Source organism: Marmota monax, unplaced genomic scaffold (genome assembly GCF_021218885.2).
Source record: "Marmota monax isolate L192 unplaced genomic scaffold, Marmota_monax_Labrador192_F-V1.1 WCK01_AAM20220418_F8-fsc00147, whole genome shotgun sequence".
In the NCBI taxonomy this organism is placed as follows: Eukaryota; Metazoa; Chordata; class Mammalia; order Rodentia; family Sciuridae; genus Marmota; species Marmota monax.
Window position 1 is genome coordinate 3,783,329 of NW_026693552.1, and position 144,179 is coordinate 3,927,507.

Consider the following 144,179-nt stretch of genomic DNA (forward strand, 5'->3'; position numbering starts at 1 on the left):
TAAAAAAGGAAACAGATATACAAATTGTAGATGCATACAGGACACCAAGCACACAAAATCACAGTAGACCAATGCCAAGACACATTGTTATGAAGATATCCAATATACAGAACAAAGAGAAAATATTAAAAGCTACAAGAGAAAGGAGGCAGATTACATTCAGGGGTAAACCAATAAGGTTAACAACGGATTTTTCATCACAGATGCTGAAAGTGAGAAGATCCTGGAACAACGTATTTCAAACACTGAAAGACAATGGATGCCAACCAAGAATTCTGTATCCAGCAAAATTAAGCTTCAGGTACGACAACAAAATAAAAATCTTTCATGATAAACAAAAGCTAAAAGAATTTGCAGCCAGAAAACCAGCATTGCAAAGCATCTTGAGCAAAACACTACACGAGGAAGAAATGAAAAACAATAACCAAAACCATCAGTGGGAAGTGCCTCTATAAAGACAGAGGGCGGGGGGAAAGCTAACCATGGAGAAACAAACTAAATTAAAAAAAAAAGAAGATAAATAATCAAACATGGCTGGAAGTACAAACCATATATCAATAGTAACTCTAAACGTTAATGGCTTAAACTCTCCAATAAAGCGACATAGGCTGGTAACATGGATTAAAAAAACAAATCCAACAATATGCTGCCTCCAGGAGACACATCTGATTGGAAAAGAAATACACAGGCTGAAGGTGAAAGGTTGGGAAAAAATATACCACGCACACGGTCCTCGTAAGCAAGCAGGGGTGGCCATCCTCATATCGAATAAAATCGACTTCAAGACTAAGTTAATCAAAAGGGATAAGGAAGGACATTATATACTGTTAAAAGGAACCATTCACCAACAAGACATAACAATTGTCAATATTTATGCACCAAATAATGGTGCTGCAACATTCATAAAACAAATTCTCCTCAAGTTCAAGAATCAAATAGACCACAACACAATAATTATGGGCAACTTCAACACACCTCTCTCACAATTGGACAGATCCTCCAAACAAAAGTTGAATAAAGAAACTATAGAACTCAACATCACAATCAACAACCTGGACTTAACTGACATATATAGAATATATCAACCATCATCAAGTGGATATACTTTTTTCTCAGCAGCACATGGATCCTTCTCAAAAATAGACCATATATTATGCCATAGGGCAACCCTCAGTAAATATACAGGGGTGGAGATAATAACATGCATTTTATCTGATCATAATGGAATGAAACTGGAAATCAATGATAAAAGAAGGAAGGAAAAATCCTACATCACATGGAAAATGAACAATATGTTACTGAATGATCAATGGGTTACAGAAGACATAAAGGAGGAAATCAAAAAATTCTTAGAGATAAATGAAAATACAGACACAACATATCGGAATCTATGGGACACAATGAAAGCAGTTTTAAGAGGGAAATTCATTGCTTGGAGGTCATTCCTCAAAAAAAGGAAAAACCAACAAATAAATGAGCTCACACTTCATCTCAAAGCCCTAGAAAAGGAAGAGCAAAACAACAGCAAATGTAGCAGAAGGCAAGAAATAATTAAAATCAGAGTGGAAATCAACAAAATTGAAACAAAAGAAACCATTGAAAAAATTAACTAAAAGTTGGTTCTTTGAAAAAATAAATAAGATCGACAGACCCTTAGCCATGCTAACGAAGAGAAGAATAGAGAGAACTCAAATTACTAACATACGGGATGAAAAAGGCAATATCACAACAGACACTACAGAAATACAGAAGACAATTAGAAATTATTTTGAAAACCCATATTCCAATAAAATAGAAGATAGTGAAGACATCGATAAATTCCTTAAGTCATATGATTTGCCCAGACTGAGTCAGGAGGATACTCACAACTTAAACAGACCAATAACAATAGATGAAATAGAAGAAACAATCAAAAGACTTCCAACCAAGAAAAGCCCAGGACCAGATGGGTATACAGCGGAGTTTTACAAAACCTTTAAGGAAGAATTAATACCAATACTTTTCAAGTTATTTCAGGAAATAGAAAAAGAAGGAGCTCTGCCAAATTCATTCTATGAGGCCAACATCACCCTGATTCCGAAACCAGACAAAGACACCTCAAAGAAAGAAAACTACAGACCAATATCTCTGATGGACCTAGATGCAAAAATCCTCAATAAAATTCTGGCGAATCGGATACAAAGGCACATCAAAAAAATTGTGCACCATGATCAAGTAGGATTCATCCCTGGGATGCAAGGATGGTTCAATATATGGAAATCAATAAATGTTATTCACCACATCAATAGACTTAAAAATAAGAACCATATGATCATCTCAATAAATGCAGAAAAAGCATTCGACAAAGTACAGCATCCCTTTATGTTCAAAACATTAGAAAAACTAGGGATAACAGGAACTTACCTCGACATTGTAAAAGCTATCTATGCTAAGCCTCAGGCTAGCATCATTCTCAATGGAGAAAAATTGAAGTCATTCCCCCTAAAATCTGGAACAAGACAGGGATGCCCTCTATCACCACTTCTATTCAATATAGTTCTCAAAACACTGGCCAGAGCAATTAGACAGACAAAAGAAATTAAAGGCATAAAAATAGGAAACGAAGAACTTAAATTATCACTATTTGCAGATGACATGATTCTATACCTAGAAGACCCAAAAGGGTCTACAAAAAAACTACTAGAACTAATAAATGAATTCAGCAAAGTGGCAGGATATAAAATCAACATGCATAAATCAAAGGCATTTCTGTATATCAGTGACAAAACTTCTGAAACGGAAATGAGGAAAAACACTCCATTCACAATATCCTCAAAAAAAATAAAATACTTGGGAATCAACCTAACAAAAGAGGTGAAAGATTTATACAATGAAAACTACAAAACCCTAAAAAGAGAAGTAGAAGAAGATCTTAGAAGATGGAAAAATATACCCTGTTCATGGATAGGCAGAACTAACATCATCAAAATGGCGATATTACCAAAAGTTCTCTATAGGTTTAATGCAATGCCAATCAAAATCCCAACGGCATTTCTTGTAGAAATGGATAAAGCAATCATGAAATTCATATGGAAAAATAAAAGACCCAGAATAGCAAAAGCAATTCTAAGCAGGAAGTGCGAATCAGGTGGTATAGCGATACCAGACTTAAAACTATATTACAGAGCAATAGTAACAAAAACAGCATGGTACTGGTACCAAAACAGAAGGGTGGACCAATAGTACAGAATAGAGGACACAGAGACTAATCCACAAAGCTACAACTATCTTATATTTGATAAAGGAGCTAAAAGCATGCAATGGAGGGAGGATAGCACCTTCAACAAATGGTGCTGGGAAAACTGGAAATCCATATGCAACAAAATGAAACTGAATCCCCTCCTCTCGCCATGCACAAAAGTTAACTCAAAGTGGATCAAGGAGCTAGATATCAAATCAGAGACTCTGCGTCTGATAGAAGAAAAAGTTGGCGCCGATCTACATATTGTAGAGTCGGGCTCCAAATTCCTTAATAGGACACCAATAGCACAAAAGTTGATAACAAGAATCAACAAATGGGACTTACTTAAACTGAAAAGTTTTCTCTCAGCAAGAAAAACAATAAAAGAGGTAAATAGGGAGCATACATCATGGGAACAAATTTTTACTCCTCACACTTCAGATAGAGCCCTAATATCCAGAGTATACAAAGAACTCAAAAAATTAAACAATAAGAAAACAAATAACCGAATCAACAAATGGGCCAAAGACCTGAACAGACACTTCTCAGAGGAGGACATACAATCAATCAACAAGTACATGAAAAAATGCTCACCATCTCTAGCAGTCAGAGAAATGCAAATCAAAACCACCCTAAGATACCATCTCACTCCAGTAAGATTGGCAGCCATTATGAAGTCAAACAACAACAAGTGCTGGAGAGGATGTGGGGAAAAGGGTACTCTTGTACATTGCTGGTGGGACTGCAAACTGGTGCGGCCAATCTGGAAAGCAGTATGGAGATTCCTGGGAAAGCTGGGAATGGAACCACCATTTGACCCAGCTATTGCCCTTCTTGGACTATTCCCTGAAGACCTTAAAAGAGCGTACTACAGGGATACTGCTACATCGATGTTCATAGCAGCACAATTCACAATTGCTAGACTGTGGAACCAACCCAGATGCCCTTCAATAGATGAATGGATAAAAAAAAATGTGGCATTTATACACCATGGAGTATTATGCAGCACTAAAAAATGACAAAATCATAGAATTTGCAGGGAAATGGAAGGCACTAGAGCAGATTATGCTTAGTGAAGCTAGCCAATCCCTAAAAAACAAATACCAAATGTCTTCTTTGATATAATGAGAGCAACTAAGAACAGAGCAGGGAGGAAGAGCAGGAAGAAAAGATTAACATTAAACAGATACATGAGGTGGGATGGAAAGGGAGAGAAAGGGAAATTGCATGGTAATGGAGGGAGCCCCTCATTGTTATACAAAATTACATATAAGAGGTTGTGAGGGGAATGGGAAAATAAACAAGGAGAGAAATGAATTACAGTGAATGGGGTAGAGAGAGAAGATGGGAGGGGAGGGATGGGGGATAGTAGAGGATAGGAAAGGTAGCAGAATACAACAGTTACTAATAGGGCATTATGTAAAAATGTGGATGTGTAACCGATGTGATTCTGCAATCTGTATTTGGGGTAAAATTGGGAGTTCATAACCAACTTGAATCTAATGTATGAAATATGATATGTCAAGAGCTTTATAATGTTTTGAACAACCAATAAAAAAAATAAATTAAAAAAAAATGAAAGATGTATCTCAAATAAACATACTGTGTTAGCTTTAAGTTGCTATACCCAACAAGAACAACTTAGGAGAAAAATTTTACTTTGGCTCATGATTTCAGAGGCTTAGTCCCTGATTAGTCAATTCCTTTTCTCTGGGAACCAGGTAAGGCAGGACATCACAGCAGAAAAACGTGACAGAGAGGAAATGTTCCACTTGTGGCATCAACAAAGGGCAAGGGGCCACAGGCAAGATGAACCCTCTCAGGTCTTGCCTTCAGAGACTCACATCCTCCAACCATGCCCCAACTGCCTGTAGTTAGCACTCAGCTGGTCTTCTCAAACTAGAACTGACTAAGTTATAGCTCTTATAACCTAATCGTTTCACCTCTGAATACTCCTGCATTAACACAGGAGTTTGGAGGGACACCTCCTATGCAAACTATAATACACACAACTAGTCAACAGGTATATTTAAAGGTGCCCAACATTACTAATCATTAGAGAAATGTAAATCAAAACCAGGAGTTATCATATCATCTCACAGTTACCAAGAATGCCCTTACCAAAAACAAACAAACAAAAAATCAACAAAAAAACTTAGCAAGGACATGGAGAAAACTGAAAACTTGTACAATGTTGGCAGCAATGTAAATTGTTACAGACACTGTGGAAAATATGGAGGTTCCTCAAAAAATTAAAAGTAAAACTACTATACGAACCACTAATCCTACCACTAGGTATATATTCAAAGGATATGTAATCAATATGTCAAAGAGATATCTAAACTTCCAGGTTCATTGGGGCATTACTTGTAACAGCCACAATGTTGAGACAACTTAAGTATCTGTAAATAAACTGACACTATGAATAAAGAAAACATGAGGTAGAGGTACAATGGGATATTATTCAGACCTGGAGATAAAGTAAATCCTATCACTGGCACAAAATAGGGATGAACCTGGAAAATACTATGTTAAGTGAAATAATTCAGGTACGAAGAAAAGCAGTGCACAACCTCATTTACACAGGGAATCATAAAAGTTCAAATTCATAAAAATCAAGTTTGATGGTGATAGGGTTTGTGGGGTGGAGGAAATTAGTGAAATGATAAATAAAGTATGCAAGTCAAATAAGTTCTGGCTATCTAACATACAGCTTACTATAATTAATTGCTTTACTTGTAATTTGCTAAGAAAGCAGATCTTAATTGTTCTAGTCGAAAATATGGCAACTATGTTAGCAGACAAATATTTCAATTTGATTTGGTTATGATTTCACAACGTGTAGGTGCATAAAACGTGTTGTACAGTTATTATTACCTCAATATAGCAGGAAATAAATAACAGTAACAGCTGTTTTTAGTTATTGCTCACTACATTATAGTTATCTTGTAGAAATTATCTCATTTAATCATTACTGCAATTTGATGTCTACTTTGTTATTACTCTAGTTTGTTTTACAAAGTGAAATTAATTCTTACACAAATTAGTCAAAAAGCAAGTAAGTGATGAACCCTGGATTTGAATTTTATAAAATATGAATATAACCTCTGGAATCATGTCATATGTGGGAGCTTTTGCTGGGAGAGCTTGCCTTCTGCAACTCAGGTCTTTAACTACAAATGATATGAAGTAATAAATAAATACAAAATGGAATCAATATAAAGGAAGTAATATTCCCTACATTTTTCTAATCTCCATGTAGAATTACTTTGATACCAAAAAAACTTCTGTCCTTTATTTATTCATTTATTCATCTGATAATTCAACAAAAATAATTATTAAGCATCTACTATACCTAAGTACTATTATAGTTGCTGCGGATAGAGGAAGGAACAGTGTAGATACAAAAGTACTGCTAACATAGAACTTACAGGATAACAGAAAATAGCCAAGGTAAATAAGATATAATATATAAGAGATGCATCAAAGATTAAAAAATTAAAATGGAATTCAGAAGGAGGTAAGAAGTGGAAAAAATACTTAAGAAATTTCAGAGTGACAATGAAAAGTCTCACAGACAGTGACTTATGTGGAACATTTTCCAAAGGAGAAGAAATGTGCCATGAACATATGGAGAGAAAAAACACATTTGACCAGAGGAGCCAACAAAAAAGGCTGAGATAAAGGAATGTTTCATATTTTCAAGGAACAGAGTGGAAAAGTGAAATAGAATAGCTGAGGAAGGGAAATATAGGAGACAGAACCAGAGAAGTAACGAGGAACCAGGTCCTAAAACACCTATTGGATTTTGGTAACAGCTTTAGACCTTAATAAGTCGATACAGAAAGACTATAGTTTCAGGCAAAGAGTGACAATGTTGGATTTTCATTTTGAAAGACTCAAACCAGTTTGACAACAAGCTAAATCATGGCAAAAGGCAGGTGCAGAGAAACAAGTCAGGAGGTAGCTGAAATAACACAGGCAAGAGATTATTATGGGGATGCCCACATAATATAGTGGTGAGAAGTGGCTACATTTAAAATATCAAAGCCAACAGAATTTGGTCATGTATTCTAGGAGAAATATGAAGAGAGTTAAGGATAAAGCTTACATTGATTTGGAGCAGAGTATGGAATTGCCTTTTACTAAAATGGAGTGAACTACAGGAAGAGATGTTTGGAATGAGCAGGATTAGATATTTGTTTTGAACATAATTTTGAGTTACATACCGGACATCTAAGTGATGATTTGAGTAGGTGAGTGCATATATGAGTCTGGAGTAGAAAAGAATGTAAATTTGGGAATCTTCAGTGCATTGTAAGTCCATTAAATTCAAGAGACACCTGAGCACAGCAGCACATGCCTTAATCCCTGTGATTTGGGATACTTAGGCAAGAGGATCACAAGTTCAAAGCCACAAGTTCAAAGCAAATTAGTGGGACCCTTTCTGTAAATAAAATATGAGTGTTGGAGATTTGTCTCAGAGATTAAGCACCCCAGGGTTTAATACCTGGTACCTCCAAAAAATAAATTCAAGAGATAAATGATATCAAAGAAGACCAGCAAGTAGAACAAGAGATCTGAGCACTGAGACCCAGGTCCTCCACTACATAGAAGATATGCAAGTGGCTATGAGCCTTGAACAGGTTTGGTGACAGAAATGATCAGAAAGATAACAGGAGGAGGAGAACAGAAGGCAATGATGTTCTGGAGCCACTATAAAAAAGTGCTTGGAGAAAGACTCACATACACTACTTGATGAGGATTAAAACTGACCACTGAATCCCAGTCAAAAAAAATTAAAAGAACAATAAGAATAGCCTTTGTCTAAGTAGCAGAGACAAAAACCTGCTCAGAATCCATACAAGAGAATGGGAACAGAGAAACCATAGGAGAGTTTGGGGTGTCAAATAAAAAAGAGTAAAGGGTCAGCCATTGGAGAATTAGTTTGACATAGGGATTTGTTTTTGCTTTTTTTTTTTCCTTTCCTAAGCAGGGAGAAATAACAAGATGTTCTCTTATTGATGTGAATAATCCAGCAGAGAGGATAATTGATAATTCAGGATAAAGAAAAACTTTCTAGAGTAAATAACAGGATTGAGACTTAGTGAACTAACAAAAAGGCTGTCTTTGTCAAAACAGAAATAAAAAAAAGGAATAATAGAGCACAGAAACATGGAGGTGTATGGCCAGGTCTGTACACATACACTATTCTAAGTCCTGATGCTGAAGTAGGACCTCTTGTATTGTCGTTGTGTCTTATAAGAAATCAACGTATGATAGGCATGGTAGCACATGCCTGTAATCCCAGTGGCTGGGGAAGCCGAGACGAAAAGACTGGGAGTTTAAAGCTAGCCTCAGCAACTGCGAGGTACTAAGCTACTCAGTGAGACCCTGATTCTAAATAAAAAGCAAAATAGGGCTGGGGATGTGACTCAGAGTGGTCCAGTCCCCCAAGTTCAATCCTCAGTACTCACTCCCCTCTGTCCCCCACAAAGGGAACATGGAGGTGTATGTAGCCATTTTAATCATTTACCCCAAATTAGTACATTGAATATGTAAATGCATGAAGGAGACAAAATGATCAGGATCAGGTGGGGGTTAAAAGTGAGGTATACAGATGACTTCAGGACCTTAGATAACCTATGTTCTTGATAAAGTGGAAACTAGGAATAATCTATCAATTAGCATGAGTGATAATTACAAAACTCAACTCTCTCAGCCTTAATTTGGGCTGAACTAAAAGACAATCATGCTGGATAACTCATAACCTCAAACTTTCCCTGCCCACATACAAGTTTGGCATTTGATAGTTTTTTTTTTTTGGTTTTTTTTTTTGTTTTTTTTTCTTTGTTTGTTTGTTTTACCCTACATAGCCCATACATTTGGGGAACTTGAGAGAATTCACTTAAAAACTAGCTAAATCATATTCCTTTCTAGAAGATACAAAGGTGAGGATTATTAGTAAAAGAATGATCTATTAAGGAAACATGTCTCCAGAGAACCCAGCTAAACAAATAGGGGATTAGAGCAGAAAAATAAAAGCCCCTCAAACACACAATGTCATGTAAAGACACGTCTTCAAACTGTTCCCCTGCATGGTCCCATGCTCTGGAGTATAATTCATATTATGGAGTTTGCCCTGTGTCAGAGCAAATGAGCTAAGCTTTCCACTCTTGCACAAGTCAGTAATAGTCTACAATCCACCCAGGTGGGAATAGAAACTTTCAGATAATATTATTGTCTGAGCCTGAAAAAAAATATATACATAGGTATATTGTTCCAGTATTCTAAAAGGTGTCAATTCAAGGCAAATACAATTGTGAACCACAGAAGCAAAGAACACAGAAGGTGAGAGATGGAGATATACAAACTGTAAAGGGGGTGTAGGAGGAATACCAACTCTAATATCCAAAACATACAAAGCCTCTTCCCAAGACCAATTTGCACTTTTTTTTAAATTGCAGATTTGCTTAAGTTAAAAAAATTTTATGAGTAAACAGCTCATTGTAAATGAAAGTCATCAAATATATCCTAGTAATTTCTTTAACCTAGAATTTTCAATTAGAGGTATTTGCAACAGTTAAAGTCATTTATTAGAGAAAAGGTACCAATGGTCCAAATAGAAATGAATACTGTAAGACATACTTGAAAAACAATTACTTAATAGCAGATTAAATGCATCTAGTGAGAAGGAGCAAATCAGAAATAAAAGGAATTACCCAATTTATAACACAGAGGTTTAAAAACAGGGGATTCTTTAGAATGACAAAACCAACATACACATTGAGTCAATCCTGAAAGATGTAGAGAGAAAGGGGAAGAGACATTTTGTAATAGATAAAAATTTAGAACTGGTAAAAGACTTATATTTACAAATTCAACATAAGCCCCAAGCAAGGCTAAAACATGGACCTTTCCTAAGGGAACAGCAAACAAAAAAGACAAAAAAATTTTGAGTAGATGAATCACAAGTTGACTAGAATGAACCTGTTAACCACAAATCAGAAATCAGAAGGCAATGTAGTTGTAGGAACAGCTCATGCGTGCAAATCAGTGCACACTTTTTCTTTTTCTCTCAAATATAGTATGTGAACACATGCACACTGAAACAAAAATTGTTCTTGAAGTAAAGTAAATGTGCTTAGCATATGCATTATATACTTTATTATCAAGATACTTTCTTGATAAAAAATAAAACACAAAATAAAAATGAAAAATAGAGATCATTTTATGGTTTCTGAACTAATATGACCAAAAGGACACCATAATTTTTATCATTTGGAAAATATTAATTATACAAAAACTTATCCACATTTTTTGAAGTAGAAGCTTACAAAGAGTTAGGGCATTAACTTCAAAAGATTGCAAAAGTGATTGTACACTTAACTGATTTTTTAGAAGCAAAGAGCATAGGTTAATTATAGCTTTAAATTATAAAAGCGTTTCCTTTTCAAAGTTAAAACTTCAAATTCTTATGAAAAGTTTCATGTTTAATTATTGGAGATAGGCATAAAGAATTGAAGATACTTATTAGAGCTAAATTTTAAATTTCAAAGTCATAATTATAACCCCAATTAAACATGATTGTTATAAAAAATCATTTTGTAGTTGTGTACAGACAAGGGGAGAATGATTATGTATCTGGTTGATATATATAAAATGTGTAGGTGTATATACATATAAAATAATGCCTAATACACATAAGTATATACAAGTACATACCATATTCAAATATATGATTATATATTCCACATATATCATGTATATTTTAAAAAATTAACACTTGTCAATCTTTTAGAAATAAAAGTGGTTAATAAAAGACTTGTCTGAATAAGCAACTGTCATAAGCAATACAGAACCAGTACTAACATGGGAATGAAAACAAAGCCCACTGTAAGTAGGTGCTAGTATATAGCATGAAGCAGTCAAAAATCCAAAGCCTTTTTATCAGCAAACTTCATTGAAAATAATGTGATGATTTGGTTTCCTTTCCAATTTGAAATAAGTTACAATTACAATGCAGAATTAAGTAAAGTCTAAGAAGCCAATTATCTAGGGTGAATTAAATGAATTTTTACTATTGAACTTTATTGTAGAAAGCTAGCTTGCATAATCATAGGGTAAGTTTATTTAAGTTTTCCTGTCACTAAATTATTAATAATTATTGCAGGAACAAATATGGTTGGACTAGACTAGGGGTATAGCTCAGTGGTACACCACTTGCTTACCTTGTGCCAGGCCCTGGGTTCAATCACCAGTACTTTAAAAAGGAAAAAAAAATAAAAATAAAAAGGAAAAATGACTTGCCTTCCTGTTTAGAATCTAAAAAAAAAAAAAAAAATTTAAATTTTCCTGGGGCAGGGGGTGTTGCCCAGTACCTGATCAAATCATTACATCAATTTCTTGTTCATTTTGAATGTCCCTACATACCCATTCTGTTAACATGACTAGGAGGGTAAAATTTATACAGAAAGGAAGGAAGGCAAGCTTGACAAAGGCCAGTCATAAACTTCAAAATGAAAATATTACAATTCAAAGCTAAGACATAAGAAGGATCTCTCCAAAGAAATTTATCCAATCAATAAATTTAAGCCAAACATTTAAGGTTTTGAAGACACTAACATTATTAGCAAGCGAGAGTGGTAATAGAGTTCAAACTATGAAAGAGAAAATGACATTGTTAATCAAAGTACAAAGAACCACAGTAAAAAATGCAAATGCAACTATAATAACCGACATGACTGATACCACAGAGAGTGAGCGTGGCTCATTATGATATTCCAGGGTGATTTGACCCAGGGCAACAAGTCATTATCATCAGCTTAATCATTTTAGTAAACTCCAAATGGCACAAACATTCTGTAAAGTTGAAATCCAAAGTCAAAGTGTTTAAATTATATAAATAAGAACTTAATAAATACTCAAAAGTTCTATGAAATGGGAATATATTTTTCCGGTTTGCAAACGGAGGAAAACAGGACTCTATTAATAGTTATCAAAAACTTGCAACATATGGTGGATATTGCCAGTCACCAAGAGAATGTTGAAAGAGAACAATTTTTTGAGGCTAAATCACCAAAAGTGAGTTAATTTAGGCCAATTTAGTCACCAATCTAAATGAAGTTATACTTCACCAAAGGATATGTAAATGCTTCTACAGCTGTTGCATGTGTTAATCATTTTTAGTCATAGTCTTATTAAAATAGGTAATAAATTTTGACATAGATATTGATTCTTCAGCAGATCTGTGTCTTATTTTTATGAGGTATGTAATTCTGCTCTGATGGACGCAGATGGCAAATGTCAATCACTATGTGCAAGTGACTCATTTGACATCAAATCACTTGAGAAAGCAAAATTCAGGAGTTTTGAATTTGACAGGAACTTTCTTTTTGAAATGCTAATGCCAAAACTTGTATGGTGTAATAAAACCAAATTAATGCTAAAGTAAATGTTATCGAGGTACACTATAAAGTACATAGTGAAGGTAAGCTCTCGAGCAAATATTTCCAGCATAAATTTCACATGTACCTAGCCTACAATTTCTTGTTTCCAATAGATCTCACCGACTGATGAAACATTTTTCTTTTTGCAGCTCAAGCAATGAGTCACGATCCTGCTAATTAGTATACCAAGTGATCTTCCTGGGAAGAAACTTTTGACATATTTTTTTTCCAATCAAGCTCCATTGCCCTTTGTTTTATTAGAAACCTTTATTGAAAGGATGATGCCTGGAACCAGTTGGGGGGGTGGTGCAGAAGACACATCAATTGTTGATCGTATTTCAAATATAAACACAAAACAACGTGAAAATAGCGTACATTGTACATGTCCACATGATAACAGGGAAGACTGTGGCAGAACCTAGGACAAAGCAAAGGTGCACCAACCCAGACTGGCTTAGTTTATTACCACAATTAAAAATAAGGATAAATTTCAATTATATATAATTAGATATAATAAAGGAAATGTTAATGATATTGCTAAACTGGATGAAGAGGGCAATTGGCATACACTGGGCATACTATACAGACACACACACACACACACACACACACACACACACACACACAGGTAAACAGACACAAATATCAAAGGAAACCACTTCTAATATAGGAGCACTTAATATGTGATCCATGAAAATCTAAAGCACTATGGCTACATTTACATAAATTCCCCTAAAATTGTATGCAAAAATAAGTGTTTAAAATGTATGTGTAGATATGCATTTTTTTCCTGAGGACAAGTATCCAAAATTGTACATCAGATCTTCAAAAATTTCTAAGACATCAAAAATATGAATAACCACTATTCTAAGAAAACAGAATCTTACCATATCTATTATTATCAGTAATGAAAAGAAAAAAAATGAAAAGGAAAATAAAAAAAGCAGAAATCACTGCCCAAGAAATAAAATGTGATCTTTTTTATTCTAGTATGAAAATTGGCTTTCTCACATTGAGCCATTCTTCACTAAACATTTCATTTTTTAATGATATTGTTTACATTAATTTTTTTAAAGATAAGGAAGACTAGACTCAAAACTGGGGGTTCCTAATAAAAGCCAGCACTGAGCCAACATTGATAAATGCATCATTTCTTGTTAACTTGATTTAAGTTCCTTTGAATAAGAGATATGTGTTCTGAATCCCCTGTAGCACTTACGACAGATTTTCCTTCAATAAATACCTGAAAAATTGATATTTGAAATAACTTTCTTAGAGAATTTTACTTTATGCCCATTTAATTGGATACATTACAATAGTCTAATGTTAACAAAGTTGTCATATATACAATTGAAAGAAAGTATCCTATATTAGGGGTTTAAGGTGTATCACAATGATAAAATCAGTTAAACTACACAATTAGTGAATGGAAAGTCCTTGATCTATAAAGCTTGCTGTTGGTAGTAACAATTTACTCCTCAATTTCAATAGCTAATAAGGAACAAAGTTCTCAGGAAAATTTTTGATAATAAAAGAAAAATTCTTAGATGTCTAAAATGCGGTTGCAAGTACTGGGTGAAAGGGGGGAAAGAGGAGAGAAGTTAATCAATTAGTAGCTGCAGGTGAAACCAACTTTAAAAAAAGACTGTTGAAACCTTGACTCAAATCTCATCATGACCAACCAACCAGGACCACCACATGTTTACATATAAACTATCTGAACTGTTTCAGTCCCAAACAATCAATATTCCCCTAGAGACTGCCCTTCTATGTGTTACCCACATTTATTATGGATAAGAAGGGGAAGATTACAGCTTTTATGCCTGAAAGTTTATTTAAAAAAAAAAAAACTACATGTTCTTACCTCAGATCCAGTGGACAATTTCCAACTGCATCCTACCCTGCTGCTGATATTAGTGGGAATTTGTCTCAGAACCTGGTCTTTATCTGGAAGCATCTGAAAGGGCTCAATAAATCTACAGATAAACTAAAACTAAGAATAAAAATTTTCCAGATAGTAAAATCAAAATTCTTCATAACTTTTCCACTTTTTTCTGCTTCAACTGTCTTAAAGACTTGTTTTATTGTGTCTGCTCTTACAACTTTTCCCTTTGCCAATAAGTTTATCTCTATCCTAGCTTCTGTAATATTTAGTACCTTGATTTATGCAGAGATCAAATACTGACATCCGTTTAGTGAGCAAATGTTATAAATGCAAAGATGGTAAGTAAGGTAAATTGAATTAAGGAAGAGGAACTCAACTGAAAAGGCAACCATTCAGACTCTTTCACATAAATAACACATATGCACAACAAAGCAAATAAAATAGGAGGAAATTATAAAATAAACCAGGATAAAACCAAGGTAATTATAGAATATAACTACATATTTCAAATACATATGGCATAATACCAAAAGACATCATCCAAATAACATACTTTTCTTTTCTAAAGAAAGAAGTGTAATATTAAATGAAGTAAACCAAAGCATATTAGCAAAGCACCATGGAAAACCAAATTATAGGAATGAGAGTGGAGGCAGGAAGAAACCAGGAGAAAGAGAATCTACCTTAAATGCACGTCAAGAGACAGGAGAACAGGCAAATGATGATAAACCGAAGTTGTAAAGGAAGTACTTCTTTGTGATTTTGATCAATCTGCCCTAAAGCAGTGTGGCACATTATTCATCACATGGTTTTTATTCTAATTTGTTGTATATAACAGCAGAATGCATTATAATTCATATTATACATATAGAGCACAATTTTTTCATATCTTTGGTTGTACACAAAGTAGAGTCACACCATTCATATCTTCATACATATACTTAGGGTAATGATGTATATCTCATTCCAATGACTTTCTTATCCCCATGCCCTCTCCCCCTTCGCCCTAGAGTTTATCTAATCCTCCCATGCTCCCCACCCCAACCCTATTATGATCAGCATAATATATAACATATTATCTCTTATATCAGAGAAAACATTTGGCATTTGGATTTTGGGGATTGGCTAACTTCACTTAGCATTATATTCTCCAACTCCATCCATTTTTCTGCAAATGCCATAATTTTATTCTCTTTTCATGCTGAATAGAATTTCATTGTGTATATATATCACATTTCCTGTATCCATTCATCAACCAAAGGTTACCTAGGTTGGTTGCATAGTTTAGCTATTGTGAATTGTGCTGCTATAAACATTGATGTGACTGAGATCCTGTAGTATGCCATTTTTAAGTCCTTTTTGTATAAGCTGAGGAGTGGGATAGCTTGGGTCAAATTTTGGTTCCAATTGACTCTACTTTATGTACAACCAAAGATATGAAAAATTGTGCTTATATGTATAATATGAATTATAATGCATTCTTCTCTCATATACAACAAGTTAGAATAAAAACCATGTGATAAAAAAATGTGCCACACTGCTTTAGGGAAGATTGATCAAAATCACAAAGAAGTACTTCCTTTACAACTTCAGTTGTAAAGTTTTTCAAGGAATCCCCATAATTCTTTGCATGTTGGCTGCACCAATTTTTAGTCCCATTACCAATGTATAAGTATGCCTTTTTTCCCCACATCCTTGCCAACACTTAGAAAGATAGCCTCTTCAACAAATAATGCTGGGAAAAGTGGAAATCCCGAAGTAACAAAATGAAATTAAACCCCTCTCACACCATCCAAAAAACTCAACTCAAAGTAAATCAAGGACCTAGGAATTAAACTAGAGACACTGCGCCTATTAGAAGAAAAGGTAGGCCCAAATCTCCACTCTGTCGGATTAGGCCCCAACTTCCTTAAAAAGACTCCTACAGCCTAAGAATTAAAACCAAGAATCAATAAATGGGATGGATTCAAAATAAAAAGCTTCTTCTCAGAGAAAGAAACAATCAGTGTGGTGAATAGAGAGCCTACATTTTAGGAGCAAATTTTTACCACACGCACATCAGATAGAGCACTAATCTCTCGGGTATATAAAGAACTTAAAAATCTAAACACCTAAAAAACAAATAACTGAATCAATAAATGGGCCAAGGAACTGAACACTTCTCAGAAGAGGATATATAATCAATCAACAAATATATGAAAAAGTGTCAACATCACTAGCAATTAGAGAAATGCAAATCAAAACTACTCTGATTTCCTCCCACTCCAGTCAGAGTTGCAGCTATTAAGAATATAAACAATAATAAGTGTTGCACATTTTGGTGCAGAAACACAGGATGGGAGCCACAGTAAGTCCCTCCATGGAAATGTGCCTCTACTATAGTGCACAAGCATCTTCATTGCAGAGATTAGGGTGGGAAGCTGTGAAGCTGTCTCCCTTCTCCACATTTCCCAAGAGATATGAAGTAATACTGCTTTCATCCCAAACCACAGAATAGAAAAACATTCTATAAAATAAGTGGGAGAGAGAAGAGATGCAAAAATTAAGTGGAAGAATGTTTATTAGTGATCAGACACAAAAATTTCTGCTTAAAAAAATTCAAGTACTACAGTAACACAATAAACTATACACAAGTCTCTTATGAACAAATCTTACAGCATACATTGGAAACTTCTATAAAACAGAAGAGACACTAAACAGAAAGGTATAGTAAAATATTTATTTCCCAGTCAATTAATATACATCATGTGAAAAAGCTTCTAAAAGTTAGCAAAAGAACAATCTATTAGTCTCTTCACACCACTTACCATTTTTTACTAAGAAAACATGTACATTGCCAAAAATATGCAAAATTGCTCAACTTCACTAATAGAAGGAAAATAATAATGAAGTTTGTTCTGCTACAAGTCTAGTGATAGCAATGGTGTCAAGAAACATTCCTATGGCATTATAAATTGCTAATTATATTTTAGATATTCAATTTAATTGCATGTCTTTTGATCCAATAATTATTTACTTCAAAATATAGTTTAGATAAACACTTTCAGATACGCATAAATATGCTTGTACTTAGAGGTTTATATTTTTATCTGGAATTATCAAATTAGAACTAAATGGTTTTAAGTAGGAAGGTGATTTAATAAATTACATTATATCCATGTAGCAGAGATTTGTGCAGTTGTTTTTAAAATGGTGTGAAGCTCAATGGCTTCTTATAAAATAACCTGACAGTATGTCATGGAGATAAAGAAAAGTCAAGTCCAAAATAAATGAGGTGTAATCCCATTTGTGTAAAAATTAAAAAAAAAAAAAAAAAAAACAGCAAATACCCAAACTATACACAAGTGTGTGTGTTGGGAGTGGTGGGGGCGGAGAGGGCTCTGTGTGTTATAAAGGAAGGTCTGGAAAACAGCCCAGAATATTACCACTAATTACTTGTATAGAGTAGTCAAGAGGGTCCTTCACTTTGTTTCATATATGTTTGTATTGCTTAATGATTTACAATGACAGCGAGGTCGGGTATTACTGCATAACTAATGAAAAGTTTAAGACATTAACATAATTGTAAAATGTCTAAGGATAAAGTTTACAAGACATTTGCAGGAACTTTATGAGGAAATTTGACTGAGAGACCAAAAAAGTGTGAATTAATGAAGAGTCATATGATATTCTTGGACAGGAGCACTTGAGATTGTAAGGCTACCTTTTTTTAAACTGAGCTTTTTTATATTGAGCTATAAAATTTAAATATTTAATCACAGTTCGAATCAAGATCTACAGGATGTTTTTGGAACTTTACAAAGTAATTTTAAAATTCCTCCAAATATATAAATATATATAAACTTAGGGAAAAAATATGTGAATAGAGAAGGCTTGCCTTATCATATAAGGTAGATATATAAGTGGTAGAATAAACAAGGTTCCAAACAGAATGAAAATCTAAGAGATGACCCTATAGAGTAGGTAATAAAGAAACATTGTTGAGTGATTTCTTCCTACATTGATACAATGTGAATCAGTCTGCCTATTTAGCACAAAAATAAAGGTAGATTTGTCTCTTACATTATTACACTGAAACAAATTTAAAATATAAAACAATTAAAATATAAATAATAACTAAAAACAAAATATAAATAAACAATTTAAATATAAAAATTAATCTATATAGGCATGGAAGTGAAATGTATACAATAACTTACATAATATTGGCATTAATAAAGGTTTCTGAAATCTAGGATAGAAGAGGGAGGGACATGGTAACACTACAAGGGTAGAGTGCCTGCCTAGCATGAGGTCCTGGGGTCCATCCCCGGCAATAGCTCCCTCAAAAAAAAAAAAAAAGGAAGAAAGAAAACAGTATTATCAATCCTAAAGGCCAACAGTATTTTTTAAATGAACTATTCTATTACAAAATGATAGATTAAAAAAAAGTCTTTAAAAAGTAAGAAGCTCTTATAAATCAGTAAGGTAAAACAATCCATCTAGTGTTCTACTTCCAGACACATGGCTAGGAATATTAAGGGTTGTCATTTGACAACTACTACACACATGATATGCCTCATTTTGGGGCATTATTGAGCTCCAGAAAAGGTAAGTTTCCAGTCATACAAGTAAACTGAGGCTCCTGTTATTGGAAGATTGTTGACATGGCAAGGGCTAAAAAAAATAAAGTGAAGATCAGGGGAGGGAACTGAAAAACATGGGCATTCTAGAAAGAGCAGTGTTACCTCAAGATCAGATTTCCATAAAGACATTAAATATTAAAGCAGAGAACCTTAAAACAGGAAAATGAAGTATCGCTGAAGATATTTTCATCTTAAAGTGGGAAAGGATTTCAATAAGACATAGAAGTGCCAACTGTAACAAAAAGATCGATCAATTCAGTGACTTTTCATTAAGAATGTCTCTTCGTCAATACCCATGAAAGAAATTGAAGCCCTAAAATAAATCTTTACATTTATGGTCAACTGATTTCAAAAAGACGTCAAGATACTCCATGAAGAAAGCATATCTTCAATAGAATCTTCAATAAAAGAGAAATCTCGATATCCACCTGAAAAAGACCGAAATTGGATCCTTATCTCAGACCACCACAAAAAATAAATTAAAAATGGATTAAAGACTTAAACATAAAAACACAATAAAACTACCAGAAGAAAACATAAGGGAAAACTTCTTGATATTGGCAAAGACATTTAGATATAACTAAAAGAGCACAGGCAACAAAACAAGTAGACAAATGGCATTTCACTGAATTAAAAGACTTCTCCACAGCAAAGGGAACAATCAAGATAATAAAGAGACAACTAACGGGATGGAAGAAAATATTTACAAGGCACACATCTCATTACAGGTTAATATCCATAGTATATGACATTCAAACAATTCTATAGCAAGAAAATAAGCCAATTAAAAGGCAAAATACCAGAATAAAAATTATTCAAATGATATGCAAATTTCAGACAGGTATATAAAAAAATTGCTTGATGTTACTAATCATAGAAGAAATGCAACTTGAAAGAAGAATGAAATATCATCTCATATTGTTAGAATGACCACTCTAAAAAAGATAAAAGTGAACTAGATAAGTGTTGGCAAGAATGTATATATACTTACATGCTGTTGATCAGGATGTAAATCAACATAGCCATTATGGAAAACAATATGGAAATTCCTTAAGACATTAATAGAACTACCATACAATCTACAATCACATTATCATATATAAATTCAAATAAATGAAGTCAGTATGTCAAAGAGGTATCTATACTCCCATATTCTTTGTATCATAATTTACAATAGCCAAGATACAAAATCAACTTAAGTGTCAGTGAATGAACTGATAAAGAAAATGTGGTGTGTGGACATGTGTGGGTATAAAATGAAAACAGATGCTGGAATAGTACTTTAAAAAGGAAATTCTGACACCACCACAACATAGATGAACCTGAAGGACATTATGCTATGTGAAATAAAGTTGGCACAGAAGACCAGTGTTAAATGGTTTTATTTATATGGGGAACCTAAAAATGTCAAACTCAAGGAAGCAGATTATTGAATTATGGTTATCAGGGGCTGGAAAAAAACTTGAGAAATGTTAGGCAAATACAAAATTCAGTGAACAAGAATAAGTCCCAGAATTTTTTTGTGCAAAACAATTAGTTAATAACAATGTGTTGTATAATGTAATATCACTGAGAATAGATTTTAGGTGTTTTAACTTAAAAAAAACTGAGGTAAATATTTATTAACTTGATTTAGCGATTTTAAAATGTATCCATATATCAAACCATCATGCTGTGCAACATAAACATACAATTTGTTTTTAAAAAGCAAAAAGAATCCCAAAATGGGAGAAAATATTGGCCATAAATATAAACACAAATTCAAAATCATTTTATATCAAAGAAGATCAACATCCCAAAGGAAACCGATGAAAATGTGTATTTCATAAAGAGAAAATGTATATGGCCAAAAATGCCAATGAAGTATAAGTGAATAATATGACAGATACTATTTGTCAGTAACATACCTGTAAAAATGTAAGGAATGTGGAAACACAAAGAATCAGAGATATTGTGCTCCTAAATGTTGCTATTAGTACTGTAACTGATACACCACTTTGCAAAATTGACTTGGTACCATCATACATGCTATTCAGGTATAGTTTGCAAAGTGACAATTTTATTCATATAAGAACACATTATAGCAGCCCCAAATGGAAACTACCTAAATGCACAGATGAGAGTTTAGACAATCAGTTGTAGTATATTCACGCAAGGAAATGCTATATAATATTGGAATATTGACTAAATATGTTGTTTAAAAAGAATTATTGGAGACTTTAAGGGTGATACTCTTCCTAAAAGTTTAATGCCAAGGACAAATCAAGTCATGTTGTTTAGGTGTCATTAAAAATACACTAGTGTTTAAAGGCATTATAATGATAAAACATCATGGTTTTTAGTTTAACTATGAAGGTAAGAAGATAGGTTAGAGATGTTCATAGATGAAGTTACATATACATTTTATTCATTTCTTTGATGGATGCCTTGGTATTAACATTATCAAATTACATAACAATCATGAAACCAATGGACTAGTGATGAGAGTGAATTATGGTTTGTTATTGAGAATAAAAAAGTATAAACAAGTAATGCAGAAAATTATGAGCAAATATAGACAATATGCTTAAAGATTAATTTTACTACGTATCAAAGAACTTGAAATTAAAACAAATGTATCATTTGTCTTTTGGATAAAAATGAAAATAAATGCTGATAAGATGCAGAATTGGCAGGAATATAAGCTTGTAGAGATTTCTGGAAGGTGACTTGGCAAATAAACTTTGAGTCAGCAAGTGTACTTCCAAGAATTTACTGGAAGACAATATTTAAGAAATTTATTAGAAATGCATTGTATATATTCCAGAATATTCATCTCAATTCAAAAAGTGAAAATGTCATGTATACATAACATTTCTAAGACTTATGTATGTGATTTCAGAATTTTAATCTACATAAATGATACTGAAAAAGCATTGAATTAGCTTTAGTTATGTCACTAGTCAAATTAAGAGACGATTTTTAAAATTTTACTCATCTATGTAATTTTTAAAATGTTTCCTCTAATAATGTTGTTATTGCTTGTTCAATTAAAAAGAAATTTCAACACTATTTCTGCTTTTAAACATGGGAATCAGCACCCAAATTCAAATAGCAAACAACTAACATCATTAGAAAGTTCAGTGATTAAGGTGGAAAAGTCAAGACATCACAGAAAATTACTAGTTCATCTATGGGGCTTGTTGTCTTGTCAACAAGGAGGAGGAAGAATAAAAAAAAAGCAAATGATTTTCCTTGAGTGTTATTAGAACTGGAAAATTAAAATACAAGTGTTGAGGAGCCTGAATCATTTAGTGTCTGTAGAAGTATAGAATGACATATTAGAGGCCTGGTAATATGATATCTTGAAGGTTTTATCGATCATTGCTTATTGGTAAGGTTCCACCAATATTTGAAAGGTCATTTAGTTGCTGTGTGATGGTGGAATAGAGATCCATATTCTTTTGCTGTACTTTCTTCTATATAATAAAACTGGTAAAAACCTTTCTTCCCTGTCATTCACAGGACACTGAATGTAGTTTCTGCAATTTCACTAAACTCAATGTATGATCATAAGTGCAACTTTCAAAAGAGATAAAAGCTAAGAACTTTATTCTGAGATCAGACTCAAAAATGGTACAATACCATAACTGCCCCTAAAATACTATTTTAAATGATAAGTATTTTATAAGGACTTCTTACATATACTGAATGTTTAAAGTTTCTTTTGTCATTTTATTGAATTTTACTAAATTAGAAAATCTAGCTTCCAAAATGGCCCAAATTATCCCAGTCTTCTGGAACCTTCTCACATTGTATTAGTCATGCACATCAATCTTGATACAATATAGCAGAAGTGATATTATGTCACTCTAAGAATAGGTCAAAGACACTGCATTTTGTCTTTTTATTATTTTTTGCACACTCTCTAGAGAACTTCCTTCCAGGATCACTCTGGAGATAGCCAGACACTATGTTTGAACAAATCTAGGGAGAGGTATACATGGGAATGAACAGTGTTTCCAGCTAATAGTCATTTCCTCCAATTTTCTTGGAATTACACCCTTTGGTACAAGATAAGGGATTAGTTGACCTTATCCTTGTCCAATAGTTAGCAACCTCATGAGAAATGATGAGAAAGCCACCTCACTTAATTGCCAACTTAAAGAAACCTTCAAAATAAACCTTTTGCTATTACATTTTGGTGTCACTTGTTTTGAAACAAATAATGCACTTTCCCTGGTAAGTTTCAAATTATTTTGAATAACAAAAAAATTCCATATTCTCATTTTGTAGAAAACATTTGATAAAGAAAAAAAGTGGTAAAACTCTATAAAAGTTATTTTGTAAAGATGACATGCCTCTCCACAGATGACCTTTTGGATTTTTTTGGTGTAGAAAATACAAAGGCATCTGGTCCAAGTTAATTTTTATTCTAAAATTTAAAACCTATTTTGTAAGTCTACTGAGCTCCCCATTTATTACTTGAAAAAGTAGAATGTTATTCTCAAGAGTAGAGAAATACTCCATCTTTAATGAAGATTAAGCAGGAGCACCAAAATTATTTTCAAATTCTAAGTTGTCTGAAGGTTTAGAATGTATTTAGCAAACTAATGGTTAAATCAGAGTTCTGTTAGTGGGTGTGATCTGTTTAAACTACATACCTCTTCAGTCAAGAAAGCCTATTTTAGGGTTAATGGCTACTCACAGGAGGGGATGCTACCTTCCTCAGCTCCAAGGGTTGCAGATGGCAAAGCAGGATTCTTCTTCCTACTTTTTTAATATCTTAATTTTGTTTATTTTTGTGTGGTGCTGAGGATCAAACCCAGTGCCTCACATATGCGAGGCAAACGCTCTGCCACTCACTGGGCCACAATCCAATCCCTCTTCTTCCTACATTTGAATAGGATGTTGCAGCTGTCAGTATTGTATCTCTAGATAGCAGGCTATGCCCTCCAGTGTTGCAGCAGACCCAGCAGCTCACCAACATTTTCCCTGAGTTCTTGCCTCACAAATCTGAAGAGCAAAATTCACGGTACAACAGAAGGCAAGTCAGATTTATTTGAGAGATAGAAACAGAACTCAGATATGGCTTGCTGCTTGTATGTGCTAGTATAGGGATTTATAAATCCCTTGGGTCAGTGCAATTGGTCCAAATTTATACTAATCAGGGGTTTGGAAAAATACTAACACCATCGTTTAACCCTTCAGTCTGAACTTCTATTCAGATCAGCCCACTTCCATTTTTCTCCCCACTTGTCAGGAAATGTGAGGTTGAGATTATGGGATTGTGGATGCTTGGTTCTTGGCTGCTGCACTCTGTGGAGCAAGCATCTCCACTAGGTCTAAGCCTGGCTGCTGCAGTGTCACAAGTCTTCATGCCATGGCTTGCACTGATGTAGGTGCCAGCTCACCGAGTCTCAGGCCCATGTGAGCTTGGCAGGATCCAAGAGGCTGTAGCCCATGCCCACTGCCAGGCTCCAGCCCACCTAGGCCACTGCCCTGGGACAAGCATTTGGCTTTAATGGTTTTCAAAATTTTAATCTTATTTGGTGACAACACTAGTCTCTTCACTCAATCAAGATCTATGAAAAACTATTCACATCTTTTAAATTGACTATAAAAAAATGCAATACCAGGTTAAGGCATTCCAAAGGGAAAAAAATCAATATTCCTCATGAACCTTGATGAAAAAGTTCAAAAACTTATCTTTGTAAATATTAACATGTCACAACCTAATGAGGGTAAACCTGAGAACAAAAGTCCTATTCACCATTTACAAATTTATTATATAAAATTTAAATCCACAATAAAAAAGAAAAAAAAAACATGAAATCATTTCAGCAGATGCAAAGGGAAAAGTAATAGATCAAAGACCTAAACATAAAACTTGAAAATATGAAACTACTAGAAGAAAACAAAGGTGAATGATGTCCCAAATGCATTCTGCTGTCATGTATAATTATGAAATGCTCAATATCACTAATCAGGGAAATGCAAATTGAAAACAATTTTTAAAAAGGGAGCTGGGGATACTTCAAGACATTGGTATAATGAAGTCGTTTTAATAAGACTCCAAAACACAGGCAACAATGCAAAAACAGACAAATAGATTTTGTTCAAACAAAGAAGCTTCTGCACAGAAAACAGTCAAAAAGGATGAAGAGAAAAATTTTAACATATAATATTTACAAATTATTTGTGTCAAGGGATTAATGTGCAGAGTATGTAAGGAACAAAAAATATAGCCATAACAAAAACTAACCTATTTAACAATGAGCAAATGATCTAATAAGACATCACAGCAAGATATACAAATGGCCAACAACTGTATGAAGAAATGCTCAATATCACTAATCAGGGAAATGCAAATTGAAAACAATTAGATATTATCTCGCCATTATCAGAATGATCATTATCAAGACAAAAAAAAATGCTGGCAAGGCTGAAGGAAAAGGTGGTTTCCTTTGCTGGTGGGAATGTAAATCAGGATAACCATTATGGAAAATGATATAGAACTTCCTTAAAAAGCTAAGAATAGAATGACCATATGATCCAGCTATCCCACTACTGGATATACATCTACCAAAAAAAAAATCTGCTGATATCAGAGAGAGATCTGCACTCCTGTACTTATTGTAACACTATTTACAGCCAAGATATTAAATCAATAGAGATACCCAATGACAGGTGAATCAATTAAGATATGAAATGCAGGTCATGATGTGACATACCTATAATCTCAGCATTTGGGGAGGCTGGACAAGAGGATCTCAAGTTCAAGGCTAGTCTTAGCAATTTAGCAAAGCCCTAAGCAATGTAGCATAATCCAGTCTCAATCAATAAAAATAGGACAAGGTTGTATATCAGTGGCAAAGTGCTTCTGGGTTCAATCTCCAATACCAAGATAATAATAGTAATAATAATAATAATAATAATAATAGAAGAAATATTATTCAGCCATAAAAAATAAAATCCTGTAGTTGTGGCAAAAATATATGGAACTGGAGGACATTATGTTAAGAAAATAAGCCAGGTATATAAAGATAACTACTACATATTCTCGCTCATATGTCAAATCTAAAAAGTTTCATTTCATAGAAGTGTAAACTATTATGGTTTCCAGAGGATGTTAGAAAGGAAGGAAGGATAAATGGAGATCAAACCAGAGATAGCATATTACAATTACATACAAAGGAAAAATTCTGGTGCTCTATGTAGATAGATAACAATGCATATTTCACAACAGATTTTGACTTTTTCATTACAGAGAAATGACTTATAAACAATTTAAGGAGTTAAATTTGCTTACACCAATATGAGTATTATACAATATATACATATATCAAAACACCACATGGTACCCTAGAAATATATACATTTTTATGTTAAATAAGAAAAATTCTGTGGTCTCGCATAGCTTTAAATAAAATAAACAAGTAAAACTAAGCAAAGGACCTGAAGAGGCACTTCCCAGAAAAATACATATGACAATTCCATGAAAAGTTTCAAAACACCTACTCATTAGGCTAATGGAAATTAAACCTCAGAAATAAGAAACATCACTACAATAAATGAAGTTGAAAATATACATATACTAACAGTTCCACATAATAGCATTTTCATGGAATAACTGGAAGTTTTACACATTGGGAATGTGAATACAAAGTGATATAGGAACCCATAAAAACAATCCAGCAGTTTCTACAAAATTAAACATACACTGATTATATGGCCCTGAAACTTGTTATTTACCAAAAAATAAATAAAAACTCATACAAAGACCTGTACATGAGTGTATGTGTATGTATGTATATATATATATATATATATATATATATATATATATATATATATACACACACACATACACTTTATTCATAATTGTCCAAATAAGAAACAATCCAGTTATCCTTCAGTTATTCAAGTAATAAACTGGTATATCTACATGTGGTATATCTACACACACTATAAAAATAACAAACTATTAATTCACACAATGACACAGAAGAATCTGAAATGCTAAAGCAGACACATTTTATGATTTCATTTATATGACATTATCTAAAGGCCAAAACTACAGGGACACAAAGTAGATCAGTTGGTTGCCAGAGAAGGGTCACAAGAAAGATTTGTTACAAAAGTGCAAGTTTTTTTTACAATGAAATTTTGGGGGTATGGAAGCAGTTTTGTCTTATTAATATGGTGGTTGATTCACAAGTAAGCATTTATCAAAATCCATTGACCTCTATACCACAAATAGTAAATTTTACTCTTAGAATGGGGATATGGAGAGAGCAGCAAAACAGAATACAAATTATAGCAAGCAGGAAAGATTTTTTAGAGCTAAAATTTGATAAACCCTTTTTCTATCAGTCAGAGGTTATATAAAGCATATCACCTTTGTTGTGAAGTGAGATCTAAGATGTATATGTAATACAAATCTCCGAGAATATTTATCTGCATGGCATAAATTAGCCTATATGAGGGATATCCACACAATTTGAAGATCATTTACAAAGTTTATAATTCCTCACATAAGCCACAAGCATTACTTTAAGTAGCTAATATAAATCTGTTAAGATTTTCCTCTTAAATTTTGTTACAAGGAAAAACTTAAATCTAGAAGAGATATTAGAGATTGGAGTTTTAGATATGTATGAGTTCTGCTAAGCATGAGAGACACCTGTGATTGATAGCTTATTGCTCCACAGTGTAACACAGTCTTGCCTATACACAGTGAGACATTAATGGAGTAGCGTGGGGGTTGGAGTGTGTGGGGAATAAGCTGAATATTCAAGAAATGCTGCAGAATTTCTGTGGGCCATGGAGCAGAAATCTAATGATCTTCCCTCTTACATATCAAGAAGATTTTGAAAATGAAATTGGCACAGCAACACAATCAGTACTTCAAAATAATTTACCACTACCACAGAGCCTTTAATAGAGTCACAATATTGCTATGTCTGGTGGTGACTCAAAAAGTACATTATTTTTCTGAAAGAAAAATTGAATTATGTATTTTCTTTGGCATGCCAAACATTTGATGAATCTATTATAATCTAAAAGCTAGGCATGTCAGAGCATTAGCATTGATGTTTAATAGCATAGGCCAGTCTCAGAAAACTGCTTATGTAAAGCTTGTTTAATACAAATTGTTTCAGTTTAAGTTTTTATTCACATTATATAATATTTTTATAGATTTGTCCTTTTAAATTCATAGGCTAAAAACAAGGAAAAAATATTTTCACCTTTGAAATACAATACAGTAATGAGGACAGTTTAAGAAACATGAAATGTTGAGTGTATGTCTATATATGAAAGAAAAAGGAATAGAAAAAATTAGTTGGATTCAAAAACTATGAAATGTTTTTATGAGCTATACTAGTCCAAAGTTTTCTAGTTCTCTATAGAAGCATCACTATGACATATGAACATGAACCTAACCCAACTACTGTTAATATTAGTAATTATAGGGGAAAATAATACAATGTTTAACTATTCATAACTTGAATAGTTTCCAAACCTTGATTCATCTACTCAAAATGAATAAAATTTTCATACTTTGGACATAAAGACCAAAAGACCACTATGTATCAAAGGTATTAGATTCTAAATACACAACCAGGAATCCTCAACCCATAGAACCAAATAAACAAATCTGATTTAACATTGACTTATTTAAGTGTTTTACCTTGTTCCTGTTGTGTTGAACACACATCTGTACATGAAGGTTGTTATGAATGTGTTAGTCCCAATCCCACACATATTGTTGGTGTATAGATTTAAAGAATTAGTAAAACTCTAAGTAAACCTTTGACTTATTATTTTACATAGTTCATATATTTGAGTTGAAGAAAAATGTCTTATGTGACTTGAGAGAGATGGCTATTTTTTTTTTGCAATAATATTGAGCCCATAGTTGAAAACTAATGCAATCATTCCTACTAGAAATAAAATACCAGCTGGGCACAGTGGTGCATGATTGTAATCCCAATGGTTTGGGAGGCTGAAGCAGGAGGATTGTGAGTTCCAAACCAGCCTCAGCAAAAGTGAGGCGCTAAACAACTCAGTGAGACCTTGTCTCTAAATAAAATGGGGAAAAAAAAGGTTGGGGATGTGGCTCAGTGGTCAAGGTCGAGTACCCCCAAGTTCAAGCCCCCTTACCAAAACAAACAAAAATAAATAAAAGAGGAAATGCCATCTAATTGAATTTTCAATGTAGTCCATTGACTTTAACATTGTATCTCTTTCAAGAGTTGAGCTAGTAAAATGAAGGGGGAAAAAAATCATTGAATATGTAAATGTAGTCATAAATAAGTGAGTCAGATATCTCAAAGTTAAAATAGTTACGTGAACTTATATTGTACAAATGCAGCTATACATGTATAACCTGATCATTACAATTGTCCCTTAATATAGCTAACCAAACCAGTAAATGTAATTCATAGGAGATTTTAAGCCAACAACAAAAAAACAATAAAGTAAAAGCAAATAGTAACAGGAAGAAATATAACCAACCATGATGGTTAATTTTATATGTCAATTTGGCTAGGCCACAGAGTGTGCTGTATTTGCTTAAGCATTATTCACAATTTTTTGGTGAGTTTTTTTTTTTTTTTGAAAGATTTACAAATCAGTAGACTCAATAAAGCATACTACCCTCCGTGAAGTGGGTGGCCTCATCCAATCTAATGGAGGCCTGAATAGAACATAGACCAGGGTAAATGAGAATTTGTTCTCTGCCTATTTTACAACTGGGACATCAGCCTTCTCCTACACTTGAATTGAAACTTGAATCTCATTCCTTTGGACTATGACTGAACCAACACCACTGGCTCTTCTGGATCTCTCTCTTGCAGACAGCAATTGTGGAGCTTTTCAGCTACCACAATTGTGTAAGCCAGTGAGCAATTTTCATATGTGCTCATGCATACACACATACGTGCAGAGTCATGCACTGCTTAATGACAGGATACATTCTGAGAAATGTGCCATTAGAGATTATTGTTCTGAATACAATATAAAGTGCATTTATACAAACTAAGACAGCTATGACATAAGTAATGTCTTATGGCAGCATCATTATATATGCTGTTGTTGAGCAAAACATTACTATGTGCTACAAGACTATATGTTTGACAGATTATATAAATGCGTATCCTATTGCTTCTGTTTTCCTGAAAACCCTGGCTAATGAACCAGGTATTAACTCTAAATTCTTAAGTGTTTGTGGCTTAACCACTTGCCTGTAGCAACCACTAATTAACAGGATGTCTTTCTTACAACTGATACTCCAGTAATATAAACATACCAATACAAAGTTTATCACCAACACCTGCACAAATCTCAGGCTGATGTGAGACTTCTAGGAAACACTCTTTATTCTGCTGTTCAACAACTACACTTAAAAAAATGGAAACATTTCACAAGTAGAGAAAAACACTCAGAATCCATGACACACATATCAAAAATTACTGACGACTTTCACAGGTGTTCCAATTTACTGTTTTGAGAATTCTTCAAAGTTTGAGTAGCAGTGACAAAATATATGACCAGTGTTAGATTATGTGCTACTGAAGTTCAAAGGTAGATCACTCAGTTTCTACCCTCAGGTGTCTTCCATTGTTGTAGAAATAGAAAAGAATACATACAAATTGTTGAGACAAAAAATAAATTCACAAGAATATGTAGTTTCACTGGGGCATTTAGGATAAGTGGGGTTCATCCTATAAATATAGTATTTGGGAGGAGTTGGAGGCATCCTGGCTAAAGAAAGTGTGAGCCAAGTAAAGCATTGGAAGGTGGAATGCAGACTCCTGGGGTTGTGCTGTTAGTTGTTGAATATCTGTTCACCAGGGGGATGTGATGAGAACTATACATTAGATAAATTCATCTGGCAACTAAGAATAGGAATTAGAGCCTCAGATTGGAAGAAGGAAAATAGGTTATTATGATAGTCCATGCAAGCATTCATGAGGGATAAGTTAATATGGATGGAGAAAGCCTGAAACTGAATGGATATGAGTATTAAAACTGAAGGTATAAGTGAAGATATCTGTAACACTTGAAGTTTGCACAAATAAAATAATGTTGGAGTCTTTACCAAAACTATGTTAAAGTCAAGTAAATTATTTGATTCGTTGTGGAAAGATATTTTTTATATGATCAAGTTTGAGAGTTGGGGAAATAAATGTGTTTAGTTAAAAGACCCTCAAGTAGGTTTTGAGCTTGGAAAGGAAGACAGCACCAAGTTGCAGATTGGGGGTAACCATCACCACAGAAAAAACTGAAGAGAGAAGGTATAGACAGTTTAAGAGTCACAGGAAATAACTTCAGGTACATTTACAATTTCTAAAATTGTCTTATAAGTTACATAAGGGTCAAAAATGAGATAAAAACTAGTAGTTAAGTGAGTATCAGATAAGTAAGACTAAATTCAGGATCATACAGCATAAAAAGAAATGTGGAGGCATAAAATTTGAGAGTACTAATCACACAGGATACATTCAATAAATGCCAAAATAATAAAGTTTAGACACTGGTAATGCATTAATGAAAAACAACACTGTCACCATGGAAAAATATGCAACTTGAAATAAATCAAACATGTATTTTTTTCTTTTACAGATTTTCTTTTTATTAATTTATCTACTTATTTCAAGTAGACTTTCATTGTAATTTTACAGAGAAATTTATCAACAGAAATTCATGAAGTCCATGTTGGAAAAGACCTACATGATATTGAAGCTAGTAAACACTTTTTTCCTAAGATGACATCACGGTATGTGTAATTCCACTGCTTTGAATATGATTATACACTGGTATAATCTTAACAAAAGACTGCGTTCTGTTGAAATGTTGACAGAATTGCCAACATCTCATGTCAACCCAGACCAAAGTCCCTACTGCCACAATCTGCCAGAACACAGCTCAGTGATTCTTTTTTTAATTGGCTTATAAATCTTTAGCTGTTTTTAGATGAAGGGTGATTGGGCTAATTAACAATCTTGTGGGTTCTTTCTTGCTCTTTAGCTGGAAAAGAAAATGACTCATTGTTAGCTTGAAAGAAGTTAAAGAAAACTCATGCCTGGAAATGGCTGTACATACTTTACCATATATTCAAAAAGATAGCAAACATTTTTGTGTAGAGAGAGGGAGATTAAATTTGTATGCGAAGAATGGTATATGTTAAAAAAATAGCAAGAATATTGAACACATAGTATATACCAAGTTCTTTGATAGAAACGAGAAAGTATACAAATATATGACAAGAAGCTTATCCTTAAAAAATTTCCCATCAACTTGAGTAACATTAGAACAATACTTTGAAAATTTAGTGCAATTTAAAACATACTCTTATATGTTTAGAGAGAGAGAGAGAGAGAGAGAGAGAGAGAGCACGAGAGAGAATTTTAATATTTATTTATTTTTTTTTAGTTTTCGGCGGACACAACATCTTTGTATGTGGTGCTGAGGATCGAACCCGGGTCGCACATATTCCGGGCAAGCGCGCTACTGCTTGAGCACGCTACCACTTAATTCTGTTACTACAAGACAATAAAATTCACCTTCTTGACATGGCATACAGAGCACTCCATGATTTGCCTACTGGCCAACTATGGCCATTTCTTATCTATAAAATGTTCAACACTTGGACATAAAACTTGGAATTTTTGTAAGAAACTACCATTTCCCTTCCTTTGTTTATGTTATTCCTTTGTTTTCTACCTAATATGCCCTTATGTCTATATGGTGAATTTTCATTTCTACTTCAAAATGCTGTTCAAAATTGCATTTCCTTCCCAGAAGAAATATGAGAATAGATCCTGAAGTCTTATTTTCTTAAAGGTTATAATCAATGGTGTTCAAGTGAAAGTTTAACCAGCTGTCAAGAATTAAGAGTTCTACTTTGTGGCATTTATCAATTTAAGATATAAATTGATATCATGGGTAAGGAAATTGGGACGAGATGCCTCAAGTTCTCTCCAAAATGGTTCTAGCACTTAACTATGATCCAAAAAACTTCTGCAATTTATGAACTCCAGAACTCTCTAATTTAATTTACATCATACAATTGAAAATAAAAAAAGTAAGTTCTAGAAAATTTATTATGGTTCTGATGTAAAATTTGATAATTCAAAAAAATGGTTTTTGTCTAACTTCTGAAATAATTCTAATGAAATCAGTGTGCATTTCAACATTTTTCTGATCTCTTGCACATCTTTCCTCTGTATGATAGTTATGTCACTTAACTTGAAAAACTAAAAGTTGGCGACTCCTGGGCCAATATATAAATATAAAGTATACTAAGATTCTAATAGAGAGACTTCTTCACCCTCTTTTATATTACTTGTAGCTTAAAATTTTCTTTGTATTTAATTCTGCAGAGCAGATTCAAATTCTTTATTAAGCAAGATAAACTTACATTATAAGCCACTAACTAAATCAACACTTTTGCACAAATTCTACCTAGACTTATAAATTGCATTAGGCCATTTTAAGGCTTTATTACTTATCTCTGGATGGGATGAAATAAGTTGAAAAGTAGAGATCCATTTGCTTATTAAATGGAGAAACGATAAGTATTTTCATGTTACTGATTTAATGCTTTTTTTTCTCTAAATAATCTTTATGACAAAAAAATGTTATAGAAAAGCTGAATTAAGATCAATAACTTTTTAAATTAAACTAAATACTTTAATAAAATATTTTATATTTTAGATGATTTATATTCAAACCTTTTATACAGTAAATAAGATACATGGATATTCTATGATACATTTTCATATGAATTTAAGTCCATAAATTCAGCAATAATATGGCAACAAAAATAAAATCTTTTGCAGAAATGTGGGAAGGTTAAAAATATCTCAAAAAATGTAAAATCAAAAGAGAAAGCAGGGTGAAAAGATAAAATTAGAGAGTCAGTTCAAGACATCCAAATTCTGAGTAAAAGAAATACCATAAAGAATGGAGAAAATGAAAAAAAGAGAAACCTATATATAATTATAAGCAAGCATGAACTCTAATTAATGACACGGCACCATTTAAGTAGAAATATGCAGATTGGATTAGCCTAAAGCAAAGCATACAAGGCTGGTATAAGAATCAATGCAATTTTTAAAAGAACCATGTACTGGTTCTTTGAGATCAATAAAATTGATCAAACGCTATCCAAGAAAATCAAGGGAAAAAAAAGGAAAAACATTACCAATATCAGGAATAAGAGACATAACATCACTATGTGTTCAATAAACTATAAAGTATAATAATATGTTAAATATGGCAATACAATTATATTTTAGATGAAATTAATACTTTCTACCCAGAAAAGAAAATTAGTTAAGTTCACTCAAGAAAAAAAAGATAACCTGCATAGCCTTCTCTCTCTAAAGAAACTGGGTATATGGTTAAAAATCTCTCACAGAAAACTTCAAGGCACGTTGGCTTCATTATGCTGCGAAACTGTTAGAGTAGATATGATGCCAATTCTACATAAATCTACTAGATAACTAAAGCAGAGAGGTCACTTTCCAATTCATGCTAAGGGACCTGTATTACTCTGGTACCAAAAAATCAAAGATATTACAAAAAATATGTACATATTCCTCATGGACATAGATGCAAAAATTCTTAATAAAATATCATTAAATTTTAATAAAATCCCTCTCCTTCCTTCTGTATCTGTCTCTCATAGACACACACACACAGAGATATAAATTACTATAACTAAGTTGATTTTATTTCAGGAATTTAAATTTGGGTAAGCATTTTAAAAAAAAACAATGTAACTCACCAATATTAACAAAAGGAAATATCTATTCATCTAAGTGATCATATGGGAAAGGATTTTGAAAAAAATATTTTATTAATGATAAACAAGTGTTAGCACTCTAAGGATACAAGTATCCTCAAATTCATGAGGAACTATACAAAACCTAAACCTAATATACTTTATGATGAAACACTAAATATTTTCTTCTCTACGATTAGAAACAGTGGAAGATGTCACTTTCCCCACTTCAATTAAATATGGTGATGGGATTTCTAACCAGTAGAAAAGGAAGAAAACATCCAGATTGAAAAGGAAGAGATAAAACTGCAATTCAACGGCTCCCGGAACCGTCCCGGAACCGCCCTGGCTCCGGGCTGCGGAGCCTGCGGAGGCTGCTTCTTGGACCCTGCTAATATCAGAGCAAACACGAAACACCAAGAAGCCGAATTCCAGCTCCCGGAACTGAGCCCGCGGGGACTGCTTCTTGGAGCTTACACTTATAGGAGCTTACACCGAGCACAGAGCGGCCGAGTTCCGGCTCCCGGAACCATCCCGGAACCGCCCTGGCTCAGGGCTGCGGAGCCCGCGGAGGCTGCTTCTTGGACCCTGCTACTATCAGAGCATACACCAAACACTAAGCGGCCGAATTCCGGCTCCCGGAACTGAGCCCGCGGGGGCTGCTTCTTGGAGCCTACACTTATAGGAGCTTACACCGAGCACGGAGCGGCCGAGTTCCGGCTCCCGGAACTTCCCTGGACCGGGGCTAGGAGCCCGCGGAAACTGTGTCTCGGTCCGGGTCCTGCTGAGGGCAGGTCAGGACTCACCCATTGCTTGGGTTGCCTGGCAAGGGGAACGAAATGCTGCCATTCGCATAGGATACCAACATGGCAGAGATCTGATGTCAGCAAAAAGCGGTGGAGGAGAGATCTTCATCAATACCAGCGGTGACATAAGCAGTTGGTCTCCTGGTAAGGGGGGTGAGGCTCAGTCACCCGAGTCTCCTCAATTTGTCCTCGAGCCAGAGGGAAGGAGCCGGGCCGCCGCCAGCCCCCGGAGCAGGCCCAGCGGCTCGCCAGCGTGGTGACCGCGTGACCCCAATTGGAGAGGGGGCGGAGCGGAGCCGCCACCCACACCCGCCAGGTGGGCAGACCCACGACCCAGTAGTACATGGGCGTGGTAGGAGGGGCAGGGCAGAGCCGCCCTTCGCGCTTGCAAGGTAAACAGACCTGTGACAGCCTGGCGGGTCAGGCCCAGTGGCCTGCCAGTGTGGTACACACGTCACCCCAACTCGAGTAGGGGCAGAGCAGATCCTTATCCCACGCCCGGATCAGGCCCTGCCGGTGTGGTGGTCACGTGACCCCAATTGGAGTGGGGGTGGAGCGGAACCGCCACCCGTGCCCGCAGGGTGAGCAGACCAGTGATCAACCTGCAGATCAGGCCCAGGGGTCCGCAGGTGTGGTAGGAGGGGCAGGGCAGATCTGCCACCCGCGCCTTCAAGGTAGGCAGACCTACAACAGACCGGCGGATCAGGCCCAGGAGCCTGCTGGCGGGGTACAAACACCACCCTAATTGGAGTAGTGACAGAGCAGAGTCGCCTCCCTTGCCAGGAACAGACCCAGCATCCTGCAGGCGGGGTAGTCACGACACCCCAATTGGAGTAGGGGCAAAGCAGAGCCTCCACTCGTGCCCGAAAGGTGGGCAGATCTGCGACCGACCAGCAGGACAGGCCCAGTGGCCTGCTGGTACGACAGACACGTCACCCCAATTGGAGTAGGGGCAGAACAGAGCCGCCACCAGCTCCCAGAACAGGCCCAGTGACCTGCCGGCGTGGTAGCCACGACACCCCAATTGGAATAAGGAGAGAGCAGAGCCGCCGCCCGCACCTGCAGGAAAGATACGCAAGCAGTATGAAAAGACAAGGAAAGAAAGGACCACAAGCAATGCAGGTCAACGCAACTTTAGAAGAGGTAACAGCTGCAGCAGATGGAATGTCAGATAAAGAATTCAGGATATACATGCTTCAGATGATCTGGAGTATCAAGGAAGACATTAAACAGCAAAATCAGACAATGAAAGATCACTTCGACAACGAATTACGCAAACAAATCCAGGAAGCAAAGGATCAACTATACAGGGAGATAGAGGTTATAAAAAACAAGCAATCAGAAATCCTAGAAATGCAGGAAGCAATAAACCAACTTAAAAACTCAATGGAGAATACTACCAACAGAGTAGAACACTTAGAAGATAGAACATCAGACAATGAAGACAAAGTATTTCAACTGGAAAAGAACATAGACAGCTCAGCAAGACTGTTAAGAAACCATGAGCAGAACATCCAAGAAATATGGGATAACATTAAGAGACCAAACTTAAGCGTCATTGGGATACAGGAAGGTACAGAGCTCCAAACCAAAGGAATGAGCAGTCTATTCAATGAAATAATACAAGAAAACTTCCCAGACTTGAAGAATGAGACAGAATCCCAAATCCTAGAAGCCTACAGGACGCCGAATGTGCAAAATCATAAGAGATCCACACCTAGACACATTATAATGAAGATGCCCAACATACAGAATAAGGAGAGAATTTTAAAAGCTACAAGAGAAAGGAAGCAGATTACATTTAGGGGCAAGCCAATCAGGATAACAGCTGATCTTTCAACACAGACTCTGAAAGCTAGAAGATCCTGGAATAACATATTTCAAACACTGAAAGATAATGGGTTCCAACCAAGAATTGTGTATCCAGCGAAATTAAGCTTCAGGATGGAGAATGAAATTAAAACCTTCCACGATAAACAAAAGTTTAAAGAATTCGCAGCTAGAAAACCATCTCTTCAAAACATCCTAGCCAAAGTATTACAGGAAGAGGAAATGGAAAATAACAATGAAAACCAACAGTGGGAGGTAGGACAGTAAAGGGGGGGGGGAAACAATCAAAGAGGAAAACAAACAATGTTTAGTAACAGAAATAAACAAATATGGCTGGAAGAACAACCCATATCTCAATAATAACCCGAAATGTTAATGGCTTAAACTCACCAATTAAGAGACACAGGCTAGTAGAATGGATCACAAAACAAGACCCAACAATATGCTGCCTACAGGAGACGCATTTGATAGGAAAAGACATACATAGGCTGAAGGTGAAAGGTTGGGAAAAATCATATCACTCATATGGACTTCGGAAACAAGCAGGCGTGTACATACTCATATCAAATAAAATAGATTTCAAGCCAAAGTTAATCAAAAGAGATAAAGAGGGACACTACATACTGCTTAAGGGAACCATACACCAACAAGACATAACAATCATAAATATTTATGCCCCAAACAATGGTGCAGCTATGTTCGTCAAACAAACTCTTCTCAAGTTCAAGAGTCTAATAGACCACCACACCATAATCATGGGAGACTTCAACACACCTCTCTCGCCACTGGACAGATCTTCCAAACAAAAGTTGAATAAGGAAACTATAGAACTCAATAACACTATTAATAACCTAGACCTAATTGACATATATAGAGTATACCACCCAACATCAAGCAGTTCCACTTTTTTCTCAGCAGCACATGGATCCTTCTCAAAAATAGATCATATATTATGTCACAGGGCAACTCTTAGACAATATAAAGGAGTAGAGATATTACCATGCATCTTATCTGATCATAATGGAATGAAACTGAAAATCAACGATAAAAGAAGGAAGGAAAAAGCATACATCAATTGGAGAATGAACAATAGGTTACTGAATGATCAATGGGTTATAGAAGACATCAAGGAGGAAATTAAAAAATTCTTAGAGATAAATGAAAACACAGACACAACATATCGGAATCTATGGGACACATTGAAAGCAGTTCTAAGAGGAAAATTCATTGCTTGGAGTTCATTCCTTAAAAAAAGAAAAAACCAACAAATAAATGATCTCATACTTCATCTCAAAATCCTTGAAAAAGAAGAGCAAAACAACAGCAAAAGAAGTAGAAGGCAAGAAATAATTAAAATCAGAGCTAAAATTAATGAAATCGAAACAAAAGAAACAATTGAAAAAATTGACAAAACTAAAAGTTGGTTCTTTGAAAAAATAAACAAAATCGACAGACCCTTAGCGATGCTAGTGAAGAGAAGAAGAGAGAGAACTCAAATTACTAGCATACGGGATGAAAAAGGCAATATCACAACAGACACTTCAGAAATACAGAAGACAATCAAAAACTATTTTGAATCCTTATACTCCAATAAATTAGAAGATAGTGAAGGCATAGATAAATTTCTTAAGTCATATGATCTGCCCAGATTGAGTCAGGAGGATATAGAAAACCTAAACAGACCAATATCAATTGAGGAGATAGAAGAAACCATCAAAAGACTACCAACTAAGAAAAGCCCAGGTCCCGATGGGTATACAGCAGAATTTTACAAAACCTTTAAAGAAGAACTAATACCAATACTTTTCAAGCTACTTCAGGAAATAGAAAAGGAGGGAGAACTTCCAAATTCATTCTATGAGGCCAACATCACCCTGATACCTAAACCAGACAAAGACACTTCAAAGAAAGAAAACTACAGACCAATATCTCTAATGAACCTAGATGCAAAAATCCTCAATAAAATTCTGGCGAATCGGCTACAAAAACATATAAAAAAAATTGTACACCATGATCAAGTAGGATTCATCCCTGGGATGCAAGGCTGGTTCAATATACGGAAATCAATAAATGTTATTCACCACATCAATAGACTTAAAAATAAGAACCATATGATCATCTCGATAGATGCGGAAAAAGCATTTGACAAAGTACAGCATCCCTTTATGTTCAAAACTCTAGAAAAACTAGGGATAACAGGAACATACCTCAATATTGTAAAAGCAATCTATGCTAAGCCTCAGGCTAGCATTATTCTGAATGGAGAAAAACTGAAGGCATTCCCTCTAAAATCTGGAACAAGACAGGGATGCCCTCTCTCTCCACTTCTCTTCAACATAGTTCTCGAAACACTGGCCAGAGCAATTAGACAGACGAAAGAAATTAAAGGCATAAAAATAGGAAAAGAAGAAATTAAATTATCACTATTTGCAGACGATATGATTCTATATCTAGCAGACCCAAAAGGCTCTACAAAGAAACTATTAGAGCTAATAAATGAATTCAGCAAAGTGGCAGGATTTAAAATCAACACGCATAAATCAAAGGCATTCCTGTATATCAGCGACAAATCCTCTGAAATGGAAATGAGGACAACCACTCCATTCAAAATATCTTCAAAAAAAATAAAATACTTGGGAATCAACCTAACAAAAGAGGTGAAAGACTTATACAATGAAAACTACAGAACCCTAAAGAGAGAAATAGAAGAAGATCTTAGAAGATGGAAAAATATACCCTGTTCATGGATAGGCAGAACTAACATCATCAAAATGGCGATATTACCAAAAGTTCTCTATAGGTTTAATGCAATGCCAATCAAAATCCCAATGGCATTTCTTGTAGAAATAGAGAAAGCAATCATGAAATTCATATGGAAAAATAAAAGACCCAGAATAGCAAAAACAATGCTAAGCAAGAAGTGTGAATCAGGCGGTATAGCGATACCAGACTTCAAACTATACTACAGAGCAATAGTAACAAAAACAGCATGGTACTGGTACCAAAACAGGCGTGTGGACCAATGGTACAGAATAGAGGACACAGAAACCAATCCACAAAACTACAACTATCTTATATTTGATAAAGGGGCTAAAGGCATGCAATGGAGGAAGGATAGCATCTTCAACAAATGGTGCTGGGAAAACTGGAAATCCATATGCAACAAAATGAAACTGAATCCCTTTCTCTCGCCATGCACAAAAGTGAATTCAAAATGGATCAAGGAACTTGATATCAAATCAGAGACGCGCCGTCTGATAGAAGAAAAAGTTGGCTACGATCTACAGTCGGTGGGGTCGGGCTCCAAATTCCTCAATAGGACACCCATAGCACAAAAGTTAATAACTAGAATCAATAAATGGGACTTACTCAAACTAAGAAGTTTTTTCTCAGCAAAAGAAACAATAAGAGAGGTAAATAGGGAGCCTACATCCTGGGAACAAATCTTTACTCCTCACACTTCAGATAGAGCCCTAATATCCAGAGTATACAAAGAACTCAAAAAATTAGACAATAAGAGAACAAACAACCCAATCAACAAATGGGCCAAGGACCTGAACAGACACTTCACAGAGGAGGACATACAGTCAATCAACAAGTACATGAAAAAATGCTCAACATCTCTAGCTGTCAGAGAAATGCAAATCAAAACCACCCTAAGATACCATCTCACTCCAGTAAGATTGGCAGCCATTAGGAAGTCAAACAACAACAAGTGCTGGCGAGGATGTGGGGAAAATGGTACACTTGTACATTGCTGGTGGGACTGCAGATTGGTGCAGCCAATTTGGAAAGCAGTATGGAGATTTCTTGGAAAGCTGGGAATGGAGCCACCATTTGACCCAGCTATTCCCCTTCTTGGTCTATTCCCTAAAGACCTAAAAAGAGCATGCTACAGGGACACTGCTACATCGATGTTCATAGCAGCACAGTTCACAATAGCAAGACTGTGGAACCAACCTAGATGCCCTTCAATAGACGAATGGATAAAAAAAATGTGGCATTTATACACAATGGAGTATTACTCTGCATTAAAAAATGACAAAATCATAGAATTTACAGGGAAATGGATGGCATTAGAGCAGATTATGCTAAGTGAAGCTAGCCAATCCCTAAAAAACAAATGCCAAATGTCTTCTTTGATATAAGGAAAGTAACTAAGAACAGAGTAGGGACGAAGAACAGGAGAAGAAGATTAACATTTAACAGGGATGAGAGGTGGGAGGGAAAGGGAGAGAGAAGGGAAATTGCACGGTAATGGAAGGAGACCCTCAGGGTTATACAGTGGAGGGGGTAGAGAGAGAGGAGGGGAGGGGAGGGGAGAGGTGGGGAGGGGGGAGGGGGGATGATGGGAAAGGCAGCGGAGCACAACAGACACTAGTATGGCAATTTGTAAATCAATGGATGTGTAACTGATGTGAATCTGCAATCTGTGTATGGGGTGAAGGTGGGAGTTCATAACCCACTAGAATCAAAGTGTGGAATATGATATGTCAAGAAATTTGTAATGTTTTGAACAACCCACAATAAAAAATTAAAAAAAAAAAAAATATATATATATTCTACTGCCATGTCTAAAAAAGAACAAATAATAAATAAATAAATATGAGCAAAAAAAAAAAAAAAAAAAACTGCAATTCAAGTTTGAAATTTAAAAACGATATCATTTACAATGGTATCAACAATAAAAATGTAAAAAAGAAAACAAAATCAGATAAAAAATTTATAAGAAATGTGTACTGAAAACTCAAAATCTTGCCCCCCCAAAATCTAAAGACCACCTAAATAAATGCAGGTATACATCTTGTTCGTAAGTCAGACTCAATATTGTGAAGATATCAATTCTTCCAACTTCTTATGTAGATTCAATATGACAGTAATCAAACAACAGAATTTTTTTAAGAGACTGATAAACTGATTATAAAGTTTATATGGAAACAAAGGATATGAAACCACCAAAACAACCTTTAAAAAACAGTATAAATTTGCCAGGCGCAATAGTGCATGCCTATAATCCCACAAGCTCAGGAGACTGAGGCAGGAGGATCTCAAGTTCAAAGCCAGCCTTAGCATCTTAGGTACTAAGGCAATCATTGAAAAAGCTAAATAAAATACTAAAAATGGCTGGAGATGTGGCTCAATGGTTAAGTGCCCCAGAGTTCAGTCCCCAGTACCAAAAAGTAAAAATTAAGTTTAAAAAATACAATATAAATTTGTAGGACTAATGTTACTCAATCCAAATTTTCCTATAAAACTGCATTAATGAAGATATTGTGGTCCTCACTTCAAAATACATCAATATATTAGCAGAAAAGGAGCAAGTTTCAGAAATAGAGCCACACAGATATGGACAATGTATATTTGACATATGTGCAATGACAAATCTGTAGATAAAGGAAAGTCTTCAACAGACACACACATGCACTCATACATACACACATGCAAACAGCCTATACAATATTCAATTAAAAAATGAGTCATAAATCTAAGTGTAAAATTGTTTTAAATCCTACATCATTAAAAAAGGAAGAATGAAAGCTTTGATTTTGGACTTCTGATACCAAAGCATGATCCATAAAATTAAAGAGCTGATAAATTGGACTTCAAAATGTAAATGATCTTCTATCCCCAAGAGATTAAGAGTATAAGAAGATAAGCCTAATTGAGAAAAAAGATTTTCAAATATACACGGTAAATACTTGAATTTAGAATATGTAAGGATGCTTAAAAGTAGACATAGTCTATTTATTAATGAATATTTGAACAGACCTTTCACCCAGGGAAAGAGAAATGTATAATGAACACATTGAAACATGTTCAAAACATTTGCAAATAAAACCACAATGATATACCCCTACAGACATTTTAGAATGGCTAGAATTACAGTCTGACCATATCAAGGGTTGGTAAATATGTGCAGAAACAAACTCAAATTTTTAGACTGCCACTGCAGTTGGAAACATAAAATGATAAGTAAATATATAATGATATGGCCTTAAAAACAGTTTTTCTCCTTCTTAAATAGGTACATTTATACCTACCATGTGATATAGATATTCTAGTCCTAAGTATTTACCCAGAAATATGAAAGTACATGTTTATACAAAGATTTTCATATGGTTATCTATAGCAGTTTTTGCAATACTAAAAAAAAAGATGGAAATAACTAAAATGTGCCCCAAGGGGTAAACAAATCAACCAGTGATGATATGTTCCTATAATGGAAAGGCATTCAGCAATCAAAAGGAAAGAACTACTAAAACAAGCAAAGTTGTGGATATATGTCAAAGTAATTACACTGTGTTTTAGAAACCAGACCAAAAAAAAAAAAAAAAACACATACTGATTAATCTCACTTACATAAACTTCTAGAAGATATAGTTTTCCCTCAACACCCATTGGGGATTGGTTCCAAGACCCCTGGGGATATCAAAATCTGTGGATGTTCATGTTCATTACATAAAATGTCCTAGTATTTGCATATAATCTATGCACATCTTCTTGCAATGTTTAAATCTTCTCTAGATTAAAAACCTAATAAATACCAATGTAACATAAATACTTGTTATACCATATTGTTTAAAGTGTAATTACAAAAGTTTGTGTTCAGCACAGATGGAAATTATTTTCAAATATTTTTGATCCAAGGATGGATGAATCTGTGGGTACAGAATGAAGACGGCAGTGATAGAAAGCAGATCAGTGGTCTCTTTGGAATGGATGTGTGGATATTAGAACCAATGAGACAGATTACAGAAAGCACAGGAAAACTTTGGATTGATGAATATATTCATTATCTTAATTATAGTGATAGTTTCAAGATGTACACATGTCAAAACTTACCAAATTGTGCATTTTAAATATATTCTGTTTGTAAAATATCAGTTATATTTCAATAAATTTGTTAATAGATGAATATAGATCCTAGTGAACAGTGGTAAATTTTGAACAGAATTCTCCAGATGGATAGACAGGTTTAAAAGGATGGAATGTGGACAAATAGAATTTGTGTGACAGTCACTGATCATAGCTGAAACAGTCCACTGCCATTTGAGTTGAGAAAAATTGTAAAAAGTGGATCACCCAGATGAGAGTATCTGGCAATATAAAATCTTTTGTGGGACAAAGAGGAGTCATAGTAGATATTGACATGAGACAGTATTACACTTCTGGCTTTTTCTCAAAGGAGCCTTTTCAACAAGAGAGTAATGGTCTTACTAACAAAAGCCTAGAGGTGTCTGTGGTAGGGGGTGCGGAAGGGGTTTTTACAACTAATAAGAAGTGAATCTGAAGCCACTATGAATTAGTCAATTTCCCTAAATAGTTGAGCCTCGTGTTCTCTAACAAATATGTTAATAATCATCTTATGTGGAAAGAAAAAAAACTTAAATTTTATCTTAATTGAAGAAAGGAGGTAGTGCTGATGAGAAATACCTACAAAATGTATTCAACATGCAGCAGAGTTCCAACCAAATACATTCAAAGCCCACTTTCTCCAAAATTGTGTTCATAATTTCCTCTGCTTCATTAAATATGGTCTTGTGTCCATGACATGGGCATGCTGACTACCCTGTGTCCACTCAGTTCTAGTTTACACTTGCTCCACCATGGGTGGAAAGACCTTCTCCATTCTGTTCTATTATGCTCTACAATTCCTCACTAGGAGAATCTGCCAGCCATCATCACTTCCATTCCTTTGAATTCTAAGTTGTCTTTGGCTAATCCCATGACTCAAAGCAAGTGGACCTCTTTTCCTTTCTCTAATGCTGCCCTCCAGTGAGTATGATCCCTGCTAGTAGCTGTATACTAACACATTTCTCCTACAGGAATGAAATAGATTAGGCATCAATTTACAAAGTGCTCTTGAAAATAGCAATTGCACCCAATCCACAATTAAGTCAACAATTCTTGTGCCATGCTTTCTTAGTATATATCTTACCATTTGGGGGCTTTGAGGTTAAAACATTCATAGCAGTTAAACTGAACCTGTGGGTCAAAGAGAAGTTTAGAAAGACTCTGGATGTTTCCTCATACTAATGTTATCTTCTAGAGTCATCTCTCAGGTCTGGGCAGCTGGAGATTTCTTTTGTTCTTTTAATTCCTATTCCAAAGACTACATCCCTATTATTCATCACTGGCTCAAGTGTAGGATATAATATTCCCTACCCTTTCCTTCTTTTACCCTTTTAGGCCTTTTGTTTTAAAGGTCCTAATTTGATCAATCAAGGAAAACAAATTTGGAGAATTTTACATTTGTGGAAAAGTGATAGTTACATGATTTTAAGCACCCAACTCCAATCCAGAACAGTAACTAGAAACCCCACTAGATTTCTCTCAACTTTTAATTCTGAAACAGACACCAAATCCTCCGATTCCTTGTCCATTTCTTCATCAGGACAAGTTGATATGTCTTCCTTATAGTTCCCGTCTTCTGCCATGAGGATAACCAGAATGTTCCCTCTGGCCTCAAGTAGTTGGTTTGCATCTCTGAGGACTTTAAACAGACTGCCTGACAATTTAATATGCCTCATACTATCTGAAAATGAACCATTTGAAGCATTTCCTCTCAAAACAAGACATTTGTCCTAGTCATAATGTTCCTTATACCACGATTTTATGTTTTCTGCATGATTAATTGTATAACATGCACATCTTTTGAGAATAGGAACTTTGTCTACTTCTGTTCGTCTGTGGTTCACAACTTTAGGAGAGTTATTGACCTACAAATTTAAAAAAAAATATTTGTGAAGGAGTGACAAATAGGGGGAAAAAGCAAGACATGGGTTATCAATTATAGATGAACCAAGAAGTGGTTGGATATATAAGTTTTGTGTCAAGTCACATTGAGAACTGAATGTACAAAGTAGTGCTTGAAGTGGGAAACAGAATGATAAATGGATAGCAGAAAGTGAAAGAAAGTTAACATCCTAGCATCCCAACAGGGAATAAAAGAGAAACAGAGAAAGTAGATAAAACAGGGAAGGAGAGAGACAGAGGAAAGTGGGGGTAGGGCAAGAGCACACAGATACAATATGCATACAGAATCTGCAGCATGGTCTAATTTGTTACATTATATGAAATAATTTTATTTTACTTAATTGATAGTCAAAATTCATTCCAAGTTTTGCTCAATGGTAAGGAATCTATTTCCAATAATATAACAAAGTTTTCCTTTAATCCCTTTTTTGCTCTATTAAGTTCAAACAGGTTTAGATAAAATATAGAAGGAAAAAAATGTTTATGTTTTATATTGCAAGAATAAAATCTTAGGAGGAAATATTGGGGAGAACCAGTCATCAGTAGACCTGGGTTTGAATTCAACCTCTGACATTAGTTAGCTTAGCAGCCTGGGGGAAAACAATCTCATTGCACACAGATTCTGTAACCGTGAAATTGTGGGAGGATAGAAAAGGTAAGTTCTGCCTTGCTCTAAAAAGTTCAGTCTAATTCTTTTTATAACCTGTGAGACTGGCAAGAGTGAGACATCAGGAGTCCAAACAACCCAGGCACTGTGGATGCAGCCCAGGATCCTTCATTAGTGCTGCATTATAAATTCCTGATAATACAATTTATTTCTTCTGTGGTTCAATGCACTAGCTTGATTTCAATTTGAAATTTTTATTTTCCTCAATAATTATCCCTTGAAACAATTTCTGATTTAATGAAAAAAAAAACTGGCCTATGCATTAGAAAAATAAGATTTCTATGGCTTCTATAAAGGAAAAAAAAAACAGTTCTCTAACTTCAAGAAGGAAAAAAAAAATACATTTTAGGCTCAGTTTTTTCTTTCATTCACAAATTCATTCCTTCCCAAAGTATGATTGCATACCTACCACTGTTTATCCATTAGCATCATCATAATTGACTATGCACTTTTGGAAATCCTAAGGTACTTTCCAGTCCATAGGTATAATCTCTTCCATTCTGTTTTTGATTATATTTTGTTTCCCTAAGCTTAAACTTAAGATTCATCAGGATGATTACTCACGTCTCCAAATGCATCCTATTCTTTAAAAAAAAAAAAAAAAAAAAAATCAAAGAATTGGTTTCAATTCTCTCATTTGCTTACCATTTACTTTTGTTATTTTCATTCCAGTTCCTGACTAAGCCCACCTGGACATCCATCGCAAGACCAAATGGAGATAACACATTCAAAAGCAATTTGGAAATACAAAAAGCAGCTAAGAATAAGTGATTATTATTGCCTCAAAATTAAAATAGTAAAAGAAAAGCAGCTGACAGACACTCCACAAATTGTACGCTTCCAGATTTTTCCAGGTGAGCTTTCTTATGATCTAACTGGGTTCAAAGAGAGGTTCTAAGATGTTGAATGATGTTCAACACAGCAGTTCTCACAAAACTACAAAGTAGTATTGGGAGCACAGCTTATTTTGAGAAAATACTGATGTTGTACCAAGTCAATTTGATTTCAAAAATTTTAATTAGAATTCCTCAAGATTCTAATGTCAATTTTAAAAATACCTGTTCCAATCTCTCAACATAAAAATGATTATATTTGATTTCAAATATAACTCAGTTTGTGCTCCTGGCAGAAGTTTTACTTCCTGCTTCACAAACAGTATCAGATAATAACTCCATTTCTTTTTGCACACCTGCAGACAAATCTTCTTCCATTCCTATCTTTTTGTTTTTCCTTCCTTTCTTTCCCGCCCCCCTCCTATCTCAGGAGGGAGCCATTTTCTCTCCAAGATCTCTCTCTCTCTCGTTGTTCTGTATCCCATGCTTCATATGTTCTGGACAGACCAGCCTTCTCTATCTGCTGCCTTCCTTATTTTTTAGTCCTCAGTCTTTCATTTTGTGTTTTTGGTTCTACCCTCTATCTTGGCTCCTACTAATGCTGAGAGCCTCTCCCATCTAAATGGCTACAGACAAATATCTAGCTTCCCTGGCATAGCCAAGCTATTTGAAAGAATTGCATATCATACCTCCTTCACTCTGAAACCAACAATCTTTGGGTTTCTGTTCCTGCCCAACTCTCAAATCTACCTCCACTTAACATCAAGAATCCACCTGAATTGTTAAATCTAATAGGAAAAACGTTCTGTTTACCTTCCTCCAACTCCTAAAGCAGTTGATGTTTGAGTGACAGTCTTCATCTCAGCTCCTCCCTTCTTCGCTGTGGATACAGCATTGTCTCCTGGTTGTCCTCTGCCCACATCACATCTCCTCTGAGTTCTTCTTACCAATGGTCATTTTAAGTCTCTGCACACGGCCCCACAAAAGTGGGCTTTCAACGACCAACATCTGTGGCTCTTCTTAGAGCTTTGTGGAGCGGTGAAGTACTCTGCCTACATGTGAAAAGAGTTAAACCTGCCCTCAAGATTACCACCCACACTACCTGCACAGCTGTTCACCATGACTGTGAGCAAAGGTATATAAGGACCTAACTTAATTGCCCTGCCTTAAGATTTAATATTCCAGAAATTCCTTTCTGGAACTTTCCCTGAGATTGCCTCCTTGCTGTTTTTTTGTTTGTTTGTTTTCTCATTCCTTACCTGGTTCTCTCACTGTCTTATCAGGCTCTGCTGGGAACATTTCCTCAATAACACACTTGCTCTCAAATCTTCACTTAGATTCTGCTTCTGGTGAAATCAACCCAAGATGCGTTACCACCAAGACCCTTTGTTCTCTTCATCTTGGTTTCAGTAAATGATATTATGACCACAATCCCCCCTTTTGAAATTTGGAAATTTTTTTTTAATTTTTATTATTAGTTGTTCCAAACATTACATAGTTCTTGACATATCATATTTCATACATTTGATTCAAGTGGGTTATGAACTCCCATTTTTACCCTGTATACAGATTGCAGAATCACATCGGTTACACATCCACTTTTTTACATATTGCCATACTAGTGTCTGTTGTGTTCTGCTGCCTTTCCTATCCTCTACTATCCCCCCTCCCCTCCCCTCCCCTCCCATCTTCTCTCTCTACCCCCTCTACTGTCATTCATTTCTCTCCCTTGTTTTTTTTTCCCTTTCCCCTCACAACCCCTTATATGTAATTTTGTGTAACGATGATGGTCTCCCTCCATTTCCATGCAATTTCCCTTCTCTCTCCCTTTCCCTCCCACCTCTTGTCCCTGGAAAATTTATTTTTTTGTTATTATTATATTATCATTATGAGTGTTTCCGAATTTATTTTTGGTAAAATTTCTTATCTCATCCCTTGTTTCCCCCAACCCCATGGTAGAAACTTAGAAGTCACCATTAGGTATCTTAATGAGGATTATTAAAAATATTTTATCTTTTCCCCTTTATACTTCTAACTCCTGTTATTCAGTAATACAAAACTAATTAAAATTTCTGGAATATATAAAGCTCTCTCTGTCATATCACATAGCAGCCCCAAATCATAATCTCAAAAGTTAAATTCCTTCCCATGTTTTGTGAAATGCTGTAGGTTTATTGAATAATAATATCATCTCCATGAGTTGTCAAGTTATGGAGGAAAGGATATATTTGGGGTAGCAGACTAGATCTGGCTAGCATTACAGGAGAGATACTTTGACCTATTGCAGGGGAACATGCACTGCATATCTAGCATGAAAGAGAAGGAGGTAGGCATTATTCTGAAGTGGACGTTCAGACATATCCTCTTAAACTTCCAAATTTTCCAAGTTTGACTTTGACCATAGTATATATGTTATTAAATTGCCAAAAACTATTTCCAGTGCCTAACTCACTACTAATTTTGCATTTTACAAGTCAAAGATATACCAAGGAATTTCAATCCTTGTCTCACCAAAGTAGGATAATATTTAAAATATTTTTATTTCTATTTGATGTTTCTTCTCATTTCAACTCCTCCAACATATAAGAAGAGAAGCTTAAAAAGGGCTTCCCAAAAATGTTGGAAGATATATATGTAGAAATCCACTCAGCTACCCCTCACACTCATTTAACAATTTAAGTGAACATCTACTATATGCCAGGCATGCTATTTGATGCTACAGATGTAACAATGACCAAAAGGATAAGGTAGGTCCCTGCCTTTGTGCTATTCACTTTCTTTGAAAACTATAAAACATAGTTCAAATCTCCAATGCCTCAAGTGTGTGAGACAGTACTAGACAAATTTATCAAAAATAAATACATTTTGACAGTCTTTTAACCATATGCTACAGTAAGGAGTTTTGTGCTTCACCTAGTATTTTTTAATTCATTTCCTGAGGATTTTCAAAGGCATTATATATTTCAATACTGCATTTCCATATCCTACTCTGTGTATTTACAACAAATAACGAGAAAAAGAATCATTACTGTGCCATAAGTCAACCATTATGCTATCACCTGTTATCCATAATTAGAACTATATACCTTCTAATTTTAATTTTCTCAGTGCTTATTCAGAAACAATTGAATCAGTCACAGCTTTTATCACTGACCATGATAGGATACTCCCTTCAAATATGTACACCTGATGCATCAATTATGCAAAATTACCAAGTTTTGAAAGCAATTTCGAGTAAACAATAAAAGACAATAATCCATTGAATCATATGGATTCTCACACAAAAACGCAAATGTGCTTTCCTTGGCTGCTAAAAATTAGTTTGCTTGAAATTTCCAGCCCAAAGTGACTATCTCTATGACTGTAACATAAGCATATAACTGAAAGTCTCTACATACACTTAACTAGGGATATATTTATGAAGATCAAAGGGTGGTAGATAATTTCTCTCTAGCTAATTTGATCAGTAGAATAACCATATTAATTGGACTGACAAATATTTGGTTTATTTATTTAAATCACAAAATCAAACAGAACCTAGTCCTCTTAGTTATTTCAATTATTTTAGCCATGAAATGCATTCTTACAAGGATAGATCATAAAAAAACATAAGCCCAATTCTAACGAATAAACAGGACTTTCTGAAAACAGGCATGGTCTTCGTGTATTTCTACCTACTACCCTTGACAAAGGGAAAACAAAATGTATTATCTATGTAATTCAGGTTATAGAATACTCATTCTCATTATTTGATGGATTTTGGATTGAATTATGTAGGTAAGTGCCTGATTTTTCCACATCCTTTGAAAATGACCATCTATGTGGCCACATTCTAAAATGATTTAGAAAATAAGATAGCCAAGCTCATTAAATTTGTGGATGGGAAGAAACATGAGTCTTCAATTACTTCCACATGTGAACATTTAGAGACATTAATGCCAGTATTTTCACAAATACATTTTACTGGAGGGAAAGCAAAGCATATAAATTCAGCATCTAAGGTCAACAAATATTCCAGAATTGATCTTATAGACCACAATTGAAAATAATATTGCCTTTCTTAAAATTTTGAATATTAAAAGAAAAAGGTGGAGTTTTCTTTAATGTAAATCATGCTAAAGGTATACTTCTGCATCTATGTTCCTAAATGGAAGTTGAGTGCTTATGCGAGAAGCAAATGCAGACACTTATCTATATTTCTCTTAATACCAAGAAAATCACCTTTTAAAATTGATAATGTATATAAATTTAAGTGTTTGAAATGTCTTTTTTAGTAGTGAGTTGTGAGGTAAAAATATTTAATGTCTATTTTTTCCTGTATTTAAAGCGAATTCTTAGAATTTATATCATGATAAGAATGATTGAGCTAAAAATGAAGATTTCTTGGAGAAAAAAAAAACTAGTTGAAAATACTTAATACATGATTTATTATTATGTCCTCATTTTCTAGGCATAATACCTAGAAGATCACAAACCCCAGCATTTACTGAAAGTCCAAGGTGCAGCAAACAACGGCCATTCTTTACTACTGGATTGGCGGGTGTCCACTCTAAATTAATCTGGGTTTAAAATGAGTCTGTGACACAGACCTGCTGAAAACTCTGGGCAAGGGGAGACCTGTTCTGTCAGTTTTCCAAGCAGAGGGCATTCTCATATAGAACAGGTGGTTCTAGTTCAGTGAAGGAGTGAGTCTAGCTGCACACAGATTCAGGAAGGTACGGTTGCCCAGAGTGCTATGGTTCAGGCTGGTGGAAAGCTTGGAACCTGCAGCCAGGCGCCCCAACACAGATGCTGGAGGGCTGGGCAGCCGTTCCAACCCCAGAAGCACTCAGAGGATCCACCCCCTAGTACAGCAGTTTTCCTGCATATTTTTTTTTTCTGTTTTTCTCTTTAACTGGATTGGCAGGGATCCAGGTAGAGATTTCAGTCGGGGTCCAGGAAAGAGACTATGGCAAGGATCCATTGTGTTCTAGGCAACAGGAGAGGTGTGTACTGCCAGCCCACTGATCTAAGGAGCAGAGGAAGGTGGAGAATGCTTCCTTTTAAAACTGGCAGTTTGAGGCACCTGGATCCACATGGAAGTTTCTGGGGTTATCAGGATTGCACCAGAGAGAGAGCTGGGTGGGGTGAAGTGTGTGGATACACTCTGGAGCATGAGTTCAGTTTTTTGAAGGATGCTGATCTAGATGTGGGAAAATATACAGTGTTCCACAGAAGCTGGTTGATTCAGTCACTGTCTCCAGGCCCAGAGTTATTCAGAGGACACACTGCCAAGGCTTGAACACTTGCCATGCCCTCAATTCCTGGCAGATTCCAAATCGGGAAGTCACAGAAAAGATTCTCTGCACTTGAAATACTTCTGCAAGGAGGAATTTTTAGGTTTTATTTTTTTTTGTAATGTTAGTTTTTTTTAAAAAAAAAACTTGTATTGCTTTCCCTTGACTTGATTTCATTCCTCCCAGTATTTGTTATTACATACTTTTATGCAATTTTATGTATTTATTTATTAATTCATTTTATATATATATATATATATAATATATAATATATTATATATATATATATATTATATAATATATTATATTCTGTCTATACTCTCCCCTACTATTTTGTCTTTCTTTTGTTCTCATTTTTCTTCTTCTGTCTTTCTTCTCTCCTCTTCCTCCCCTTCTAAATTCATTAGTTTGGATCTATTCTTTAGTCTACATTTTTATTTTCATACTTGCACCTTCTATTTGTTCTTTCTTACTCTTCTCATTTATTCTCTTTCCTTCAACTCCATTTTTTCCTCTGGATTTTTCTTCTTTCACTTTTCTTTTTACGTTCTATATAGTTCAAAATTCACTTTTAAAAATTGTTTATTGTTTAATTTGCAGCCTTGTCTATATTATTATAGCTCCTTTTACTTTTCTTTGGTTAGTGGGCCTGTAAGAGAACATTTTAAATAAGTTTTGATTAAACATTAGCATATGGCTTGATTTTAAGCTGTTGCTGTTCCTGGTGGTTAGTAGATGCCCTCAGAGCAGTGCTGAGTACTTTGCACATGTTGAGTGGGTGCTTCAATGCTGAGGTATACCTCCAGCCTAGCACAGGAGAAAGCAATTCAATAAAGACCCTCATATAAAAATGGAAGTGTTATCAATCCCTACGAACGTGCAAATATTAATATAGGGGAAATCAGAAATTAAGATAATAAAATAACCCCCCCAAATTCATAACTCCCCAAAAATAAAATCCATAGATGCCACAGTCTGGCTGGGCAAAATAACCAGGGGGTGACAAGCAACTTGTGAAGGTTGATACAGCGGGAGCCACTTTATTGTAGGACAGCAGAGGTATTTATACCTAACTCATTATACACAGCTTGTTTCAATTAACATCATCTAGCTACATCAATTAGTCATTAAGGAATCCTCATCATCTTAATAATTACACACAGCTTAACTTAATTAACATCATCTAGATACAGCAGTCAGTCATTAAGGAATCTCCATCATCTTAATGACTTGCTGGCGTTACTTCTCAAACCACTCCTGGCAAAGTGCCTGGCGCCATCTTGACTTGTCTGTGGCCCTCAACACATAGACATAAAAGTGGGTGATATATTCGACAATGAATTACAATAACTAAGTGTTAGCATGATTAACGAATTAGAAGAACTAAAGAATGGCCTGAAGAAGAAAACACAGGATGTGAAAGAGCATTTCAATAAAGAAGTAGAGATTCTGAAAAACCAAACTGAATTCTTGGAAATGAAACTTAATTAAGTCAATAAAAAATTCAGTAGAGAGTCTTACCAATAGGCGAGATCAAGAAGAAGAAAGAATATCAGGACACAAGGACAAGACAGATAGCTTGAAAATTCAGACAATAAAGACAAAAGAAATAAGAAGTTATGAATGAATATTAAGATATTTGGTACATTAAAAGACCCAATTTAAGACATATAGGTCATGAGAAAGAAGTGAAGATACAGGCTAATGGAATAGAACATTTATTCAGTAATAGCAGAAAATTTATCTACTCTTGGGAATGATAAGGATACTCAGACACTGAAGTTACTTAGAACACCAAGTAGACATGACCAGAAAAGAACTGTTTTACAAATGACATATTATTAAAATGCCAAAAATTAAAACAAAAAATGATTTTAAACCTGCAAGAAAATTCACATATAAGGCAAACCCATTAGAATAACAGAAGATTACTTAGAAGAAATTCTAAAGACCAGGAGAACTTTGAATGCTGTATTTCCAGACCTGAAAGAAAATAACTGACAACCAAGATGACTATATCCAGCAACACTATCTTCAAAATCAAATAAGAAATAAAAACCTTCCAAGAAAAGCATGAACTGATGGAAGTCATTATCAGTAAGCCAGCAGAGGATACTAAAGGAATCCTACACAGAAACAAAGGGGGAAAAAATAACCAAGAGAGCTTGAGAAAGAATAAATCTCATTAGCAGATAAGCAAATGTGAATTAGGAACAAATCAAACCTTTAAAAATAAAATTAAATGCCAGGAAGTAATATACACCTCTCTGTAACAACACTGAATGCAAATAGTCTTCATAATCCAATTAAAAACCGGACACTGTCACATTGTATTTAACAACAAGACCCAACTGCCTATTCTCTGCAGGGAATGCACTTCATCGGCAAAGACCTTTACAGACTACAAATGAAAGAATAGAAACTGATTTCCCATGCAAAGGGAATATAAAAGCAAACAGAAATAGCTATTCTCATAATTTACAAAGTAGGCTCCAAGCAAAAATTAATCACAAGAGACAAAGAATATTACTACACTTAGGTAAAGGGAACAATCTAACAAGAAGATGTAACGACTATAACTATTTACAACTCGAACATTGGTACACCTAACTTCCTACAACAAACACTACTGCCAAAAAGTGACAAAGAGTCTTCAATACAATAATTCTGGGTGATTTTAGTATACAAATATAGGTCATCCATACAAAAAAATCAACAAAATATTACATAATTAAATAATACCTTAAATCCAATGGACTTAATTGAAATCTAAAGGATGTTTTATCCAACAACAGCTGAATATACTTCTTTTCAAGGTACTCATGGAACTTTCTCCAAAATAGATTATTAGGCCACAAAGCAAGTCCTAGCAAATACAAACAAGTTTGAAATAATCTTTTCATCTAATCAGATCATAATGAAACACAATTAGAAATCAACAGCATGAGAAAAAAAACCAGAAACTACGTAAACACTTGGAGATTGAACAATATACTTTGGCACAAGGAGTGAGTAATCAAATAATTCATGGAGGATATTTTAAAATTCTTAGAAATGAATGAGAATAGAAAATTAATATACCAGAGTCTGAGGGATATAGTTAAGGCAATTCAATAAGGAAGTTTATAGCTATGAATGCCTACATTTAAAATAGCCTAATGATGCATCTCAAGGTCTTACAAAAACAAGAGTACATACACCCAATCCCAAAACCTGTTGAAGGAAAAAAATACAAAATAAATAAAAACAGAGCTTAAATTAGACAATAAAAGGATCAATGAAACAAAGAGTTTGTTATTTGGAAAGATAGTCAAGACTGCTAAACCCTTAGCCAAATAACCAAAGAAAGAGACAAAAGACCCAAATTAATAAAATTAAAGATGGAAAAGGGAATATTATAACATATACTAATAAATTTCATAGGATTATTAGGGATTATTTTGAAAACTTATATTCTAATAACTTGGAAGTTCTAGAAGAAATGCATACATTTCTAAACAAAATGACCTTCCAAAATTTAACCAAGAGGATACAGAAATCATAAACAAACCAATAAAAAATAATGAGTATGAAGCAATAGTAAAAAGTCTCACAAAAGAGATCCCAGGATAAGGAAGATTCACAGCTGAATTAAAAAAAAAATTAAAAAGAACTAAAACCAATGCTCCTCAAATTCTTCCATAAAATAAAAATGGAAAGAACACTTCCAAATGCACTCTACCACTTACAAATTCAATTTACAAATTCTAAAACCAGATAAGGACATGCCAAATAAAGAAAATCACAGACCAATATTTTGATGAACAGAGATGCAAAAATTCTTAATAAAACACTTAAAAACCAAATTCTCAATAAAATACTTGTAAACCAAATTCACACATTACAAAGATCATACACCATGATCAAGCTGTTTTCATTTCAGGGATTCAAGAATGGCTCAACATGTAAATCAATAAATGTAGTACCCAACATAAGTAGAATTAAAGACAATCTTTAGGGTAGAAGAAGATGTCAGGGGAAAGAGATAGTGAGAGTAAGGGAAATTATTTTGTAAAAGTAAAATTGATAAAATTCTTATGTGCATTTATGATTATGCCACAGTGAGACTCACTATTCTATATAATTTAATATGCACTAATATACTTATTGCTTCTTTTAATCTGGTCCCAACATGATATTCTGAGTAATGTCCAAACATCTCAAGTCCTTCCTGAGTACGTTATAACAGAGAGAAAAAGGGTTAAGATGGCCCTTAAACAAGATCACAAATATATGCTGCTGCCTATCTCATAAGAATATGGACTCTTTCTGGAAAATATGGAAAAGAATTGCATTCTCCAAACCAATAATTCAAGAACTCTAATAGATACAAATCATCATGTGAATACTTTCCTGAGTGAAAAATTTACTTCTGTTTTCACCTTATTAAGCTTCTATAAATATTAATAATCTATTCTAAGAAAATAGCTTTACATTGCCCATTATCATTGTGTTATTAAAGACTCAAAATCTTTTTGTCATTCTAAACAGCATCAGGCAAAGTGATTTTTTGATAATTCCCTCTGTGTGTTAGCTTGACTATACTCAGGGACCCAGATACCTGGAAAAACATTGTTTCTGTATATATCTGTGAGGGTATTCCAGAAGAGGTTAGCATTTAGACTGGCAGGCTAAAGAAAATCTGTTTTCACAGTATGTGTACTCGCTCTCCAATCTAATGAGGAACTGAGTAGAAGGAAAAGGCAGAGCAAGAATGAATCCTCTTTCTGCTTGAGCCAAGACCATCCATACTTTCTTCTGTATGGGATATTGGTGCTCCTGGTTCTCAGACTTTCAAATTCAGACCAAGTTTTATACCACTAATCCATCCCTCCCTGCCTTTCTCAGCCCTTCAGACTTGGACCCATTAACATAATCCTGTTTCTCCAACTTGCAGATGGAAGAATGTGATACTTCTTGGACTCCATAACTTGGTAAACAATTGATAGATAGATGATAGATTGATACATAGATAGATAATATCCTATTGATTCTGTTTCTCTGAAGAATACTAATATAAACTGTAAGTCAAAAAGCTTTAAAGATATTTATACATATGCACATTTAGTAGTCATCCCTTTCTGTCCTGCTGGTATTCTGTTTGCATGGTGGTATTCTATTTTACTGTAGTCATCATTAAATGTTAATGTCCCATGCTCTGATGCATCAGAATAAATTTCTCCAAGGCCAATCCAACAACACCCAGTAACTTTCTGTTTATATACATATTTACATTTACCCAGCATCCTCATTTTCAATGAGATCTATAGATAGATAACAAACCACTTGCTGAATTTTCATTTAAATGTTCCAAAGTATATTTTTTATTTGTTCTAATTAGTTATACATGTCAGCATAATGCTTTTGATTCATTGTATACAAATGGAGCACAACTTTTCATTTCCCTGGTTGTACACCATGTAGAGTTGAACCATATGTGCAGTCATACCTGTACCTTGTACCTTGGGTAATGATATACATTTCATTCCACCATCTTTCCTACCACCATACCCCCTTTTTTCCCCTCGCCCTGCTCTGCCCAATCCAAAGTTCCTCCATTCTTTCCTTGCCCCCACTCCATTAAGGTTCAGCATCCATATATCAGAGAAAACATTTGGCCTTTGTTTTGGGGGGATTGGCTTATTTCAGTAAGCATGATATTCTCCAACTCCCTCCATTTATCTGAAAAAGCCATAATTTTATTCTCTTTTAATACTAAGTAATATTCCATTGTGTATATATACCACAGTTTCTTTATCCATTTATCTACTGAAGGGTGTGTAGGTTGGTTCCACAGTTTAGCTATTGTCCAAAGTACACTTCATTGAACATTTCCACAAGTAAATTTATAATCTTCTCACCCTTTCCCTCCCGACCTCCCAATCTCTCCACTTCTTTGATCCCTTATCACAGTAGATAGTGTTACTATTCAAAATTCATCAAATTCAGAAGCCAGAAAATATCTTATATGCCTCCTTATTCTGACTCCCCAAATCCAATCAAAGTAAGTCCTGAACATTCCCTCTTTCTGAAACATGTATTAATGGCCCATCTTAACATTTCATTAAAAATATATTAGCTCCAATAATTTTTAGTGTCACCCTGAATCATAAAATTTTCTCCTAACTTTCCTTTGGTATGATCGCTCTTCCAATATAACCTTCAAACTATTCCTACAAAGATATTTGTAACATGCAAATATATACTGTCCTAAGTCTTCATATATTTTGGTATAAAATTCAAATATCTAGCTAGATATAAATGCCCTTCAGTGTTTTTCTTGCTGCTTCCCCATATTTATTTTTGGCTCTAGTTTAACTAAAACATGTGCAGTTTCCTGAATGAACCTAGCAGGTTTGTGCATTGGCAACTTTGTGGCAGTCTTTTATATCTTCCTGAAACTCTGACCCTACCTCTTCTTCATAGAGTTGATGACTATTTGTCCCACAGCACTCTGTACAAGGGTCACATCTAGTGGGAAGCCTTTTATCAACATACCAGTGGAATCAATCACCTCTCCTTAAAAATGCTCAACTCCTATCCATATAGAGTTTAACATACAGTATGTTTGTTACTGCTTGTTGCATCCTTCAATAGATGGCAGCACCCAATAAAATGCCATTAATTAATAATCTCTAAGTTTTTCCTATAAAAGAGTATGAATCTGACTTCTTTTAAATATCAGGAAAACTTTTCTAGAATTCATTCTTCTGCCAAGAATCACCATGCTAAAATGTAAAGAGGAATGTAATAAAATAGGATCCATTATCATGATCCTGATCCTTACATTTTTATTATATTCTTCTTTCTGGCTTCCTGGTTTATTGGTTCCGAGCACTTTTTGAAACTACCTTATTAAACACCTGCTATATTTTGTGAAAGGAGACTGAACAACATGCTCTCTTCTAATAAGTTGATTAGTGTGTCCATGAATATACTAAATATTGAATAACTCTTGTAGTAACTTATAAATTTTTCCTGCATGTAATAATATTATAATTAAAAATTTAATATATTCTAGTTTCCTTTCAAATGAATATTTTTGCTTATTTATAAATTATAAGATTAAAATCAAAAGTCAAACAAGTTTTACAATCTGTCATGTTGATTAATTTTCTTCACCCCAGTATCTTAAACTACAGAGATATACCCTAGAAGATATAATTTTCTATGAGGGATTACTTATATGCCTTCTTCATATTTGTGTACTCTAATTTGAAGCAAATATAAGCTATCTTGAAAAACTGAAGGACAAACAACTTGTTTCTAGTATTAGAAAATACTTGCTTTTGCTCTAACATTTTTTTTTCTTTTTCATAAAAAGATCAGTTCCAGGAACGTTTCCCAATCTGGTGTTAAGCAGCGAAAAAAATAAAATAAACAAAACAAAACAGAAAAAAACCTCTACTTCCATATATAGATATAGATACATGTAAATTATATATCTATATTATATATAATGTTAAGTCAAAATAAAAATTATAAAGGGAGATCAGGTTAAGAGGAGAAAGAACAATGAAGCATAGGGTGCAACTTTACATAGGGAAGCCTCTCTGAAAGTATGAAATTGACATAGAGATGTGAAGGTTATGTGTGACCAACCATCTGGTATTAAAGTGATGCACAGACCTAAAGTAATGTACAACTGTTTGTTATAAAAGCAATGCAAGTATAATGAACAATTAAAATACACAAAGAACAAGCTTAAGACACCAGACAAGTGATGATGGCAGTAGAGTGAGCAAAGAGGAGAGTGATCAAATATACGGTCAAATTGATGATTGGAAATTTTTTAGGACTTTGTAAATCATAATTAGGGCATTGATTCTTAATTTGAATGAGATGAGAAGTGTTAAATATCACTTAGGTTGGCCTTAGATTCTAAAAAGGGAAAGAACAGGGATATAACCAGGAGATGACTAATAAGGAGGAAATTGCAACATGAGAAACGATGGTGGCAGTGAAGTGCTGGGAAACAGTCTTGATGAGGTGACAGACCAAAAATAAAAAAGGAAAAGAAGGAAAGAGAGAGAGAGAGAGAGAGAGAGAGAGAGAGAGTATTAACAATAATTACATGGATTTTGTCTAAGCACTTGAAAATGGAATTTGAAATTACAAAAACAGGGATATTCTAGGAGAGAAGTTTGGAAGAATGAAAGTCAGCAGAGAATTTGGGGGCCTGCAGACTGATGTGCCTGTACAATATCTTAGATGTTGGACAGGCAGTTGAGTCCATGGGAGGGGACTAAGCTGAAGATGCAGCAGGTGTGGTCTACATTGTTGATACCTGTTCACATCACCTTGGCATCTATCATGCTCACTTTTATTTGTCCAATTTCCAACATTCAGTACCTGGTACTCGGCTTAAGGTCTTTCTCTGGTCACTAGATTGCTTGCAAGTAAAGTAGGCTGAAAGTGACAGGAAATTTAAGTCCCCTAAGAATGGAATAAATCTGAAGTATTTACCATACACTGACTCCCAGAATCCCCCATGGAATGTAAACTCCACTTCACTACAGTGGTTTTTTGCTCAAACATCATGGCCTTCACTGGGGCCTTTCCTTTCTTTACTCACTTTTCAAACCCCAGTAAAGTTCCCTGGAATCATCTTCCAAACTACTTGTGTTTGAATTCTTATCTCAAGGTCTGTTTCTGAAAAAAATTCAAACTAAGATAGCAATCATTAGCATGCAGACAATATTTAAAGCTATATGACTGGATGAAATCACCTAGGGTGTTAATGAAGATAGAAACAGACCTAAGGAGTGAACCCTGAAGGCTTACAACACTTAGAGTCAAGGCTGATGAAAAGAAACTGGGAAAAATGATTAGGAATAAGCAGCAAGGGATTGAAGATAGAAACATTGTAGAAGGTGTTATTTTGAGAAACCAAGTGGAAACAACATTAAAGTAAAAAGAACCATTAAGGGTATTAAATGTTACTGCTCTGACAAAATAGTGATGACAATAAGCTTACCATGAGATTTGGCAGCAGAAGAATAGGGGGACAAATGTCTAAATCAAGGGAGTTAAATGAGAGAAATTAAATTGTCTCTCTGGTATTCTCTTCAGATTGCTTTTTCAAAATATTTTGCTATGAAAGGGAGCACACAGATTGGCTAGTAATGTTAATTACATAAGGAAAGATCTTGTTTTGCTTTCAGGACAGATGATTTTACAAAAGATTTGTGTATTGGAATAATCCAGAATATAGAGCAAAAATGATACTACAAACAGGATTCTTGATATCCTGGAGAAAATAAGAACAATGGGATTGACAGAATAAGCTATTGGGGGTCCCTACATGGAACATGGTTAATGCTTAATGTAAGATCAAAGGTAAAGTCTATGTGTCCACACTCAGGAATGTTGAAACATACCTTGTAAATAGAGATTCCATAAAATTTTCTAACATATGTATAGGAAACAAAGTCACAGGTATTATGGTTTGAATCTGTAATGTCCCCAGTGTCTCCTAATCAGAAGTGGGGCTTTGGGGAAGTGATTGGATCATGAGGACACTGACCTCATCAGTGAATTAATTCATTGAGGACTGAATAAAAACAGGGAGGTGGGACCTAGTTGGAGGAAACAGGTCACTGGGGGTGTGTCCTGGAAAGGTTCATTTTCTATCTGGCCCTCTCTTCCTCCACTGCCCTGTTTCCTGGCTTCTGTGAACTGAGTAGATAGATTTCCTTGCCACACAGTTCTGCCAGATGTTCTGTCTCACCTCAGGCCCTAAGCAATGGAACCAGCTGACTGCAGACTGAAACTTCTGAAACCATGAGCGAAAATAAACTTTTCTTCCTTTAAGTGATTATTGTCATGTAATTTGATCACAGCAATAAAAAGCTGAGCTAACAGATACCTTAAAGGTCCATTACTTTGGTATCAAAAAGAATAGAGGTAGCAGATTAGGGTTGGCATAAAAAATTTGATCTAGGTTCTGGGGCTGGGGCTCAGCCGTAGAGCTCTCGCCTCACACATGTGAGACTCTGGGTTCGATACTCAGCACCACATAAAAGTAAACAAAATTAAGGTATTGTGCCCAACTACAACTAAAAAATAAATAAAAATAAAAATAAAAACTTGATCTAGCTATGGTTGTTCTCAAAAATCTACAAGGTGCTCATGTAAAAATGTTTTATAGAGAGTTGAACGTGAATTAGGTGTTCAGAGAAAGATCATAAATTGAAATATGTACATGGGGGTCATGATATATGGAAGGATGGTGGATGACACAGAAATAAATGCATTAATCTAATTAGAAATTAAGTTAAGCATTGAGAAATTATATGTATGGAAAAAAGAAGAGACCATATAATAAAGGTGAGAGCCTAGGAAAATGAGCTAGATCAAAGAAGGCAAAACAAGAAGAAATGATATGGAGAAGGAACTGGTTTATTTAATCAAATGCTGAAAAGTGTGGGAGGGGTCAGATAAATAAATGACCCTGGATTTATCAGCCTAGGGTGCTATTGACCTCAATGTGAACAGTCTCAGTGATGTAATGAGACAGAAACCAGAGTGGGAATGGGCTGAGGAGAGCAAATGAGGTAACTAAAAGGGTACAATGACTATAGTAGCTCTACTAAGAAGTTTTATTCTGAACGACTGCTGGCTGGAGAGAGACTGGATATTAAAGAAGAGTTGTTTACTTAAGAAAGGAGATGCAAAAGCATGTAAATATCCTGATGGAAATTTTTAAAATAATAAATCGAGAATATGTTAGTTACAAAATATATGCAGTTCTGTCCTTCATCATGCATACATTCAGATTAATACAATTTATCATCTATGATATTCTTTTAATAGGCAGATAATTATGAAATTGGACATATCATCAAATTTGAACTTCATATAAATAAAAAATAATTTTCCAGATTCTGTAACCCTTATTTAGCTCCTCTGAATCTGAGACTTGAGAGATAATAGTCTTATTAAAAGAAAAGAATGAAGGAAGCATTCAAAGAAAGAAAAGAGATACAGAAGAGGATAGGCAAGATATATAAACATTCTTATGATTTTCCTTCTTAGCATACAGTTTGCATGTGCTTGGACACCACTATTATAATGTTTGCCGGGTTATGGTCCTCCTATGAATTTAAAAATTTGAAGTGCCCAGAATTAAATTCTAATATTGCCACATAATCTTTCTGAGAAGCAGTTTACACATAGGAAAGAACATTATCTCCTGTAAACCTGCTTCATATAGTGTTTTGTGATGATTAAATAAAGTAAGATACTATGGACAATAGGAAAAAAATAGATCCTAAGTTCCTCTAGTTTTTCTACTATTAAATATTATACAGGCATGATTGCTACAACTTAGCAAATGAAGAACTGGTTCAACTTTTTAAAATTTTATATAATTATTTTAAGGCCTTTATTGTTCTTTAACAAATTATACCTGATTATGATGCAACTTAATAAATTAGGTTGAATTCAATGATAAAAAGTTTGCTTTATACACAATGTCTCATTAACATAACTTTGGGGAATTCATTAAAATGATTCAACAAACATTAAAATGAGTCACACACTCCTTTTTCTTGGTACACTTTATATTTCCCAGTATTAGCGAACACTGAACTATGCTCACAGAAAAAATAAATCATTGTATGACAGCTCTTTAGCTCATTACCATTTCCTAAATGCCTTCCCTTTGACATCTGCTCTGGAATTCTAGACTGCCAACTCAGAATTCCCACCACCAAAGGCCCTAGTATTGTTGCGACATCAGGCAGAGTGCCATAAATATTAGCCCAAGCTGTAGCAAAATTCCTGTAAATGAAGATTAAAGGAAACTTCTTTGTAATTGGCTAAGCTGAGAAGTTCATGTACCTTATAATGTCATAAATCAACTTACACTGTACAGTCCCCCACTATTTAATTAACAGCTTCATGTTCTGCCAGTTGAGAGAGGGTCAGTGAGGACAAGATATAAAAGCACCAAAATTTCTCTTAGAATAAAAATATTAGTAAAAATAATTTCTAAGACAGTACCAGACACTTTTCTGAAGCTAAATATTAGAATTTCTTCTCTCTATATATATTTCCTGTCTTGGTAGTTTACTCCAGGTACTTTTATGTGTAACAATATAATAGAACCAGTATCTCCAGTAAGAAATGAGCTGTGTTTATATGGTTTCACTGACTTTTGAAGTTTTATATTTAAATACACAAAATATCTTCAAGGTTTAAATTCAGCAACAAAATTCTCAATCCAAGGAAAGAATTATAGCCAGAATAAATTAAATGGCTATACATAGTACATTTTAATATGACTAATAAAATCTTTCACTAAAGTTTTCCTCCTGATCATTTTGCTCAACAGTGAAAAAATAGTTACTACATCTGTAAAATATAGCTTATAAATATGGAAGAAATTAAACTATTATAAGGAATGTTGAGAGATTGTTGTAAAGAATTATGAATATTAGCCATGCTCTATTAAAACTGGTTTAAATTATATTAAACAGTCTTGTTACTCAATTCAATTTTTACTTAAAATATATTTATTTCTGAAATAGAGTTTACATTTTAAATGGTGATTTAAAATATGGTTTCAAAGACTTCCAGTTGTATTTTTATTTTTATTTCATTTGCTTCCATAACCATTAAGCCTATCAATTACTAACAGGCTGGCACCAGAACTAGCTTTTCAAAATGGAAGGAACTAGGGAGGAGGATAGAGGATAGATTGATCTAACAGAACTACTTCTATTCCTAACCTGTAAATTTCAAAAACTAGCCCAGTTAATATCAGAATTGGTAATATAGGCACACATCTCATCTCTAAGCTTGAGGGGTAAAGGGAAGAAAAGAGAAAAGTCAATTCAATATGAGTCCATGGAAATTTTTGTATTATTAAAGAAGTGATTCTGTACAGGTGAACAATGGAAGTTTTATAATATTGTAGTTAAACCACCATCTTTGGAGTCACATTGCTTATATTGTAAATCAAACACCATCAATTATTAACTTAGAATCTTGACTAGTGAACAAGTCATGGCCTCTGCTTTCTCATCTATAAAATGGTAAAAATTGTAGGACTGTCTTTGTAGAGATGTCTAGTTGTCTCTCTATATTGATTCTTCTTTTCTGAAAGAAAGACATAGTGGCTAAATGTATGATCATTTTTTGAGAAAAAAGAAATCTCAGACCCTCTTCCTTCATGGTGTGTTATGTTATGTTATAACCAAAGAGACCAAATAAAAGTGATACATGTAATTTCCAAGAAATATTTTAAAGAACACAGAGAATACCCTTCTCAATCCCTTCCCTGCTTCCATTGACTGAACTGCAGATCTTATAACTCAACAGAAGCCTCTTGAATCATCAGGTGTGTTTGGAAATAAGTCATACCCACTAAAGCAATGAAATAAATGCATGGAATTGGGTCCCTGACACTATGGATCATAATTCCAGCTTCTAATATCTGAACCAGAGAAGATAAGCCCGGTAGTCACTTCTATCTTGGGAAGTCATGAGTCTCTGCTCATGCTGACATGAATCAGGTGCCCTATGGAGTATAAGGAAGCCCTTATCAGGGCCAAAGCTGCTGGAGCCTTACACGAGCTCATAAAAGCTTCTTCCCAGAAATGACACATCATTCTATTCTCATGTAACTGATTAAGATAGGTCATGTAACCATGTCTGTCACTGGGTTATGGAGAAGTATGATCCTACACTATGCCATGAGACTTTCCAGAGAAAAACTCTACTTACGTAAACCATGATTGCCTTGTGTTTACTAATCCTCAGAATTGAAGCTAATCCTAACTATAGCCCTTCAGATAGGGTTAGTGAAAAAGATTAAATGAGATGGAATGTGCAGTATATAGCAGTATATAGCTTGGCATGTGATAAGCACTGGGCAAAAATCAACCACCACATCACCATTTTCATTACATTAGAGCATCACAGTATGAGAGATGGATGTCTAAGCTGTGAGTAGTGGATTCTCACTCCTGCTCCATGTATTTGATATCTCCCGAGTCAAAAATCATTGTCTAAAAATTAAATGTGAGAAAAGTAGATTCTGAAAGTAGTGTTTGTCAGCCTGAGTTTTGGCAAGAGTGCAGGGTGTAAGGAAGCCCTCCTACTGGAGCTGTCAGCGCTTCTCAGTTGGTACATCTCAGGAACCTATTTCTGAAGAACATTATGAAGTACTTTTTTTTCTGTAACAGATGCAGCACTTCAAAGAACTTCTAGATCCACTTACAAGCAAAGATGTCTTGCTTAGGGCAGTTTCCCAAATTTTCACACAAGGGGAGAAGTCAACCTTTACAAAATCTCCTCATAACCCCCTGCAAACAAAAACAGATTTTCTCATTTAATCCTCAGGTCCTAAGATCTGAAGGAAATTAAAAACATATGCTCATTTGAGAAATGCTTGGGACCCCAAATGTAATTCCTTAGCACAGTTGATGTCTCTAGCAGGATCTCAGATTAAGATATAGGAAAAGAATCATGCTGAGCAATGATGAGTTCTTTTTCCCTTTAATTTTTTTCATACAGTTACCATTATTTTATCCATTATTACTTTTAAATAGACTTTTACAATAAGAGAAAAGAAAAGCACCATGAGGGCTGAGGATATAGCTTAGTGGTATAGTGCTTGCCTAGCATGCAGTGGGCTCTGGGTTCAATCCTTAGTAACACACACATGCATACATACAAATATATGCAATATGAATCTCTTCTTAACAGGCTAAAGAACTGAAGTAATTGTTATGTCCAGGAAAAATAAATTAAATGTCCCCATATTTTATCATGAACATTTCACTGTTTATAGTGTTGAAAGCTTTGTTTTCCTGTGGATTCCAAATTCTTCCCCAAACAACCGTATATACAGGGATGTTTCATCTGTCTAAAACACAATTACCACAGTAATCCAAAAAGATGTCTCTAAAAAAGAAATCTGATCATGATTCATCCTTACGTAAATCTCTGAAATGAAATAAAAAGAAAATGAACTAGTTTCCCAGTTCTATCATTGGTAACCTATAACTCATATTACTGTTGCTAGAGTGTGGTCAATAATTTTGGGGACAAGTAGTTTTACTGTGCTTTAGCCATCTTGAATTCATTACTCAAATATAATTTTCTAATATTCAAATCAAATACATTGTAAACTTTTATACATACTGGATTAAATTTGTTCATTAACAGCAAAAGTGAGTTGCTTTAAAAGCAATTATACAGGTGGTGTAGGAATTTTAAAACAACTATGGTTCTTTACAATATACACCTTAAAGACATTGGTAAATGAATCCCAGTTTATAAACTTTATAAATATATATTATTTATACCATATGATGGAGGATATATATATATATAATAAGTATATCATATGGTATAAATAATAATAGAGTAAAATTGGAGAAATTGATATGGGATATTGGCTTACATATCTTCTGGTCTTAAAACTGCACAAAGGAGGGCTGGGGATATAGCTCATATAGTAGAGAGCATGTCTCACATACACAAGGCCTTGGGTTCAATCCCCAGCACCACAAAAAAAAAAAAAAAAAAAAGGATGGACCTTCAATTCCCAATAAGATGTAGTAGATCACACATTGAGGTCAGCTCTCTACTACAATAAGGAGAGGTGGATAAATTACACAACTCATGTTTTAAAAGTGACAGGCATGTCTGTAAGCAAGAATTAATGGATGAACTGAAATTCCAAAAAGGGTATAACGCTTTCAAAATAAGCTGATGTTTTCCAGTTGTTTCTTTCCTCTGTGGGGCCTATGGCAATCTATGCAAGCCTCAGGATACCCTAGGAAGAAAGTCCACAATGAGGAAAAGAGACATCAACAATGTTTTAAGCAGTTACAAAGAACTAAATAATGGTGCTTAAAAGTTCTAAAGTTGGGGGCTGGTGTTGTGGCTCAGTGGTAGAGTACTTGCCTAGCATGCAATAGGCACTGGGCTCAATCCTCAGCACCACGTAAATAAAATAAAGATATATGTCCACCTACAATTAAAAAATAAATATTAAAAAAAAGAAACACAGAATGCTTTTTAAAAAGTTCTAAAGCTCTAGCACTTTGGGGAAAGTTGTAAAATTATATTATTTATGAAACAGAGATAACGTTAAAATTTCTAGAGTCACCATGAAAGACTAGTAGTGACAGAATATGTAACAGATTTATGAAATAAAAAGGGAATTTTAAAATACCCTATTACTGTAAAAAGAAATAAAGAAGAAAGGAGGAAAGGAAGATTAAAAAAAAAAACAGATCAAGCGCAGGCAATTTATGTATTTACTCAAATAAGTCAATAATTGTGAAGTTATTGAACTTTTTACTCCAAGGAAATGGCGGGAAATATAACAATGGAATAAAACATTTAAAATCCTTACTAGACAGTGCTTAAAAGAGATATACTTTTAAATATAAGAAAAACAAAAGGATTATGAGAAAAAAATTGTGAAAAGAGGTTTTGCAAGTCCTAACGAAAAGAAACCGGGTCTTGCTCTACTAACATCAAACAAAGTAGATGTCAAGACAAGAAGCATTGTGGGAGATAAAAAAGGAACATTCCCTAATGACAAAAGGTCAATCATCAGGAAGATATCACAGTGAACAGACAAACCCACATCAGAATAGGAAACTTCAATATACTTCTCTCAATTAGTGACAGAAAAAGTAGGAATGGAAATCAACTAATTATAAAGATATGGAAGATCTAACTACACAATTACAAATTTGAGTTAATTAATATAAAAAGAATGCTATATATAATGAGAGAAGTTATACTCTCATTTCCAGAGTACATGGAATGCTTAAAACCAGACACTTTGTGCTGAGCCATAAAGGAAGCCTCAACACATTTCAAAAGATTAAATAATTTCAAATACGTTTTCTGATCACAGTGGTTTAAATAGAAATCTGTAACAAACATAGGCCTAGGTAAAAAACTACAAGAACTTGAAAATTAAGCAGCATACTTCCAAATAATACATAGGTCAAAAAGAAATCAAAACAGAAACTAGAAAATATTTTTAACTGAATCACAATAATTATTTGACACTTCACATACTAAAATAAACTGAACATAGCTAAAGCAGTGCTTAAAAGAAAACTTGTAGCACTGAAATGCCTGTATTAGAAAAGAAGAGTGGAAATAAATAATATAATTGTCTACCAAATGAAAAGTTAAGAAAAATGCAAATAAATTATATATAAATGTCAGAATAAACAAAATAAGAAATAATGGCAAAAAATTTTTAAAAAAGAAAGAAAAAAGAGGAATCAGAATAAAAAAGTCAAGAAAACCAAGATCTGCATATGTTTTTAAGGATTAATAAAATCAGCCAGGCACAGTGGCACATGCCTATAATCCCAGTAGCTTGGGAGGCAGAGGCAGGAGGATCAAAAGTTCAAAGCCAGTCTTGGCAACTTAGTGAGCCCCTAAGCAACTTGGTGAGACACTGTCTCTAAATAAAATATTTTTTTAAAAAAATGGCTGAGAATGTGGCAGTGGTTAAACACCCTGGGGTCAATCCCCAATACAAAAAAAAAAAAAAAAAGATTAAGAAAATCAATGAACCTCTGGTAAAGCTGATTCAGAGAAATGAGGGAAAGGGCAACTAGTTACAAATGCATTATAGATTCTCCAGACATCAAAAAGATAATGCTTTCCTCTTCAGTTCTCTATGGTTATAACATGTGTAATCACCAGGAGACCATCATATAAAAGGTGAATCTCAAGATAAAATTTGGAACCATAAAATCCAGTTGCTGCCTTCTCCAGGCAATTCTCTTTCTACAGCCAACTGGAAAGTTTTGTTTGTTTTTAAAGGAAAATTACAATGTCTTCCCGCTGTTCTTATTCTCCCTCTGCAACTCCCAACTAGATTGTGCCCCAAATGGCACATTTCAGAGCATCATTTAATTCCTTTACCTTTTAATCTCTAATCAACTCACTTTCCTTGAGAAGAATGACCCTTTATGACATCATCAGTCAGCCACAGAGCCATTAGCAAGAGGGAAGTCCTGAATATTTGTGAGCATTGATTACCAGGAGCTAGAAGTAAGCAGAGACATTAGCAAAACGCAAAAGACAATAATGTTGGGAGACTGGAGAAAAAATTAAAATTCCTCTCAAAATGACTCAAAACCTGATTATAAGTCAGCACCTTAACCCATACACACAACTCTTTATCACATATCAGATATCCCTGACTCCATCACTTACAAGCACCTAAAAAAACAATGACCAAAAAAATAAAAGTCAAAACCAAAAACATTCTGTGTCGAATAAAGTGACAGCATATTAACGACAATGATCTTGGATTAATAGTTCCTTCTCTTGAAGCTTTAATAGTCCATTTATGGTTACTACTTTTAGTTCACTCTTAACATATTTGGACATATTTCCCTCCAATTGGAAAATACTGGTTGAATTTTCTGTTTTTGTTTTTTAACGTATTGATACTAGCATTGCAAAGTGGCTCAATAGGTTAAGGAAGCACACTGCCTTAGGTAACAAGAGCTGGAGAACTGCTCATGTCCACTGATGATGTTGTAAACCACACTTTGGGAAAATTATTCTAAGACAATAATCCAAAAGAAAAATGATGATGATGCCATTTTATTGTGTAATCTTAATAGTTCCTATGTCATTTTCACATCTAATTAGTGCAAAGATATTTTAGTATGTTATTCATAGTAACAAAACAGAAAAATACAAATGGTTTACATAGAAACAGGAAGGTAAATAGCATAGCTATTAAAATTGTAAGGAAATGGACAACGTTGGAAGATGAATAATGGTGATGTTAAAGGAAAAAATGCTGAATTCAAAAGAGTACATATGTGCTATTGTTTGTGAAATGTATCTGAGTGAATACCAAAGGTCAGAAATGTAGTTTATTTTAATTTTCTGGGAATTTTTAGTAAAGTTGTTAGAATAAATAATAAATATTTCTACAAATGCAGGAAAGAAGATGGCAATATGAATGTCCACGAGTTGTCAATGACAATACATTTGATGATTCCAATGAAACAAATACCCTAGAATTACAACATATCAAAACCAATAAAAGAAAAAGAAAAACTAAACAGTTAGCTATTGTTAGAATCCAGAATCTAGTAATAAGAAATCTTCAAAAGAAAGCTCTAAGCCAGAATTGCTTCACTGGTAAATTGTTCAAAATCTTAAGGAAGAAAAAAAAATCTTAAACCCAAATCTCAAAATGAGGCAAAAATGAAACATAATTTAACCCTTCCTATAAAATCAAAGGAAATTTATAGAAAAGAAATTTATAGACCAAGACAACCTTATATAAGCAAAAATCTTTAATAAAATATCATATCAAACTTAGCAATATATAAAAAGGTTACTGTAAGATCAAGTAGGGTTTATGCCAGATATTTATGATTGGTTGAAGTCCATTAATTTACCACTTTAGCAGATGTCAATGCTCCATTCATATACGCTCAGATTGCTTTTTCCGTTTTTCTAGCTACCTGATGCTTATTCAAAAAAGTCAATACCTGTGTTACTTTGTCAGACTGATACCCTCAAGCTGTTGATAATGTGTATCCAAACTGAAAAGCTGAAGTTCCACCAGGGAAATTCACACCCCTACCCTGCAACACTTAACCAGTGTCTGAGACATTCAGGGGTATAGATGATGCACTCTGCTTATGCTAAAAGGAAATAACTGTTACCTGTATTGTTTCTAGACCTTCTCTGCTACTGATATAAAATTATCCACCATAAAGCTTTGTTTGGTATTGTAGTCAAATTTACCCATTCTGCTATTGGTTTACCTTGGGAATTTTTTCTAAGTATTTTTCTCCGTCTCAGCTTGAGGAAATCTAACATTTAAAAAAGAAGGGCAAAAATAGAAGGGATAACAGTAGAGTATAGATAGGAGTTCGAGATTGAGGGAGTAGAGGAGGGATACAAGAGGTCCAGGGGAATGAGATAGACCAAATTATGACATGCACATGTACAAATACATCACAACAAATCCTACTTTAATGTATAACTATAATGTGTCAGTTAAAAAATAAATGAGTAAAAGGGAGACCAGTCACGCACAGAAAGGGAAACCCAGGGAAGAATGAGGGAAGGGATAGGGAAAGTACTAGGGAGTAAAATTACACAAATTATGTCATGTGCATGAACAAATAGGTCACAATGAATCCCATTATGTAAAATTAGAATGCACAAATAAAAATATAAAGAAGGATAAAATAAATCATATGATGTCTTTAATAATTCAGAAAAATATTTGGCAAAACTCAAAACCCACTGAAAATTAACATACTAGACATAGGCAGGTAATGCTTCAGTCTGATAAAGAATATTTACCAAGAAGCTTCAGCAAATATCATTTTACTTAAATTAATTTTGAATTGATACACAAAAACAAAATTATACATATTAATGGAATACTATGTGATGTTTTGATATATTATACATTTATTTAAATGTTTCAATCAGGTTAAACACATATGGACTACCATTCTTGAGCACCTTGGAGCCATCCCTCTGACATGTAAACATCAAGGGAGACAGCGTCCCTGTCTTCCATTCTCTGTGGGAGACTAGAAGCTTAATTCTGGTGGATGTTTGTTCCAAGTTGTAAAACAACTGTGTGCTTCTTATTACAAAGACACTTGAAAGTTTACTTATCCCTTGGGTAAGTTAAAGTAGCAACACATGTGACCCGTGTTTTTAACTCAGTGCATAAAATCATCGCACTCATTTTTTCAGTGGATTTGAATTCAGACTTCCTTCTTTTTCTTCCTACCACAATATATTTGAATAAAATCTTCCTTGCCTGTTTAACTTTGTCCAGTGCAACTTTTGCTTTGACGCTATCTACACTTACTCATTCAATTTGAGTACTTCCTGAATAACCATCTTTTGTGCATGCTAATGGTGCAATGCCACTGGACTTTCAACCAAATGTTTCATAAAGGAAGGAAGACTATTAGCATTTATTGAACCCTTTACTATACCAGGCATTATGTATAATTAAAAAGGGGCTATCACTTTTCACATTTCATAGATGAGGAAATTGTAGCTTAAGGATGGTAAAGGACTTACCAGATGTTAAAAAGCTATGAAACAACACATTCAAAACTAACCTAGATCTGCCTGTCTTCAAAATGAATACTTTTTGCATTAGTCTATATTCTAGCCTTAGAATCACAGAATCATTAATTTATTACTTTTTAGAAATTGATGCCAATTCATCAAATATAAATGCCTGTAGGTATTTCATTTGAGTAGATGTTGAGTCCAATAAAGTTTTCATAGTTAGAATGCTATTTGGAAATTAGAAAATTCAAATAAATCTAGACACTGTCTTATAAACTATGAAGATTCATTCATTCATTCCATAAATATTTTATTCATTTCAAAGAGAAATAGTGTTAAACTACTTGCAAAATCCTGTTAAAATTTTTCCCTCTGGTAATTAAATGATGGAAGAATCCTTTCAAAAAACCCAGGAAGTTCAACATAAGTCATTCAAATCAAGTAAAGAAACCCACTTCAGTTGAAGGCCTATGTTCCACTACTGCATCTTTTTTTTTGTCCACTTCTGAGCTTGCTCTTGAGGCCTGTCTCTCTGGTGAAATATCATTGTGTGTATATGTGACACTTCAAAGTGTCAGTCATATTTCTTTGATGTAGTTAAGTTAGTGAGGACATTCTGATGAGGTCTTAAAACCAAACTTTTGAATTCTCAGCTGTCTTATTTTCGTGTTATGAATGAAAAGGATGTTCTCACCTCATTTCTGAGCCTTACTTCATTATTGAATCTCTCACACAAAAAGGTTTGTACGTCTTGAAGGAAAATCAAAGATAAGGTGTGAGTATGGAAAACATTAAAATCAAAACACAGTGCTTCACTTAGACCTCATGTTCAGGCCTGATGCACCCAAGACCAGCTACTTGGAAAATCCTTTCTTATCACCCTACTTCCTTCCCTAGGTTTGCCCTTAGTCAAAGGCATCACATTGCCTGGTGTTATACATCCCCCCAGAAAGACAGCTATTGCCTATGTTCAACATTTTCAATATATCAGAATTTAATATAAGAAATACTTAATATAAGGCAAACTCTTGAGCAAAAACAAACGTCTTGAGCAAAAACAAAAGGGAAAATGTCTCCTTAATTGAGTTTGGGGACAACAAATCTACTATGGTCTGTGGTAGAAGCTTATGGAGTTATATAATGAAGCCAGAGATGGGTCCCAATACCCCAAAGACAAAAACCTGTGAGGGAAAAAAAATCATGCTGACTCATATTCTTCTGACAGTGTAGTATACTCACATGAATAAAACATCATTTAAAACTCTGAGAAGTTAAATGCTACAGACTACAGCAATGCCCAGAAAATAGCAGACTCTCAACATATATTTGTTTTAAACAACGAGTGAGTAATGGTTGTTATGCAGTGGCAGAGGGGCTGGGAGAAAGAATTAGCAATGGTGAAACCACTTGTCCCTGCCTGACAGCCTCGCCCACAGAACTGTAGGAGAATGTGCTTTGGTTGACTGGCATCATGCCCTTTGTAGTTATTTGTGTTGTTTTTAAAATTTTAACAATAAATATCAAATGCACATTAAAATTCATACAAAAATGCATTAAATAATATGAAAGTTACAACAAATCATGGAATAATATAATAGATTTCCATATACCTATCAACTAGATTTAATAGCTATTAGAATCTTACATTTGCTTTAGAATTTCCATACAGATATAAATGTAATTAAAACCCTACTCTTCATATCCATTCTTTCTCCCTCCCTAACAAAGGAAAATATTATGAATTTTACATGTGTGTGTGGGTGTGTGTATTATTCCCATTAATTAAATATATGTATGTATGTATGTATGTATACATACATACATACATACATACATATCATGCTCTTTGGATGTTTACCTTTTTATTTTGGGGAGAGGTGGGGGGTAGAAGGATATTTAGTTTTCCAAATATTCATATCTTCTTGTAGCTGATTTTTACTTTCCCATATTTTTATTGGTGCATTACTGTTGTACATAATGGTGTTATTTGTTGTTACATATTCATATATGTACACACTAAAACAATATAGTTTGACCAGTATCATTCCCCAGTATTTCCTCTTTCCTTCCCTCCTCTCTTCCCCTGGTTCCTTTATTCTACTCTACTGATCTCCCTTCAATTTTCATGAAATGGATGCTTAATATCTAAAAACATCTACCTGGCTTGGAATTACATAAATAATATCATGCCATATTTATCTTTGGGGCAGTTAGGTTTTATCATGTTCATATTGGAGTAATATATTTATGTAACATGCAGATAGTAATATATTTATGTAACATGCATATTAATTAATATGCATCCCAATAGCAATAAATCAGTTTATTCATTCTACACTAAGGGATAATTGTGTTGTTTACTCTTTTAAGATGCTCACAAATACTGATTTAAGAAACATTTATACATATTGTCTTATGCAAATGAGAGCATATTTCTCTTTATAAATATTTAGAAATAAAATTTCTAGGTTGCAGATTATGCATATCTTTGTTTATACTGGGTACTGATAATTGCTCTTCAAAGTGGTTCTATCAATTTATACTCCCACTAGGACTGCATATTAATTCAACACTTCTCCCCACTTTGCCAAAACACAGTGTTAACTTGAGCATGAAGTAGTATCTCATTGTGGTTTTAATTTACATCTTCCCACCATTAGGAAAGTTAATCATGTTTATTGGAATTTAGGTTTACTTTGTGTGATTTGCATATTCGTATCATTTGCTAATTTTTTGCTAATTTTTTATTGATATGTAAGTATTACTGCGCGAGCGTGTGTGTGTGTGTGTGTGTGTGTGTGTGTGTGTGTGTGTGAATGTATAGTATATATCCTTTCCAATCTGTGGCTCCTTTGGTGGCCAATTATTTAAGCATTTTTAATTTTAATGAAATCACATTGGCTCATATTTTTCTTTATAGCTTGTAATTTGTATATAATAGTGAATAAAGAACATAGACTCAGGAGAAGGATTAAAAACCCACTTTGCCATATACAAGTTAAAATGCTATTCATGCATCTGAAAATAGGGTAGTAATATAACTCACTTCTAAGTTTGTTGTGAGGATTTAATTACTTAGCACAAATCAAGTGCTTAAAACAAGGCCTGGGACACAGTACTTTTGATGAGTGTTAGTGATTTTTATAGTTTCCTTTAGTAGAGGTACTAATATTTTACTACATTAATAGTATTAGTACTATTGCCACTAATTAAATATTTAAAGACATGAAGACATTTTTTCAGTATTTATTTCTAAGTCAATTTTGTTTTTCACATTTACACCTTTAATTCACCAAACTTTCTTGAGATATGATATGAGGGAGGAAATTTTTTCAGGTGTCCCAACATGGACCATCTATTGAATTATCTACCATTTACCCACTGATGTATAATGATACCTTTTTTTCTATTTCCTTCTCCCAGCTACTATCAGAATTCATCTGAGAAGAGGCCCCTGCCAAATTTTTATTACTTATCTCTTCTATTCTACCAGTCTATATCCCTGTGGACATGCTACCTGGATTTAATTGGAATAGTGATTTTTTTTGGTAATTATTACCTACAATGAATCCCTTTTGTTATTACTCTTCAAAAAATTCTTGATAATTCCTAGAACTTCAGTATTCATACAAATTTTAGGTTCAGCTCATTAATATTCTCTTGATTTTTTTTGGTGTTTCCACTGTACTTTCCTTGAATATTATTTAATTGAGGAAACCTATATTTTTACAAAAATGAGCCTTCCCAAATATGACTATGTACCTGGCATCAGGTCCTACTATAAGTAATTCTGTTGTTTTAGTCTATTAGATGTTCAAAATCATCATGCAGCAAATACTATTTGCTCTCCACTTACAGTTGAAAATATGCACCATATTTTCCACATATGAGCAGTATAGTTCAGAAATATACCATACTTATAGATTCATGGGAAACGAAAACATGTAAGCCAACAATATCTAAATTATAAGTATGATTATAATGGAGATGATACACATGGTAAAATGGAAGCAGAATAAAGTATAAGGGAAGTAATAATGTGTATCCAAAGGGAAAAGGCAGAAATTCAAAGTCTATTATAGGTCATGATTAAAGACATGGAAGTAGGAGAAAGTTTCATGTGGATCAGGCATTGAAAGCACATGTTTATATATCTGTAGTAAAGAAGATGAGAAGGAAGTGAAGGGAGATTAGGGCCCACATGATGAAGGAATGATGGAAGAAGTTTGATCAAGGGAATAAGATTTGCATGTTAGTGTAACATCATGTAGAGGGATAGCTTAGAGTGATAAGATTAGAGAAAGGAGGACAAAGAAGCTACTATCAGAATTCAGCTGAGAAGAAGCCACTGCCATAGTTCAGGTGAGAGGTGTGGATGAAGAGGCCACAGCCATAATTCAAGTAACAAGTATAAAGAAACAATCCACTACCACAGTTCAGAGGAGAGGTACTGATGCTCAAACTAGGGGCAGGAGTGTCGATGGAAAGCAACAAAGATATTGGCAATTTTGAGGACTTAAAATTGGCAAGACTTGGGTCTGATTCAACGGTGTGCATGTTGTGTGAAAAGAGGCTGACACAACTGCTAGATAGGGGGTTGGATAATATTAGAGTTATCTGTAATGGGTCATGTGGATCAACCATATTAAAATCTTAGAGTAATACAAACTTATTGAAAATTTCTTAAATAAACAATTAGATCTTCAGCACATGACTCTGAGTAAGCCAAACAAGATTCCTCTCTTTATTGAATAAGTCCCATGATTTATGATGTCTTCTATTATATATGTGAAATCCATGCTTTTAGGATCACAGCAAACTGAAGCTCCAAATAGAGCTACAATTAGAACTATTTTTTTTTTTTTACTTTTGCCTGAACTAAAAGAATTTCTGTCTTATTCAAATTTCCCCAAAATGCTTTTGGGAGTCTCCAATAGATGTCTCATATCTATTTTACATCTAAATTCCCTTAGATACTATCCTCTTATGCTCTGGTTTCACCTCTCCATAGTTAATCCAACCACCATCCACTGAAAAGAATTATAATACTTAAGATACTGCTGTCTAACAAAGATAATGTTATCAGCATTGAGGTTCCTGATATCTGTTATTGAGGACACTGATATTTGCCCATAGATAACTTTTGTCGAACACTGCTAAAGCTACTGTGCTCCATCTCCTTTGAACGTAGAGCCAACAGAAGACTTGCTTTCAATTACAGCCAGTGCTGCTTGTCCCAACATCACCAATGCCTTACCCTCAAACTCTTTTTTTATTTGTTCTAATTAGTTACAAAGGACAGTAGTATGCATTTTGACACATCATACAAAAATGGGGTATAGCTTCTCATTCTTCTAGCTGTACATGATGTAGAGTTATACAGGTTGTGTAATCATATATGCACATAGGGTAATAATGTGCAATTCATTCTACTATAATTCTTACCTCTCCCCTACTTTCCCTTCACTCCCCTCTGTCTAATCCAAAGTACCTCTATTCCCCCCCACCCCTTATTGTGTGTTAGCATCTGCAAATCAGAGAAAACATTCAGCTTTTGGTTCTTTTAGGATTGGCTTATTTTGCTTAGCATATTCTCCAGCTCCATCCATTTATTGACAAATGCCATAATTTTATTCTTCTTTAATGGAGTAACATTCCATTGTGTAAATGTACCATAATTTCTTTATCCACTCATCTGTTGAAAGGCACCTACATTGGTTCCATAGTTTAGCTGTTGTGAATTAAGCTGCTATAAACATTGACGTGACTGTATAACTGTAAGATGCTGATTTTAAGTCCTTTAGGTATAAACCTAACTGGGATAACTGGGTCAAATGGAGATTTTTTTCCAAATTTTCTACCCTCAAACTCTTAAATACATTTAGCTCTTGATGCATAATTATATTATACTGTATGTCCCCAATTGTACTCAATAATGGTTCTAAGAAAGCTGCTTGGGAAGACAAGAGAATTCAATACCACATTATAAACCAGTTTTTCCTTCCAAACTTGACTGTTCTTTAAAACAACAAAGGTGAATTGGATCTCCTTTCTTCTGGAATGACTTCTTTCAAGAACAAAGTTTAATTATTTATGTATGGGAACACTTACTTGCTTTGCTCATCCCTGCTCTCATATGCCTCATAATAAACATAAGATTCAGACTATGCTTGTGAATTAAACTATCTTTTCCATGAGAACAAATTAAGATAATAATATATGGGGATGAGGTGATAGTGATAGAACACATACTTAGCTTGTGCTAGGTCCTAGGTTTGACCCTCAGAACCACCAAAAACAAAGAAAGATTATCAAATACCATAATTCTTTAAAAGAATTATTGTGGGTTCAAAAGAACAAGGAAAAAGAGTTTCTAGAATATATGGGTATGTAACTTCTTTCTCTAATTTGGAGTTGTATGGTTTTGAAATATTAAATTTGCTACAATGAGAAGCCACTCACAACAATTGCTGAAAATACTGTAGATTAAAAGGATAATAATGAATTTGATGCACATAGTAATACTGATTATAGAACAAGGTGCCCATTTAACAACCAGCATAGTGAGGAGATTGAGAAGTCCTAAACTGCAGTGTTTGGTGGCTCTAGTGGTATTGGTTGATTAAAACAATAATGTGATTTCACTGACCACAGAGTTAGGAAGAGATGATAATGTAAGACACTTTTGTTATGAGAAGTCTCGGGGATATCATTAAAAAATTTTTTTAATGAAGTTTTGTTTTGATTTTGTTTGTTTGTTTGGTACTGGGATTGAACCCACAGTAGCTTAATCAATGAACCACATTACCAGTCCATTTTTTTTTTATTTCAAGATAGGATCTTACTAAGTTGCTAAGGCTAGCCTTCAACTTGCCATCCTCCTGATCCTCCTGCCTCAGCCTCCTGAGCCACTGAGTTTTATGAAGATTTTAATGTGTTCGTATTTTGGGAGAGAAGGTTTGATCCATGAACCATCCACACCAATAATAAGCAAGCCATAAAAGCATCTTTTATATCAATATTTTGCTACAGAAGGCAGCATGTTTTGAAAGAGAATCCCTTACCTTTCATACTGAAGATTACAATAAACGGCCCAAATTATTGTTGCATGACAATAACTAAATGGCAAATCTCTATTGACCATTGTATCAGTACATAATCTACTAGTCTATCTGAAAGAGTATCTTGGTGGTAAAGGGGATAAGAAAAAAATACTTGCCCTGAATTTTTCAAGGAAAAAGATGCAAATCTAAAGTGGAGAAAGACAATATTAACTTGTAAATATGCCCACTATTGTGGGACAAATTTAGGTCAGGAAACCTATACCATTGTGTGAAAACTGAAAGCAAGTGACCATCCATGCCATGTTCTTTTAATAGGACTCTCCTGCTGGAATAATAGCTCCATCCCAGTTATAGTCAGCAAGTGAACAAATACACAGGGGCAATAGGAAGGTCTAGCTTTTAAAGAGAATCATTTTTTGTCTCCAAAATATAGGTTGAATGAGTAATTACAGAAGTGGGAGATGACATATGAAACTGTTAATCTCCTCTAACTACATATTGAGCCCAATTCTCTCTCCCAGAGGAGCCCATGAGCCATGGTGTAGGGGCCAGCCATTGGCCTTCAAACAGAAGCTAAATAACACTGTCCGGGCTTTTTATGAGTTCACCTCCATTTGAGAAATTGACCTGAGGTAAACTGCTTGTGAAATAGTATTTTCCTTTGATAAACTGAAATTTCTCACAGAGTCTTCAAATACAATTTTCGTCAATTCTTTTCCCATCTTGCTTTCCTGCGACAGACATATAAGGAGAGCCGAGGCTAATCTTTGGCTACTCCTTTAAACCCTATCTAAAGTTAGTTATCCCCTGTTAAAATACTCTGGCACATATATTATTATTAAGTAGAAGTAAAATTTAGTCTTATAAGAACATTTATGCTAGTTATGGTTCTTCATCTCCAGATAGTAATTTTTTCACATTTTTTTTCTTTTTATTAGCTGCACATGACATTACAATGATCTTGGCAATTCATACATTTGAATCAACTGGGGTATAATTTCTCATTTTTCTGATAGTCATGTTTTGAAATTTAAAGCCCATTTATATTCTTGAAGGTGCCTTAAAGAAAGAGGTCGATAGAGGGCGTCACAGTCACTATCGCAAAGGAAAGATATTTAGAAATAGATGTAGCTTTCAGGTATCCCTCCAGCCTCATTTGAAATACTATTTTAATCAAAGGTGGGTTCACCCAAAGTTTTAACAACAGTACCATACAGAAGCGTGAGCAAAGGAAGACTTGTCACCAAAATTAATTCCCTCACAATGGTGGATTTTTTGCTTGTCTTTTCTATGTTTTAAAATTATAAAATACTTCCAAAATAAATTGTAGAAATTAGCATGACATCATCTTCTACTCACTGCCAGGATGTATCATAGTTAAAATTATTCTAATATTTTCCTTCCAATTATTATTTTTAAGTAATTACTTATTACTAATTAGATAGAATCAAATATTACAGTATACCACTACTGGTTCATATTTCCTTTCTTTCTACTTCTTTAGAAAAAAAAACACTATTCTGATTTACAGGTTGATCATTCTCTAGTATATTTTTGTACTTTTACTACATATATACTTAGAAAACCATATGCTTTTGCATATTTAAACACTCACACATGCATATATAAAATACCAAAAATACACAGAATTAACTTTCTCTTATTGTTCAAAAGTGTGACAATACATATAACTACAATTAATTTATTTTAATTAATAAATTTCTGAATTAATAAATAAACTGCAACTTATTTTTACCATATGTTTGTTATGTGCATTAACCTTGATCCAATATTTTGTTATTCTAAACAAAGAACAGTGTTATACATGCTTCCTTGGAAAAAAAGGAAGTGGTCAGTTATAGTTTTCACCTACCCAAGTATATTAAATGATGAAAAAAATATTTTTCAGATTGTTTATATAATGTATTCTCATCAACATTTAGAGTTATCAGACTTTATAATTAATGTCATTCAACCAGATGTATGATAATAGTTCATTGTTGTTTTAATTGTGTTGCTCTGATTACTAGGGAGGTGAAGTATATTTTCATGATTTTAACATTTAGTTAAAATATAAACATATTCCCGTATAACCTGCCTTATAGTTTTTGGATATTGTTCTACTGCATTTTTTTTTAAATTCTGAGGCTCTATTTATTTAGTAAAGCTTGTAGGTATGTGCACTACAAGTATCTTCTCATAGTCTATAACTGATTTTTAAGTTTGTTTATAATACAATAAATGTTGCTGAGGCAAATGCTTTTGCATATAAAAATAAATTTAAATGTCCCATAATACTACAAAACAAGATCCAAGTGAAAAGTATAGGGGGAAAAAAAGCTTTAAAAGCTTTTTGAAGAAATTATGGCGATATCTTTGTGAAGTTGAATACATACATAAAACCAAAAGGAGATGACTAACAAATATGCCACAAAAATACTTAACACTTTTAAGAGATAACAAATTAAGCCTCTCAACAAAGATGCATTTCCAATGTTAATTATAAAAAGAAAAAAAATTACTCAGTTATGGAAAGAAACAGGAAAATGAGATTAAAAATTTCTCAATAAAATGGATTCAGAGTTGATATAGATGTTGTAATTTAACTGATAAATACACAAATAATTCATTATAAATAAATTTAAGGACTTAAATGAAAGAGACTTAAAGAAATCAATGGGATTATTGAGTAATAGAAGATGAATCTCAGAAAACAAAATGAAAACTCTAAAAAGACCTAAATGGGAAATTCTATGCATGATCATTCTAGACATAAAAAATATAACAGCAGAAATGAAAATTTTTCTAGATAAGCTTTAATAGCAGATTGGACACTAATAAGAAAAGATCACACATTTGCTTCCGGCAGGCCAACAGAAATAATCCAAATGGACTGAACAGCTCTGAGAAAGTCTCAGCCCAGCAGATCAGAGAACTCAAGAAAAACAAGCCTATTTGAGGAATTCCTCTTAACGCTAAAATGAGTCAGCCCTAGTGTTTTTCTGTTCTAAGTTATTACCTAGGTACAGTTCGAGGGAAGTGAGCCCTTGGTCACAACATGCTGATAAGTCGAAAGCGTAGCAGCTGAGCTAATCAGACCTCATTTAATTTGTAGCTACCTAGTTTACAGTCATAAAATTATTCAAAGTATTTTCCTATAATCAACAACATTTTTGGAATTAGTTTCAATTATTTTTAATGCAATGGGATTTTAACACAAATTATACTGGCAAACTTTCTCCATCTTTTTTAAGATGATATATTCTTCAGCCTCAAGACATTACTACTTATCCTATTTGATTTACAGTTAAAATTTAATAAAAAGTTATAAAAAATAGAATAAGCAATGATCCTGCTAAGTTTCCAGATAATATCTTCTACTACCTTTCACATATTATACATCATCATGTAATTTCTTTTCCGGACCTGGTTCCAAGCCCATCCCATGTTTTAGTCTCCATCTTTTCTTATTTTAACTTACACAGCAGATATAATATGGATTGCTTTTCCCAACCAGCTTCCATTTATCTATTGCAAAGAATCAGCATTTATACTATTGCCAACGTACTGCCTAATCATTTTTCAGGCTCTATTCTTCTTTCAAGCTATTTAGTCAATTTGAATACAGCCAAATGGTTAAAGCTCAAATTCAGTCATGTTTGTTAGAGAAATTGAAAATTATATCTTTAAATCTTACTAATTCACATCTAATTACTTTAGAATCTGTGAGAATGCAGTCAAGCATTGAGATAGTTACAACAGCATTATATAAGAAGGCCTATTGAGGAAAAGTGCTCTAAAAGCATTTCATAATGAAAATGTTTATTGATTTAAAAGAGCAAATTCTACATAATTGTAATATAACTATAATTCAATCCAACTTAAACTGATGCTACTTAGAAATTTCTAGTCACTATTTTTAGTGAAGGGATTATATGCTCTTCAAAATTATAACCAAACTCATCTTTTGAGAGTGTAAGAAAAATTTTTTAAAACTCAAGAACGTATAAATAGGTACATATAAACATCTGTAAAATTAGCACATAGAGATTATTGTTTGTATGCTCATGTGCCGTAAGAACTTTGGAATCCTTTAGTAAAACCAAAGTAAATAGAATTGTCTCTACAAATAAAGCTGTAATCTAATCATCTGATGAAATATAAACCTTTTACGACAGTTATAGAATATATAACAAGTAGACATGAGCAATAGTAATGTTTTTCTCTATCTAAAGTTTCTTTTTTTTTTGAGAGTCATCATTTGTTTCCTTATTGATTCCAACTAATGAATAATAGTAGTACACACTGCAATATGGAAATTCAGGTATTCAGAAAGAGATTCTCTATTGAGAATGGAGCATAGTTTACTTGGTTTATGGTAACCTAATTTTATTTTCAAAACACATTCTATGTGATTGTACCTACAATTTCCTAAGTTCTCAAATATTGGATCATGGGAGATCTTCATAAGAGAAAGAATTATTATGGTTAGTAAAAATATTTCTCTATAATTGGAAATTTTATATTAGTTCTGGAGGATGATTTTGTCACAATTTGATTTTCATAACTGAGAATTGGGCCTTGGATAGAGTGATCGCAAACAAATGCTGTTGACCTGTGGATCCAACTTGAACCACAAAACAATCTTCTACATTACTTTTTTTATTTGTACTATTTTTGATTTTTTCCAATTTAATTCTATTTAGACTATCTGCTTCAAAATATGACCGTATATATTCTGGAAATACATACCAATGTGTGTGTATGTGTGTGTGTGTGTGCGTGTATCAAATTTGCCTTTCCTCAAAAGCTTGTAGCAGGTCCAAGAAGGCTATAGTTAGACTCACTCACCAAGGCTTCTAGCATGCTATGTTTGGTATATGTAGCCAAGGTCATGAACAGTGACCTTGTCACTGTAAGTACTCAAGATCATACACATTTACTTAGGAACATGTTCCCCCTTGAGTAACCTGTTGGCAATGTGTCATTTTTACATGCCCTGCATGTAAAAAAGGCCTATGGAAATGCCCAGGGGGCAAATGGGGCTGCAGCTGGAGGCTGAAGGCTGCTGCTGCCTCTGAGTAAAGAACGTCTACTATCCCAGCTGCATCTTACATCTCTTTCACCTGCCAGGATCTGGAATCTGTTTCCCAGAGTCTGAGCCTCCACCTGACATCGCTGCAAGTAGATGCAGTTTTACTGAAAATGGACTTATTCCAGCAGATCCACTTTTTATTTATCAACTTCTTCTGTTATATAAACTGCATTTTAAAATGCAAAATATCATATTCTCTGGAAATTTCCCAGTCTAAGGATAATTGGTAAAAGAACCGGAAGACACATAGAGAATCGGGGCTGGGGACAAGGTTCAGGAACAAACCAGCTTAACTAGCAGGCACTATGTCTCCAGGATGAAAAACATTTGAGTATTTCTTATTTCTAAGTGCTTAAATATTTTAAATGGCCCAACGCCCAGCTCTGAGTTGGTTGGTGGCAAGAAAGTAGATCTGGTTTTGAACACTGGCAACCTTTATCCATGTTCATAGTTATGGAATGTTTAGTAATCAAGACACAGGGATTAACTGATCTGACTATCTGTGTGAGAGATAAATCAATCAGGCATATGTAGTAGCCAGATTAACTCAAATCTGACCCACAAAGCACTGCATCTATAACAACAAATGTAATTACCTGTCATTCCTAATAATGACTCAGGGACTTTGATATAATGGAATCACCAAGTGTCTTCTTTCACTTGTGCTATTGATTTGCTCAATTTGTATGTAAGATTCCTCCCACACCCAGGCAATTTAACTGTACTTTTAAAAAATATATTTTTAAAGGAAGCAGTGAAGAAACCTTGGTTAATGCTGATCTCTTCAGTCAATTGCTTAAGCTCAGTTACACTGTGAAGTCATTATAAATTAGTGATCCAAGAAATTTGCTATATTAGGCGTGAAAGAGCAAGTGTTCCTAGCATTCAACACTGTCTGTCCACCAGAGTCTCTAGGATAGGATGCAAAAGATGTCCAGATGATTGCAAAGCTATTAATGACTTTGTTTGTGTATGTGTGTGTGTCTAAGTAATATTCAATTAAATTTCAAAAAAACAATTTTCCAATACATTTTAAATCAAGCAAAATTAAACAAATTATTTAGCTTTTAATATTAAGGTTACTTAATTTTTTTAAACTAAATTACCCAGTTTAGCAGTGGTTGTTGATTATGTTCACTAAATTAATATGGTCTTACTTTGATTTGGGATTTATTTTTACCCCATTATTCTTTCATTGATTATAGTCTTCTTATTAACATCACGTTCACTCTTGGAGATTAGCTTATCGTATAGTCCTTTGACCCTCATTCTGACTTTATTTCAATCTTCTATGCAGATTTAAAGGCTTTAACTTGATTAAATCACCTAGTGTTTCATTGTTCTTTCTTCCTAGGCATATTATCTGGTATTTGATAAAGTCATCACCCAGCTAAATAGAAAGTTGAAATCCTCTAGTTTCTCTTGGCTTAGGCAGGTTTAGGACCTGCTGACCTTGAATTAAAAACAAATAAATTAATCCATCTATCCAAAAGAGAAGCTTCTTACACAAATTTGGAAATCCTGGAATGATCTGCTCAGGTACTCTCATTAGGACAGTATCCCTGTCATTATGGTCATCTGGTCCACTTGGGTGGCTGCCTTTTATTCTGAGAGTAGAAGATACTCTCTTCCAAAATGGGTGCTTCTAACTGATTCTTCAGAACTGTTTTTTTTTTTCAAGAAATTACCAGCATATTTTTAGCAGCACTTACTAAACAAAACCAGCACATCTAGTTATTCTTAATGTTCTTCCAGAGAAGCGTTATAAATAACCAGAGATAAAAGTCTACATAGGGTCTTATATGTAGGACCTAATACCTGTCAAAGGTACATGTGCCTTTCCCCTGGTTCCAGGGCAGGGGAGGGAGTGCTGTCTGTCAGGTATCTTGGTTACTCTCCCAGTCTTTAGGATCAAAGCCACTCTACTTGCCCATTCAGCACTGGATATCTGCTTCCTTATGGGCAAACAGGCACAGAATCTGATTCCAAGTCACTCCAGAACTATATATTGTTACTCTTATTTTGACTTCACCAGTAGTCAAAGCTCATTATCTACAATTCTCATGTGTACCAGTCGCTAACTTGATAAATTACTCAAGTTTTCAACCTTTCTTTCTTCATATATATGGGGTTTGTGATTTTTTTTTTCCTCTCAACTCTAAATGTTGGCTTCCTTGAAAAGAATTCTGATTTTCTGGCTAAATTTTCTTTTAAGCAAGATATGCTACTTCATAATGCCAAGGGAACCAATTTTTCAAATTAAAAAGCCCCCAGTGATCTGACTACTGAGTACTGCTCTAGGGAAAATATCCTGAAAAATAAGCCCCAGCCTAGACACATAGTACTCATTGCTGAATGACTAAAAAGTGGATAAGATTAGCTACCCAAACATTTCCATGAGAAACAACATTGAAATGTTTCCAGATGTTTAATGATCCTGCTTTACAAAGCATAACTTAATACACAAAAGGTAATAAGAACAAATGAAGAATTCTTCCATATTAAATGCATTATATTCTTGGAATACTGAAAACAATTATACTGTATATCGAATATAGGATTTTTATGAAATTAGTAACTGATCCAAGAAACTACTAAATAATAATTTAGATTTCATTAGAAGAACTTAATATTTCATTTAGAAGCATTTGGGAATATAATTAGGTAACAGGAACTTCCTACACATGAGGTAAAAACAACTGGTATGAAGTCAACTTGGCATATATAAATGGTAGGTATTCTTTGAAAAAAAAATTTTTGAACTAACAGAACATGATGTTTCAGGCTAATTAGTGTAGTCAATTTTTTATCAACTTTAGGTTGGGAACTAATGGTCCATAAATATTCACGAATATCTCACATATCTGCGTCATCTGGGTCTTCTAAAGAAAGATACTTATAGTCAACTTAAGAATGTTTTATATAAGGGCATATTGTAGAATAGAAAAGTCAAGAGACATCTTCCCCCTCTTGATATGGTCTACAGTGGTAAAGATACAAATCTCTCCATGGAGATTTGTTTACACTCCAGAATAAGGTAAGTTCTCTCTTAGAAGTTGATGGGCAATTTTTTAGCAGACTAGAGTTTCCTAATCTGGGTTTTTTCTCCAGTAATTTCCTTTCCTCCAAACACATGTATAATTCAAGTTTTAGCACATCACCCTGTGAGGAATAAAACTCAGGAAACTGGTCAATAATATTATTCTCACTGATTCTTTTACTCTGAGTAATAAACTGTCTTTATATCTATCCCAGATGTCCTTTAATCATATATATATATATATATATATATATATATATATACACATATATATATATACTTATATATACATATATATGAACATTCAATATATGTATATATATTACATATGTGATCATTATGATACACATACACATATGTCTGCACATAAGTGTAGATAGATACTACTAAGTAACTATATAACTTATCTATTTAACTTTCAACTAGGGTAAAATCTTGGATACTTTACACTTTAAGACTTTATCAAGATATAAATGACATAAAATTATTTCAGATGTGGACTCTGTTGAGTCTTGACATATACACACATGTGTAAATGCTTATACAATCATAGTGGTATTGTATATTCTAATACAAAATATTTTCATCACCCAAAATAGTTCTCTTGTGCTCATTCCAATCTCCTCTGTATCCTCAAATAGAGACAACTGCTTATATGATTTCTTTATCTATGATTGAATTCATCTTTCCTAGAATTTTATAGAAATGAAGTCATACAATTCACTCTTCATAATATTTTTGAGATTCAGTCATGATATTGCTTACAACAGTAATGCTTCCTTTTCATAGCTTATTATTATATATTAATATTCTCTCATGTCTTTATGCCTTCTGCTGTTGAAAGACGTCTGGGATGTTTTCCATGTTGGAGCTACTACAATAAATCTTCTATGATCATTAGTTTGCAGGTATTTGTGTAGAAACAAATTTTATTTCTCTTGGATAAATACATAGGAATGAAATGACTAGGTTGCATAGAAAGTATATTATTAGCTTTATACAATACTACCAAACTGTTTTCCAAATTGGCTGTATCATTTAACATTTATAAATGATATATGTGAGTCCCAATATCTTCATGTCCTCTCCAAAACTTGTATTGTTTTTTTTTAATTTAGTTATTCTAATGCATGCAACAGAGATGCTTCACATGATGGATATTGCTGGTTTGCAATTCATATCCATTTCTACTTTATCCTGTCCCTTCTATCTCTAAGTGTTAGAGGAATTGAACAGTTAAATCTGCTTTAAAAACTTCCTTAAGGTCAGGCTTCTCAATACAGTCTAGGGTCTTTCAATGAGATTAACCCTCATCAAATTTGGAAGAGGTAAAGGAAGCGAAGACCATTCTTTTCTAAGATGGTAAAGTTGTACAAGTAGGCTTGGCAGCAGCTAAATTTCATATCCTTCTCCATCTTACCAGAGTCATGGATATGAAGAAGATATAACATCAAAGTGTAGCAGAGACAACAGCCTGTTTCTGTTCTCTACGTCACAGCTGCATGGTAGCCTCTGACTTACTTTCTTTAAGACATTCCAACAATTTTGAAATAACTTAAAACTCCTTTTTAAAATAGTTCTCTGTGTTACCTGAAGCTTGATTGATTGAATAGATGTTAGGAAAGGAATAAAAGAAAAAGTCTGTGACATATAGATAGGGTGTTAGCAGGATTTCCCAGTGTTCGGAACTCTTCTACTTCTCAGTGAGAATTATTTAATATCATGTATTATTATTATTTCATCACTGCAGTAATTTTTAACAAATATCTGTTGACAACATATTAATGATATTAACATTTTTGAGAACTTTCTATGTCCCAGGCTATGTGATAATTAATTCAATGCTTATTATAAACCTAAGTCAGTCACAGCACAGTCATTGTTAAGTTAAATCTATTTTAATCATGTCCTAGGGTGTATCAGAATAGTATTTAAAACTACATCTGCCTAAAACAAGATTTATGTCATTTTACTACCACCCTGTCACCTTTCTGATAAAATTTGCTGCTAATTATCTATCTCATTTAAATAGTGGTGCATTCTCCCATGCCTGATATTCATGTGCAATATTTTTCTTTTTTCTTTTTTGTGGTGCTGGGGATTGAACTCAGGGCCTTGTGCATATGAGGCAAGCACTCTACCAACTGAGCTATATCCCCAGCCTGTTTCTATGCAATCTTGCCCACCTCTACCTTGCTTTCTCCTTTAGGGGTTAAAAGGGAAATGACTGCTTTCTCCCTCTACATAAGAAAAACCTCCATTACTTATACAAGAACAGGAATGCTGGTAGAGACCCCAAATGTAAATAAAATTAATGCATACTTTTTATTGTTAATTGACATATAAAAATCGTATGTATTTGTGGTATATGGCATGATGTTTTGATACTTGTATAAAATGTAATGGCTAAATTGGGCTAAGTAATATATCATTATATCACATACTTAATGTTTGTGGTAAGAACATTTAAAATCTACTCTTTTAGCCATCTTCAAAGACGTGAGGTGTGGTTATTAACCATCAACACCATGTTGACAATAGATTTCATGAACTTATTCCTCCTAACTGAAATTTTTTAACCTTGACTAACATCTCCCTAATCCCTTCTACTCCCATCACCTGATAGCTACTATTTTACTCTCTGCTGCTGAGTTCAACATTTTTAGATTCCACATATAAGGGAGATGATACTATGTTTGTCTTCCAGTATCTGGCTTATTTCATTTAACCCAATGCCTCCCAGGTGGATCCATTTTGTCACAAGTAACAGAATTTCCTTCTCCTTTAAGGTTGAATCATATTCTATTACAAAAATATAAATTTTTCATTTTTCTGTCTTTTTTTTTCTTTTATTTTAGTACTAGGGATTGAACCTAAGAGTGCTTTACTTCTAACCTACATCTCCAGCTTGTTTTACTTTTTATTTTGAAACAGGGACTCACTTTTCACTTGTGGATTAGTGCTTCCCTAAGTTGTTGAGGCTGGCCTCAAACTTGCAATTTTCCCACCACAGCTTCCAGAGTTGCTGGGATTACAGGCATGCACCACTTGGCTCCCAATTATTTTAAGCATTCATCCTTTGATGGGAAAATCGGTTAATGTCATTTCTTGTCCACTGTGAATAGTGCTACAATAAATATGGGGATGCAGACATTCCTTTCTTTGACACACTGATTTCAATTCTTTTGAATATTCCCAGTATGATGATTACTGGATCCTATAGTAGCTGTACTTTCAAGTTTTCTGGAAACTTCACACTAATGTTTATTATTATATGAGATTTGCATGCAAGAATTCTAGGGCTGACCAGATGACTTCATAAAATTATTGAGACTCAAGTTCATTGAGTCCATCAGCTTCATTATATATAGCCTCCTCCACATGGGTGAAGATAATTGCTCAAACCCCATTCATCTAATCTCTATTCTGGCCATCATGAAAGATGAAGGGCTATAAAGCAAAATGGGTGTCTTATCTTTACAAGGACACATGCTGAAAGTTACTTAGACATCTTTGCATAGAGCCTGCTTTCCATAAATAAACTACACCTATTTATTTGGGGAGGGCTAAGAAATAAGCTAGTTTTTTGTGGTTGTTGTTCTTGGAAGTCAAAATTTCAGATCTGAAAATCATAATTTGTTAAAACGAAATAATTGTAAACTGGATCTTAAAGGGTAACTAGCAATAACATACACACACTTCATCTTTGCTTAAGACTCCATCTCAATTTCTAAGAGATCCATTCTATAAAATTAGATAAATTCTTTATGAAGTATGAGGCATTTGGTGGCCTGTATCATATTTACTTTTTTAGCCCCAACTTCTGTCACCATGATTTTATACTCTAAATACAGAAAAATAAATGTTTTCTGTAAAATCCTCTTTGTATCACTAAAGGTTTAATCAGAAAAGCAGGGTCACTACCAATGACATAGAACAAGAGACTTACTATAGAGATTAAATTAACAAGTGTGGAAGGTGGGTAAAAAATCTATCAAGGTGATTTTTTTTTTCTATCTGAGGTTGAGCTTTAAGAGGTATAGATGATCTGAGCCAGTAATCAGACAATGAATGTAAAAAGAGCAATGGGAATTTGGGAAGCACAGGGTAACCTGGAACCTATATTTATCTCTTGGCTCTCCTAAGAGCATTATTTCTAGGACAGATCTGCAGGAGAAGTTGACTCCCTTGACCACAGTTCTGCTCACATGCATAACCAAAGACTCAAAGAACCGGTGGGAGAAAATCCAACAGGAAAGAAAGGAAATTCATCCCAGCATGTAGACCCATGCCAAAAAGTGAGCCAACACAGTCTTCAAGCTTGCCCAACCTGCAGCAACCCTCCAAAGCATAGCATGGCTCTTTCACTTTTTTCTACCAAGACACATGGAATGTATCTTGCAATCATCCATAATCCAGCACAATGCTGGGAAGGACTGCTTGATAAACCTGTTGTAACTCAGTCTAGTTGACCTAGCATAAACCTGTGTGTTATATGGGTCTTGTTTTAAGAATATATTTCTTCAAGCTCCTTTTCCATGACTCCTAAAACTAAATGAAGTAATCCATCCAAATGTTCTCAAAGCATGTGCTTAAATTTATCCTAACATTTAACTCATGGTTCAGCTGCTATCCTCTAATATACAATAATATTTGAAAACCTGGAATTGACCTCACTCCAAATAGGTGGTGAATAATGAGTGCTAAATAAATGAACAAATGTTTAATGCTTCCATTTCTAGCTCATTAATGGCAGAAAAATAATTGTGTGTTGTAAGCAAATCAAGAAATCACACATGAAATGATTGTGACTTCATTTGAAAAACAGAAATATAAAATATACTTAGTATAAACCAATGAAAGTAAAGATCATTATAAGGTAAAACTTTGAAAGATAAGTAATAATATTAGAAGATGAGAAATGTGAGGACTTAGTAGGAAAAAATTAATAATATTAACAGTATTTTGAATATACCATGTAATTAGTCATTATGTGATTTTAAAACATCTCCCCAGTAATCTTCTGGGAGAAGAATGAATGTATTCTATATCTTCAAAGACAATATATACAATGTCTTTAAAAGGCATTTAAAACTTTCAACCCAGATGTCCCTTGATTAATAATAATTAATCAAAAGGACAAATTGATTAGTAACTTTTCTGCTGACCAAGATAAAGATGAATGAGGGAGGAGAGTCAAGTTAATAAAAAAAAAATGTATGTGCAAGGTGCAACATGGCCAATGGCATGAGACAGTGCTGCCATTCTGAGGCAGAAAACAGGATATGAGAAAAGAATGGTGAGCTGTGTAATAAAGCCCCAGAGGAAAAGCGAGGTCAAAGCTGGCTTGCAAAAGATTCTCTCCATGATCGAGTTCATGTACATGATAAGGGAAATTGATATTCCCCATCAGGAGTGAAATGACTATACTGAACATGACAGGATAATAACAGCTTTGATTTGGGATAACAGATTATCAAACATTTTATAGAGAGGGTCCATAAACAATTTTCAGTAAAAGGTGAAATGTTCCTCTTCTTGCCAAAAGTCATAGAATAGAGCAAAGGTAGTACAGGATTGGGGCAGACAAGACTATTTTTGTGTGTGCTGTGTGAAGGGATGCTGAGGAGATTTTTGCAAACAAAATTTTGCTAAGATTTTCCCAGTTAACTTTCCTCCAACTGCAATATTACGTATCAAGGCATTTATGAGATACAAAGAAGACTGTAACGATACCCCACTATCATTGAACATTGAAGACCAAGGAGTGATAGACCTACATTTTTCCTGGGTACTATGGCCATTTTTGACTGTGTTTTAAAATACCTGGGAGCCAAGTAGAAAAGGAAGAAAGCAAACACAGTCCATCAAACATTATCCACATTGATGACTAATCAACCAGTTAATAATTCCTTAAATTTGTATCAGTTTGAATTTTAATAACTTCCATTATTATCAATAGATATTATTTGTCCTTTATCCCATCTCTCTGTTGGTTTAAACCCATGATCATGTATTTACAAGAAAAATTTCTGAATGCATTTACTTGGAGGAAAAAAATCACTTCATATATATTGTAAATAATCCCTTTAAAGGCAAATTGATAAAACTTGTAGCCCAGTAACACTTCTCTTCGTTCTTTTAGCATATAACAGTTTGTCTTTTTTTATTGCATCTGATATTTGCTCTAAAAAATAGAAAAATGAAAGTTTTAAGTTTGGGAAAGAGTACACACAGATTTTTCACTGAAAATAGAAGAACTATTTAAATGTATTCTCCACCTTATCTCCCTTAGAGACATTTTCTGAATTTACAGAACTGATTGTATTACATTATTTTGTTTTCATGATTTTAAGAATTAACCCTTTTTAAACCCCGGGGTTGCAAACATCCCAGACATACTGTTTACCGATCCCAAAGAAATAAAGTCTATAGGACTCAACCCTGAGGTTTTGGACATTTTATTACTCACTCACTCCTAAATGCACCAGACCAGAGCACAATGGAGGGCCTCATCATGTCCAAAAGCAGGAGGAATATATATAGAATACGTTGCATACCTGCTGTGTAGATGGATTTCTTCAGATGGTTTATGGATACATTCTTTGACTTCACAACCAAGGTCCCTCTATTTTGACCCTCATCTAAAAATTGGCGAGAAGGCAAGTGGCCAGATTCCCTGCTTCATTTCCTTCATTATGACATTCTTTAGAGTTCTTTTTATCTCACTGTAATATTTTCTAGGCACTGATTAATGTTTATCCCAACAACTTTGTTTTGTGATTTCCATATACACAGACAGTTTTCTTCCCAAAGGGTAATTTTTATGAAGAAAGGGCAAGTGGACACCAAAACTGTGAGTTATTGGTGATTCTCAACACAGTCCAAAGGCCTTGGTTGTTGCTTTTTTTTTTTCTTTCTTTCTTCTTTTTCTTTCTTTTTTTTTCTTTTGCAGTACTGGGGACTGAATCCGGAATGTCCTAACACTGAACTACATCCCCAGCGCTTTTTATTTTTTTTATTTCTAGATGAGGTCTTGCTAAGTTGCTTAGGGCTTCAACGTTATCCAGAATGGCCTCAAGGGCTGGGGATACGGCTCAGTTGGTAGAATGCTTGCCTTGCATGCATAAGGCCCTGGGTTCAGTCCCCAGCACCACAGAAAAAATAAATAAACAAACAGAATAGACTCAAATTTGTTCACCTCTAGACTCTGCCTCCCAAGTTGGTAAGATTATGGGCATATACAACCACAACCTGCCAAAGGCCTTTTGATGTTTGTTACACATAGATTTTCATCTACCTCTACATATATCTATCAAATAAATACATGTCAAATGCTCTGAAGGCAATTTTTCCTTTTCAAAAAATACCTTCTTTATTATTTCATGAAACTGTAAAGTATAAGTAAACATGTCAAGATAATCACTGAGCAAAATCAATGACTACTCTATGTCAGAGTACCTGGACTCCATTAGCTTTTTGACACCTATGTGTAAAAAAAGAAAAATGTGAGGGAATAAAAGTTATACTTCCCAAATAAAAATTATATTCTTAGAGCTGTTCCTTATGTACCCATTTTCTTCCATTAAAAATGTCCGAATTTATTGAACTTATTTTTATAAGTAAAATAAGTTGTTGGATACAAAGATATAAAGTCTGGACTATGAGATTATATAAAGCATTAAATCTGAAATGTGTCAATGTGATTTAGTTTTTGCTGGAAATTTTTTTTCATATTTTCTGACTGATATTTCCAAAATTTTCACTGTATTAAAGTCCAAGTTGATTTAAAACATCATTTATTAAAAGTCTGTTCACAAAGAACTTGCCTTTTTCAGCTGTGTTTCTGTTTGCATCAAATGTGAACTTTCCTAGATATTTTTTTCTTCTGACTATATACTGAGCAATGTGCCTTTTATACTTAGCAATGAATTAATATCAAGATGGGTTTTCATCTTTGAAAAATGAACCAATATTTTTAATAAAAAATAAATTGGGTATTATTTATTATACTTGACAAGCTACTCAGCTAGGCAACATTTAGTGATGTTCCTGATAAAGAAGATTTAGGTAACATTTTTTAAATATATGAGTCCCTAGTGAACTTGGGGGATTTGGCAGTGTCTGTAATCGTTAGTTTTGTCTTTGCCTATGAAAAACGTCAAAAAAGTTCATCAGTCCATTAAAGAGCTGTCAGCCAACTGAGATCCAGTAAATAGACTAATAATATTAATTAATTAAATACTACATTTCCCTCTTAGGATATCATATACATTGAATAGGTTACAAAATGAAACAATGGCTTAAGGTATTTTTAAATCAACTAGTAGAATATTTTATAATATTTAAAGGAAACAATTACATTAAAACTCAACAATAACTTCTAAAATGGAAATGGAACAAAACAGTCATGCATTTGCTATATACTTTCATAACAGACAACATTACTTTTAAAACTTGATGGATTAAAAAATAATTTTCCACTATTTTTTTTCATTTCCAGAAGATGTAATGTCAGTTTAAAATATTCTAGACAGCAACACATTTGCTTGAAATATCACAGAAGTCCATCCACTTTGGTCTATGTACTGCTAAGTATATCCCTCCATAAAAATCTGTAAATAAGAACAAACAAATATCCTGACATTTTCAGTGAAGGACAGATATAAATACTCAAAGTTAAATAAGAGAAAAATCTTTTGAGTTTTGTTGTCTTGTTGGTGGTGGCGGTGATACTGTGCTACTTAAAACAAGCTAAGAGCATATACTATACATAGGGAGAGCATTACCTACATATTATCATAGCATTTAGAAATGCCTCAAGCATAAAGTGGAATTCCAGAAAATAAAGATAGGAGGGGTGAGTCAGACAAAAGTTGGGATAAGAGGACCACACATTTATCAGAAGAGTTGGTCAAATAAATGAGGCTGACTTGCCTATGGCTGTATTGTTTTGACTCACAAATTGCTTTTGCACTCCAGTGCTTTAGTGGTTTATTTCTCATGATCCTGGAGTATGCTTTATCTAGTCTCATAACCTTGAACTTTTTGTTTTCTCTTGATGAATATGATAGGAAAAAAGCTTTCCTATTACCCTGTTCATTGAAGGCCATGGAACACAAGATGCATTACCTCTCCTGCTAAACCAAAACAACCTTAAAAGCGTTTTCCAACCTACAGGAAAACTTTAAAGTAGCAGACTTGAAATGAAAAGAATCCATCGTTACTTTACAAGACCAAGGTTTTAATGCACCAAGTGAAAGAGAAATAAACCTAAGGGGAGAAAGCAAACTAGCACAGAGAGAAAATAGCCACAGCATATATATGCAGTAATTAGATTTGATTGACGAAATGCTTTGAATTTGAAAAGTGCTACATATTTTATTATGCTATGTAAGTGATCACTGTGACTAGAGACCAAATTAACTTTCCTGAAAGTTACTCTGCTTACCATTCAAATTAAATCTGTAACAGTTGATGGGAAAATTGCTAAACATATCCAAATGCTTTGTTCTCTCTGCATGTCCGTCAATGAGCCAGAAGCATTTTGTAAACTCACCTGGAATGCCACATAAAAATGATCCCTGTTCATCAGAAACTTCTCTACTGGAAACTTTTACAGAAAATTACAAGTTTCTCTTCTGAATCAAAACTCTTCAACCAGTAAGAAATTTTTTGAAGTAGAGATCACGTTGAGTGCAACTGAATATTCCCTAAATATTCAATAGTGTGGCTTGCAGGGAAAGAAAAAAATGTTTTGCTGGAGAAATGAATGAACAAATCAATTTTTTCTTGCTTAAATTATATTTTTTTATGACTTACAGTGCAGTGATGAGAATGGTGTGCACTAATCAGCAAAAGCAAACTTTTCCTTTCATTCTACCCTAGTGGCAATAAAAGATTACTAGACCAGCTTCCCCATAATGACCTATAGACTAACTACCTGTCAGATCATGTCTCACTTTCAAGTCTTCAAGATACTCAGATTTCTACAAGTCCATATCCTGACAAGCAGTGACTGGGGAAATTAAAATCAAAATACATTCCAATGCAAAGAGGAATGAGTTGCTCTATTTTAAGTAAATAAGGACATTTACTCAGGAGAGATTCATTTGTGGTTCCAGAATCTCGATGCCAGGGTGAAGAGTCTACAATATACCCTATCTTCTTATAACATCATCTTGACATCAGTAGTGTTACAGTCAAAAAATACTCAATTTAAAATGGAGAGAGCATACATGAACAACCATGGGATGTTAAATAGTGATAATAAAATATCAAGCATCAAAGGAGAGGTAACCAAGATCATGAAAGGCTTAATCAAGGACATAGAACTGGAGTAAAACCTTGAAAAATTACTAAGATTTGGGTGAGCTAGGTTAGGAATAAGTATATTTCATGCAAGTATAGCAGTCTTAAAAAGAACAAAGATCTGCATTTGCATTTTTCTGATATTGTCTTTAGTCCCATTCCTGAAATCAAATATTCTCTATTTCTGTATCCTTGGTTATAAGGTTACGTCCCAATCACATGAAGAACCAGCCCCCTTCTCTTGATGCCCACTGGTTCTAAGGAACTTCTGAAATGTTCAAATTTTACATTTTAAACTAGCATGAGAGGTAATACAGTCTGACTTTTCTATTTTACAGAAGAAAAGAAAAGAGATGAAAGGTGACTTTTCCCAAGTCACACAGTAGTTAGTAGCAACTCATTGTAGAACATAGGTGCTCTGAAATCCATTCTAGTGGAAATGATGTGTAATACAGGCTGTTCAGAATCCAGCGCTTGCTATCTCCCAACATCAAAGAAAACTCAGTGTTTGTCTTACAACTTTCCCTTCTCATACTAATTTTCATTGTTGGTATTACATTCTGATAAAATTAGCAACATCATGATTATATAGATGGCCCATACCAAATCCTTAGAATTATTCCTTCCCTGAACTCAGGTATTCTTTCATCAATATTCAAGAACAAGACATAATTTTCCAGAGGGTTTTTAAGTTCTAATATAATTTAATTTCTTCCACAGTTTCTCTGTATCAGTTGTGGAGATTGAAAATTTAGGTTTATCATCTCTTCATCTTATTGGTTTGAAGAAGAAATAATTATATTATTTAATTAGATGCATCTGTCCATGATTTTCCCATGCTATTACCTAAACATTTTTTTGCTTATTCCTTTCACCTTACACTATAATTCTTTTAAATATATATATTATATTATGTATAATTATATTATAGATTATAGAATAATATTATGTATAATTATATATTGTATACATTACATTATGTATAATACATATATTATATAAAATATATAATATATTTATATAAAATTATGAACATACAATTTTCACTTTATTTCTTACTTTGGCTTGTCTCATTAATTTGTATTCTCTTCATTCAGTTCTGCAATATTTCTATTTTTTCTCTGCACCTGAATTGAATTACTATGTGGATTTCAGCAGAAAATGAAATATTTGTCTAGGAGCCACTACTGAAAAGATTTCATTGCTACTCATATTTACAAAGGCATGCCAAATTAATTATGAAAGCAATTGGAGATTATGTTTCTATACTATAGCTGCATATTCAGGCAAGGAATGGCCTTGTTCAAAATGAAGAACACTTGTTCTACAACCCTATTCCAAGGAACTCAAGGTGAAACATCAGTATCTAATCAACAATCATAGAAACCATATATTCATCCCAAGCTAACCAAAAATACATTAAATTTCAGATATTCATTTACATTATTTCCATATGAATTATTTACAAATTTCCCTTTAGAAATACTTTATTAATTAATGTATTTGGTTATTAAATGCCATCAGTCCTTGCTGTTAGCATTATATAATAGTCCATCTATGCACTCTATTACCTTTCTAAAATTCAAAGGTATTTGAATTTCAAAACACATTTGGCTACAAGGCATTTGCACATACATTAATATTTAAATTTATGTAGCAATACATGGTTTTCAAATCATTTTTACTTGAATAATGGTCTATAGTCTTGAAAATATTGTATGTCACATACATTTTCAAATTAAAAATTGAGATGCCAGGCAGTTCAGTGGCCTCTTCAGGATTATGAAGCCAGTAATATCCAGACCTTGAGCCCACAAATGAATAAAAATGCAGACATTTGGTTCAATTTAGTAGATGCCTAGTATTGAGTACCTACTAAGTCTGAGATTTTCTGTTTTTCAAAATCTGATTAATTATGTAAAATTGTTTATTTAGTACTCAAGAGACAAAGTTATTCATGGAGTTTGAGGAAGAGTCTAACTTTGTTAAACATCAGTGAGTATTAAATCCAGGTTTAAATCTCTTAGATGACGGTGGTCTAGTTGTCATTTTTTACTGCAAATGGACTCATACATTGTTCACTACTCAGGCAATCTGACTGCCTTTTGAAATCCTCTTTTATAAATACTTCAGATATTTTAGTTATAAAAATTGAGACTAAATTTCTAAAAAAAAAACAATAATTTTCCCTTTCTAAGGTGAATGCATAATTCTTTTAGGAAACTTCTATGTAGTTTACCTTTTGTAACTGTATTTTAAAACTCTATTGTGGGCTGGGGATGTGGCTCAAGTGGTAGCACGCTCGCCTGGCATGCTTGCGGCCCGGGTTCGATCCTCAGCACCACATACAAACAAAGATGTTGTGTCTGCCGAAAAAAACTAAAAATAAATAAATATTAAAAAAAAAAAAAAAAAAACTCTATTGTATTTCTACCTGAGAGTCATTGCATTTCAAACTAGGGAAATTTATATTGTTGGATCATGTAAAGTTTGGTTAGGATTTTTGGTTTTGTTTTTCTTTTGCTTTTTAATAGAAAGTTGACCATTAGCTTAGGGGATTGTAGTGTAATGGCAAGTGAAGGAAATATTCCATTTATAGAGTGAGTTATCAATGAACTAAGACAAGGTATTTCTTCAGAACAACTCTCCACCCAGTGCTCCCCTTTCCCTGTTTCATAAGCATATGAAACAGCCAGCCTCTGCATCACTGAATTCCTAGATTGGAAATGTCCTCAGAGATTACTAATACTCAGTAACCTTACAAGCAGAGGTTCCCAGAATAGTTGAATCCTACAATTGATTACATTAAAAAGTGATTGCATTGAATCATTTAAATTACACAAAAATACTCAACCAAGGCTACTTTAAAAAAAAAAACAACTGTGTTCTAAATTCTAAATTCAAACTACTAGTGGGAGGTGGAAGCGGTAGTCATAAATACTAAGAATGAATAGTTAGTAAAATAATTGGGGATTCTCAAGGACTAAAGATTAAAAAACTATATTCCTACCTCTTTCTCTGCTTTGTCCATTTTCTGCTGATGTAGCTAAGTACCTGAAACTGAGTAATATGTAAGGGAAAGAGTTTCCTTTGGCTCCCAGTTTTTTGGCCCGAAAGTTCAATAGCAGACCACCCCATTTGTTTAGCCTCTAGTGGATGGCATCATGGTGGGTTCACCTGTGACAAGGGGAGTTCACATGGTGAGACAGGAAGCCAGAGAATAGGAGCCAGGTTCAACCTTTTCATAACAACTTATTATCTATGTTAATTTGAATTAACCAGGGTCCCAGGAGAACTACATTAATCCCCGTTGAGGACTTCATTTCCAATAATCAAAGAATTTTCCTGTAGTCCCCACCTTTTAAGGTTTCCACCGCCTTAACATTGTCACACTGGCAACCAAGATTCTAGTACCTGAAATTTTGGGGGGACATATTTAACTATATACAAACTATATGAGTAAAAGAAGCCAGTTGACATATAAATCATAATGGAGAATTATAAAAATAGAAAAATGTCATCATTAACAAGCTCATTAACTGAGCCACATGCCAGCAGCTTGGGAGGCTGTGAGGCAAGAGATCCTGAGTCAAAGCCAGACACAGCAATTTAGCGAGTCCCTAAGCAACTCAGTGAGACCCTGTCTCTAAATAAAATACAATAAAAGGGCTGGGAATGTGGCTCAGTGGTTAAGTGCCCCTGAATTCAATCCCTGGTACCCAAGAAAAAAAGATTAGATTTAGAAGAAAGCAAGCAAAATTAAAATTATCTGGTAGAAAATAGAAATTATGAGCCCCTATCTAAATCTACCACAAACCTAAGAGAGGTGAATTCTCTCCCCAAGATCTCCATCACTCCTTATTATTTTATGTTTATCTTATGATTATTTATCTACTTGTTTTCAAATATATTTATATATACCTAAATGTAAATGCCTGGTCCTCAATGTTTTTGAGTCTTTGTTCCCAGTTTACAGTGTATTGGCACTTACAAAGACCTTCCAGGTGAGTGGAGTGATTGACATAATAGTATTCTGAGGGTCACAAAAGGTTTATAGATGACAGGAAAGACTTGAAAATATGTTATTTCTTAAGGTACCTACCTACCCAATACTCATGGAGATGATGGGGGTAGGAAAAGAGTACATGGAAATGTGAACAGAAACAAATCAATAAGTATCCTGGAATAAGGAGCAGAAGAAGTCTCACTGAGCATTCTTCTTGCACAGGAATTTTTTCTCTATACTTTTTATTTCCTTTCATTTTCTTCTTTCTTCCTTTCTCCCTTTATTTTCACTCACCATTTTTTTTTCAGAAACTTTCTTGATCTTTTTTTTTTCTGTCCTTTCAGATGCTGACTCTCTGACTGCCTTCCTTCCTCTACAAGAATGGGAAGTTTTACTCCATGTATATAAGATATGTCAAAATACATTCTACTGTCATGTATAACTATAAAGAACAAATAAAAGAATGGTCTTACCAAAAAAATTAAATTCCTAAGTATCTTGAGAACTGTGAAAATAGATGATATAATAAAGCTAAATAAAGATATTAAATGCTCAAAATATTTTAATAGGCACAATAAATTTAGAATTATTATATCCCATCCTGATTAATTGGAATTATTATCAATATTTATGTATATATATACTTCTAGCAATATATAAATTCTCAAGAGTTCAATCACAATTATTATGATTACTAATACATTTGAATTCTCTCAAGTATTCAAATATGTACTATCTATTTATATTGCTTTTTTAACCTTATTGCTTTTCTTTGGAATTGGTATTTATTTTACTGCTTTCTAATTTTTGTACTCATTTATTAGTTAGGCATTCTATTTGTGTACATTTATGGTTAGTTAATAAGATGTAGTATGCATACTTAACAAAGTCTGAACTTAATCGACATGTTTATCCTCCTGAATAAAGGGAGGATTTTAAATACCTCAATTTCAGTCACTTTCTCCTTATGTCTGTAATATCTGTTGAATGTACCGTTTTCAAATAAGACATATTTGTATATTCTTGTTTGCTCAGCATAAATTTAGAATTACCATCCTTGAACCTGGCCACCTGTCGTATTGCTTTATAGCTAGTCATGTGTCTACCCTGCAGATTTAGTCTCACACAAATCACATACACTAAGACAGGATATTTGTCTACAAAGAAAAACACAGTTATATGCTGATGCCATAAAAATGGAGGATGGATTCTGGGCAGCACAGCAGCAGCTGTCCACTACAGATGGCCTGGCAGAGGTCACCAGAAGCTCTCACTGTCATTCTCTACACTGTGCCTGGGTTTAACCAAAGCTGGTCTGTCATTTCTCACACTAAGCAACCAGGTATTTGGGTTTCAGGTATCTCATAAGAAGGGAAAATGGGACCATTTTGAAATGACTTAGTAGAAGAAACCAACCTAAATGGAACTTATTAGGACCACAGTTGACAACAAGTGTATGAAAATTTAAACCAATGGTAAAGCAAAGAAAGGATCAGGAAGAGATTTGCCAGGTCAATCATTTGTAGTGCTGCAGGCTGACTTAATCAATTACTACCATGAGAGAGGATATACCAAGAATCTTCTTGAAAAACAATAAAAGTACAATTGTCTTGAAAACCATTCAACCCAGTAGCTCTGAAGCGGCTCTTTTAGTGGCAACAGAATATGGAGAAAGGGCTGTATCCCTCCTGAGATAAAGAGCCTGGTTTCTCAGTGGGTCTGCCAGTGGGGGACTTTGTTCACAAGGCTTGCCTGAACAAATAGGGTAATGTGATTCTGAATGTGCAGAAACACATATTCATTAGAGAAAAACAAAATTGTCTGAAATTTTTTAAGTGGGAGTTTTCAGAAATTTTAAGATAGTCACTGCCTGGCACTGACTTCTTACTGCACTGCAAAGGAGCTATTAAGGAAATGATTTAAGTTCTGGTGGGTAATGAAGTTTTTGTGTCAATTAGCTGTTTTTAATTGCAAATTTAAAGATGAAGGTATTTGAAATAATTATACTACATACCCAATGACCAAGAAGAGAACAATAGAGACAGCATGGTCTGTTGCCTTAAGAACCCACAAGGCTCACCAACCTTCCCCTGCTACCAAGAGAAAGTTGCTCAGCTATGCTGTGCCCCTTCCTCCATCTTTAGGAAAGCATAAGAACACAATGACAATAGTAATGTCAGACACTGGATGTGAATATGTTATATAGATATATGCATGTTTCTTATTTCTAATGCTCTTATGTGACTATATCAAATATGAAAATTGAATAGGAAAAAAATGTATGCTACCAAGCACCTTGGACTAAGAATCAAAGTATGAAGCATGATTATGAGAGGAAATGAAACATTCTACTGCTGTAAGAGAAAGGAATTGAGAAGATAAATTATGGTCCTCTTATGAACATGCCTAGAATTAAAATGTCCCAAAATTCATATCACTGAACTCTAGAGGAAACTTGTTGTGCAGGCAGTCTCAGCCAATGAACTCATCATTCCAGATATATTCACTGCATAAAGCATAAGGCTTTTTCAAAGGGGAGCTAATAGGAGAATGGTTGTTGCCTATCTGCCTGACTTCTGCACTCGTATTATTTGTTATTCCTTCTGTTCCTCTGACTGGTCTTCTAACAGATTCTCCTCCTCTGCCTCACTCTTACATGCTAAAGATTTTTCTCAGATTCCACTTTCAGGTCACTTTGCCTACTGACCTAAACACTTTCCCTGAGATTACCAATCACATACATAATTCAATTCCAGCTCTATGTCAATAGATCCCAGGCAAGTTTTCCACATCCATTTTGACCAACTGCCTATTTGAACCACAACCCTGGAAGACTCAAAGGGACTCTACACTCTACCTACATCCAATGAATCTCATTATTCCCATCCCAACCTCCCCCTCCTAACTCACTCTTTGCATAATCCCCAAGTTATCAAGAAACAGTTCACTGGTGGTAAACCAAATGACATCTTTCCACACATATACTCTATCAGTTCTCAGGGTCTTCAAATGGCATAATATGCTAATACTCAAACACTTACCTGTAACTTAATTTACTTCTCTATCTACACTCTCTTCTCTCCAGCCCACCAGTATACAATCTCCTGTTTCCTAAGCTGGAAATTTATGTCACTGTTTTGTTTTTTTTTTTATAAATTCCTAACACCTTCCTAATAACCACAGAAAAAAACAAAACCAACTTAAAATGGCATAATAGGCATCTCCATCTGGCCCAAGCCTAAGTCTTTCCTCCACCCTTCACCTAAGTCTTAAGACTTAGGTTGCTTTAGCCCTGAGCGCGGCATGCTTGTCCATGAAGACATGATTCTATTCTCAATGCACTGAGAGGCCTTTCCCCCTACTTTCTCTTTGAAGAAATCCTGTCCAATACTCCATATTAATTGGTATCTCCTTCTCTATTGCTTCATAAAGTATTGATGCTCTCTTACTAGATTCTCGTCCATGGTCACTGTTACTATTTACCAGGTAGCATTGAAAGCATCCTTATCCCATTTTCTCTTCTACTCTAAGATCCTCAATGGGAAGGATAGTATCTTATTTATGTGCTATATATGGACCCTCTCATTGAGCATTGAGTATAGTACTTTAAATAAGATGCAAGAGAGTTTAGCTAAACCCATAATAAAAAACTTCAAAAATTTGAAGTGAATCAGGTAGACTAAATTTATATCCAAAAATCACAAGTATATTGTTAATCCTGGAAAATAGCATTTGTGCTTCTCTCAGCCTGAATTGTCTCATTTATCATAAAAAGGGGTTTGGAATAGGTGTCTTCTCAGGTTTTTCTCACCATTTTTATTGTGTAGATACATAATTCAATAATTTAGAGTTGAGGTTTTTGTGCCCAGTGGTTTTTTAATATTTTATAGAGAATTATCACGTTCATTCATGGGAAGATTCAATATTATAAAAATTTAATTCTCTCCAAAATAATCTGTATGTCTAGTCAATCCCAAGAGGATTTTAAAATTTATATAAAATTTATTATAGAACTATGTGTATTGTAAGACTTTTGTGGTAATTAATATATAAGTGTGTGAGTGTGTGTGTGTGTGTGTGTATACATGGAGAGAGAGAGAGAGAGAGAGAGAGAGAGAGAGAGAGAGAGGTATTTTTTTAAATGAAGAAGAAAGTTCTTGGAGGAAACATAAAATTGGCATTCCAGGCATTAAAATATTAAATTGTAACAATTTAAGAAATGTGATTTTGACAAAGAAATAGACTAACAGATTACTAGAACAAACTAAGGAGCCCAAAATTTATCTCTTTACACATGACAACTAGTAACAGAATGGGATTCACTAAGCACTTGTTAAAGAAAGACCTAGTAAATGTTAGTTATTAGGAACATTGATTATCCATATAACAAAAATAAAATTATATGACCAGAGCACAATATACTCAAAAATATATTCTTTATGAATATTAATGCTCTAACAATGACAGATAAAGCATTTAAACGAGAGAAGACCTTGGTACTACTCATATAATGTTTGAATATGAATCTGTAATTTTAGAAAATATAATTTAAATTTCTAATAAATAAATAAAAAGTCTTACTGGTAACCAAATGAGATATTTTTGCTCATAGGATTGAGAAAAAAATAAATTTAAATGTTGTCACAATGTCTCACCTCATGTGAAAACTGAAATTAATCAATAAATAGGAAAGCAATTAGCCAGTATGTAGAAAAGTTGAAGATATGATCACTGTAAAAAAAATGAAAATAGCCTACCAATTCCTATTTTTGGTATCTACATCTAGAAAGATACACAAACAAATAAAATAATATTATAGAATAAAAATTGAAGCATCTATCAAATAAGAGCAAGGTAAATAAAAGCTTATATATACACATATAAAAAACTATGTATGTAAAAGTTATAAGAAGCAAACCAGATAAATCTAAAACAATTTTTAAGTATAAACAAGAGTTATCTTTGATGTACAAAACTTAGATAAATTTATAAATTGCATGAAACAATATTGCAAATTCTCTTTTTATACATACATAAATATTTATAATTTCCACTTTTAAACAACTAGAATGAAAAAATATATATATACATTTATATGTGTGTTTATATATGTATATGTATACCAAAGTTATAACATAGTTGAATCAAAAGTAAAGAGAAGTTGTCAGCTTTATCTACATTAAAATCTGTTCAAGATTTAGTGTTTACATATTATTTACATAATTTTGGAAAAGCATATTAAAATAAAGTATTTTCAATTATGTCACAGATAGTATTATGAAAATCTATACAAATTTCAAGGACTTTCAAAGCTAAATCATAACAAAACAGCTTGATGCAAATTATTTGAAATCTGAAAGACTCAAGTAGGAAGCAGAAGGAGATGAAAGTTTTAAGGAAACATTTTTCTTAAATCTATCACAGGGAAGTGTTATTAAATTACATTTTAAGCTGCAGAAATGCTATTACAGATATAAAAGCAATCTGTGGTAACTGGAGGAGAAATGCATACCCACTAGCACTCTGATAAATGTCTGGGACTTCTGCTTTTTTATTTCTTATTCTTTGGAATAAGCATAAAAGAACTGATAAGATGGTTTAATTAAAAGAAGTAAAAAAAATGGTGCTCAGGGAGATAGCCTAATAATATTGCTATTACTTCCATGTGTACTCAGCTCTACGACTTGCTGTCTATCTGCAGGAGAACAGCATATTATAAAGAAAAAGTCTCTCTTTTTTGTAACTTTTTTTTCCAGAAATAGACATGAGAGGTAAATTTCCTTTTCTACCCTAGCTTTAGAAAATTCTATTGGTAAGATTTATATATTTGTTCTAATATGGATAACATATGCAATTAACTCATCAACTGAATTATTTTTTACAGTACTAAAATCAAAAGCCTAATGTATAACTTTATTGGGATCAATTTGTAATTCACTCATTCATGAAAAACAAAGGTATGAAATTTGTGCAACAGTGACGTTTGCCTTAGCTAGTCTCAGTGGATCATTAAGATTTCCCCATGACTAGGACCCATATCCATCCTGTTTTGGGCTTTCAATCTCACTATAGTCTTTTCTCTGAGTTAGAGAGAAAGCTTGCCAACAGGTAGAGTAGCAGTTTCATATACTTTTATAGAGTCCAATGTGTGATCATATACCAAAGAAGAGCAATTCCAGTTTAAGTACTGTACATTCACTCTCACATTCCTGCTCAGTGTTTAAGTACATTTCAACTTGAACCGAATAGTGGCACAGTCCTATAATCCCAGTGACTCAGAGGCTGAGGCAGAGAGATCAGGAGTTCAAAGCCATCCCCACCAATTTAGCAAGAGCCTCAGCAATTTAGTGAGGTCTTCAGCAACTTAGTGAAACCTTTTCTGAAAATGAAAAATAAAAATGGCTGGGGATGTGGTTCAGTGGTTAAGTGCCCCTTGGTTTAATGCCTGGGAAGGAAGGAAGGAAGGAAGGAAGGAAGGAAGGAAGGAAGGAAGGAAGGAAGGAAGGAAGGCCAAATTATGCTAACATGGCCACAGACAACTTACAATTTAGAAATATCACAATATGTCCCATCAATTATTACATCTGACTAATTAGTCTAATCTATCTTATTATATAAATTCATATATTTTATTCACTGTATTTTGTTTATTCAACAAATAATTAATTATATTTTCATTCTAAACTCAGTGTTATACACATACAATCCCAGTAACATGTTTTTGTGGTCCCAGTGAATCACATGTAGAAAAAAGCAAATCCTGGAATATGCTGAATATAAAGGATCTAATTAAAAATATATCCCTAATTTGATAGAGGTTTGGACTCAAAAGAATTAAATCACTTTCCCAATGCATGTGTTCCACATCTGTAATGTCCTGGTCACTTTTCCCTGAGTTAAATCCAAATGGCAAATTTATAACTTCTTAGCCAGGCACCATGGTATACATCTGTAATCCCAGCAACTTGGGAAGCTGAAGCAAATGGATCACAAATTTGAGGCCACCCCAGACATCTTAGTGAGACCCTGTTTCAAAAAAAAAATACTGAGGATGTAGCTCAAGCTAATCTTATCTTTAAAGAAACTAAAAAAAGAACAAACTAAGCCCCAAACAGTAGAAAGAAGGAAATAATAAATATCAGGGCAGAACTAAATGAAATTGATACTAGAAAAGCAATAGATAAGTTCAACAAAATTAAGAGTTTTACCAACAGGTAGAGTAAAAAAACTAAACAAAAATGAAAAACACTGGGCTAATAAAATAAAAGAAAATACTAAAAACCAAGATTAGAAACTAAAGAGAAGACATTACTGACATAACAGAAATTCAAAGAATTATACATGATGCCTATGAACAATTATACACTAACAAATTAGACAACCTACATAAGATGGACAAATTCATAACCTCATATCACCTACAAAGACAGAATTATGATGACATACAATATTTGGACAAAATAATAATGAGGAGGAATATTGAATCAGTAATGGAAGAACAGCCCAGGAACTAATGGCTTCATTACTAAATTCTATCAAACATTTAAAGAAGAACTAACACTAATTCTTCTCAAATTCTTATGAAAAAGAAAGAAAGAAAGAAACATCCATACTTAATTTATGAGGTCAATATTTACCCTTATTTCAAAACCAGATAATGATGCTATAAGAAAAGGAAGTTATACATGATGAATATAAATGTAAAACTCCTGAACATAAATTTATACAGGAAATTCAAAAGGCTTCTCCAACAAGTATTTAGAAATTATAGATAAAGTTCAAGATTTTAAAACAATATACAAGCTGTGTATTGTGGCACACACTTATAATCCCAGAGACTCGGGAGGTTGAGGCAGGAGGATTACAAGTTCAAAGCCATCCTCAGCAACTCAGCAAGGCCCAAAGCAACTCAGTGATACTGAGTCTCTAATAACATATTAAAAAGGGCTGGGGATGTTGTTCAGTGGTTAAACACCCCTGGATCCAATCCCTGGTACCAAAAAATAAAAAATAAAAAATTACAAAACAATAACAACAACATATAAAAATCAGTAACAATGAACCATCTAAGAAAGAAATTAATAAAACAATCTTATTTACAATGTCTAGGAATAAATTTAACCAAGACAAGTAAACTGAAAACAAAAACTATGAGATATTAATGAAAGAAATTTAAGCCTCAAATAAATGGAAAGATATCCCATGTTCATGGATTACAAGAATGAAGAATGTTGAAACATGCATACTACACAAAGAAAGCTATAGATTCAATGTGAAGCCTATCAAATTTTCAATGATATTTTTCACACAAAAAAAAATATTTTAAAACTTTTTTATGAAATCAAGCGAGGCATAGTGGCACATGCTTTTAATCCCAGCTATTTGAGAGGCTGAGGCAGGAAGATTGCAAGTTTGAGGACAGCCTGAGCAATTTAGCAAAAACCTTTTCTCAAAACTAAAAATAAGAAGACTGAGATGTAATGGTAAAGCACACTAGGTTCAATTCCCAGTATCAAGGAAAAAAAAAACATTTATGTGAAATCATACAAGACCCTAAAATACAAAAAACAATCTTGAGTAAGTAAAACAAATCTAGAAGCATCACACTATCTAACTTCAAAATATACTACAAAGCTGTAGTAATCAAAATATCATGAACCTGGCATAAAAACACATACACCAACAGGAAAAGACAGCCCAGATATAAATCTTTGTATTCACAATCAGTCTTTATATGAACAAAGATGCTAAGAATACATAACAGGGAAAAGTAGTCTCTAATAAATCACATTTTAAAAACTGGATCTCTATGAGAATAAGAATAAAATCATCTCACACCATATAAAAACAATTTAAAATGAAATAAAGATATAGGTATAGGATCTCAAACTATTCGAAAACATGCAATCAAGTTCTATGGCATTGGTGTGGGTGATCATTTTTTTGGAAACAAAAGCATTGGCAACAAAAACAAAAATAGAGAAATGGGATTACATCAATTTAAAAAGATTCTGTAAAGACAAGGAAACAACATAATGAAGAGATGGCCCAGAGAAAGGAGAAAATATTTGCAAACCACACATCTAATAAAGGGCTAATTTTAAAACATATAAGGAGTCCAACTCAATTGAAAGATGAAAAGATAAGTGTTAGTGAGGATTTGCAAAAAAGTTAGGCCTTGCACCCATACTTAATCCTTACAGCCATATGGAAATCAGTATGGAATTTCTTAGGAAATAAATTAAAAATAGAACTTCCATAAGATCCAGCAACACTGCTCCTGGATATATCGATAAAAGAAATGAAGTTAATGTCAAAGATATCTGCCCACACATGTTCATTGTTGCATTATTCTCAACAGCCAAGATATGGATTAACTTTGATGCTAATCAATTAATGAATGGATAAAGAAAGCATACATAATAGAATACTATTCAGCTTTAAAAAGAAGGAAATCCATCATTTACTACAGGTTGAATCGTCCTGGAGTACATTGTGAAAAGAGAAATTAAGACACACACACAAATGAGAAGACCACATAATCTTACTTATATGTAAAGCCTTAAAAAGATAAATTCATAAAAGCAGAAAGTAAAATGGAGATGACTAGGATTTGGAAGCTGGAGGATTCTTGAGATATTATTGCCGAGGATAGAAAATACAGTTAGGAGAAATTAAGTTCAGTGGGTCTATTGTACAAAATGGGGACTATAGTTAATAATATATTTCAAACTTAAAAATCATTTAGGAAAAGAGTACCTTACCACCAAAAAATGTTAATTATGTGATGTAGCCATTCCACTATGTATACATACTACACAATATCATGTTTAATATCATTAACAAATAGTATGATTTTTGCCAATAAAATAGAGATACTAAGAATGAAGTACTGGCCCAGGCTGTAATGTGGATATACCTTAAAGACATATGTGCAAGGAACTAGACCCAAAGAAAGAAATATTGTCTAAATCCATTTACAAGAAATGTCTAGATTAGATAAATCCAGAGAGACAAAAGTAGGTTCACGGTTGCCTGAGACTGCAGGCAGAAAGGGAAAAGGGAATGACCTATTCTTTGGAGAGGGGAGGATGTTTTGCACTAGATAGAGGAAACGATTGCATGATACTGAGAATAAAGTTTTACTTAATGAATCACTGAGGACAAAACAAAATTTAATAAATAAAAAAGCTAAAAAATTTCCCTCTACCTAAGTGTTTTCATGTTTGTTTTGAAGATAATGTTTCCCAGAGACAAAAAAAAATGGTAAAAATCACCTGAATTTGGTTTGGTTTTGTATTTTATTTTAGACTCAAATTTATTATACACGGTTTCAACCAAATGTTATCATTTGATTTAAGCAGTGATATTTCCTTTCCAGGTAATAATGAAGCTACATTTTCATCTATACCGAAAATGGTGACATAGCCTCACAAGTTAGCTGAACTAGGCACTGGGTCTTAGGCAATATTTGGGACACAAATTTAGAAAAAGGTAATATAATGAAGACTGGAAAAGAATTAAAATTATTTTTTCACAAATAAGAAACTAAATATTAATTGTCAAGTGTTTCATTTTCTTTCTTTTTATAAGTGATATCAGTAAATAAATCACATATGAAAAAGCAGTGATTAATATGTCTGATTTTACATATATATTTTATTGCAGTTTCTGATAGGAAGATTTAACAGAACCCTCAAAATGGCAGATTTTTTTTTCTTTTATGGAGATATACCTTAAAGTCATACCCATAGAGGCATCATAGAGTGCAATCTAAAATACTCATTTTGATATGGGTGTATATAAAAACTGTTTTTGCTAATATTTTTAGAATTGTCCACACTGCTTATGGCTAAGAAAACAGAGACTTCTTTTTATGTACACATCCTGTTACCTTCAATAATCTTTAAGTAGAGAGAATTTATAGAGTAATCCTGATGAGAATGTTTTTAATCTTATATTAAGTTCAACAAATTATCAGCCCCCCCAAAAAGAAGTCTTTCATTTCCTTTAATTTTGCAGGCAACTATAATCTTATTATACATTTGCAGCAATCCTTCTGGGAAATTTCAGGTGTGAATGACTTCATTCCTAGTAAAAATAAAATTTGTTTTGACAACCTTTAGACATGTGTATTCCATAACCTGTTGATGTGATCATCTAAACTCTTCCTCTCAGTGGAAAATATTTCCCAATTGAATATTAAAATTCCTTATATACTAAGCAAAACCAGGCTTCAGCATACCCAGAAACATTTTTGCAAGGATCTGGGGTTTTCATCAGTGCTTTCTGTTTAAGAAATAAGACACTGATGGAATCCCAGTAGACTGGTGTATTATTTACTACAATGTACTCAAATCATTATATATGATAACAGGAATTTTCCATCAAACTCGTTTTCAGTGTCAATTCCTCGTCAAAGTATTCAGAAGTGCAGGTTCTACCATTCATTTCTCAGTTGGCATAAAAATGTCTTGAATATTCTATCCCTTAATTAGCAAGAAAAGTTTCCAAGGATTTTCCATGACCTGATCTTTTGACTAGTATCATAGTATGCAATGCCCTTACTTTCTTTCTGTAATAAAGATAAATAATAACTAATTTCTCAGTTACTGTGAAGATTTTGTTGGACGTTGTTTTAATGCAGAACAATAATCAGAGCTGAGAATTCTGGACAGAAATGAGAAATACTACTGGGCAATATGATGGACATCTGTCTACCAGCCCCACAGCACCTGCTCTAATTTGTTCTTCAATCAATAGTTTTACCTGCTTACAGATAGTCAAAATTCAGAATGTTTAATAAGCAAATGAGACTATCTTCCCTTTCTCTTTTTGCAAATATCCCACAGCTTGTAATGAATTGTATGTTATGTGTCTGATTTCTCCCCTTATGTGGGATCTGAATTTCTTAATGATTCTAACTTTATTTGTATCCTTCTCATTATTCAACAGCACTGATTCAAATGTCCAGTTACTTTGCTATCTTGCAAATACTAAATCTTTGATAATCTTGGACCCCCTCAAATTCTTGATTCTCTCATCCTTCCACCATCACTATCACCAAAAGCAACAACAAAAATAAAATAAAGGGATTGGATTGTGGCTCAGTGGTAGAGTGCTTGCCTGACATGTGTGAGGCACTGGGTTCAATTCTCAGCACCACATGTAAATAAATGAATAAAATAAAGGTCTATCAACAACCAAAAAAATAAAATAAAATAAAATAAACTTTCTCTCAGTGTTTCATATAATCTCTGGATCTCTTAAGTCCAATCATTAATATTTGTAAAATTTTACCACCAAAAAGTTCTCAATTATTCTGCTTCTATTTCCATAGGAACTGGGAGATTTAATATATTTCCATTCTCTTCCCCTGAATAATACAGAAGACTTGTATTTAGTCTCCATTAGAGTTTTCATGTATTGCTCAAATGCACATCCCATAAGTGACATGGTATGTTTATTCATTATGATACTTTTCCTAAGATAGAAAATGTCTTATTCCAATGACATTTGTGTATAGCACATGTATACATTGACTATGTAAAGTATAACTTGCCAAACACGGAGTCCATGGTTTTAAGAAATGGACACCTTTTTCTAATTTACACCCAACCATTACACAGGTTAGTGGGCTTGACTTTCTCTCTTGTCCCTGAAGTCATCTTTTTGAAACAGGTATAATATTTTATTGATCTTCTACTTAAACCCCTTCCACAATCTCTTATTACATTCTGAATAAATTCCTAATTCCCTATACCATTACCTCCCAGAACTTACAGCACTTTACCCTAGCCTATTTGTACCAACTCATCCTAAATATGCCTTCCAAATTATCATAGTCCAGGTAGGCTGGCCACTCTTCAGTTCCTAGAACATCAAACACTTTGCTTCTTCAAGCACTTTCTGCTGCTTCTGCCTAGAAAACTTTATTTTCTCTTATCTCTACATGGTTGGCTCTTTCATTCTTTTTTCTTAGTTCAATTATCACCTTCTCAGACAGGCTATAAAGTGTTATTTCAAGGAGTACTTCTTTCCCTTCCCAGTTAATCACTCTATTTATTTACTTCATGGCATTTGTTTTAAGCCACAAGCATATAGTTCATTTAGTTGTCACTTTTAACCCTTAGCCTTCCTGTAACAAAATATCAAACCACATACCAAGGTGCATTCCACAGTTACCTCCCAAAAACAAAAATAGTGATTGGTACATAAAATGTACTCATTATATATTTTACACATATACTCATTCCATTTGGTCTTTTTAGGACTGCTATGGCTGGAACTGTGTCCCAACAGAATCCATATGTGAAAATTCTCACCCCTAATGTGACTGTATTTGGAGTCATGCCTTTATGAAATAATGAGGCTTAAATGAGGTCATAGCCATGTTCCTTAACCTGACAGAACTGGTGGCCTTATTAAAAGAATAAGAGATCCCCTCCCACACAGTCTCAGAGGAAGTGTCATTTGGGGACAAAGTAGCTATCTGAAAGCCAAGGTGAGAGCCCTTGCCAGAAACCAAACCCAACTAAAACCTTGATACTCCACTTTCCAACCTCTAGAACTTCTAGAAAACAAATCTGTGGCTTAAACCATACAGGCTGTGTTATTTTGTTGTGGAAGCCTGAGCAGACCAACACTGTGACCAACTTTAAGCATGAGTTTATATGTCACTTGTACATAAAAAACATGCAGTTATTGTCCAATTATCTTTTTTTCCATTATATTGTAAGTTTCTGAATTATGATCTGACAGGAATAAACAAAATATTTTTATATCTCATTTTATAAGCATTAAATTATTGAGAACCACAGCAAAACATAGTAAAGAAAGATGGAAAAGAAACATGCTGGATTATACAAAACAGTAAAACTTAAATAGCTCTTACCCCTCCATTCTCCACTTTGAAATATTTTACATTCTGAGGATCCACCTTAAGTGCCTCTTTCTCCCTGTATCTTCCCAAGCACAATTAATCATGCATTTTATATTCCCAACGTCCCTCACATATACTTTTATGTGGTATTGATTCAATTCTCCCTTGTTGGTAAGGCTATTTGTTAATATCTGAATCTCTCCTACTGAATGGTAAATTACTTTGGAGTCAGGGCCTTGGTTTGCATCTCTCACAGTATCCAGCACACAACTGCTTGATGAATTTTTTAAGTGAATGAGTAAAGGAAAAAAACTAATGAATAATTAATTAAGCAAATGAGAACTGGGAAGGAAAGATTGATATAAAAGGTAAAGCATTTCTTTCAATAGTTACAGGTTATATTCCTGAAAAATACCATAATTAGAATACCTCAGATTGACATATTTGGAGTCTTACAAAATACACAACTATAAAAATATATGTGTACATATATGTATCAATATTGTTCTAATATGTATATATGCATAGATATTAGCATTGTGTGTGTATATATGTATATGTGTATGTATATATTTATATATAACTATAAATATATATATTTCCATAATGGAATATACATATTTATATAAATATATATTAAATATATACCTATATATAAATATATATATTCATATATATATATTTCTATAATGGGTATGTGTATATGTGTGTGTACACATGCACACACACATACACACACATATATATGTAAATATTATATATACATATGAAATCACAGCATAATTAATTAAAAAAAACAGCTTTTTAAAGACACCATTTTTTTTTGTTATAGCCTGTTCCATTAGAGAATGATGCAGGATAGTTCTCTGGCTGGCCTTGAACCAACCTAAGTTTCTCCTTTCCCATTTGTATTTCTCAAAAGTAACTCTAAAATGAATGCTGGAAGTGCAACATCTTTGGATGAAGTAGAATTATGTGCAGCACCTTGGACTCTGTGTTAGTATGCTCTAGAAACAGAATGTACTTTAATGCTTTAGCCAAAAAAATCACACTTTCCAAGATATAAAGCCCAGGACAGGTTTCTTTCTAGGGTTCTTATCTATTAATACAAGCGAGGTACACACAGTCTAGACTCCTTATGCTCTGGGACACTTTCTTTGTCCTTGGGGAACTGACTTACCCTGAATCCCAGCCTTCTATTTTCCTTTGATGCCTACTTTAAAGTAATGAATCCATCTACATACTTGTGGAGGGTGTTCTTTCTTACTGGGCTCAGATAACTTAGTGACAAATTCACAGTAAACAACTTCAAAAACTATTTTCCTGAATAGTTTTTGTCCAATTACTTAGAAAGCCACCAAGCAGCAATCTAATGAGCTGGATTCTCCTCTAATTTTTCTATCATGCAGAAAGAGTCTTAAAATATTTTGAACCAGTACATAGTAGTTTATTTACATTCCTCTTTATATCATTTTCCCCATCTTAGCAGAAGACTCATACACCTAACAAACCATATTGGTTTGTTCTTGGTGTTGTCACACATTACCATTAAGATACAGTATCTTAATACATAAATTTGTCAGCATTCAGCTGTGGCGATTAGAAGTCCAAAATTGGTGGCTAGTGCTCCATTTCTTGTGAAGTCTCCACAGAGAAGAATCCATATCCTTTCCTTTTGCAGTTCAGAGTCAACCGGCATTCCTCAGCTCATGATCACCATCTAGAAATCACTTCAACCTCTGTTCTGACCCCCATCTCTCTCTTAAATTACATTTTTATTACATTGAGCCCAACCAAATAATTCAAAATAATATCCCTCTGTCAAGACCCTTAACTTATTCACATCAATAAGTCCCCTTTTTAAGAAAACATGAACAAGTTCTGGGTGTTGAGAGATGGACGGACATCTTTTAGGCGCCACTATTTAACCTGCCACACAGCTCACTGTATAATACCAATGGAACTCATTATCATGATTTTCTTGACATGGCTATCTGTCAAAGAATAATGAGGAAGTCTATTTCCCATGATCTACAGGAAAGGAGTGGAAGCAATTGTGTCATCTTCCCTGAGAGAGATTGAGCTAAGATTTTATAAAACATGAAAAATTGAAGATTTACTCTGAAAATAATGAAATTACATTAATTTAAAATAGGTATTGACTATAGTTTCTTAGTCCATTCATGTTGCTGTTACAAAATATCTCCTTCTGGATAATTTACAAAGAACAAAAATATATTGCCCACAGTTTGGGAGAACAGGAAAGTCCAAGGTCAAGGCTCCTGCAGGTTTGGTATCTAGTGAGATTTGCTTTCCACTGCCAGGATCACTTGTCACTGGGTCTTCATGACAGAGGGTAGAAGGGCAAGAATCACCAAGCTAGTTCCCTCTAGCTCTTTTAAGAGCACTAAGCCACTCACAAAGGTAGACCTCTCATGTCCTAATCAGATCCCAAAGTCCTCCTCATAGTACCGTTTCATCAGGGATAACATTTTTTTCTGAGTACCAGGGATTAAACCCAGGGACATTTAACCACTTAGCCACATCCCCAGCCATTTTTTATATTTTCTTTAGAGACAAAATCTCTCTAACTTGCTTAGAGTCTCGCTGAATTGCTGAGGTTGGCTTTGAACTCTCCATTCTCCTTTCTCAGCCTCCAGAGCCACTGGGAATTTAGGTATGTGCCACCACGCCTGGCTAGGAATTAAATTTTAATGAGAATGTTGGAGAGAATACAAACATTCAAAGGAGAGAATAGCAGCACCTGAAAAACAGACAAATGCACAAAGTAAAAATCCTAGGCCCTACAAAATGCAATAACACATTAGAGTTGTCACTACTCACAAAACAGGCACTTTTAGAAAAATATCTTCTCTCCCAATTTTAGTCACCAAAAAATATTGAAAACAACCCTACTTAATTAAAAGCAGTTATTTAGTATTTTCTGTGTAAAGAATTATATATAACTATGTAAATACAGTAGGAGCCATAGCACTGAAAAAAGAACAGTAGACATGGATCTTTCCTTTCTCAGTACTTCACATATTCAAATAAACATATATTTACTATGATCGCATTATCTGGTGAACTATACCATGTTCCATCTATAGACATCCATCCTTAAAAAATAGAAACTTTACCTCAAAATTAAGCAGTTTGTATTGTGGTAAGTCAACTTTTATTAGAATTGGATATGTATGATGACCATTTTAGTCCTTGGGATTTTTCTGTTTTACCAGGGTTATTTTTTGCTTTACCACCTCGTTTTTATTTTCATTGATTCTAAAAAAGAAGTAAGAAAATTCAAAGCATTAATTTTTAAATAAAATATAACAGCAAAACAGTCCAGTGCTAGCAAATAGGGGAGAGGCTCATTATAACCCAATTCTCTTAATGATTCCAAGACTCTAAACCAAATCAACTACACAAGGATACTACATACCCTCTTCCACAACAGGGAAACAGAATAAATAACAAATTAGACGAACTGAAAAGATAATTAAATGGTATACATAAATACAAACATATTAGTAATTGTACTTCAGGAAAATGGCCAAAGTACAATTAAATTCTGGGGATATCAGACTGGTCAAATCAAGATCCAAATATACACAGTCTCAAAACATACACACACACCCAATTACATATATGCTAAAAAGAAAAATGATGGCAAAAAAATTTAGCAAGCCAACCCAAATTAAGAGAAAACAAGATTAGTTTTATTGATATCAGGAAAATGTAGATTACAAAACAAAGAAAAATCACTAAGAATGGAGAGCCATTACATAATTAATTACAAGGGTCAATTCACTAAGAAATCAAAACCCTAAATATCTATGTACCTAGCAACCAAGCTTCTAAATTCACCAATCAAAAAGCTAATCCAGAACTTAAGAGAAATAAACTCATATTCTGAAAGACTTCAATATTCTTTTTCAATCATTTCTATGAAACATAAACAGAAAATAAGCAAAAATATTGAAAACTCTATCAACTAACTTAATCCAATTGATAATTATAGAACATTCTGTCCAACTAGCAGAATATACACCCCCTTCAAGTACTCAAGGAAGATTAACACAGACCATATTCTTAGATACAAAATAAACCTTCACAAATTTAAATGATAGATATTATCATGAAATTATATTCATAGACCATACAAAAATTAAACCAGAAATGAACAATTCAATGACAAGAGGAAATCCCCAAATATTTAAGCAATAAAACAACATATATCTTAATAATTCATGGAACAAAGAAGACTCAGAGAAAATCAGAAAACATTTTAAACTGAATAGAAATAAAAATAAAACCTCAAAATTTTGGTAATGCTAAAGCAGTACTTGTGGGAAATTTATACCATTAAAATGCTTATACTGGGCTGGGGCTGTAGTCAGTGGTAGAGTGCCTACCTTGCACATGTGAAGTGCTGGGTTCAATCCTCAGTGCCACATTAAAAAAATAATAAATAAATAAAAATATCATGTCCATCTACAACTAAAACAAAATAAAATAAAATAAAAATTTAAATGCTTATTTTGGAAGAAAATATGAGTCTTTGTGATAGTTTAAGATACTTTGTCAAAGTCTTCTATTATTTTCCCTGTGAGAGGCAGGGCTACTCCTCTTGGCTTTAAGATACTATAAACCTACTGTAATTAAGAGAGGGTGACATTGTTGTAGCAAGGGACAGATTAGTGACTCAAAAAGAGAGTCAGAATTAGACCCACAGGTCTGAAAATTGGTGCAACCAATCTGGAAAACAGTATGGAGATTCCTTAGAAAACTTGGAGTGGAACCACCATTTGACTCAGCTATCCCACTCCTTGGTTTATACCCAAAGGATTTAAAAAGAGCATACTGCAGTGACACAGCTTACCAATATTTACAGTAGCACAATTCACAACAGCTAAATTGTAAAACCAATCTAGATGCCCTTCAATATATAAATGGATAAAGAAAGTGTGATATAATACACACACAAAAAATGAAATATTACTCAGCATTAAAAGAGAATAAAATTATGGCATCTGCAGGTAAATGGATGGAGTTGGAGAATATCATGCTAAGTGAAGTAAGCCAATCCCCAAAAACCAAAGGCCAAATGTTTTCTGTAATAAGTGGATGCTTATCCATAATGGAGGTCAGAGATAGCATGGGAGTAATGGAGAAACTTTGGATAGGGCAAAGGGAAGGGAGAAAATGGAAGGGACATGGGGAAAAGAAAGATGGTGGAAGGAGATCATTACTCTAGATACATGTATGAAGATAAAAATGGTGTGAGTCTACTTTGTGTACAAGCAGAAAACTAAAAAATTGTGCTCCATTTGTGTACTATGAATTGAAATGCATTCTGCTGTCAAGTTAACAAATTAGAACAAATAAATTAATTAATTAATACAATGTTTTTTAAAAAAAGAATTAGACCCACACACATATAGTTAAATTTTGAGGATGCAAAGGCAATTTGGTAATAAAAGGGTAGGTTTTTTCCAAGAGAAATGTTGGCACAATTCCTTCCATAGCAGTAAAAGAAACAAACTTGATATATACCTCACACCTTACACAAAAATTAAATGACTCATACTCTTAAATGTGGAATGCAGAACTATACAATTTCTGGAAGAAAAATTGGGAGAAAAATCTCTGTTGAAATTGAATTTGGCAAAGTTATTAGGTATGACACCAAAAGCACAATCTATACAAGAAAAAAATTGATAAACTGAATTTTAAAAGATCAGAAACTTTTATTTTCTGGAATAGAATGAAATTAGAAGCCATACACCTGACAGAAGAATCATATCCAGAACATGTAAGGAAAAAAAATTCTTTAGGGGCTGGAGTTGTAGCTCAGCGGTAGAGCACTTGCCTAATATGTGTGAGGCACTAGGTTTGACTCCTAGCACCACATATAAATAAGCAAATAAAATAAAGGTCCATCAACAACTAAAAAATATTTAAAAAAAACTTTTAAACTCGGCAAAAAAAATCTTTTTTACCAAAAGAGATTTATGGATGGTAAATAAATCTCTGAAAAGATGATCAACATTATCATTAGAAAAAGGCACATGGGCATTTGGGGGTCATTCAACATACAAACCATAACAATGGTAGCATGACTGCAACAGATTTTGTTCAACTTATATTTTATCAGAACCTGAATCTAATCTCTTCCTCTCAGCTAACAGAAAAAAATGAATTATATAATTTACCTGTCTAATTTCTTCTTATAACTTTGAATTCAAATACATAAGCAATGCCATCTAATTTTTCTATTTATATGTTAAGATCATAGTCACTATCTATTTTATAATATTAACAGAAAATAAAATCTTTTTCTTCACAAAGAAAAGCTCTAGAATTTAACTGGACTCCAGCAGCATGACTTGAAAAACATTCACACTCTTTCTAAAAGTTGGTGCTGCATCTACCAACCATAAATATTTACAGGTTTCTTCAATAAAGGCACAAACATGTATGATTGAAACTTCTGCCCAGGACTCAATCTCTTCTCTTGACCACTGAGGCAGCTACCTAAAGCTTATTCAAGCCTGAGAGAAAAATCTGGCCTTATGTGCCATTATTTTCTCTCTGTGATGACAGGACCTTTATACACTTTAAATAATAGGGCATTTATTGTACCTTAAATTTCAGTCATAATTTCTCTAAAGCCTAGCAATTGGAAACAATGAACTTCCTGGAAATATTTTAAAGGACTGAGAAAGAAATCTCCGGAAAAATATAAGGGATTTCTTTGGAAATAGCACAGGAGTGTTGTATATGAATTGGGAAAGATTTATGAAATTCCTTGGAGATAGAATTGTTTCTGGCTAAGGACTTTATATAAGGGATTTGCACATTTTCTACTTTTTTATTGTGTGTAATGGAATACATACTCCTTGAAGAATGTACATATGGGACTGAAACACTTTTATGTGCACATCTGGGTGGTACTGAAAACTTTCAGACTATGAAATGATGAAGAATGTCAAATATTCAACCCACTGTAAAAATGGATCTCTGGGCTATTTAGTATGCATTGGGGGAAATAGCTGTGAAGATCTGGCTTATGCCTTTGACTATGGAAGGAACTGGTCTTCTGTCCAATTTTAGATAATTTCAAAGCCATTTTGTGAGCTGATTGACTCTATTAAAGTCTCTTCACAGTTATATTATAAAATGTAGATATGGAGAGTGTGAACATAAGACTTTTAAAGAAGAGAAGACTGTGTAGCTCTCTCCATTCTGACTAAAGATTAATACAATTAATTCAACAGATAAGTATTGAAGGCCTACTTATACAGGCCTACAATAAACAACAATAGTAAGCCATGGAGAATTAATGTTCCCTACCTTTACCAAATTACCTGAACAAAGCATGTTAAAACTCAAAAGATGATATACTGATGGACAGACATGTGCATACATACATACATAAATGAGAGCAAAATTTATGAATTCATGATGTGCTTCACACACACACACACACACACACACACACACACACACACAATTAGGGATCAAATTAAACTAACTCCAAAACTTGGGCCAAAGTTCACTAATATGCTCTTTCCATAACATCAATACACTGAAGCATTGCTATATAATAACTTTCAGGGTTCATGTCAACAGAACACACTTTATTTGAGAAATTATTGATGTTATTCTGATTTTCTTCCAAAACAGGTATCCATATAATTCTGTCAAATTAACCTGAAAACTAGATTTATTGGCAAGAATCAATATTTCTCATAAAAAGAGTAATGACCAGAAGTTTAGAGATCTAAATGTAGACTCAATCATCTATCCTTGGTAGGATGGTGCAATAACCTAATTTTCTTGTTCTTAGTTTCCTCATCTAAACAGATTGAAAATAATACTTGTCTTGCTAATTAAATTTTATAATAGCCAGGTAAAAATATTTACTAACCAACAAAATAGCCAATATCCTTCAGTTTCACACAAACATGTAAAAAATTATTTTATAAATTTTCTTACCATGAAAGATTTTATTGTCCTAATATTTTAGTTGAAGAAAATTAGGTAAATACATTTGATTAAATAGAGATGTCTTAAAATATCACATTAAATATGACCAAGTAGATCTCAGGACCAACTTTAAAATCAATAAGCAATCATAATATGTTAATAAAATGCCTTTTATAAATTATCATGTTCAACATGTGATGTTCATCAGAGATATTTTAATTAATACCATGAAACCACTATAATTTACCCCATACTTTTCCTACCTCAAAGTTCTTTTAAAAAGATAGAAATCCAATTCTATCTCTCAAGGAAATATGGTTTTATTTTTATGGCAAACTTTCAAAGCTTATTAATAATCTACAGAGTAAATGCTGAGCCACAAATCATTTTCACAGAAAGCATCAACTTAGATGCAAAAGAAATAAAAAGCCACCTGAAAAACCACAACTTTTAATGGCACTTCTTTAAAAATGAAAAAGCACTCAATTCCCTGCTCAATAAACCTATTAGAGCCACCACTTTGAAAATTTATACCAAAATACACCATTTAAAATAACTGATTTTTCTCAGAAAGCATTACTGACCTGAAGCCCTATTTCTCTAATTTTTATCTTGTATGAGTTTAAGGGCCAATCTCAACCTCTGATACTAGAATATTGACAGAGCTTTAATCAAAAATCTGTAGTCCCTACTGCAATTGTGACATGTTTTAATAAAATGCAATTTCTCATTCTCTTTCTGATCTTCTTTGAAAGGAGCTTTGTTGCTTAAAAGAAATGAATAAATAATTATTATTCCAGTTGTCCCTGAATATTAGTACATGAATTAGAGAAATAAAAAAAACTATCAATTTCCCTTTTAAGTATTTTTCCAAAATTAAAATTGACTCCATAAATTCTTAGTTACATAAAACAAAAGATTAATTCTTAACTCTGCTCCATTAACACATATCAGCTTCTTGTTGTTGTTGTTTTGTTTGTTTGTTTGTTTGAACTGGGGATGCTTTTTAGGACCTGGCCAGGGATTATGATAAGGCAGTAAATTCTAGAAAGCTAAGAAGGATTCTGGTTATTGGAAACCACTAAATAATCAGGAAAGAGGAAACATCACATGCTGGTAAGATTAGTCTCTCCAGTTATAAAGCTCAAAAGAGAAAAGCAACAGCCCAAAGAAGGAAAACCACAGTTCATGAGTATGCAGAGAGCAAAATAGGTTATGCTCTTCTTTGGGCTCCATTTTAAAAATACAGAAAGTAAATTCACACAGGTGAGGCCACACCTTGACAGGGCACAACTTTTCAATCTGCTTTTCTGCCTGTGGGTTTAGGAGGAGAACCACAAGCAACAAGTGAAATTTAAAATGCATTTGTTTAATCTGCCTCTTCTTCCCTGAGGCTGCTCCTCTGTCTTTCTTTTCCCCTTCTTTCATGGAACACTCCTATCAAAAACTCAACAGGGCCTGGGCAGTGATGCCCAAATGCCTGACAGTAAGGACCACCACAAGCTCATTCCCACCTGCTGACCTAGCCTCGCCTCTTGTGAACTCATGCTTCTTCCTACAACTTTAGACAATCTAGAGAGTCACTTTCCCACATATTTTCCCCCTCTTTTTTTGGGGGGGTGGGTACTGTGGATTAAATTTAGGGGCACTTGACCACTGAGCCACATCCCCAGTTCTATTTTGTATTTTATTTAGAGACAGGGTCTCACTGAGTTGCTTAGCACCTCACAGTTGCTGAGGCTGGCTTTGAAGTCAGGATCCTCCTGCCTCAGCCTCCCCAGCCACTGGGATTACAGGCATATGCCAGAAGGCTGGGCTCCCTGTCTCTAATGCCTGGAAAATCCCTCTCATTCATCCCCATCTGTACTCAATAATGCTCTGTCTAGTGCCTTCTCCTCTCAAGAAGCCTTTGTAGATTCCTTATCTCAGTCCTAATTCTCTTATTCCTACTTCCTAGAATCTGTAGTACTACATTACTCCTTTTATTCCAAAATGCACAGCATCTTATACTTCATTACAGTTAATTATATGCCTTACGACCTGAGTAGTATAAATGACTTGAGAGCAAAAATTAAATGTACCTGTTTCTATTCACCACAGTGATTAGAAAAGTGCTATCTTCCCATGGTAGATTCTCATGTCTACTGCATTAATTAAATTTTGTTCAAAGTTATCTCCTCTGGAAAATATAACAGGCTGGAAATTAAATGACAGGAAATACTAGGATCGTAGATGTCTGACGAATTTTTGGATGGGGAAAAAAATTACAGTCACTTACTGAAACCAACTACAATTTCCAGAAAATTATTAGCTCCTTCCTCCTTGGTTTCTTAGGAAACTGAGCCAGATAACTTCTCTATGTGATACATTTGTTAAACGGTGTGTCTGACGCAGTCTGTCTGACATTGATAAACTGCTTGAAATTTTGCATTAAAACGAAGACGAAAGTGCAGAATGCATTACTACTGCCTTTAAAAATGTTGCTCAACATCGATCGTGTGAGGAATTTTTTTTTATGGTAGCTAAGGGGATAAAGGTGTGTGCACTTCCAGCAAATGGATGGAGAGAAAGAGATAGGGGGAGAGAGGAGAGAGAAGATAGATGGAGATTATATAGAGTCACTGCTGACAGAATGACTTATTTTTACTTCCTTCAAGCACAGGCAATAACCTTTCATTTTTCATTGGCTAGAAAATATGTCAACTGAAATTTTCCTTTACTTATTCCTCTTTTTTTTCAGCGTGTGCCTCACTTATAAAGACAGAAATAATTCAAATCTCATCCTTTCTCCATTTAAGCTACCATTGTCATAATTCAGAATATAGGAATCCAGAATACATATATTTGGATCTTCTAAGTACTGCACTATTAAAAAATAGTTACCAAGCAAGTAACTTCTTAGTTTCAAAACTTAAAGAATACAAAAAATGCCATATATTTCAGAATATCAGTAAATACTTTAGTGATCATTAAGATATATATAACATAAGACTCCATTCACTAGGATTCCTCTTAAAAGCATTAGAAACTTTTGATTAATTAGAAAAGAAAGTATCAAAGCCTCATTACATTTGTGTTTTTACTTTTTGCACTAGGGATCATTGGCTTCCACATTTTCAAGTGTGCATGTGTTTAATGGCCAAATGTTTACATTCACCACACCACTATACATAAATAGAAGTGACAACAGCTCCATCTTCCCTATGCCAATAATGCTATCATCTTTTAGCATTTCTCTGTTATCATCCTAAGGTTACCTTTACACTGCTAAATAGTGCACTTATATAACTGTTACTCAATTTGCTACTAGTACACAATTTGTATTGATTTTCAGCTAAGAGAAATGAGTATTTATCTCATACAACCTGCTTATTGTCCAGATTTACATGTTCCCCCAAAAACTCATAGTGGGATGTGACAGGGGCCTCTCATGAATGACAGTAGTACCCCTATAAAAGAAGCTTAAGGCAGTTTCCTGGCCTACCATGTAAGGACACAGCATTTGTCTTTTCAATGTGAGGATACAGCAAGTGGGCTCATCTTTGAAGAAGAGAACGATCCCTCACTACTACTTAATCTTGGACTTCCCAACTCCCAAAACTGTGAACAGTAAATTCATATGATTTATAAATTGCCCAGTTTAAAGTATTTCTTTATAATAGCCCAAATGGGCTCTAAGATACCACCTTTCTTCAATTTTGTAGTTATATCAAAATTTTTAGTACCTATAACTCTATTGCATACAATAAAAGACACTTGAATGGCAATTTCTTGTTCCATCAACCATGGGCTGTATCCTTTGATTCTTCACTTTGCAAGATGACGTTTTATAATGTAGAGTGACCAAGCTTTCAAATTTTTAGGGTAAGATGATCAAGCCCTCTTTGTTTAATAAAGAGAAGGAAGGGGACTGTCTCATAACCCTCTCCTTTTCAGGGTGTCGCCTTGAAAATATAAGCCTGATAAGAATCCAGATCTGTTAGTCTTACAATCAAGGTACTGGGATATTGGGAACAAATAGCTCTAAGATCAGGTGAGAAGTCATTCACAAGTCACCCAGGAGATAATCAAAGGTGAGTTTTCTTATCTCTCAGTAAGAGTCTTTGTAATTGTTCTCTTTTCTAGTTTTCTGAATAGATTTGTATGGAATTCTGCCCAGAATTTGAAGACATTTCCATGCAGTAGTAACATGCATATAAATCCCTATTATTTCCTCACTAATAAATACATTCTCTCTCCTATAGTAGTACAGGAGGCTGGCTGGGAAAATTGTCTTTTGTTAGAAAAATCATTTTGTTTCCCCAATGGTTATTAGAACTAGTACTCTTTCTTCTCTGTTTTATACTTTCTGTAACTATACTTTTTTATATTTTTATGGCTAATAAAATTCACATTCTGTTTTATAATCAGAAAATATCCCATACATTGCATGTATGTTCAATGAGAATGAATGTCTCTATGAAACAATGCTTAAATAATTATGAATGTGTAAATATTTTTCATAATGAAGTAAAGTAATAATGGTACTTTTTCCCCTCTAGATTCTAAGTAGACTCCTTCCTGTACCATTCAAATGAAAATGTTCCTAGCATCAAGATTAAAAAGAAAGAAAGAAAGCCCAAATCATGCCTAATATTAGATATGCAATTTTCTTATAAGGTTTTGAGACAGTGTCATTTTTTTCTTTTTTGCAAGAATCAACATAAAATATTTTTAATGTCTATAGCTTCCTACTTGTTCTATCTAGTTCTGAAGATGTATATCACTCTCAAAGACATTATTCTTGGAGCCCACTGACCCATTCAATTTCATACCAAATTTTTTGAAAGAGACCTGCTACATAGCTGTTACATTCTCGTTTCTTTTCATTTGATAACTGAATTGACTCCACCGTTTCTTGTATCCTCCAAATTCTCTTCTCTGCAGCTCTATCTCTACTCAATATCCAGAAACACCTCACAGCTGCTCCTACATCACATCTTCACATAGACTTGCTTCACTTCTAAACTTCCACATGCCAATATTCCACAGCATCTCCTTTGCTTCAGTTTCCCAAGTTCCTTTCACCCTTCCACAGTTGATCTTACATTTCATCATAAGTCCTAATCTTCCCAGGGTCAGCTTCATTTTCTTGCTCACTTATTCCCCTTTTATGCTTTTTGTCCTCCAACCTCCCCCAACAACTCACATTTCTACAGATATAGAAAGCTTTCACGGTTGGATAAAACTATGATGCTATGCATGCTGCTTCTATTGTAAATTAATGGTCTCAACTTGAAGGGGGCCTTCAATGCTATTTGATATTCAAGTGTCCCAAGACATGTTTTTCTCCCTTTGATGGTGACAGTTGTGTGTTGCCATCACTCATGACTCTCATCATATTTATCAGCTGATATGCTTCCTACTTCACAATGAGAATAAAAGACATGGAAATATGTCCCCTCAATGACATTTTAATATATTTAGGATCTGCTCTTCTTGATTTCCTTCATCATTGACAATGTCAAGGAAAGGAAGTGATGGCTTTTACCCATGGAGTAGCTGCCATATTTGTAATAGTTTAGGTACTTACTAAACGTGATCATGGCATATCATCAAAATATAAAAAGGAAAAACTACACAGGCCATAATTTCTTAAAACAAAATAAGAAAAATAAAGTAAAACTAAGCTAATATGTGATCACATGTTCAGCATTTGTTAATTTCAGGCACGATTTTATTACATACACACACACACACACACAAACAGAGTTCTTTAGTTTTTACATCAATCTTTCTGATTAAGATATAAACTACAAAGTACAGCAAGATTAAGAAATGTGCCCAAATTCATATAGCGCACAAATTATAACCTCAGAATATAAGCTGGGCAGTATGGTTTAAATGTCTTTGTGCTTAACCATCATGATAAATTGTATTTTCTCTTAAGAAAATTCTATACCAAGACATTTTTAAAAATTATTCTATATAATCATTCTACCTATTGTGTTACAAGGGAAATAAGAAAAAAAGTACTTTAACAAGTAGTGAAAATTATACAAAGATGTGATGAAGGCTGTTTTTAGGAAGTAAATTTATACATCTCTATAGTCCAGTTATTATTTTTTTTAAAAAAAGAACTAATTTCCTTAATGTTTCGGACAATTCATAACATAAATTATGAATCATCTAGAATTAATTTTGCTGTATATAATTACAGAAAAATGTTTTGAAGTAGCTATAGATATTCTGAGATTTTTTTGAGATGATAATAATAATAACCCATTGATGCCTTCCAGGTATTTTTTTAATATTTATTTTTTTAGTTGTAGTTGGACACAATACTTTATTTTATCTTTGTATGTGGTGCTGAGGATCAAACCCAGGATCTGGCATGTGCTAGGTTAGCACTCTACTGCTGAGCCACAACCCCAGCCCCCAGGTATTTTTTTTAATGAGCAAGATATTTGTCCTAAAGTGCTACTTTGCCACTCAGAAAATGTAGGCAATTGAGGAATATTCTGGATGAAGAAAGTGCTATATTTTTAAGAATGTAACCATTACAACACATAGTGATTCTTAGTATGTATTTTCAAAAGAGTATGAATATTTTTGTTGGGTAGCCATTTATATATCCATTGCTATTAAAGTATCGGATGCTCTGTATAATTATAATTATATAAATGCTTATTAAACATAATAGAAATACACAGGAAATTTGCAATGATTCTTCAAAATTTACAAAAAAATTCAAAACTTACAAATTACTTTTTATAACAACTCCTAATTCTACAGCTGTCAAATTGACTAAGTCCCCAGGGAACATCTTATATTTTAAGACATGAAAACAATATTTTTCTAAACCCAGACCAAAGTATAATATGCAAGAAGAACTAATGACCTCCCCAAATAGTAACTAAAAACAAAGTTTATTTTGACAAAAATATAGAAACTCATGTAGGAAAGAAAAAATGCTCTGAATTTATAAAGAAGAACTGATAAGTAAGTTAAAAAAGAACTATCTCTATTAGCAGAATCTGAAAAAGCAGTGAAGGAGTGGGTCAGGCATATGAGCAGCCTTAAGAATTGTAATTGTACTAGACACAGTCTTTCCTTCCCCTAGACTCCAGGAAGTAGAGTCTTACCCACCCCCACACACAACACTGTGAGGTTTAATTGACTTCTGTAAGCTTCTTGTCATTTTTAAATATTAGATGTTGGAAATTAATAACAAAATACCCTTTTACAATTTATAATTATCTGTGTGGAGCCATATTAGGTCAGGTCACTCATTTGCCCACATATCTGCTTGCATATATTTATTCATAAGTGATCTGAGGAGAATTGTGAAGGACTGAGAGCCCTGGGGAAGAGATAGGAACCTGCCATTATAGAAAAAAAAAAAAAAATATATATATATATATATATATATATATATATATATATATATATATTACATTGCTAATAGACTTGGGAGCCCAAAATACAAACCAACCTGTAGAAAGGTACAACTGAGACCCTGAAAGAGAATTCAGCACGTGAGAGGAAGGAGCATGAATGGATAACTGACATAAGCAGATAGGAGGCCCGAGAGAGAGGAGAGGAATCCCCCTTTCAGATCCTGCACTGCTGACACAATTAGAACAGAAAGCAATCTTAACCCAGTATCCCAGCAGTGAGTGGGCTCCCTTGGCTAGGTGTGGGAAGGAACTTTACAGTGCTTTGTAAGTAATTTCCCTAGGCGATCCCACCATAAATGAGAAAAGAAAGAGAGAAGAGGGGGAGGGGAAGAGCAAGAGAGCAAATATTCTGTTCAGAGGGGTCAGCCCCACCAGACAATGTTACAAATTAGTTGGCAGTTGGGCCAATGAGTCCCCAGTGTAAGGGATACTAGGCATCCTGGATGCAGAAGACAGGAGCAGGATGGTGGAGCCCTCTATCTGTAGGTATGGAGCCATCAAAATGACACACCAGAAGGATCACTGTCCTGAATTATTTCATGGAAGCACATACACACAAATTCCTTCTGAATCTCTAGAAATTACCACAAAGAACTAAGTGAGCAAGTAAGACTTAAAGCTAGAAATTTGAGTATATTAATGTTAGTATAACTTCTATTTATACCCTTAGACTGATGGGATCTGTAGCATTCAACATGCATATTTGCTGTTTTAACATCAGCAAAGTACTATCAACATATACCCTATTTCAAAAATGGCAGCTCCATCGATCTATTCAAACTAGAAATTGTGGTTGCTCTCTTAATTCCTCTCTCTTCCTCATGTCTCATACCATCCTAAGTCCTATTGATTCTACCCCAAAAACTTCTCAAACTCTGTCCTGTTTGTCACACAACCAAGATGAACACCTACATTGAAGACACCATCCTCTCTAGCATAGACTATCATGAAATTCTGCTCACTTTGAATCCTTCGATCTCCTTATTTCCAATCAATCTATTTTTTTCAGTGCTCTTGTATTAACCTTTTTAAAATGTATTTTCAATCATGATCTTCTTTTAGTTAAAACACTTTTATGGTTTCTCATTCTTTTTATGTAAAGGTCAAAACAGGGCATCTTTAGGCTCTGCCTTCTTCATCTGTCTTGAGGCAGACTTACTAGCCATATAGACAAGGATAAATACCAATATACCAAACTGTCTCATTAACTTTGTTTTTCTCCCTTATGACTACATCAAACTAATAATGAATCATTTATGTCATAATATATGTGCTTGTTAGTCATTTAATGTGTCTTCCCTACTAAATTGTAAACTGCTCATGAACCTAGTCTCTACCTGTGTTTATCCCCAAATATAACCCCAATCTCTATGAAAATTCCTGTATTTATGAGCTAGAAGAGAAATATTTACTATCTAAACAAAAGAAAAATTATATGAATATTTGTGAATTCCCCCCTATGTACCTATTATAATAGGGATTTGCTCCCATCCAATGCATTTATACTTTCCAGAAGGGAAAAAAAGTTTTATTAAATAGATTTTTTTAAATGTTGAAGAAGATTTTATATCCTTTCTAGGAAAATTCATTTGAATATTCACACCTTCTTCTCCTGCCAACATGTTTCAAAGTCACACACTGAGAAAATTCTGAGAACAGCTGGCTAGCATATTTCTTGAATTTTTTTTTAACTTACATAGGAAATAAGTAAAGATATAGTCATGATGATCTGGCCTGTGTATTGGTCTTCTCAAAGAAGAGAACACTTTTGGTTGAGTTTGCTTAAAAGAAGCCAGCACATGATAAATTCTGGAAAATCTCCCGATGTGAAGGTTTAATGCTGTTAGGAAACCTGGGTTCCTTTTACATCCTTCATTAAGCAAGTCTGAACTGAGGCTGTGAGAAAAGCCATTGAATCAGTGGACCCTGATAACCATTTCAAAAAGTGGAGTTTGTGTTCAAACGATAATACTGTACTCTCAATTCCTTTGTTGTTATTGCTAATCAGGGCAATTTAAAAGACAAGAACAAATAAGAAAGAAGACACTATTTAAGTAGATCATTCAAGCTTACAGCAAAATCTAATCACTACACATAATTACAAAGAAAACAAGAAATTATTTCAAGTATATTAAGAATAACATAATAAGGATATTAACAGTTAAACAGGTGGCTACCATCTTAATGGTACTATTTGAGGAGATGTAAACAAATAAAACATCTGAAAAGAAGAAAGCAGTGATTTCTGACACCTTACACTGTCTAACATAAGAACAAATGCTGCTTTATATAACCAGACCTAAAAGGAATAATCTTAAACTACTAAAATTAAGATATCATTTGTATTAGTTTTCTAGGGCTGCCATAGCAAAATACCATTGACTGGATGGCTTAAAAACATAAATTTATTTCCTTACACTACTTAAGGAAAGAAAAAACACAAATAAAATTGCCAACAGGATTGGTTTTTTCTGAGGAACGCTTCTTGGCTTGTAGAAGGCTATCTTCTGTCTACACATGGTCATCTTCCTGTGTTTATATTTCCAGTCTCTTCCTTTTATAAGGGCACTGGCCATAGTGGATTAGGTTCTACTCACATGACCTCATTTTACCTTATTACATTTGTCCTCTCTTATCTATAGTTTTGCTTTCAGTTATTTATGGTCAAATGTGGTACAAAAATATTAAATAGAAAATTCCAGAAATAAACAATTCATTAAACTTTTCACTATTCTGAGTAGTATGATAAAATCTCACACTATCCTACACCATCTCCAACCCATTCTGTGACTCATACTGTTGCCTGACATATCCACACAGTATATGCTACCACCTGTTACTTAGTAGCCATCTTTTTATGAAGTCAACTGTTGTGATATCACAGTACTTGTGTTCAAGTAAGCCTTATGTAGCACCCTAATACTATATCACATTGTCTACATCATTCCTCACTTTATCTCATCATTTAGGCATTTCATAATTTTACATTATCACAAGGAAAAGAAGGGTAAGTACAACAGAATAAGATATTTTGAGAGGAGAGACTATATTCACATAACTTTTATTATAGAATGTTATTGTTTTATTTTATTGTTGTCATTAATATATTACTATGCCAGATTTAAAATTAAACTTTATCATAAGTATGTATGTATAGAAAAAAAAAAAACATTACATATGGTTCAGTACTGTCTGCAGTTTCATGCACCCACTGAGCGTTTTGAAATGTATTTCCCATGGATCAGAGGGAAATATGGTACCTTTTTGAACATGGTGACTATCTTCAAATATACACTTACTTCTGAGGTATTGAGGGTTAGGCATTCAACATGAATTTTAGAGACACAACTCAGCCCAACACATTACTAAAAAAAAATTTAAAAGGAAAGAAAAGAAAAATATCTCATATTTTCTTTCCACTTCCCATTTTTTCAATTAAGACAGAATTGACATACTCTAAAAACTCATTATCTCAAAATGCATTTATATATTTCATGGAACCCTTTGAAGGCTGCATATATTTGCTTACAAGAGGAAGCTTGTGTTTTCTTTTGACTCAATTAGTTTGAGCATGGTTCAATGTTTTCTCCCAGATATCATTGTTATTGATAGCTTTAATTTGATGACAAATTTGTTTAAAAAGAAAAGGAAAGCAGTCAGTAATGACACTGAAGTTTAACGAACTGGTCATATAAATCAAGGAGAATTAATTCTAGAGGCTGAGACAATTTCAAATTGATAGTCCAAAGTCCTTAGTAAGCATAAAACTTTCCTTTTTGTGTCTTCAAGAGAATATACAAAATTTAGCAGAAAAGAATTTAGCTCAAAGAATTTCTTCTTAAATATGGGTTTAAGGGAAAAAATAGCCTCCAGAAAATAATTTGAAGATTTTAGTTGACACACTGGATAAAATGAGAGGATAATGCTTACTTTTAGCAGTTGAATAGAATTTTTAGATGCTTATCAAATTTCAATGTGAATCCTTCTATTATCTGTCCTTAATTCTTACCTCTTCAGCCCTCTGATTTATTTAAATCTTTGGAATTCAAATATATGTGAGCTCATTTTCCAACTCAATCACCCATTGTTTAAATGAGAGTGGGACATATTCAAGAAACACTCCATTCCCTCACCAGCCTTTCATGGAGGAAACGGGCACCAGCGTCACTTTCCTCCAGACAGAAGTATGGCAGAGAACATGGTGGCAATAAAAATGGAGATGAACACAAAAGCCACTAGGAAACAGTCTTATTGGGTCAACATGGCTGTCATTATCTTGCCAATTAAAACACCTATATTAAAATTCAGTTTTCTCCCTGTTTAAATGGTTTGGAGATTTCCTGCTGTCCTGAATGATAAACCTTGCCTTTTCTATTAAAAAAAAAGTAATGTACACTTTCTTCAACTGACAATCATACACACTATAACACAGAGACATACATATAAATATGTGGGAGAGATTTATACATTTATGGAAGATAAATATTCAGCCTATATAAGTGTAACCCTTTAAAAGATAATAAGGACATGAACATCTATATGTAAAAACTTTAAAAAGTTGCCTAGTTTTAAAAATGAAGGATAATCTTTGTGTTTACCACTTTGTTTTATGAACCACATTATCTCTATACCCAATGATACTTTGCAGAATTAATTTTCTACCAAGTAAGTTGCTCTTACCAGGAAATTAGTAAGCCAATCCATAACATTTTGAAAGTAAAATGTATTATTGTAATTAAATAAAATTGTCTTTTTCTCAGTCTAGAAACAAGCTATTACATATCAGCATGCCAATTAATATTTCTTTGTGTTTCTCTGCAGGCTATTGGTACACATCAGAGAATAAAGACGTGTACTTAAATCAGTGTTGTTTTCCTTGATGGCTCCATTGATCCAAAAGCCCATTGAAGACAATAATATTTTGTCTTTTGCAGAAGTTTTGCACTTAGTGTTAACACCACAGGAAAGTACAAGAAGTTAAAGAAAAAAAAATCTGATTTAAATAGCTCAGTTACTTTCAAACCACCTAGCTTGGTTCATTTTTAAATGTATTAGAAATTTTGCTAATCTTTAAAGTGGATTTTGCACATTTTGAGGCATGTTATAGTAGTGGTATAACACATCAAGAACAGATGACTTCTCTGGTTGATATTTGAGTTTTCTCCCTTTTTTGAAATATTAATTTCCTTTGGTTTTGCGTCAACTGGTTTCCTTTAAAACTTAAATATGATAGTTCCCCTGGATAGGATATCACAATGAACCCATCCTGAAGCCTTTCTGTCTTGATTGCCAAGGCAAGTCTGATGTCTCTAGAGCCCTTCCTTCATTTTCAGGGTGGAAGCAAAACTTCCCTATTTGAGACACCAGTTAGAGTAGCCGGCATTTCCTCTGATCTAACTAATCACTATTGCAGCCTGAAAATGCGAGTGGTGGTGGGGGGAATATCATTCAGAGACACTTTCTTCCTACAAGAGTCTTGATCTTTATTCTCCTGAAGCTCTGTCATCTCACCAAAACAAAAACAAAACAAAACAAACACACACACACACACACACACACACACAAGATCAAGAATCCCACCTATTAAGATGTCTCTCACTTAGACATCTGGACCATAGAATTAAACACATCCCATTGTGTCCTCCTTGGTGAAAAGGAGGACAATAAGCCCTGTGGCCCTGAAGTGCCCTTCTCTCTTCCCAAAAAGCTAGCCACATTAAGAGAACAAGACTGTCTGGAATATTCAGATACATACCATCTTAAATAACAGTGACTTCTTCTCATCAGAAGATCATACATCATGCTGGGAACTGGGGCAAATTTCTACTATCTGCAGAAAGCTACTTTCTTGCATGTATGCCAAGATCCTTGAGGTGCTGATCATACAATGGAATCAAAATCAAATCAAGCCAAGCTGATGCTGCTTCTATAACCTAACCTATGAAATTTACCTCCTTGTAGTAACTGGTGTAGAACAGAGCACTTTGGAGAGGGAAGTGATCCTCTAGCTGGCTGGCCCTAGACAAAGCTCCAAGAGGGACAGAAGCACTACTTTCTGGAGAAGCAGCAGAGGCACCATAAGAAACTGATGTTCATATGAAATAGATCTGCATCTCTCCAACCCATCACCACGGGATCTTTCCTATAAACATCTCTCAGTAAACATTGTATCTCTCATGCCATCTCCAAGTGTCTTCTTTGTTCTTGTGTTAACCTATCAAATGCCTTAACACAACTTGGCTCTGAATGTTACCCCACTCTTGTTCTTCTTTAGGAAAGTTCTTACTTTCTCTGTCTCAGTGTCCTAAACTGAAAAGAACCTTTCAGGATTGATATGAAAATGAAATACAATGAGCTTTTGGAAACATTTAGCAGATAAAAGCTCTCAAAAAAAAAATACTAGTTCTTTTTTTCAATAACTTTGCTATTTTATCTTTACAAAAAAGTGTTCAGATATACAAAATAAAATAAAAAGTACAAGAAAGAGCTCCAACAACAAACTATTGTCATTGTAATATTTGCTTTCTAGAAACCCTTTGTTATATGGTTACATGATTAGTAAAAATGGCACAAACCTCTTAACCTATGCAGAGAGTGGAAAATACCTGAAATTAGAGGAATGAGACTAAAGATAAAAATAAAATAAAAGGGTCTTCAAGCTCCTATCATGCCTGACAGGCATGAGTGTTGAGACAGAAGTCACACCATCCTAGATTCCAAAGTCTCACGATCTGATTAATTTAACCTTTAACTACCTCAATTTAGTTCCCTATATATGTACTGATGCTATCAGGGTAATAAATGACTGATAAGTGACTTGTTCCTTCTTATTGCAATTTTTTCTTGGAATGTATAACATTAAGTGACTGATGACAAATTAATGACCTATGCTGTTCTTGGCTACCAATAACAACCAGTTTTTTCTTTCTTTCTTTTCTTTTCTTTTCTTTTCTTTTCTTTTCTTTCTTTCTTTCTTTCTTTTCTTTCCTTCTTTCCTTCCTTCCTTCCTTCCTTCCTCCTTCCTTCCTTCCTTCCTTCCTTCCTTCCTTCCTTCCTTTCTTTCTTTCTTTCTTTCTTTCTTTCTTTCTTCTCTGTAAGACCAGACAACAGGTACCTCAGATGCCATTCTAGCAACTCTTATTCCAAGCAACAGAAATTTCATGTTTCTTTCCCAGATGACCATCCTCATTTGGGCTCAGAAAAACTCTTTGTTCGCACCCTCAGTGTGCCTCAACTTGACTTTTAGGTTGTAAGACTGAAAAGGAGAACACCACAAGTCAAAAAAGAAGAGAATGTAGCAGAAAGAAAATTGGGAATTGGGTATGGACCAATATTAATTTTATCAGCCCCGATGAGAAGGAAAGAACTGTTCATTTAAAAAAAAAATTAGAACCACGTTATTACTCCTGCTACATGTTGATTTATATATTTTGATTTTTCTATGCTTTTTTTAAAAAATCAGCCTTTTGTTTTTTTCTTTATAGAATTTTTTTCTTTTCCTCATTTTCTACTTTTATTTGCCCATCAGATGCTGTATAAGGCACTGAACAACCACTGCAATAGAATTATGAAAATTTTTTATAGGTGGCCTCCATACAATAAAGAAGATAGATATTTAAACCAATGTTTTTAATGGAGACATATATAGTGTGTCCTACTTCTTACCTTGGTGCCAATTTCTAATTAATATACTTTGTTTCTAAAGCCTGTTTTTAACAACAAATCTGATTTACTTGTGTTAAATCAGAGAATAGGCCCAAGGTGATTTATTCAATCATCCAGAGATTTCTATCCTAGTGCTCAGTTAAATATTAAAATTGACTGAGCCTGTCAAGACAACTATTACAGCTCCAATAACAAACCCTGAGGATTCCTTTCCACATGCTGAGGAACACAATTAAGTTGTCAGTGACATCATCTCCACCCTCAGCAACTATCCCTCACTCCAGTGGAGCTCCTACATGGCAACTTGGGAACCTGTGTTCCATTCCTACAAGTTATTGCTGCTTTCATTAGAGTCAGTTTCTATGGCTTTACAACCTGTAGTAGATGATGAGGAGGTTTTTGAAAACAGTTATAGAATTAAATATTTTTCACCCTTGCTACATTCTGGCTTGTATGTTCAGCAGTGTTTAAAACAGGCTAGGTAGTACTAGATCCATTCCAAAGCTGAAATTGGAGAATCAATCAGGCTGTAGCCATAGTTCCAGAGGTTTTGCTCTTACTGAATAGTGAGGAAAGGTTATGAGACACTACGTCCTGCAAGGACCTATTTCATTAAGATTGAGGTCACATCAGGATCCCTGGTCATCTATGATAGTTTCTATAGCAACAAAAATAGCAGTAATAATAATAATAATGAATAATTGGTAGTCTTGAGGAATTGCATCATGCCTGACATTATATTAGGTATTTTATATGTATCAGCTCATTTAGTCCTAAAAATAGGCCTAAGGCTAAGGTACTATCGTTAACCCAAATATATAAGTGAGGAAACATACTTCTGAAGTTTTAGTTTGATACCAAAAGATAGTGTGCAGGAGAAAGGACTTCAATCCAAGGATCCCTGTAATCCAGTGGAAGTGGAATCAACACAGGGAATGTAAATGACAATTGAGGATATGGCTTGTCTCTGATTTACCAGTTTCCACATCTAGCTGGAGTAAAGATTTTCAAGACGACATGGAAACACATCAGTCTAATGATTTGCTTCTAATCTTGGGTATGAGTCTTAACCATAAATTTTATTGGTAAAAAAGACTGGAGCTAGTGACCACCAACTGAGAATGGCTTGTAAATTATACCAAAAGGGGTCCTTAAGTTTGTCCAGTGGAAAATGTGGCATGCAAAGGCAAGGAACAAGGCAAACATTTACAGGGGAGACAAATGACAGAAAGTAAATATTATAGGATATTTTTCAAATTTCTGGTTTATATGATTAGATGGATAGTAGAAATTTTCAAATCAAAAGGAATGGTTTTAAATTCATGAAAAATGCCAAATAATACAAGGACTTAAAAAATTAACTGAATTTAGAATTAGAAGGTCACTGGAAACCTTGACTTATATTTGTAGTAAAATGGGAGAGCCAGAAACTAGAAATCAGGGAACTGAATGCAGAAATATTGAATGGACAACACCCTTAGAAAGGAGTCTCAAGAATGATACTGCCTACCCTGGACCACAAGACAAAATAACATTTCCTCAAAGTGGACACTATTTTATCAAATAAATGGGAGATTCTTAAAGAGTTTAAAAATACAGAAAAAATTTGAATACACATAAGCTAACTCTTCTTCCATCTTGAGGTCTCAATTCAGATATTGGTTCCTGGGATGATTTTGCTAACACCTACACTTTCAAGGCTGGTGGGAGCCTCTCCAATGTGCACTGGCTGCATCCTGTGACTTACAAATCATATACTGTACATATTGATTGAAGAATCCTGTTTGCTTTTTTGTCTGCTTCTTGAGGATGATAACATTAGTTGCTTCTAAGGGTTGCTGAAAGAACACTGCTTGGCCCAAACAAACACCACATCAATGCCTGTTTCTATTATTATCTCATCGTTAGTGTCATAATTACTAAATGAGTTTATACCTACCCAAGGAAGAAGAAGGAATGGATTTTTATCTGTATTTCCTAGAAAAAATATGAGTTTTCAATAAATATTTATCATATTAATAAATAGTTGCATAAACAGATTTTCTAATTATCAATTGGTCAATAACTACTATATACATAGATTTTAAAGTTGATTTTTTTAGATTATGTTCTTCTTTCCCAAATGTAAGATCAATAGTTACATACAAGATAGAAAAGAGCAATATTTCTCACCAGAACTCTAAAAATGCCTAAGTACCCTGGATATCCAATTATAAAATAGGCAGGAGTAAAAGTAGTCACAAAACATTTAAAATTATGTTACTATAATTTGTGTTAATTGTGGGAAAGCTTCTTTCACAAAGCAGAATTTCCAAGATACTTTCTATCAAAGGGTAGGTGGTTTTGTAAATATCTTCAGACGTGAACTATCTGGAAAGCATTTTGGTAATGTTTATCAAAACCTACCAACATTCAGCAATTACTATTCCAGAAATATCCTAAAGTAATAAAAATAATATGAACAAATGTTTGCCTTTAAAAATGAGATTTGTAATATTTTCAGGTAATCACAATCTAAAAGCCCACAATAAGAGATTAGCTAAATAAATAATTTTACATTTTTACAATAAAACACACTGAACAGCTATTTAAATTGATATATACTTATTTATTTATATTGTAATAAAAGGTATTCATGATATGATAGGGTACAAAACAATATATAGAGCAGAGTAACGTTTTTGCATTTTTGAGAGAGTAGAAATAATAAGGGAAAAAATCAGCAAATTGTAATGTGCAAATCCAAAAGCTTGTAGTCTTTCTTGAGTACTCACTTCCCCTTTGCTATATGCTATTTATCATCTGGTTCTGTTCTTTCTCTTTAAACTTACAGTGATTTTCCTCACTATTGTCATAATCTTCATCTAGAAACAACATCATTTTTCATGGTTTGAAAAAAAGCTGCGTAACTAATGATCCTGGCCCAGTATTTATCATGCATGAACATGACATCATGCTTTCAGGACAAGGTCTAAACTCCTTGGCATGGCATGCTGGAACATTAAAGCTCTGACTTCTCTCAGCCTACCTCTGCAGACCATTCCTCATGGCTCCTGTCTCCCTCCACAATTTGGCTTCAAGCCAAACTGAGCTAGTTTCACATTTTCTAAGCTTACCATGTTCACTCCTCTACATCTTTGCACATGCTGCTTTATCTAGTGAAAGTAAACTTGTCTCCTCCACTGGTTGCTATTCATCTTTTGCAGAGATAAAATCGTTGCTGTCTGAAATCAAAACCAGCTATCAATTCTTCTGTTAATGCAGACATTCGTTTTGGTGGCAAGCTGTAGTTCCACATTTAGAAATGGATAAGGAACAGTAGAAGGCAGAAATTTCAAGGTCACTGTCAGCTTTTTGTGAAACTAAACAAGAACAAAAGTCAACCAAGTAATGGTATTTAGGTTAACTGAGCATGTTTGTGAGCCTTTTGGTAGGTAAAAGAATGCTT